Genomic DNA, 124342 nt, shown 5'->3' on the forward strand with positions numbered 1-124342 from the left:
AGTCTATAGTCATCCATTGAAGGATTGGGGATGGGGTGTGGCGGGGAAAGGCGGGGATTGGGGCGGGGCGGGGGGAAGCGTAAGTCCATCCCCGCACGGGGATAGATTTTAACCTTCATCCCCGTTTCATGCCCTTCATCCCCGGTCCAAACGGGGCGAGGCGGGGTGGGGCCCCATTGTCCACCGGTCCACTGCCATCCCTAGGTTCACATAGCCCGTTTCCCTGGTTCCCTATTCAGGAACATAGGGTTCCTCCATACCAAATGTCAGGTACATTAACTGTGACAATTAGAAAGGCTTGAGGTGGTGAAGGTGCTTCTAAAGAAAACCTCTTTAAGTTTCCACAGGGGAGGCTTTAGTAGCAATTGTTGAGAAGTGTGATTTACTTTGTCATTGTGGGTTTGGTGGCTATTAAGATTTTTGAAATTTTAGTAATCTTTTGTCAGGTTTGTGGAGATCTTGGAGTAATGGGGAACACGTCATCAATGCTAACTCAGTATGATATTGAAGAAGTTCAGGAGTATTGCCACAATCTCTGTATGTGCATCAGATTTGGCATTCGTTCTTTCTCTGTGCTATTTGTTTATTTATTCGGTTGTTCAAGTTGCATTTCTTATTCTTTTTGTTTCTTAATGTTGATTCAGTTTCACAACAAGAGATTGTTTCCCTATACACAAGATTTTGCCAACTTGATAGAAATGCAAAGGGTTTCATATCGGCAGATGAGTTTCTCTCCGTGCCTGAGTTTGCTCTTAATCCGCTTTCACAGGTCAGCTTTTGTGCAGCCATTCAATTAAGATTTTCAATATCATTATCAGCACCCACAAAGATCTCAGTTTCATTTTTTTATAGGGAAATTAGTTTTGGTGACATCCTTTCAGGAAAATCCAGTTTTTAATGCATATTTGTCATACATCTTATGATTTCTCTTATGTCAAATTGCAGAGGCTGTTGCGAATGATCGATGGGTTGAACTTTAAAGATTTTGTCGCATTCTTGTCATCCTTTAGTTCTCATACAAGTCTTCAACAGAAGATTGAATGTAGGTGATTCTTCTTGAAGTAAAAATTATATGTTTAGGGTTATGGCTGTTTTCTCCCCCTGATTATTGCTGATTCATAATTGTGATCCATTCAATACCTTTTTCCATATGTTGCAGTCATCTTCAAAGTTTATGATTCTGACGGTAATGGGAAGGTAACATTTAACGATATATTGGAAGTACTGAGGGATTTAACTGGATCATTCATCTCCGAACAGCAACGAGAGGTAGAGTTCATATGCTACTGCAATCTATTTGAATTTCATGTAAAACATTCAGAATTGCATCATCTTAGGATGACAAGTTAATCTAGTTTGTGCTTTTAAGATTTTTTTAGCTAGTGGATAGTTACTCATGGGTTCACTTTTTGGCATTATTACGCCTTTCATGGAAAAAAATAAGAAATGTTGTTTAGAAAAGTATAGTTGGGGACTCTAGGCCTTATAGAAGCAAAAAGGTGAGGCCAAAATATTCCAGCTTAACTTTTCGCTGGGTGGAAAATTTTGTATTTCTTTTTCTTTTTGGCGCAGAATGGGAACACATGATTTTACAACATGAATCTGAAATTTAGCACATCCTGATTTGGATCAACCACAATTTGTTCAGTGCTTATTCCCTTGACAGCTTTAGGCTATCCATCACGATGAGAACCTCTAATGATTCCTACTTGTCCACTGTAACTTTTGAAAATAGTGGCTGGCTGGGTTTGGATCAACCTTAACTTGTGCAGTGCTCATCCTCTTGAGAGCTTTATACTGGCCATCATGATGAGAACCACTATGGTGCTCGCTTCTTTCATTCCTACTTATCCACTACTCCGCTGTGACTTTTGAGCTGAAAATGATTCTCGTAAATATTAGGGTATCAAGAAGTATGTTATTGTTTTGCAGTTAATTTTATATTTTTCAATATTTATTTGGTTTTTGAAAATAAGCACCTTCAACAGTTCATCCCTTTTAGTTTAAATGATCCAGTGGTCTATGGGATTGAACTGGGCATGCCATGATTCTAAGGGTTGAATCAACATAGATCTCAATCTCTATATTATGATTTTTTTGGGTCTGATTCAGATTGACCTTGATTAGATCACCAAACATGTTGATACCCAACCCTAGTCATCACAACTTCAACCAAACACCATTTTTTTTATCTCTCATTATCCTTATTTGCTCAATGCCATTATTGAAAACAGAGCTAAAACTGATTTGGATATTTGGAAATTTAAGGTAAGGCAATGCTGGGGATTTGTTCAAATAGTAGGTTCACAGCTCTAATCTAGTGTAATTTATATATAAGGAGTGCTAAAGTCCTTTGAAACACCTGTACCTATTCATTATATGTAATCTTATACATATGCTCTTCTTTACCTATTTTCTGGCTTAAAGATTCTCTTGGAACTACTAAAGTTTTTTTTCTTTTTATCATGCTTGTTTAGCATGTCTTGACTCATGTCTTGGAGGAAGCTGGCTACTCAAAAGGATGTGCCCTAGTGTTGGATGATTTTGTAAAGGTATTTCATGATTCATGCTGATTTTCTTGTTAGAGTTCTACCGCATTAATTTTTAATTGAAACAACCTTAGGTTATTCTACTCCTTCATAGCATTGTTTAATCAGGCTATAAAGGACATCCTTATAGTATCATTCATATATATATACATATATACATACTGTAATGCTACTGTGTTCTGGGAGCACCAACTCCCACCTAATAGAAACCATACGTGTAAGTTATTTCTTCTCAATCAGACTTCATAGATGCTTTCAACCTAGTTTATTTGATAGGAATCATGCTTTGGATAATTTTTGTTGATAAAAAAAGGATTTTTTAGGTTGTGCAATTTTTGGTACATTGTGGGCCATCAATTTTTAAAGATCTTGAAAAACCTACATATAGGTTACATTCACATTATTCAAATCTTGTTTTCTACTAAAAATGACATGTAGATCATATCTATACGGTCTGATCAACAAAAAGCCTCAAGAACTTTCAAAATTAAAGCTTTCTTTAGGTGGGAGTAGGTACTCCCAAAGCACTGTAGCATTATATATATATATATATATATATATATATATATATATAGAGAGAGAGAGAGAGAGAGAGAGAGAGAGAGAGAGAGAGAGAGAGAGAGAGAGAGAGAGAGAGAGAGAGAGAGAGAGAGAGAGAGAGAGAAATGTGGCCTGATTGATGTTTGTTTGAACTACCATTTCTCATGTTGATTCAGTGTGTGGACACACATAGCAAATTTGATTTCAATTGTTCAAATCTGGACATTTTCATGTTTAGGATTTAGTGATTCACCATTCACCGAATTTGACTTTTTAAATGTGTTAAACCAGAGTTACCGGAAGCGCCTAGGCAAAAGGGGAAGCGCAAAACGTCGCGCTTCCGAAGCGTGAGGGGAAGCATCCCCTTTTTTGGGAAGCGCGCTTCCCTTTTATGGGAAGCACGCTTCCCCCACTTTTCCTCCTCGCTTCCCCATTTTTTTTCATTTTTTTCGCTTCCCCCTCGCTTCCTAGGTCGCTTTCGAGACGGTTCAAAATTTTCTTCTAAGTGGTCCCACGCTTCCCTGCTTCCTAAATTTTTGAAAGTGCCTCGCTTCCCGCTCCCGCTTCCCGTATCGCTTCCCGCTCCCGCTTCCTCGTCTGGTAACTCTGTGTTAAACTAAAGGCATGTTTGCAATGTCATGTGATTCTTGAATTTTCTCAAGATGTGATTGTAAATCACAACACTTTCTCAAGGTTAGTGAAACATGAGAAAGGTACTAGTCATGATTGTGATTGCTGTTGGGTTTGGGTTGGGTCCATCCTCATTTGGGTAGCCCACCTCCACTTGAGTCCTCTTTTGTAGAGAGTCAAACTTAGTTTGACTTACAAAGGTATATTTTTGTCCATTTTTAATTTGTGGTTCTATTTGTCTCAAGTCATCTATTGTTGTAGAGAGACATGAGAGAGCGGCATGTGTGTGAGAGATAAGAGAGTGTGAGGTTCCTCTTCTTTGTGAGAAAGAAAAGACCTAGGGCTTCTTCTACCCCCAAGAGAGCATAAGGGAGGATTCTTGTAAGCAAGAAGGTTGTATCCTCAAGCTTGGGAGCTTGAGAAGAAAACTTTGTTACCTGATTTTACATAATGGATTTGTTGTGGTGGCACCGTGGATTTTCCCGTTTCTCTTGGAGATGTTTTTTCATGTAAGTTGGTGTGTTTTTCCTTTGCTTTGATTTTCTCTTGTGTTTTTATATTCCTATTGGATTGTATGTTTGCTTTGTTGGAGGTAATACATTGGATACCCAAAGTAATTATTTGGTGTAGTTGGGGTTTATGTTATTGTGTTTATCAAGTGTTTGTTGAATTTTCTAATTGATTCACGTAGAAGAAAAGTGTTTTTGCTTATTTTCGCTACTCTTGGTTTCTGCCCAACAAGTGGTATCAGAGCATTTATGGTCAAATTTGCTTTGTATTCGTGTGAATTGAGATGAAAAACACAACAAAAAGGATGGTTAGTTTCAATGGAAGGAATTGACAAATATAGAAGGCTAAGATGGAGGACCTTTTTTATGTGAAGGACTTGCATGATCCCATTAAAGAAGATAAACCCAAGATTACCTCGGATGATGATCGGAAGAAACTTGATCAGAAGGTCATTACCACTATTAGCCAATGGTTGGATGATGTAGTGTTTCACCATGTTTCAAAAGAGCCTACGACAAAGTCTCTATAAAAGAAGTTGCATGATTTGTATGAGAGGAAGACAACGACAAACAAATTGTTTCTCATTCGACAATTAGTGAATATGAAGTTCAAGGAGGGATCTTCGGTGTCGGATCATCTTAATGAGATGCACAATATTATGAACCAATTGGCATCCATGAAGATGGTATTAAATGATAAGTTGCAAGCAATCTTATTGCTTAGTTCCCCATCAAAAAGTTATGAAACATAGGTGGTTTCTTTGAGATGGTGTGATAAGCATGAATCATGTGACTAGTTGTTTGATGAATGAAGAAGTTGGAAGAAAATCGGTGAATGCACTAGCCCAAAGATCTTGGCAAATGAAAATCGCGGAAGATTGTCTCAAGAGAGCCACATGTTTGAGGAAAGCACAAGCCTAGATCAAAGTCTAGAAGCCAACTCACTTATCATTATTGTGGTGGTGTCAAGCACTTCAAGAAGCAACATAGAAAGTTCAACAGGGATAACAAAGAAGGAAAACTCAAAGAAAAAGAGGGTGATACCATGCCTAATATATCTAGTGATGGTTCTCTTATTGTAGTAGAAGAGAAGGATGGTTGTCTCAATGTCATGAACACCAACACCGATTGGGTGTTTGATTCAAGTGTTTCATATCATGCCACACCACATTTGGAGTTGTTCACTTCGTATAAGCCAGGAAACTTTGGGGTTGTTCATATGGGCAACCGAGGAACTTCAAACATTGTTGGCATTGGTGATGTATGCCTTGAAACCAGTGTGAAGACGAAGCTCATGCTAAAAGATGTTCAACATGTTCTAGATTTATTCATGAATCTCATCTTTACGTGCAAGTTAGATGATGAAGGGTACACAAGCACATTTGGCAAATCAGGTTGGAAGCTCACCAAGGGTGTTCTTATAGTTGCAACATGTGACAAGTATGGTACAATATACCACAAGAAGAGATTTGCTCTTAAGGGGGAGCTTAATGCTATGGATGGCTCTCTTGCCCCTGTATCGTGCCACTGCAGATCATTCATCACCTGTAATCCTTATGAAACAGGGTCAGACTTATGAAAGCCAGTAAGTTTATACCACTAACATTAAGATTGCACATGCTAGAACATTCATCACAAACATAATATCATAATTTAATAATTTAATGTATCATGATATAATTGTTCCACACCAAGAAAGTTCCTCAACTCCACTAAATCTTTCATCTTGAAAGTTTTCATTAAAAACTGCTTCACGTCTTGCACGTGATTATCTGAACTCCCAATGATCACAATGTCATCAACATATATAAGAAGAAGTATAACAATGTCTGCCTTTTGGTAAATAAAGAGTGAGTGATCCATTGAGCATCTTCTAAAACCATAACTCTGAATTTGCATAGAGAAACTTTCAAACCAGGGACAAGACGCTTGTTTCAACCCATACAGAGATTTTCTTAGTTTGCACACCCAGGCAGTAGGATCCTTCTCGGCATAACCAGGAGGTTGCTCCATATACACTTCTTCCTTTAAAGTTCCATGCAAAAATGCATTTTTAACATCCATCTGGCTAAGACTCCAACCTCGATCGACTGTTAGGGATATGATGACACGAATAGTATCCATTTTGACTACCGGACTAAAAGTTTCATCGTAGTCTTCACCATATTGTTGTGTGAATCCTCGAGCAACAAGTTGTGCCTTATATTTGTCAATGCTTCCTTCAGGCTTATACTTTGTTTTATAAACCCATTTTGAGCCAACTACATTCTTTCCTTCTGGCCGAGGGACTATTTCCCAAGTCTGGCATTCATGAAGAGCTTCCATTTCTTCATTCATAGCTTCAGTCCAATGACGGGATTGAAGAGCTTGATTAAAACAAGTTGGTTCATCCTGTTTTGTGAGCTGAGACATAAACAACTGAAAATCAAGGGAGGTCTCATAACTCACCCATCGTTGAATAAGATGCTTAATGCGTGACGGCCTTTCAGCCGGATCATTGGCGATGCTTTCCACATTCCTCGGCTCTGTATTTTTGTCTCGTCTAGTGTATATCTGCCCAGAGAAGCGTTCTACTGGGGGTGGCTCAACTGGAGACTCAACTGGAGATAATTCAACATGTATATGTGAGTCATTCAACTCCCTACTCAAGCCGAAGGAAGAACAATTTGTCTGACATGTTTCTCCTGTATTAGCAAAAAGATCTGCGCTCATCCATGGATCATATACTTCTAATTCTCGAGATGGCAACGCTGCATAGTCATTGACATGAAAATTTCGTTCGTCAAAAACAACATTTCTGGAGGTCCTAATACGTTGTGTAGTAGGATCATAGCATCGATAACCTTTGTATTCATCGATAACCTTTGTATTCATTTGCATACCCAACAAATCTGCACTTGACCGCCTTGTCCTGAAACTTATTTCGCAGAGATGAATCAACATGTACATAACATACACAACCAAAAACACACAGTTCATCGTAAGAGGGATTTTGCCCGAATAAAGTATAATAGGGAGATTTCCGATCCAATAGTGCCATAGGAAGACGATTTATGATATGAACAGATGTGTGAAAAACTTCTGTCCAGAGACTAACGGGCACATTGCTATCATGTAACATGCTCATCGCGCTCTCGACAATATGCCTGTGTTTCCTCTCCGCAACCCCATTTTGTTGAGGAGTATGAAGGCAAGAAACCTGTCGACTTATTCCTTTATCCCGAAGAAAGGCAATAAACTCGTTCGATGAATACTCTCCTCCACCATCACATTGTAAATGCACAATATCACAAGCAAACTTTGTTTTGACCATCGAATGGAATTCCCGAAATATTTGAAAAACTTCATGCTTGTGTTTTAAGAAATATATCCAAGTATAACGGGAATAAGAATCATTAAAGATAACATAGTAACGACTGCCAGAAAGAGAAGGAATAGGTGCGGGTCCCCAAACATCAGAACAAATAATCTCAAATGGCTTTGAAGCTCTTTTATTTATAATACGAAAAGGAAGAACATGACTTTTGCAGAGTTCGCATGAAGAACATTTATTATTATTACCAAAAAATGAACATAAACTAGACTCTGGAAGGAGACCATCAGATACAAGATCTTCAATGAAACCCCGGCTACAATGTCCCAAATGACTATGCCAAATATCTGACTTATTACAATGAGATGAATTAAAAACTTCCAATGAAGGGAAAAACAAAGACTCTAAAGGTGAAGACACTGAAGAATGCTTGGACGACTTCAACTGGAGAACTGGGACTGAAGACAAAGACATTGAAGGAATCTCCTTGAAGACGTACATGTTTCCTTGTCGCTCCCCCTTAGGGAATGTCTCCTTCGTTCGTAGATCCTTAACATAAACAGAAGAGGGAGTAAATTCGATGAAAGAATTCATATCGTCAACAAGTTTAGCTACAAAAACCATGTTCTTTTTAATATTGGGAGCAAGAAGTACATTGGACAAGTGAAATGAGGACTTTGACATAGGGATATGTGCATTGCCAGTATGACTAATGGAGTGATAAGTTCCATCTCCCGTAACTATACTACCTTTTTCAAAATAAGGCAATAAGTGAGATAACTTACCCGCATTACCCGTAACGTGTGTGGCGACACCTGAATCAACATACCATTCGCCTTGTTCATTTTGCTTGATTGTCATATGTGACAATGCTGATAACAAAAGTTGTTGCACATCTGTGGATGACACTTTTGTGTTCACAGTGGTAGCTGATTTATTCTCAATTTTGTTTATTTTCCTCTGTTTTGTAGATTAAACCAACAATCAGCTTTCACATGTCCTCTTTTGTTACATAAGAAACAAGTGGGCACTCTCCTCTGATTCCTTGTATTAAAAACCCCTGACATATTAGGTGTAGGCAAGATACCACGTCCTCCCTGCCCAAAACGTCTGCGGCCTCTGCCTCCTTGATGCGCTCCATTCCCTCGTCCAAAACCTACATAAGTGTCCATGGCCAAAACTGAATGAGGACAAGCTGATTCATTTCCTTCTGCCCTTTGTTTCATAATCATCTCATGATGGAGAAGTTTCGCTTGAAGATCGTCAAAAGTGGGCAACTGTGGAAGGCATGATAAAGTTGTGGTAAGCATGTCAAAATCAGGACCCAATCCATTGAGAAGTTGTTGAACTTTATCTTTATCTGCAATAGCACTTCCAATAACCGCCAATTGATCAGTAATACTCTTCAAGCGGCCTATGTATTCCATGATTGTCATGGAGCCTTTCTTCAAACTTTGAAAATCATTTTTTAAGTACATAACTCGGGCTTCTGATATCTGAGAATATGTCTGGGACAACTTACTCTACAGATCCGCCGCAGTGCAATCATCTGAAAGAGTAACCAACACTTCTTGAGAGAGTGTTGACGTAATATAAGCAACCAAAGACTGATCCCGCTTCCTCCAAGCTGTATACTCTGGATTCTTAATAGAAATGGTAATTGTGTCACCCTTCTCATCCTTGGTTTCCTGCAAAATAAGTCGTGGTGGTATAGGAACTAAACCATCCAGATGTTCATCGAGATCCTGACTCCGTATAAAAGGAAGGATTTGCCTCTTCCAAGTCAAAAAATTAGAATGAGTAAGTTTTTCTGTAATGAGCTGACTCAAGAAATTTGCAGAGGGACCGGATGACGATGAGTAATCCATATCAATGAGACAATGTATAAGCAAACAAAACGAATGGAAGAAACAAACATGCTTGAGATCACTTAATCAATCAGGAGAACTTCAACAAGACATGTACCTGTGCGACCAATATCTGGAAATAACCTTTTTTTTTTAAACAGAATCGAGATTGTAAACAATTACAATCTGCCTGTAGGCGTTGCACAGGGGACACTAAATAGCAATAAAGGAGAAAAAAAATTTCTGTAATCAAAGAATTTCTGGAAATAGGGGAAAGAATTTCTGGGAAAAAAAACTGACACGTTAAAAGTGGAAAACAAAAGAGAGTTGCAATAAGTGACAGATGGGGAGACGAGTTGCAGTTTTATTAAAACTTACAGACGTTAAGAGGTTTATGACTGCAGTCAGAGAGGAGAATAAAAAAAAAGGGTTTTGAGATTGGGAGTTGCAATAAGTGACAGATGGGGAGACGAGTTGCAATAAGGGGAGGAGACGAGTTTCAATAAAGGAAAAATTGAGAAAAGGGAAGACGAGCCAAAATCTGGTTCTACAGATCTCGCTGAACACGCCTCTAACAGGATTCCGCAACCCTGAGCTTTGATACCATATGAGACTTTGTAGTCTGTGGTTCAGACTGCACAGGAAAGTAGAGAGAGAGAGAGAGAGAGAGAGAGAGAGAGAGAGAGAGAGAGAGAGAGAGAATCGGCTGGGGCGGCATTCAGTTGCTCGACCTCCAAGCCCTAACCTTCATATGTATAAAACAAGTATACAACTATCCTTGTAATATCAGAGATATTACAAGGATGCCATTAATGAGAAATATACAACATGTGTTTCATTTAACATACCATGCGTATGGATCTGGATCCAGATCCATACACAAATTATATTTTAACAGTATCCTCAATCTTGGGAGCTTGAGAAGAAAGCTTTGTAATCTAATTTCACATATTGGATTTGTTGCGGTGGCCCCGTGGTTTCCATTTTTGAGGAGGGTTTTTTACGTAAATCGATCCAGAGTTACCGAAAACTTCTTAGATAGGTGGGAAGCGTGATTCCTGAAAACACGTTTCGGAAGTGCAATACTCCTTGCTTCTAAAACTTGATGAGAATCTCGATTCTCCCACGCTTCTCCTATGCTTTCCACACGCTTCATCCATTCTTCTTATATGTTCTCTCACTCTACTTTTCTTGTTTTTTATGTGTTTCCTCTCACGCTTCTCACTCACTTCCATGTGCTTTCTCTAAATTGGTGGTCATCATTTTTAGATTTTGTTAAAAACTTAATTCTTACACTAAAAAACCACGACATTTTTGCATTCCATTTTGATTTCCCTTCAATTCTTATACTGTTTTTTTATTCCTCGCTTCCCACTTCCTATACATTTTCAAATGCATCGCTTTGCGCTTTCGCTACCTGTATTGTTTCTCGCTTTTGCTTCCTAGTCTGGCAACCTTGGGGTTTCCCTTGCTTTGATTTTCTCGTGTTTTTATATTTCTATTAGATTGTATGTTTGCTTTGGTAAAGGTGGTTTTACACTATTTAGTGTAAGTGAGGTTTATGTGATTGTGTCTACCAAGTGTTTATTAAATTTCTTAAGTGATTCACATAGAGGGGAAGTGCTTCAGCTTATTTTTGTTACTCTTGGTTTCTCCCCAACAATTACCAGCTGTGATTATTTTTGCTTGAATCTTGTGAAAGTTGGTCACAAGATTGACCTTGTGACCAACAATCACAACTTCTTTTTCAGTTGTGATTATTCATGACCATTTGTGACCAAAGCAAACATGCCCTAAGTTGCTTAGACTTGTTTATTCACCAATTAAAAGCTTGGTCTTGGTTAGTAGTTGCTACTCTAGTGGTTACATACATAGTCACAAATATATGCGATATTTTCAAAATATCACGATATTAGCATTGTATTTTCAGCAAATGATATTATAGGTGAAATATTGTGATATTTTGAAAATATCTTCAATTTGATAATATTGCAATATTATCAATTATTGTTACTGTTTTTATTTATTTTCTACATCTTAAATTATTTTTATTCTTTATTTTGCATTTTTACTTATTTTTTTACTATATATGTATTTTATTATCTTAACATGATACTTTCTTACTTATTTTTGTTATTTTTATAGATTTTTATTTTTTTAAGCCCCCAGATTTTTCCAAGATTTTTCACCAAACCTATAATATCGCAAGAAATAGCCTCGCTGAGAGATGACCGATACCAATATTTGTGACTATGGTTACAGATTGCACTAAACCTCTGAATGATGATTTGGTGTCATGGTCATGTCCTTGTTACTCGATCAGTTTTGAACAAGCCTTAGTTTCAGCTGTTATCATGTGCCCTGGTATGTGATGGACCTCCATCCATTGAGGTTCGTCTCTAATAAAATATCCTGGCTGTTTATTACATCCTAGATTTATTTTTTCATTTTTGGACCCATACGTTTCCAAGCATTTTGTTTATCCATTAATAATATAAACATGGCTCTGTTTGCAAGTGATATATATTTTTGTGTTACATGGTTTTGCTATCTACTTCTGTTGCTCATGCATATTATAGCAACCATGCTTCAAATGCTTCTCACTAGTCTTCATATTCTGTTATTTGGAGGTAGTCAAGGCTTTTGCTTTTCTTTCCAGTGAAATTTGATTGGATTATTTGTTGGTGAAAGTCCTGTATCATTTGCAGTTTCACGTATATGTTTTACCATTAAGTGTGTGGTACCCAGCATATAGGAAACTGTCTCTACTAGTAGATGATTTTGTAACTTCCAATATTTTTAACCATGCCAGCAATAAGCTAACTGCAGATTTTGAAATTCTGCACGCCCACACACACATACACATGCCAAAGAAAAAAACAAAGAAAAACTACACAATAAGATCTCCAGGCTTTCCAGCTGTGTTCAAAATATGACGTCTTCATTCAAATCAATGGCTCAATCACTCAGTAGTGCTGATTCATTTCCTCACTGGGGTGTTAAAACTCACTTTCCCTGTCAACAGAAAAAAAAAGGTGTTGGTAATTGGTTATCATGTAGCAACATTTCTTGTAAATCAGCTGAGCTGACTCCTTGCAGCATGCAAGCTATTTTATTTCTAAAGCTCTTGTCAGGTCCCTTCTGGATTGTTCTACATGGTGGGATCCTTATAGTCAGAAGCAATATCATTAGATTTTCATGTATATATGTATACAATTTCCATTCTCTTTGTCAACTCGTGATTGTACATAGAGATTGTGGTGAGTGGATGGGACCTTTGATGGCTTAAACTTGATATGAATGTTATGTCTGTCCAAATGTTTGTTTCAGGTTCTTAGCAAGTCTGGTCTGAAGATGGATGTTGAAGTCCCTGTGGATTAGTGTGAAGAGTGTTTGGTTGGTGGCTTTATGCAATGCGTGTTTCCCGGGTAAAGGTATGTCTCTGTTGGTGCTCTATCATTTCCTCCAAGTTTCAGTGCTTTCAGATAGATAACCGTATTCTGCTTCATTAGTGTTTTTTGTGCATCTTACGGCATAGAAGGGAGCATCCTTGCATGTAATTTATGTGCGTCTGCCCTGATGGTTGTGCATGCTGTGCATGTAACCTTATTTAAGCTGTGTTAATAAGATCCTTTTTCCTGGGAAAACAATTCATTTGCTTTGTTGTTGCTTCTTTCCTTTTTTCGGTTTCTTTGATTTCACCAGTGAGCACGATGAGCCACCTGTTGCAGTTCAAAGGTGCAACTGATACTGGCGAACAAAATTTTCTCTGTTACTGAGTCAATTGTATAGAACGGTTTGAATGGAAATCGGATCTTGGGTCTGTTAGTAGTCTTGGGTTCAGGCTAGGTTGAGCAATAGGGTTAACACCCTATATATATACTCATCTAATAAGCTCCCGTGAGGTTAATCAGTGGGTAGCCATTTGGAAGATGACTTGGCCTCGAAGAAGCAAACCCATCTTCCTCTTCACTCATCAGATTGGAGGTTTAATATGGGCTGACTCAGCTCACCTCAGGTTGGCTTGCGTAAGCTCATAAAATTTGACCTGGATCCATTACTGGCACATTATCTTGGCTGAGGGATCTCGGGTTCAAATCCCAGTGGGAGCAATTCTTGTCCACTAGAAAGATTAAATGATACATACTTTTGATAGGTTATCATATTAACAATGGTGTAGATAAATTAATTGAATATATAGCTTATATACAAGTGGTTGGGTATTCCATTCTTTTTATCTCTCCTTGCAAAAAATGTATTATTCAACTTGAATTTGGGTGTTCAATTCTTTTTCTAATCCTCTTTTAGTGAAAGCATTATTTGCAAGCCAGCTTGCACAGATTCAGCTGAAGCTCGTGACCAGCCAGCTTGGGCTCGGTTCGATCTCATGAGAGTTCAAGCTTTAGAACTGATTGAGCTCCTATTGAGTCAAAATAAGCTAAACTTGAGCAAGAGGACCTCCACTTTGTTAACTTCTTTACGAGTCAATTTTATGATATTTAGGATAGCTAAGCATGGATCCAAATGAAAGTGGAACTAATAAAGTAGGTGCGACTCATTGCCCCAATGGTAGATCGATTTTGATATCATCAACACAAATGAACATCTAATCAAATCTGAATCTCATTAGTGGATTCAGTAAAGCAAGTAGTATCCGATTAACAACTGTAATTGTATATGGTATGTCATTTTACATCTGAATCTGATGGATTAATTGACACGGGTACATATAAACATATCAAATTAGCTAATCCGCATAATCTTTTTCATCTGAATCTGATTTTGTCAGGAATAGGGATGACAATGGACTGGGGCGGGGGACAAGGCCTTCACCCCCACCCCATTTCAAAATTTTGCCCTCCATCCTCACTCGAGTTTTGTTTTTAACCTCCATCCTAGGCTTATTCCCCGTTTCATGACATCCAGGTGGGAAGGGGCCGTGTTTTTTGGGTCTAAATGAGAGCTCGTACGACTCCTTAGAGGAAGGAGAAAGGAGAGATTTGAAAAAAGGTTTTATATTAGGGTTAGTAATATATATATATATATATATATATATATATATAGAGAGAGAGAGAGAGAGAGAGAGAGAGAGAGAGAGCAGTAGCTGCACAATCCTCTATGATGGGGGCTAATATCATTCTCTTTATAAAAAATAAACAAAACTCTATGGTGCAGGTATGCTGATCCAAAGTCAGCCTTTCAAGAGGCAAATATTGTCAGCCTTTTAAGTGAAAAAAAATCCACATTATGAGTTAACCGACTGCTGATGTGCATGAATAGCATTCATAACAAGAAATTATTGAATGGAGATATGGGCAGCATTAAATGTCAAAAGTGCCAAACAAAATGCAATTGTATGCTGTATATATTTCAATGCTGGTGACATGTTGAAATATCATTATATATTGATTTTCATTTCTGTTCTATATTTATGTTTTCCTTATAATCTATTATATGAATTTTAAACAAGCTCTCGACACCATAAAATTTGTCATTATATATATATATATATAATTTTGTTAGTAAAGCCTATACGTCTTGCATTATGAAGTCTACACCTCACTTAGTAACTCTTCACCTCAATTTTTCACTTTTCCTAACATCGGTAGAAGCCGTTAGCTGTTAGATAATTTAGAGATTATTTGCATTCCTACTTAATAATGCAACGCTCCAAAATTTTGAACTTGTAAACTTTTAGAATAGCTTGATAGAGTCTAGAAAATCTTTTGTTTTTCAGATTTTTTGTTTTTAGTGAATTAGCGAAAACAATTTTTGAGAAAAAACAAGTTGACAACCTTGGACGCGTTAGCTTAAAACCTTATTTTTACAAAAGATTTGTATCTTCGTAACAACATTTAGAAACCATATGCATTAAAAGATAATTTCAAGTTTATACAAAATAAGATTTCTTGAGAAAACCTTTATACAAAATTTAAAACAGTGAAATTTTGAAGCCATTTTGCAATTGTGTCATCGCTTGTTTTGTAAACCTAATCATCACCTGTACTCATAAGATGTGTCAATTTCATGAAAAATTAGTTTGTGCGCAAAAAAGATAATATAAAACAATTCTAGCATATGCAATTAATTCACACATGATACACAATTCAACAAGTGATGTGAGCAAAATAACTTTGTTTCAATATAACTATCCTATTGGTACGTACAATCGTGAAATGTAAAAACAAATGAGACAAATATGAGGTTTTATTATGTCATGTATTTTTGATACCCTAGATAGCTATTTGAGTTCGCTCTTAAGAGGATGGTCAGTGATCGAGAGAGAATTTTCTAAAGGCATACATAACAATGAATGCATTCAATTTTTGTAGAAATTCATGAGATCTGCCACTTATGATAATATCTGTAGTTTCGTCTCCCAACTCCGATGACTGGGGTCACCGAGTCATTTGTTCGATGAGTGGTGGTTAACAAACTGTCTATTGAAGTTTTTGTACCAATTAATCATCTTCCTTGACGAAAATAAGAGGCGAATGTGTGCGTCAGGTTTTATTTAATTGACAACCCCATTCTACATGCTTTGGTCTTTCAAACAAGGTCGAGCATCTTGCTTGTGAAGGCGATCAACACCATTATGTGATTTCAACAATGTGCCATTCACACGCTTCGAAGTTATCACAAACTTCTCATTCAATCATCGTAGTACTAACATGTCGTGTCTGTCTAAAAGTATGGTTACAATGGGAGGGGTATTGGTTTTTTAATAAAAACCCCAACTCAATGTTTCATGCAAGAAACAATGCAACTATTTAGTTTAGTTTGACATGATATAGTCTTTCCAATTATTTTTATAACATTATGCAATTTACACAATTTGATGAAGATGTAAATCATAGGATAAAGGTTGGGTGGATGAAATGAAAAAGTGCAACTGGAGTATTGTGCAATCGTAGAATGCCATTGCGGTTGAAGGAAAAGTTTTATAAGATGACTATTAGGCTCGCTTTACTATATGGTGCAGAATGTTGAGCTGCCAAGAGACATTATATTAAAAAAATGAGTGTAGCTGAGATGCGTATGCTTAGATGGATGTGTGAAAATACAATAAAAGATAAGATTCAGAACGAGGAGATACGTAAGAAGGTAGGTGTTGCACCCATTGAAAATAAGATGAGAGAGAATCGTTTACGGTGGTTTGGACATATTCGGCGAAGGCCTAATGATGCTCCAGTTAGAAGGATGGAGAAATGAAAAAATATATTAGTTAAAAGAGGTCGGGGTAGGCCTAGGAAGACATGGATGGAGATGATAGGAAACGATATGAATGCTTTAAACCTCACCGAGGACATGGCATTGGATATAAATGATTGAAGGAGAAGGATTCATGTGGAAGACCCAGAATGATTTTCTTTTTTGGTTTATATCGCCGACCCCAATTGTTTTGGGATGAATGCGTAATAGTAGTAATTGTTGTTGTTGTATAATTTACACAATACAAGATTTGTCATACACCTCTCATCCAAATGATACAAGATTTGTCATAAACCTCTCATCCAATTATCGTAGTATCAACATGCTGTGTATGTCTCGCGATAATGCTTACGATAAAAGATGTATGGGTTTTTCAACAAAAAACCTCGTTCAAACACTTTTTCATGCCTCAAAAAGGGATATTCGAATCATATCAGATATAAAATTGAGCTTGTGAAACATTTCATCGTAATGTGTTGGCTTGAGGAAACTTATTTGCAATTTGACAACCCTCAAGTGTGTAGAATTTGCTTTGCAAAAACTACGTATTTGGAAAGTTTGATTCTTGCAAGAAATCTCTTTTTCTTTAAAACTCTATCGCCTATGCGCATACCTATGTCTTTTAAAAAAGAGTGAGTAGGAAATAAGTAGGTTTGGATACGCTCTTGTGAGTTTCACAAAGTTGCATTTATATAAGAATAATACATATATAACAATGCAAGCTTATGCACAACGACAATGTATAAAGCAAGACTCGATGTACAAAACTGCACATCGAGCTAAATAAGTGCGTAAGCAGTGTACGAGGTATAAAACCACACCTCAGTTAAATAAATACATAAGCAGTAGCCTGTGCACTAAAACACGATAACAAAGTAAATGACATATAAAGGAGAGAATACAAAGATACAAAAATTTCGTTCTTACACAATAGCATGTGCACTAAAGCACAACGTTAAAGTAAGTGACATAAAAGAAAAAAGGTAAAGATCGCAAAACTGCATCCTTGAATTAAATGAGTAAGCAATAGTTTGTGCATACAATAACATGGCGGCAAAGTACATAAAAAAAAGAGGACAAAGATCGCAAAACTGCATACTTTGAATTAAATGCATAATATATATATATATATATTGTTTAATTCACAAATTTTAAGATTTATCCTTTATTGTCCATCGTGCAATTTTTCCCTACCTGAGAGTTGTTGATGTCTCCGGGCATAAGAGATCAGTGCACAGTAGAGTTCGTTGTGCGGATGGGATGCCCTACCAGGTTTGTGGTACTAAAAATATAAGAATTACACATTACATTTGGGTCACTAACGGTGACACTTGAAAAAGGAGGGCACTGCTGCGCCCCTGCCAAAGGAAAAAGGATGGCAGATAGCAGAAGAAAAAAGAGAGGGGGCAGGAGCTGCACCCATACTCGCCGGCCTGTCGGAAAGGGGGAGGGGGCAGGGGCGCCAGTCTGCCTGATAGAAGAAGAGGAAGGGGGCAGGGGCGCAGCCCCTACCCACCAGCCTGACAGAAATGAGGGAGGGCAAGGGGCAGAGGCCACGCTCCTGCCCGCCGGACAGAGAGGGAGGGCAGAGGCCACGCTCCTGCCCGCCAACTGGAAAGAGGAGGCGGCAGGGCCCCTGCCTGCCCGTCAAAAAACCCAGGTGACGGCAGGAGGGCGTGCCCTCCTACCAGCTGTCCTGAGAAAGAGAGCGAGAGAGAGCAGGGGAGGAGGCGACGCCCCTCCCCTGCGAAACCGAAATAGAGAGAGAGAACAGGGAAGGGGGCGGCGCCCCTCCCCTGCGAAACTGAGACAAAGAGAGCAGGGAGCAGGGAAGAGGGCGGCACCCCTCCCCTGCGGACATAACACAGAGAGAGAAAGGGAGAAGGGGGGAGGGCAGCCCCTCCCCTGTCAACCGAGAGAGAGAGAGAGAGAGAGAGAGAGAGAGAGAGAGAGAGAGAGAGAGAGGAGCGGGTAGGGCTGCACCCCTCCCGTCAAATAGAGAAGAGAGAGGGAACAGGGAGGGGGCGACGCCCCTCCCTGCGAACCGAGGAGACAAAGGGAAGAACAGAGAGTGGGGAGGAGAGCAAACAGAGAGAGGGTGCAGGGATGGAGGCGCGTACCTGCAGGTGACGGTCTCCGGCGTTGGATGGGATCCGGCAAGGGTCGGCCGTGCCGGTGGGTTTAGGTCGAGCGAGGGGAGAGAGAAAGTCGGGAGGGGGGGAGAGAACAACGAGGAGAGAGAGAGTGTGTCGGTGGTTCCCCTTTTTCTGCGTAAGAGGGGAACACCCCCCACCCCCGCATGCTTATTTATAAGTATGCAGTGGTGCTCAGGTTCGGATCCGGGTCCGAACTTAAATTTTTTTAACGGGTTTTACAAATAATCCAAGTAACAATAATTACTTTATCAAGTTGAATTTGTTAGTATCCGGGTGTTAGATGGACTTGAAGTTGGTTGTGGAGAAGTTACAAAACCCAAACTCATACCCAACCTCAGATGGGGTTAGGGTACCACACTATCTCACAGGAAACGTCGTTTTGGCTTCGTGTCCATAGTCACAGTACCAGACACGCTATGAAACAGATGACCATTATTTTATTATGTTAAATATTTTCAATAATTTTAATGTTAAAGTACAATGAATATCAACAATTAGTTTTTATTGATTAAAAATAAAAAAAATCAGTGTTCTCATGCCTTTTTTTCAGCCGGTGGGAGCGGGAAGTATTTGATATGTCTGGTGTTTCTCTCATCAATTACGAACCCAAGATTCAAACTCTTATCATGTGACGGTTCATCTTCGTACCTACGGGACAAAGATATCATAGTCACAAGTCGGGGGGAAATTGAGGAATGAGAAAATCTCACGAGATTTTTTATGCCAACAAAATCTAAATAAAGATCGGTATATAGTGTAATAAATAGTTAAATAGTAAAAAAAAATTGCAAAAACATTTTAATGTGTTAATATTATATTAAGATCACGTAAAAAAATCATTTTTCAAAACCTACAGTTATGGTTTGAAAATATCGCTGTCAGATGTTTTACCTTACAGGGAGGCGGGCCCGTTAGTGACCCTGTTCTCGATGAGGGTTCCTTAGTTGCAAAAAAAAAAAAAAGGATAAAAAATATGACATTGAAATTGTGATATTTTCACTGTTTGCAAGTTTCAAACTCAGAAGGGACCACGGAGTTGTACGCTGCCAGTCCAGTGATAGTAAGTACAGCAGGCAGTTAGGTATCTGATCCTGGGGTGGTTTCTCTGTATAAATATATAAAAATAATAAATTCAAAAGAAACTATTGTCTCCAACCAGTTGAATAGTGTACTTTAGACCGCCCATTAACAAGATGGACAACCAGCGGCTGTCCTAAAAGTTTTCAATAAAATGAACGGTCCTTCCAGGCCCTCTGCGGCAAGCAATGGCATTTTTGAAACACCTTTATAAGGCACCCCACCATCTCGACCAATTTGAATTTCAATCCATTTTATCGTCTGCAATAATTCTTTTTTTTTTTTATAGAGAGAAAGCTGGGGTTAGGCAGACCCCTACCGGTTATACAACCATACCACTTGGGGGTTCGAAACTTGCAACGTCCCATCACAAGGTGACATGCACTAACTGCTTCTGCCAGACAAGCGGAGCACCCTGTTAGTAATAATTCTCTCATCTTCCTTCATGGTTTGCCACGACTTTCTTCTTCATTCCATTCCTTTGCATTATGCCGAAGCAAGGTGACTCCCTGGGGGTGAGTGGTGTGCCACATGTTTACACTGCCTGGACAGCGATCCTATGCGCATCAGGCATAGCCAACATGACCTGGTCTCTGATTCTGGGGGTGCTTTCTCCCTTCCTCATGGAAAAAAAATACAAGGGTGCGTTTGCTTGAAATTTATGTGAATTGAGATCACACGTGATTCCAACTGATGTAATTCAAAATTGCAGAGTGGATAATATAATTTTGAATCTCATGAGATGCAAATGAAATGGCATCTAATGTGATACTCATTGCCCCATCTTCTGACGTTTACTTGCACATGAGAAATGGGGCTGAGAATTGTTTTCTCATGATTCTGAGAAAACGATTCTTATTTGGGGCCAAATTAAACGCGCTCCGATTCCAAACATGTTCTTTTTCTTTTTCAAAAAAATTACAAAGACACACATAAATTTTGACTTAGTTACAAAAACATGCCTAGCTTTTACGATATTACAAATACATGCCTAACTAACAAAACAATCTTCAAAAGTTTGGCATGTGTTTGTAAATAGTCCAAAAGTTAGACGTGTTTTTCTGTATTTTTTGGATAGCTGGGAAAAGTAGCTCATTCACTCCCCCAAACTTATCATTGTGAAAACTGAGTCCGGATCGGGTGCGATCACACGACACAAAATTTACAAAATGTGTACATTAAGCACCTGATTGCCCTCCATCAGGCCTTGGGCCCCACAACTGACAGGCCTGCCCCAAGATGGAGGGTGATCAGGTGCTTAATGCACAAATATTTGTGCAACCATATTGCACCTGATCTTTAAAAACCTCAAGTCTTCCTAAATGGCGTATCGCTGAGATTCGAACTCACGACATCCCTTCAACTTGGTGACGTTCATGAGTCGCCCTACGAAAATGAGGGTGCGCTCTCGTGGGATTTTATCATCTAAATCTTAATATAACTAAAATTGTTCTATAATTGATCAGATACAGATTCATAACACGTTTGCCTATGGGACTCCAAATCCCATTGATCCATACCCGATTGCGACGGGTTCAGTTGTGCCTAGGTCCGATCTGACTCGTTTACGTCCCCGCCAAGAAAGAAGGCACTTGAACCTGAGTTCGATGGTGGGCCCACAAAGTTGAACCAACAACACGCGTCGTGTACTTGTGCGGTTTAACGTGGCCGTCTTGTGACCGTTCAAAAGCCCTTCTCCAAACCGATCGTTCGCCAACGCCATTTCCCGCTCAACCTTCTCTCTCTCTCTCTCTCTCTCGATGGCGAGATCTTTGTTGCAGTCGAGAAATTGGACTGTTAATCGTCCTCAGTCGTTCCGCCCAGCAAGAATTTCTCAATTATCCCGTTTTTCCTCCTTCCTCTCTCCTCCTCCGTTCCGTTCCCGCTCGCTCAGGTGCGTAAGGGTGAGAGTTTCCCCCAAGAGAGGGCAGGGAGGGATCGCGGAAGAAGAGGCGAGCCCGGAGCCTTCGGTCCTCAGAAGAGGAGAAGGTGCTTCAGAACTCGGAGAGGAATCGGAGGCGGCATCAGTTGCCGGGGAGTCGAGGCCGGGGGATTGGAGATGGCCGCCTTGGAAGGGCCTGCCCCAACGCTACAAGCTCATCGGCACGACCTCGCTTGCGTTTGTTATATGTAACATGGATAAGGTGACTTTCTTCTCTTTCGGTGTCTTTCGGTGGGGTGGAATTTTCTGTTTTCGCTTTCGGTAGTTTTGCCTTTCGGTTCGTGTGGATTTTGAGTTGAACAGAGCATGGGTGCTTTCATAACGAAACAATGAAAAATATATACAAATGATGAAAATGATTATTTGTTGGATCGGAAGATAGGAGGATGAATTAGAGTGTGAGGAAGAAAGAATTTAATGCTGTTTCTGTTCAGTGGCGGTAGCAGCAAGATATCCTATAGTTTGATTACGTTTGCTAAAGGTTACTCGTCTAAGATGGTCCAGATGGTGTGAAATTCTTACCCTCAAAGTTGATTGCAGTATGCTACATACTCTTCTGTAAAGGATCAACCTTATATGATGACCAGTATATGGTATACCTCGATTCTTCTAATATGGGAATAAACTATGCAAGTGGATGATTGAACTCAACGAGTCACTGAGACCTGGGAGTGGTCGACATGAGGATAGAAACATTGAGTTAACGGGCATATTTATAGCCAACATATTTAAACAATCCTGGATGAAACTCTTGGTCAGCTATGCTCATCGTAGTGTAGGTTGTGAACGGGAAAAAGATTGTTCCCCTGCCTTCTAGTCCTTCTGCCTTCCATGCCTAATCGAAAATTGTTCCATCATGTCTCGGGTACTTTGCCCCCACCGCGCCCAACCCCCACCCTCCCCCTATAGGCATACAAATGCATGTTCTTTTGCATGTAGAATTACAATGTAATGGAAACACTCAGACAATCACAGAAAGCAAAGCCGTGTTGGAGGGAAAGTGTACTTAGTTAAGGGCTTTACTTTCTACCTTCGTTTTGAGCTAAAGTTCCGTGCTTAAATTGAGGGGTCGAAGAAACTCAATTCTGATTAAAAACAAACGGTGAAAATGAGGTATCAATATCATAAGTAAATGGTTAATACTTTGATAAAATAATGTCTTATGAACGTTCCTAAAGACTTTTTTGGAGTCTACCTAACATGACTGCTTTCCTCTTGTACGTTTAAAGAATATTCACATTTTCTCATCAGACTGACCCCAATCTTTCATACATAACTAAGCTACTTTTATAATAGGTTCTCCATAGGGCAACCCGGGAGGGAAATGTTGTGATTTCTCTAGGATGAAAACATGTTTTCCTTACTAATGACCTATGTTACCTTGCCAACATGTCAATGTCCATCCTTGGTCACCGACAGTGACACTCCTAGACACTTCATTTTCAACATAGAAGTGTGAGAAAAAATGGACACTCAGTGTCGCATGCCTCTCTTAAATGTCTTGGACACGAAGTGCTCAATGTCAACCACTTTGTGACAACTTTGTTTAGACCTTATTTTCTATCCATATATTTTAGTGGGTCCTAACTCCACAAAAATGAGTCAACATGCCCCTTTACCATAAAGAAAGGTCTCTCTCTCTCTCTCGCTATATATATATATATATATATATATATATATATATATATATATATATATATATATATTAGGTGGTGCCTGCCTACCGCCAGCCTGCCGGGCTTGTGATGGGGGTTTCCATGCTTTCCTTAATCTGACTGTACAGATGTGTTCTACACAGTGTTACCGGAAGCTTCATATTCATAAATAGGTGGGAAGCGTGCTTCCCAGAAACTCGCTTCGGAAGCGCGAAACTACTCTCTTCCGAAACTTGACGAGAATCTTGATTCTCCCATGCTTCTCCTATTCTTCTCACATGTTTTTCTCCTGCCTTCCCACATGCTTCCTATGCGCTTCTGTCACACTTTTTATGTTTTCCATGTGCTTCCTTTCACGCTTCCCACTCACTTCTCATGTACTTTCTCTAACTTGGCAATCATCATTTTTTGATTTTGAGAAGAATTTAATTCTTACACTACAAAATTATGAAATTTAAGAATCGTTATTTTTATTTTAGTTTTTATTCCCTTTCCCTTCAATTAGTATTTTGCTTCCCATTCAATCTCATCACTTCTTTTTTTATTCCTATTTTTTCTTTTAAATTGAGTTGCTTCCCATTTTTTTTATTCCGCTTCTTATAAATTTTAAAATACCTCGCTTCTCACTCCCGCTTCTTATTTCGTTTCCCGCTTCCGCTTCCTCTTCCTAGCCTGGTAACCTTTGTTCTATATAGGAATCAACTCTTGGATTGTCCGATTCCGACATGCAGGTAGGTTTTTATAAGGTTTAGAAATCAACAGACTAAAATTTTCACAAATACTCAAGGTTTAAAAAGCCATGGTTTTTATTAAAAAAAAACATGATCCAAGTGTCCTTTCCTAGCAAATAGACCATGCCGAACACTTCTACAGGGTCAGATTTGTGAAAAACACCCATTCTCTCTTAGTAGGCTTGCAATAGGCCAAAAAAGTGGTAGACCACTACCACTTTTCATCTCTCTCTCTCTCTCTCTATATATATATATATATATATATATACACACACACACATTCTGTTAACTGAAAAACTTGGATTCTAGTTTTTTGATTTCATTGGATTATCCAATTCGTTTTCATTTTAGGGCACATTGATGTTTTTCAAAAACAACATAGTCAATGGAACATGCTTTGTCAAGTTATTTTGGATATGCTTTCTCTATACCTCTAACAATGTGTGATTCTTCCTTTGATTAAGGATCCTCAAAACATTTATCTAATGCATATAGACTGCATGAATTGTGGATATTGCAATTTGAACTTAAGGATTTTAAAGTTTTGTTTAGCATAGTAACAAGAAGTTCCCCAGTGAAACTTGAACTATACTGTTGTTCTATGTCACAGGGATTTGGCCAACCAGGTGCCGCACCCGCGTCGACGCGACGCGATGCGGGTGTGCGTGCGGGTGCGGCACCTGGTGCGGTCAACCCGACCGTGGGTGCGGTCAATGCACCCAGGGTCATTTATGTCCAACTTTTGGACTTGAAAAAAAGAGGCCCGCTGAAATGGGCATGACAGCCAGAAAACTTAAGAACTGGTTTGTTAACATGGCGAGTTTCGAGACAAAACTCTTCAACTTTCTTTACGGCAACCACATGTCGTAGCCAACTACCAAGGAGTCTCTTCTCTAAATTGTTTCTTTGGGTCAAGCGCAGGCTCAACCTGCAAAGGTGCCTGGTTCAACAAGAATCGATTGACAACGGTGAAGAGATCGGTTTCTTCTAGCGGCGAGTGCCACTCGCCAAGCTTCTTCTATCTCTTGAGTTGCTTCATGGTCGAAGGGAAATGATCCTCATCGAAATCTGCAGAGGGGATTGCGGTGGGGAGATACCTCCATCTCTTGGACAGGATGTTGGTCCTCACCGCAACTTTGATGGGGAGTGAATCATGCAATGCATTGATACTACACCTGGTGGCTTTCTTCATCATTCTCACCTTTTACTGAAGATCTGACACCTCTCGTAGTTGATGAGAGCTTAACTTTTCATGAAAATCTGAATGGTCTCAAAGAACAACCATACTGTATCTTGAAAATTGAAGAGTAAAATAGAGGGTTCAGGAAGGCAAAAGGGTAATGATGCCCATGTTGGCCTGTACAGATTGCAGTCCACTGTACCTGCCTGCAAATATTAAATCAGATTTTGATTTCCTTCGAGATATGCGCTGGGCTGGAGGTTACGTACTACAAAAATTAATACAAAATATCTAAAGCCAATGAGCTGCCAGATTTTGGGGCAGGATGTAATGATCATGGACAATGCAACCTTTCTTCAGGGATGACCAGCTTGGTTATCATTCTAAAGTAGCTCAGTTACGGAACTAAGAGAGAATAACTAAAAGAGTCGGATGGAAAACCAAGCATATATGTCCTGGCCAGGGGGAAAATGGGGTCTCGCCCCGTTTGGACCGGTGTTCGTATCTTATTTGGTTCTTTTACATGTAATCAGATATCCATCAAATCCTGATATTTGTCTGATTCAATAGCAAAAAATTAAAACCATATATGCATCCAGCAGTGCTCGATTAAACTATTAAACTCGGCTCAGACCAGTAGAGCTTGATGAAGAAACTCAATTAAGCTTGGTTAATATATATATATATATATATTACATTTTTGCCCCTGCCACACCCCTGCACCCAGGTTTTTTGGAAGTGCCGAATCCCCGCACCCACACCCGCACCCGCACCCGCACCCATGTGACATAGCTGTTGTTCTGTTGCATGTTTGGACAATGTGGAAGTATCATCAAGGATTGTATTGGATGTACTTGTTTCCCTTGTCAAGTATCTGATAACAGTTGCACAAACAAAGAATGAGACCTCTGATCAGTATAGTAAAAAATACGTATAGCAAGGTTTAACAACATGCTTTTATATTTTTGGTTGGTGCAAAAAGACACCTGACTGCTCATGCTTTTATATTTTTATTGAAAAGGAAATGCAACTGATTTGGTTAGTGCAAAAGGACACCTGACTACTGAGTTCCTGTTGTGGTTTATGATTGATAGGTGAATTTAAGCATTTCCATCATTCCAATGTCTCATCAATTTGGTTGGAATTCCTCGACAGCAGGATTGGTGCAATCATCATTTTTCTGGGGATATGCCTTAAGCCAGTTACCTGGTGGGTGGCTGGCAAAGCTTTTTGGTGGCAGGTCAGTTTTAATGCCTATGCTATTCTAGAACATTTGAAGCTAGAAGAAGTGTTTCATTCATCAAGTGCTAACCTTTTTTGCACATAATCATTTTGAAGCTCTTCATTGTATAATATGCATTTGGTCGATTATTTTCTTATTTTTGTTTCTGTGGATTTCAGCTAATATTTGAATTTTGCACCAAAAGACCTCTATTTGAATTCTATCTATTGATTTGAATTATGATGAGTCTTTCTGCATTTTTCATATAGTTTATGTAATGAATCTCTCTTTTTCTTCATATATTTGTTCTTCATCATATCTTTCTGAATGTGTGAATTTTCTTACTTATTAGTAGAGTAACACAATCAACATATCAATGATTGAATCGTTTTGCTGCAATTTCTCCATTGGAGGTGGCTATTCTCCTTCATAATCTTTCTCCATTTCATTTCTCTGATGATTTTGTTGCTGGCTATGTTACTAATCTTCACTTGTGTGGTGTCCCTTGTTGACATAATAGGTATCGACATGGACACAAGACATGTGACAACATTTCATGGTCACAATCAAAATTCCAGAAGCATGATCACAACTGTATTTAATTTTGTCCTCTTTTTTGTTACAACCCTGATTCTCTGTTTTCCCTTCAACATTATTGAATTTGTCAGACATTACATTCACATTTCTTTATGATCTTGAGATGGTAACTTGCAAGAATTTGGAGTTTTAAACACTACAAATTTGGAGAACTCTGAACTGTTAAACATTACATGGTGTAGTTGTCACACCAGCATAATCTGAAAGATTTAGTTTCTAGACTCTATTGAGAGTTTATATTTGGCTTCCATTGAGCCAACTGGACATGGATATGGATGTAGGAATGGTGTCCAATGCGGATAGGCTTGGTAGGACACAGAAGTTCTAAAAAATTAGGACATGCGGAGATTGCTATACACACATAGATGTGCACACGCACACACACATATGGCGAGCTTGTTTTGATGAATCTAACTTTAGATTGGGTGGTTCTGTCATAAAAACATGATTTTTTCAATCATAAAATTTTGGCACATTGTGGGCTGTTGAATTTTGTAGTAGTTAAAAATTGTGCTTTACAACACAACTGGACATTCTGGAACGTGTTTTTGACTAAACTAAGCATATAGATCATATCCATAGGGATTATTCCAAAAACAAATTTGTGCCATTGTGAGGGTTCCTACTAGAGTCTACGGTAAAGTCTAGTATACACTCATACATATTTATTTATTTATGTATAAATTCTAACCTAAAAATATAAAACAAGAATTTCATCTCAAGTGCAAACTCTTGAACAAATTCTAAATCATTATAATTAAAAACATCAAATAATAAAACTAAGTTAAAATTGAAAGGTAACGTATTGATAACAAATTTTAAAAGAAAAAGAGTGCAAGTGAATTCAAAATAAGTGGTTAAGATCATAAAAGGTAGTAGATAAAGTTAATGACACTATGCTAACTGTGTATGACACTTGTTTGACCTAGTCTATGAAGTGTCCTGGTGTCTCTGAGTGTTGTCATGTCAACATGGGATATTTATGTTAAGTGAAGTGTCCATGTGGCCACATCAAGAATTACAGGAGCATAATCTTGTTGTGAGCTCAAACTTTTTATTTCATTTTGAGTGTATAAAAATCACTCATTTTTGTTTCTTATTATGCAGGAAAGTTCTTGAGGTTGGGGTCTTTGCTTGGTCCATGGCTACTGCACTTGTTCCTATTGTAGCTGGATGTCTGCCCGGGCTTGTCTTATCAAGAATTCTGGTATTGGTCTTTCTACAGACATCCTTTTACCTTTTCCACCTCCACTTGGTGCTGAATAGCGGGTTTGTGTTGATTCATGTCTAAAAAGTTTTAATGTCAGTTTAACCTTGAAGAAAACAAGTTCCAACGAGTTTCCCCTTGTTTTAGTGCTGGGACACAGTTTAAAATTATTTGACAATATAAATTATTTGTAAGAATAACTGTCAGTAGGATGCGCACTTTACTTAAAAACTTCTCAGATTGTCATCAATATGGCTTTGAATTTGAATTGGACAAATTAGTGCTGTATTTCAACTTTAATGAATTTCATATTTTAATTTGAATATCTGACTTATTTGACATGCTTCACTGTGTCCTACACACAAACGTTTGATGCTGATTTCCATTTATTACCATGAAGTAAAAGAAAAAAAGAAAAAAACTGCAGCTGATGAAAGTTATTGTTTTTCCGTGGTTGCTTCTTTTAGATGTATTATGTTATGCATAATAGGTCCACCAGGCTGGGGATATACTGATTGAAAACTTGTCCTGGCCTGACTGCATACTTTTCATTTCTTCAGTCTTCTTACTTTGGCCAAGTCCAACAGGAGAAACATTCTGAACTATTAGCTGTCTGATAGGCTGTATGTTATGTGGTCTTCTTCTTAAATGAGATTCAGAAGTTTATTTGCTTATATGCTAGCTGTTACTTTATCTTTAATATTCTTTTCCTTTAGTGCACCGAATACGCTGACCCCAATTGTTTTGGGATGAAGGCGTAGTTGTTGTTGTTGTTGTTGTTGTTGTTTAGTGCACCGAATATCAGTTTTATGAAGAGGCTGAGTGCCTGTCTTTTTAAGTTCAGGTTGGAATTGGAGAAGGTGTATCTCCTTCAGCTGCAACTGATATTATTGCCAGGTAAGCTATTTGGGTAACATTTCTTTTTCTTTTCCTTTTTTTAATCACTGTGTTATGAGGACCTTGTGTGTTGTATGTATAATATTGATTGGCTTGCACGCATGCAGAACTATACCTCCAGAGGAACGATCTAGAGCTGTTGGGTTTGTTTTTGGTGGTCTAAGCATTGGAAGTGTTGCAGGGTATGTGGAACCTGTGTGTGTTTATCTTTGGAAATGCTTCTCAGGCAGTTGTCAGTTTTATTTGTTGTAGGCATATTTCAAAATATTTTGCAAGAAAATTAATATTCATGCTTTAGTTTTGTCTCTTCTTGTCCACATTCTTGCAGTTTTGCTTGCTTCATATTTTCTTTTGTGTGCCTCCCTAAAGAACTTTCATAGTTAGCTGTGTTAAAAATGTAAATATATGTATTATATACATACATAAATGTACACACACACACACACACACATATATATATATATATATATATATATATATATATATATATATATATATATATATATAACTAGGTTAGTTTTAGGTTAGTCTTTTTGGTTAAAAGCCAAGTAGTCAAGATTCAAACCAAAGAAACATTGGGTAGAGCCGTTGGGGCCTCTCCCAATGTCTCTATGGGACTGCTGGCTGTGTATAAATAGAGGATGAATCCCCTCTCTTATGAATGCTTCTTGCATTATTCTACCTTCAATAAAATATTAATTTTATTTGCTTTGTTAACCACCTTGGGTGGATTTGGTGTGTGAGCTCATTTTGTGGTTTGTGTATGTTCTTTTGGTGCTTTGGTGGAACTCTTTGAGTGTCCACTTTGTTGATTTGGTGAACATCTTCGGGAAAACTTGTTTTCTTTCATGGTATTAGAGCTTAGAGATCAAATTGATTTTTTGGTGCATTGAGAAGCTTGCCACTCAAAATTTGGAAGAGTTAAAGTCTCTTTTGCAAATTCATTTAAGTACTTGTGAGATTGTGGTGCTCACTTGGTAGAGGAGTGTTCATGCTCTTCATTAGAGGTTCTCTCTTGGTGGTGAAGTGCTCGTGGTCTTCTTTGTTTTTCCCTCTCTTCTTTTTCTCCCTCCTCTCTATCTTCATTCTATTCTCTTTTTAGCCCTTGTAAACGTGGATGACAATGATAATGTCACCATAAAACCCATCAATCTCAATAACACAAACTATGTAACATGGGCTTCAATCATGAAGCACCTCATATGAGGGAAAGTGTTGTGGGGATTAGTGGATGAGTCCAATTCAGAACCCAAGCTAATTATTACTAAGATAGAAGAAGAAAAAATACTTCTTACGGAGGTAAAAAAAGACCAATGCTATAGTCACTTATGAGAAAAATGGAAAGAATGGAGAATGAGACACGTCAAGATTATGTCTTGGCTCATTAGTAGTGTTGACATCAAAAAATGCTCTAGCCTAGCTAAATTTGAACATGCAAATAAAGCATGAGATTATCTTAAGAGAATGTATTATCTTAAAGATATTGCACACATATGCAATTTGCAAGACAAAGTACGTACTATGACTTAAAGCGAAACAAATATTAGAGAATACTTTAGCGAGTTGTCTGACCTTTGGAACGAGTTGGCTCTTCTTGAGCCTAGATGGCATTGTCTCGAATACGTAGAACTTCATCAAAGATAAATTGTTGTGGAGTATTTTTATCAATTCATTAATGTTGTAAGACGGAGTTTGAGTCTATTAAATCTGCTCTTCTTCATAGAGAGAAAGTCTCCTCTATTGAAGATACTATTGAAGAGCTAAATATGAAGGAAAATAGACTAAAAAAGAAGACACCTAAAGATGATGATGGCTCAATACTATCCGTATCTAGGCCGGGAAGCCATATCCATGCTTACAACTACCACATTATGAGAGACTAAACAATGACCTTTATGGAAAACGAGACAATGCGTTTGAGAAAAAAAAATTATTTGCTATTATTGCCGTGAACCGGGTCACGTCAAGACATATTGTCTTAAATTAAAGAGACCCTATGAGAAGAAGGTAGCTTTGGTTACACAAGAGTCAAGTGAGCTCAAAACTACACAAGAATCATCCATTGGGAGCATATCCTTGGCTCAACTTATAGAAGCTCTTCAACCTCTACTCAAAGGAGCTTCATCAATCGGAGCCGCGATCTCTTCTGTTGACATCTCTGACCTCGGTAAAACTCTTTGGCTTTTTGACTCAGGTGCCTCATTTCATATGATACAAAATGGTGATATTTTATCTGAATGTTATAACTCAAGCAAGTCAAATGTTTTTACTGTTGATGAGATATCTTTTGAGATAAAGGGAATAGAAAATTTTGAAAATATTTTAAAAGGTTTTCTATTCTAAAAATTAGATATATTCTTAAGTTAAACCTAAATCTTTTATATGCCTTTTAATTATCTGAGCATGCGTATAATGTTTCCTTCTCTTCTATTGGTTGTCGAGTGCATGATCGCTAGTCAGGAAAGCTGATTGGGGAAGGCCATAGAGAAGGTGGTTTATACTACATGAATTTTTTGGAAATACCCAAGAATATTTTTTGTTATAATGTTCATAAACTGGATTTGGATTTATGGCATAAAAGATTTGGCCATCCTAGTGTATCCAAAATCCAACACTCTAAATATGAAAAAATTTTATGTGTGAGAATTATATTCTTGGCAAAATAAAAAGATTGCTATTACAAGAAAGAACTTTTGTCTTTACACGACCGCTTGAGTTAGTACGTTCGGATGTTTGGGGCTCAACTCTTGTTATATCTAAGGGTGAGTTTACATATTATGTAACTTTTGTTGATGATTTTACTAGACACATGGATTTATTTCCTTAAACATAAATATGAAGTTTTTTTCATACTTCCAAATATTTCACAATTTGGTCAAGAATAAATTTCAAAAGGATATTTTTATCTTTCTCATTGATTCAGGGGGATAATTTTTATCAAAAGAATTTAAAGATTACCTAGAATCAAATGGTAGATTATACATAAAAAATCTTGTCTCTATGCTCCACAACAAAATGATTTGGCCGAAAGAAAACATAGGCATATCATAGAAACCGCAAAAACTTTGTTTGTTTCATACCAAGTACCTAAAGTGTTTTGTTCCAAAGCCATATTGACTACATTTTACCTTATTAACAAAATGCCATCTGTCTCCTTGAAAAATATATCACCAATCAAAAAACATTTTAAACTTACCTCTGATTATTCTAGATTAAGAGTTTTTGGGTGCAAGTGTTTTGTTTTCACTGATAAAAATGTTAAATTTTCTCCTCGTTCTATTTCTTGTATCTTTTTGGGTTATGCAAATAACCAAAAAGGCTATGGATGCTTCGATTTTAAAAACAAAAAATTGTATGTTTCAAGAAATGTCTTTCTTAGAAAAAAAATTTGAATTCGAAAATCCTAAGGAAACAACTGAGTATTTTTTCCTGTTGGATCTAATTCCAAAGTTTGGTGATTGTGATGCTGATCTTGATGAAGATCAGGAAATCAGAAATGATATAGTAAGTGAAGAAGAATCTCGTGACAATAAGATAAATAAAGAATAACCTCGAGATCAAAATTGTATCCAATATTCCAAGCGTAGTAATTCTGAGCATCCATGTGCTCTTGAGAAATATACTAACAATGAAAACCATGCAAAAATACAAACTAGAAGGTCATCTATAGTATCACCCCCCTGGAAAATTTGTGTCTTATGAGTCCTTTTTGTTAAAATGTGTCACTCTTATATATATATATATATATATATATATATATATATATATATATATATATATATTGTAAGCCCTAGGGGCATTTCGGTCATTTCAGCATTCTCCCTTTGTACACATCTTCATAATTGTGAACATGCATTAATTTTTATTATTTTTCTTTTTCTATTATTTTCTTTTTCATTTCTTATTTTTTTATTGCTTTGACTAAGTCAAAATGGGAGGGGGTAGACCTTGGACCCCCTCCAACGGCTAGAATTCTAGCCGTTGGAGGGGCTCCAACGTCTAGTAGGAGCCCCTCCCACTTGATCTCCTTTTGTATTATAAATAGGGGGCTTCCCCTCCTTTAAGATGTATTCTTGTGAGAGCCTTTAGTGCTCACCCTCTCTTTTTGGATTTAACTTACGCATTTGTGGGTGTCCCCTTTGTACCTTTTTGGTACTTTTGTTCAAGTGTTCTTTGTGTGTGTTTGAACACGTACTCTTTTCCGGTGTTGGTGCTTATAGTGCACATCTTCGAAGGTATTTTTACATGGTATCAGAGCAAGGTTCAAAAGAAAAGAAGATTGTGCACTTTTTCTCTTTGTTGGAGCACCTCGAAAAGCGTGCCATCAAGGTGTGGTGGTTGGAGTGAAGACTCGGTCCTTCATTCAATATTTTAGAAGCATCCTACATCAAGTAGGAATTCATTTCGTATTGTGGTACGCATTTACCTCTCTTTCTATTCTCTCTAATGGGTGAAAAGGATTCACACTTCTCCCTTGGCTTCAAATTAAATGGAGTGAATGATCAAGTTTGGGCCGGGAATATGGAGGCCCATATCAAAGGGAAGGGTCTTTGGGGATATGTTCAAGGAACTATTCCCGAACCCGAACCTAAAGTTACTATTGTTGGAAGGGGAGATTAAAGTCCTTGAAGGGGAAGAAATAGAGAGGGCTTTTGAAGAATATAATAAGAAGCATGAAGAATGAGAAATGAAAAACTAAAAAATTCTTTCGTGGTTCTTTTCTTCTGTTGAAACTAAAATCAATGCCAATATTTTGAAGTTTAAGAAGGCATATCAAGTATGAGAATATCTTGAACGGATGTATAAGTCAAGAGATTTATCCCATAAATATTATCTTCAAAAGAAGGCTTAGACTCTCCAACAAGGAGAATTCACCATAAGAGAATATTTTGCCGAGTTATCGGCTATATGGGATGAGCTTGCCTTCCTTGAACCAAAGTAGAGTGGAGAGGCGATTGAGCTAAGGCAAAAACAACTTCAAGAGGATCATTTCTTTAATTTTTTAAATGGGCTTAGACCTGAGTTTGAGCAATCTAGATCCTCTCTTTTATCTTCCTTCTCTTCCCCTCCTTTGGAAGATGTTTTAACTAAATTGAGTGGAGAGGAAACTAGATTGGGAATGGATAGAACCAATCAAAATGTGTTAGCTGTCCCTTCTAAGAATGAAGATGAAAGAGCTTATGCGGTGTCAAGACCGGGGAACAATGTAAAAACCTACAAACCTCCTCATTTCAAGAATCAATATCAAGGAGGAAATGGGCAATATGGTAAGAGAGACTATAGCAAACTTCATTATCATTTTTGTAAAGAACCGGGGCATATAAAGCCTATTTGCCCTAAATGGAAAAAATTGCTTGCAATGGCTACCACCTCTCAACCAGAAGAACGGCCATCCTCATCAAATGAATCTCTTTCTCTCCAACAAATTGTTGAAACCCTTCAACCATTGATTAAAGGATCTATCTCCGGAGCCGCTATGTCCTCTTCTCCTCGAGGTAAAATTCTTTGGCTCTTAGATTCAGGAGCATCCTTTCACATGACTCTGAATGCACTTGCTTTGTCTCTAAAAATATTTTACCATCCTTTGTATCTACTGCGGATGGGGCTTCTCTTGAAATCAAAGGAACCAGTGATTTTTAAAGACAAAATTTTTCTATTCTTAAAGTTAGATTTATCCCAAAATTGAATTTAAATTTACTTTTCGTCTCTCGACTTTCGGATTATGGGTGTGATATCAAATTGTCATCACATAAATGTTGGATACAGGATCGCCAGTCCGGGAAGTTGATTGGGTAAGGCTCTAGAAAGGTTTATCTCTACTTTATGGAATTTTTTCAAATTCCGAAAACATCTTTTTATAACATTGCTCAACATAAAGATATAAATGTTTGGCATAAACGTCTTGGGCATCCAAATATTGACAAACTTTCTCATATTCAGTTTATTAAAACTCTATGTAAGGAGAACTTCAATTGTAATGATTGCATTTTGGGAAAAATGAGAAGCTTGCCTTTTGGATCAAGATCAACTTTTTCAACTAAGCCTTTTGAAATTGTGCATTCGGATGTACGAGGACCCGCACCCGTTGTCTCTAAGGGAGGTTTTTCGTATTATGTTATTTATATTGATGATTATTCAAGATATAGTTGGATATATTTTCTTCGACATAAACATGAAGTTTTCTCCACCTTTAAGAATTTTCATGCTATGATTCAAACTCAATTCAATGGAAAATTACAAGTCTTTAGAACCAATTCTAGAGGAGAGTATCTCTCAAATGATTTTATAAGATATATTGAGGAAAATGGGATTATACATCAAAGGTCTTGTCCCCAAACCCTTCAACAGAACGGTTTAGCCGAAAGAAAACACAGGCATGTCATTGAAACTACAAAACCTTACTAATCTCTCAAAGAATTCCAAAAAGATTTTGGGCCGAAGCTGCTTTGGCCTCTGTCTATTTAATTAATCGTCTTCCATCCAAAACCTTAAGCCAAAAATCTCCTTTTGAAGTTTTATTCCAAAAAGAACATGATTATAACAGATTACGATTTTTTGGTTGTAAATGTTTCGTTCTTACCGATAAAAATGACAAGTTATCCCCCAAAGCCATTCCCTGCGCTTTCTTTGGCTATTCAGAAACCCAAAAAGGATTTAGATGTTATGATTTTCAAAATGATAAGCTTCATGTGTCAAGAAATGTAACCTTTTTGGAAAATGAAAGTGGTTTTGAGAAAGACAAAACTCCCCCTGATGATGCTGATTATTCATTTTATTTGAATTATTAGATAAGAACGATGATTTCAATGACGATGAGACAAACTTTGAGAATGAAATGCATGTGTCTATTGAACAAACAAATGATAGAATTCCTGTGTCTGTTCAACCCATAGAAGAAATAGTAAGTGAACCAATTACTTATTCACACAGGGATAAGGATTCCTTTAGAAGTGCCATGGAAAGATATAGTGATCTTAGTGAGTCTACCCAATCTAGCAACTTACGAAGAACAGAGAGACCCAGAAGGAACCCATCTAGATTTATATCTTACGAATCTTTTTCTTCAAAACATAGAGCTTGTCTTAGTGCCATACATTCATATGAAGAACCTAGGAGCTTCGAAGAAGCTCAAGAGAAATTAGAATGGAGAGATGCTATGGAAACTGAGCTTAGTGCACTTAACCGAGGCAAAACTTGAGAATTTCAATGTCTTCCTGAAGGAAAGAAGGTAATTGGATGTAGATGGGTCTTCAAAGTTAAAACCAAGAGCGATGGGACTCTTGAAAGATACAAAGCTAGACTTGTTGCAAAAGGGTACAGTCAGGAGTATGATATTGATTACGATGAAACATTTGCTCCTGTGGCTAGAATGGTCACTGTGAGATGTTTAATTACTATTGCATCTATTAGAAAATAGAACATATATCAAATAGATGTTAAGAATGCGTTTTTGAATGGAGACCTAAACGAAGAAGTCTACATGGAAGCTCCTCCTGGCATGAATGTTACTAAGGGAAAAGTCCTCCGCCTTAGAAAAGCCTTATATGGCTTAAAGCAAGCTCCAAAAGCTTGGTATGATCGATTCAACAAAATAATGATTGAAACAAAATTCATTTCTTGTTATACTGACATAGCTCTTTTTATTAAAAGATCTAATGATGGAATTGTGATTTTGTTGTTATATGTTGATGACATGCTTATTACAGGTAGTGATGTTAAAGGCATCAGAAATATCAAATCCACTCTGAAGGAAAAGTTTGAGATGTCAGATCTGGGACATCTGACATATTTTTTGGGTATTGAAGTTGCTTTTTCTCATAGAGGTTATTTTTTGTCTCGATCTAAGTTGGCCTGTGAGATTCTTGATAGATCCGACATTTCAGATGAGAAAATTTGCGAGACTCCTGAAGTTGTGGGCTCTAAAATGATGATTGATGATGGGGTTCCTCTGGATAACCCTACTCCTTATCGGCAACTTGTGGGGTCTCTTATGTATCTTAGTATTACAAGGCCCAACATATCTCATGCCGTTCATACTATAAGTCAATTCTAGCATGCCCCCACCTCGGTTCATATGAGTGTTGTCCTTCGTATTATCAGATACATAAAAGGCACAATAAACAAGGGAGTATTTCTTTCCCCGTCTTCTAATTTAGAATTGATTGCATATACTGACACTGATTGGGGAGGTGACACAAATAACCGTCACTCCACCTTTGGGTTTTGTATCTTTTTAGGTGAATCTCTAATCTCGTGGAGGTGCAAAAAACAACAGGAAGTGCCTCTTTCCTCAACAGAAGCAGAATATCAGGCCATGGCTTCTACAACTATGAAGATCGTGTGGATTCATCAACTATTAAAGGACATGGGGGTGCAAATTCAGGGACCTACAAGATTGTGTTGTGACAATTAAAGTGTAATTTATATTGCTAAAAATCACACATTTCATGAACGTACCAAGCATATTGAGATGGATTGTCATTATGTCAGAGAAGCCTACTTGCAAAAAGTCATAGAGCTTCCTTACGTGACTTCAGAATACCAGTTAGCATATTTCTTCACAAAGGCATTATGTTCCCCCAGATTTCATTTTCTTTTTGGCAAACTTTCGGTCATCGCACCCTAAGTTTGAGGGGGGTATTAAAATATGTCACTCTTTATATATATATATATATATATATATATATATATATATTGTAAGCCTTAGGGTCATTTTGGTCATTTCAGCATTCTCCCTTTTTACGCATCTTCACAATTGTGAACATGCATGTAATTTTTATTATTTTTCTTTTTCTATTTTTTTTTCATTTCTTATTTTTTTATTGCTTTGACTAAGTCAAAATGGGAGGGGGTAGACCTTGGACCCCCTCCAACGGCTAGAATTCTAGCCGTTGAGCTCCAACTTTTAGTAGGAGCCCCTCCCACTTGGTCTCCTTTCGTATTATAAATAGGGGGCTTCCCCCCCTTTAAGATGTATTCTTATGAGAGCCTTTAGTGCTCACCCTCTCTTATTGGATTCAACTTATGCATTTGTGGGTGTCCCCTTTGTACCTTTTTGGTACTTTTGTTCAAGTGTTCTTGGTGTGTGTTTGAACATGTATTCTTTTATGGTGTTGGTGCTTATAGTGCACATCTTCAAAGGTATTTTACACTTTTCACCTAAGTATCAAACTTATATTACGTTGATATATTCCTATATAGAACTTTCAAAATATGTTGAAGCAAAGGGACATCCTGAATGGGTAGAAGCCATGAGGATAAAATTAGATATTTTAAAAAAGGCGAATATTTGGACTATCCAAAATATTCTCATAGAAAAAAAACTCATAGGTTGTTGATGGATATATAAGATAAAAATCAAGAGTGATGAAACTCTTGAAAGGTACAAAGCTAGGTTAGTTGCCAAGGGATATTCCGAAGAGTATAATATAGATTATGAGAAAACCTTTGTCCCGGTTGCTAGGATGACCACATTTAGAACCTTGGTAGCCCTTGCCTCTGTGAATAAATGGCTTATATATCAAATCAATGTTAAAAATGTGTTTCTTAATGGCAACTTGGTTGAAGAAATCTATATGAAAGCATCACATGGTATAATTATTCTTAAGAGAAAAATCTTTGTTTAGATAAGGCACTGTATGACCTCAAACAAGCAACAAAGGCTTGATATGACAGGTTTAGTCAAGTTATGCTTGATGTTGAATTTTAATCTTATTTGACTGACATAACTTTGTTTGCTAAGATTTCTCATGTAGGTATTATTATCCTTTTCCTCTACGTGGACGACATGTTAATTATAGGAACTGACAAATAGGGAGTTGAACACATTAAAAAGCTTCTCAAAACACATTTTGAAATGACTAATTTGGGGTTATTATAATATTTTCTTGGTATAGAAGTTGCTTATTCATCTAGAGGTTATCTGCTGACTCAATCTAAATTTGCTTTAGATATTGTTGTCAGGTCTGGTATCTCAAATAATAAGAAGGTTTATCTCAAATAATAAGAAGGTTGACACTTCCAAAGTTGTCAATATCAAAATGAAGATTGATGATGGGGAAGCACTTGAAAATCTAATACCATCCAGACAACTTATCGGGGCACTATCATATCTCTCAGTTATGAGACCTGATATTGCGTATGCAGTACAACATGGCAGTTTCAACATGCTCGCACCATTGTTCATATGGGAGAAATTTTACGTACTATGTCACATGGGTACGGGTGCGGGTGGGGGGTGCGACACTTTCAAAAAACCCGGGTGCAGGGGTGTGGTAAAAATATAAAAAAATCATATATATATATATATATATAAAGTCCAAAAGTTGGACATAAATGACCCTGGGTGCGTTGACTGCACCCAGGGTCAAGTTGACCGCATTGGGTGCGGGTGAGACATGGGTGCGGCACCTAGTTGGAGAATCCCTGTGACATATAGGGCAAAAAAAAAATTCTTGACATTTTTTTTAAGTCCAAAAATTGGACCAAGATGACCCTGGGTGCGTTGACCACACTCAGGGTCAGGTTGACTGCACCCGGTGCCACACCCGCACCGGGGGGAACCCCCGGACCCCCTTTCTCTATATATATATATTTACATTTTTGCCCCTGCCGCACCCCCGCACCCAAGGTTTTTGAAAGTGCCACACCCCTGCACCCGCACGCACCCGCACCCATGTGACATAGATTCTGAACATACATCTGAAAACATTTTGAAGGATAGAAAGGATGATGAATTTTCAGCATCACCTGTAGAAATTTTCAAGAATTTCTCTCTGTTCTCTTGATTTCTATTAGCCATTAAGTGTTTTAGGTGTTGTTCTCTAAGAAATATTTTCTTGTATTTAATACCATTTTGCTTATGTATCTTTTCTGAAATGCTCTCAGGCTTCTATTGGCTCCTCCCTTCATTCAATCTTTAGGCTGGGAATCAGTCTTTTATGCGTTTGGCCTTCTTGGGATAATCTGGTAAGAGCACTTTTATCTTAGTTGTTTTGTGACTGTTGTACCTTTTCCTTGGTAGCTGTTTAATCTTAACTGTAAGACCATGTGCATCTAGTACTAAGATGGCAATACGTGAAATCCTATCTTTCTCCGAAAAAATGGTAATTTTCCAACAACAGTGTGCTCAAATGGGTGATAGATTCCTCTACTTATGAATGATAAATGACATGCAACTAATTATGCCTTTTGGAAGAAGCATAACCTTTTTTCTGCGGGTTATGAATCTTGGAAAAGGTCATTGTTTCAAGAATGTCCATCTATCGTAGAGCAACACACTTTCAAAATGATTTTCATATTTCAATAGTCATAACAAAGATGGATGACTCTTGAAAATGTTGTACATTTGATTGGTTGAGACCTCCCATTGCATCTCTTTCTCTTTCTCTCTCTCTCTGCTATGCAATGATCAGGATTTTCAATGTACTAGTATAACGTCTAATATTGTTAATGCAATTGGATAGGTGCTTCGGGTTCCAACTTCTAGATGAAGGACAATCACTGCCACATGAACGCATATTAACAGGTGAGAATGTAACTCCATGTAAATTGATTGCATTTCCGGTCTTTCATATTTGAAAGTAGGCTGTGCTCATGATAATAAGTATTTGGTTAAAGCTCATGCTGTGTGTATTCCTGGTGCCAAATTTATTTTGTCAGTGTAATGCCTTTGTTCTTTCAGCTATTTTATTTTGGCTATCCAACATGATTTATGTTTGTAAAAATGCATCTAACTACTTAATTTTCTGTATGGATGCAGTTCTATTAATAAATTTATGTTAAAAGTTCCACTCTAAGATGCAACATGAATGACCATTTGTTTGGCAGGGAAAACCAATACGGCAGCCAGTGACATATCCCAGGCATCTTCTCTAGAGAGAAAATCTTGGCATGCATCTTTATCTGAATTACGCCTATCATTTAAGGTAAGATAATTTAGTTTCCCCTTTTGGAATTAGACTACATTTGAAGATGCATATTTTTCTTTCATTTTTTGGTGGGAGGGGATTAATCTTCATAAATGATTCAGTTTGAAAGACATTATTGGGAATGGGGCATTAATTTTCATAAATGCTTCAGTTTGGAAGACATATTGGTGGTCATTTTCTTTCCATGATATTTACTGACTACACATGCACACGCACACAGAGAGATAGAGGCTTTCTTCTTGCTCAATCCGTAACCATTTTATCTAATTTTAAGGGAAAGAAATGATAACTTACATTAAAGTTATGACATGCATGCTTTTATTATTGATTTTGGAAGGCACTTAGAGAAAATGGATCTTTAATGCTGTTAATCTGAAAAGACAGACTTAGTTGTATCTATATTACTGATGGATGAGAGTCTAATGAAACAAGCGGAAATACAAGAAACAATGTGCACAAGCACAAATACAAGTCCACCAAGGGACAATACAAAAGCCAAAACAAATACAGTAGCACAAGAGTGCATACAAAGGCCACAAGAGGTCAACAAGAGAGCACAACAATGTAAAATAAAATTATTTATTCACTAAAAATGCTTAGCAAAAGCATTTCACAAAAGAGGGGGCAAACAACCCCTATATATACAAGTAATGGGCCTTGGGGAGCTCCCAAAAGTCGTTGGGATTGCTCCCAACCACTCTATGGTCTTCATACCATAAAATGTTCTCATTAACAAAATGCTTATAAAAACACATATTAGTCATAAAATATCAATAAGATATAAACAATTTTGCAATAATGTCTCAAAGGCTTAGGAAAACATTTTAAATAAGATTCCACTCATTAATTACACTAAGCACAACATGACATGTATATCAAATGTAAGAACTCAAAGGAGTTTACAATAAATGAAAACTTAATTAAATTCATACAAAACACACAAGACAACCAACATGGAACAAATCTAAATATTCTCAACATATATATCCAAGCATATTCAATGCACATAATAATGCATGAAAATTTTTCAATGAATAACCATTTTTCATGTAAGGGCAAATGGCCAGCGGAAAAGATTAGAAAAACATAGAGATTTTTTAAAAATCATAACAAAAGAAATGATATTTGCAAATCTCAACACTAGTTTGCTCACCATAAGCAATGACCTCTTTGTCCTCCAACTCAGCATCCTCAACATTCAAGTGTATCAGCACATAGGATAAGAGATCAAACACAAATGTCAGCAATACCGGCTATCTAAACTGACAATAAATACCAAATACAACCACAAAAGGTGCACATCTCTCACCTCACAAATGATTGTAAAACTGCAAACAATAATATCGGCTACAACGAGTGCAGATAACTCACCGCAACCATGGTTGTAAAACTGATAAACAAAAAAATCACTTCAAATAAGAGAAAAGAGTGGAGAAAGCAAGATAGGCGAAAATACTATAATGAAGACAAACTGATGTCAAAAAGCAAGAAGATTTGAAAACAATATTAAAATCAAAGCAATAAATTTTGCAACAATATGAGATCTAATTCATAAAGACCAATATGATTACAAGCAAATAACAATTGAGCCATCACTAACAAAGATCGATACGAGCATCCAATAAACAACAAAGGCCAAATAAAAAATTGAGTGATACAACTCACTTATAGAACCGGAGGTTAATAAGCTGTTAGTTGGAGCAAAAAACAAGCCTCAATACAACACTTATCAACTTGGCAATTTATACTGACAAGAAGATGGAGGTGCACCCATAACTCACCTCAACAACTATGGCTCGACAAGGTCACTTAAGAGAACACTCATCAAAGTATTCTAATGAGTGATAGTCTCCAAATATCCCCAACAATGTCCACCAAAAGGTACACAATGGACAATCACAAAAAGGAACTCACAAGGGAGTTCACTCACGGGACCCACAAAGGAGCATGCTCACAAAACCCATACAAGGGCACACAAAGAATACAATCATAAAAATATGATGTTTTATTAATGAGAAAGTATGCAAGCATAATACATAAATCCCTATGTAAGGCAACACGTAAGTTAATGTTCAATAAAGGGTCATAAGACAAGAAATACCATAACCACAAGGCACAAATACCTCAATCCCAAAGGCCACTAGAAAGCCAACAAGAGAGCACTGAATAAAATATTTTTAATAATCTTTTAAAAAACACATTAAATTGCATTCATAAATCTTATAGAAGAGATTATAAATCCCACAAGGATGAATGCGAAAATCCCATAAGGGACAAATCATGCATGAAGAAAACATGCTAAAAAACGTATGCACAAATAAACAAATTTTATTCATTAATGTGCATGTAAAATATAAGAGAATCTCAAGTACAAATATCATATATCAATAGGACAAAATTATGAGTACAAATTCAAATTTACAAAAAAATAAGATACTTATAATCATTAAGAACCAACCACACATAATCTTAATACTTCTCAAATACATAAAGTGTTTAAGTTTCTCATAAGAGCATGTCAAAGAATTTTTTAACACAAGTTAAGCAAGATCTCATAAGATGACATGTGTGAATATTACACAAAAAAAAAAAAAATTGAAATTATTTCAAACTTATTTAATCAAGATTGAAAAACAACACCAATATGAGCTCAACTAAGTAGATGAGGATAAAACACAATAAATTTTGAAAAGGCAAGAAAACATAAGACATTAAAAAAAGCTCAATCATATGCTTAGGATCAACCAAGAAACAAAGAGTGTCTCAAAAAGATTTCGAAGGAGCAATAACCAACATTTAATAATTTTTCCTTTTTCAAAACAAATGTTTTCTCATACCAAATGCATGAGATAGGCAACAAAAGTAAGAATAAACAAAAACAATTTAAAATACTTACCAGATTAAGATTCTCTTATCTCCATGATCAAAGAATCCCAAAATGACCATTAAGAGCCAAGATGGTTGTATCCCTGCTCTAATACCATGTAATGAAAGCAAGAGAAATACAAAAAAAACACAGCATAGGCAATACAAACAGCCACTATGGGTAATACAATGCACTCCGGCACAAAAGCTAGAATAACTATAAAAATAATAATATTGTATTCATAATAAAACTCACAAAGGAGTTAAAATGCTTACAAGAGAATTAACAAATACAAGAGGGCGAGTGCCTTTAAATAGGCACTTAAGGACTCAAATGGGCTGGTCCAACTAATTGTTGGGCTAGCCCCAATGGCTAGTTGGACTGACCCAACAACTATAACCACTAAATAATAAAAAGGAAAAACAAAAAAATAATAAAAAACATTTAATAAGTCCCTAAAGTGCTGACACTTATTACAATGTGAAAAAACTTAAATACCCTTGATGGGTATTTCAGTTTACATAAGGAATATATATATATATATATAAAATCTTAACAGGTCATTTCAAGACGAGTTTCTTCTTGGCATATTTCAGCAAGAGCCTCATTTAGAGACATAGGGAAAAATTTATGAAAAAGGGAAGATCTAACTTGTTCAAACTTTAGTTGTCGACTATGAAAAAATTGAAAAAAGTGTTCTTTCTCCATTTGTTCCCGCCTAAGTTCTATGCCCACAATGACTTCTCACTTAGATTCAAGGAGTGTTAACTCATCCCACAAAGGGGATAAGGCACTAAATAGTCCCAGACACTCAGGTATCCTTGTTTTGTAACCTTCTCTTGCAAGAAATACTGTCTTGCAAGATCTTTTTGGGTATACATACCCTTAAAAAAGGACCATGCTTCATTAGCTTTGGTTTGGTCTTCTCTTAGTCTCCTTCAATCTTGGTGAGCTTTAGTTGAGGCTCTGGAGTAGTGCCACTCACATATCCCCAAAACTTCTTTCCCTTGAGGTGATTTTCCATTGCGCCGGACCACATCATATAGTTATTTTCATTAAGTTTGAAATAGAGCTCAATCTTGGCTTTTTGGTCCATGACGAAGGTGAATTGAAAAAGAGTAAGAAGGATAGAAAGGAAGGAAGAGGGTCACGAGCACACCGATCACAATCACACGTTTCCTTGATCACCATGAGCAACACGTTCTAAGGTCCAAGAACCCGAATGGCTTTGATACCATGTAATGAAACAAGTAAAAATACAATAAACAATGTGCACAAGCACAAATACAAGTCCACCAAGGGACAATACAAAAGCCAAAACAAATACATTAGCACAAGAGTGCATACAAAGGCCACAAGAGGTTAACAAGAGAGCATAACAATGTAAAATAAAATTATTTATTCACTAAAAATGCTTAGCAAAAGCATTTCACAAAAGCAGGGGCAAACAACCCCTATATATATAAGTAATGGGCCTTGGGGAGCTCCCAAAATAGTCGTTGGGAGTTCCCAACGACTATATTTTTTAGACCATAGATCCCTTACACATTATGGAAATGACAAAAAAAAAAGAAAAAAAAAAGACAGATCTGTCCCTATTGGACAGAACCTATTACATATGTAAAATAACCAAAATGCCCCTGATGGGCATTGCCTATTACATCAATGTATATATATATATATATATATATATATATATATATATATATATATATATATATATATAAAGCATATTTTAACAGAGTTGTTTTAGAGTCAGAATAAAAGACAATGATCTACTGGAGAGGGAGGGCATGGTTTTGTCTGACTCAACCATTTATGTTATGGATTCTCGCAATTTCTGTGTATGTCTTTGCAATTAATAGATTCTCCTAATTTCTATTTATTTTTTTGTGTATACTATATTACTCTGTTTTGCTATTCTAAGTGCTTATTCTATTATGGGTAATGAAGAACTTATCGCTCTTAATTATTGGGTTTAGGAATTCCTCTATAACTTAAGCGACACAATAAAATCTTTTTCTATTCTCTTATTAACCGATTTATGTATTTATTTCCATTTGCCCCACACTTGGGAAATACTTATTGGTTTGTTCTACAAAGATTTTGGATTTGTTCAGAATGATCAAATTATATCCTGTCTAGTTTCTAGTTTTTCGGTCATTCTAGATACAATTTTGAAATATTGAATCTTTCATTATTTAAATCACACCTAGATAAAACTGGACTTATATATGCTGTATTAACATTCATGACACTGAAAGGGATAGGAAAAAGACCATTATACTTCACAGAAGTCAAACTTTTGTTGGACATAGGCAGCACAATATCCTGTAATGGGCCACCCCCCTCGTTGAGAACTATTAGGGGATAAAGATTACTTCACATTTCTTCTACCTCCTTCACTCCTCTAAACCTGAAATTTTCATGGTATTAGAGCTAAGGATGTAAAATCCCATAAAAAACAAAAAAATCTGTTTGGACCCGGGCCGGGTCGGGTCCGGACCCGACCCGGGCCCCTTTTTATGTTAGGGTTTTAAGAAAAACCCGAGCATTCGGGCGCCGCTACCCACCCCCCTTCTCCCCCTTCTCTTGCGGGAAGATTTGGGAAACCCACCAGGGGTTTCCCCTTCCGGTGCCCCCCTTCGCCTTTAAGAGAGAGGTTGGAGGGCGAGGGGAGTCTCGCCCTCCTCTCGCAGCCCTCTCGAGCTTTCCCCCCTCCGCGCCGGTCACCTCCCTCGCTGCGCCCTGTCGCCGACGCCGGCCACCGCTCCCAGGTATGCTCCTCCCTCTTCTCTTCTCCTCCCTTTTCCCTCCTTTCCCCCCCCCCCCCCCTCTGTCTCCTCGCCGGGAGGCCGACAGGCGGCGCATGGCCCCTGCCGTGCCCTCCCACGTCCCCTGTGCCCTTCGGAGGGTCGACAGGGTGCCCTCAGGCCCCTGTCACCTTTCTTCACCTTTTTTTTTCTTGTAGGGCTGTCGAAGGGCCGGCGGGGGTCCAGTCACCCCCTGCGGCACCTCTTTGCCTGCCGTCTCGTGTCAGTCGGCAGGGGCTCAGCCCCTGCCGATTCGATGATTCCGGCAGGGGCTCAGCCCCTGCCACTTGACGTTTCTGGCAGGGGCTCAACCCCTGCCACTTTCATTTGCGCAGGCAGGGGCTCAGCCCCTGCCACCTAATCGGTTCTGGCAGGGGCTCAGCCCCTGCCACTTTCATTGTTGCTGGCAGGGGCTGAGCCCCTGCCACTTTCATTGTTGCTGGCAGGGGCTGAGCCCCTGCCGCTTTCATTTTCGCAGGCAGGGGCTCAGCCCCTGCCACTTTCATTGTTGATGGCAGGGGCTGAGCCCCTGCCACTTTCATTGTTGCTGAGCCCCTGCCACTTTCATTTTCGCAGGCAGGGGCTCAGCCCCTGCCACTTTCATTTTCGCAGGCAGGGGCTCAGCCCCTGCCACTTTCATTATTTCAGGCAGGGGCTCAGCCCCTGCCACATTTATTTTGCCGGCAGGGGCTCAGCTCCTGCCGCTTCTTTGCGATTGGCAGGGGCTGACCCCCCTGCCGCCTCTGTAGTTGTCGACAGGGGCTCATTCCCTGTCGCCCCGTTGCTGTCTGCAGGCAAGGGCCCGCCCCTTGTCGTTTTTCGGTTTTCGGCCAGTAGGGGCACACCCCGGCTGCCTCTCTTTTTCCTATAGGCAGGTTTGTCTTTCTTTTGCTCCGCATTATTATTAACATAGCACTGTTGCAGACCTCGCATCGGACCCTCGTTCTAGCTCCGCGGCCCGAGCCTCGTATCATCTACACGCGTAGGCACACGCAGCTGCAAGACATCCCGAGGTAGGGGAAAGTCGCACGAAGGGTTTGTGTGAATGAAATAAATTATAAGGATTCTGTGATAGAATAGTTTATTTGACATGCATTCTTACTCGTAGAATTTCTTAACTGGTGATTGTCTGTATGGTGTTCCCGCTCCCGTATTTGTTTTGAAATTACATGCTTATTGTGAGCTCTACGAGTAGACTCCTTGCTAGAAAGATCTTATTATTGTATTTCCGCCTTGCTCACTGTTATAAGTTACTATAGATGCATTATTGGTTATTGCCTGATGAATCTTGTATGAGACTTCTTGTTTCTTAGTATTCGAGCATGCCAAGTATAATACAGATTTTTACAAAACTTTGTGATGGGTTATCTATCGAGAAACCCACAAATTACTATCATTAGAACTGAAGACAGGTATGATACAAATAGTACTGGGGGTCATTGAGTACCTCGAAGTGATCAAGCAACTCTTTATTGATATCAATGAGATAATACCGGCCTCCACAGGCCCATTTGCTCATAAGGCAATACATGCATGAACCAAAAGTATCATAGAACATTTTATGTTGCCCTCTCATCGTAGTCGTATCTCTAGGGAGGTACAACCGTACTTTTGGACAAGTACGTCCCATGTGGGTTACGATGGTTGGGGGATGAGGTTGTAGCAACCTCGATGCGTGCAATTGGCACAATGCTGAGATCACATAAATGGTGACCTTTCGCCTTCACAGGCAAGATGCTCGAGTGGGTCTAATAGACCAGAGCATGTAGGATGGGGCGGCGGTTAAGAAAACCCCGTCGTACCCATTCGATCTTCACGGTTCATCAAGGGAGAGGATGAATGGTACAAAGACTCCGATGGACAGGTTGTTAACAACCACCCCACGGGCAAAAGACTCGGTTTCCCCAGTCATCGGAGTTAGGGGAATTGGGATTACCATAAATTATCCTAGGTGGTAACTCCCAGGCACTTCTGCAGAAGTTGGATGCATCCATGGGCCACGAATGCCTTTGGGGATTTACTCTCTTGGTCACTGACCGTCCCCTTAGGAGCGGACTCAGTCAGCCATCCGGGTTAATGAAAACACCTGACATAATAAACCCCCGGATCGGTCTCGGCTGTTTCTACGTTTCGCGTCTGTGCGTACCCACAGGCCAGTTAATATCAGAACTTAAAGAATATATTCAGGAATAGATATAGAGGACTGAGACTTACACTGTTTCTCTTTGCACTTATTACATTTGCTAGAATAGACTACAACTGCTTTAATTGCTTAAATATCATAACTGCTGATCTCATGAATGTCCTGTTTTATTTTCATTCTACTTATCTGTTCGTACACCTACTAGTTTGTTATGAAACTGACCCATTTCATGGGCAGGTGAGGAGTAGGATTTCACTGGCGGCCGATGGCGTGGTGCAAACGTGATCAAGATTCATTTTCTTTCTGCTGGCGGCTTGGCTCTGGGACTTTTTGGAGTTTTTCTTAGATTTATTAAACTTTGGAATAAAAGGCTCATTTTGTAATAAACTGCAGATTTTAATCGATTGCCTTATTTCTTAAATTTCTTTAAGATGTTGTACATGTGAATGATGGTTTTTCAGCTAACGTACCCAGGATTGTTGACTTGTGTTCCTTTCTAAATGCCTTCCGCTGTTGTTTTTAAATATTAAACTTTAAATCTTTGAAAGGGTTTTTCGATAAGGTTTTCGAAATCACAAGTCGAAATTTTGGGGCGTTACAACTTGGTATCAGAGCCAGATCAGAAAGAAGTGAATCTTGACTATTGAGCATCCCATCGCGCTGTAAGTAAACCTTTGATATTTCATAGCATGTTTAGACTAAATGATATTCTTGTCTTATTCGTAGTACCGTTGGATATATGGATCCAGTTACTGGTTTTAATGGTATTCGCGGTAGGAGCACGCGTAGTGTACGTGGTCGTTCCGTAAGGGGGAGGGGCGGACGTGAGATGTTCGGGGCTGGTTACTGGGCTAACCGCCCTCCTCTACCCATTTTTACGGATGAGCAAGGCTTCTCACTACCGATCGCCTACCAGATACCCTTGGCAGCAGCATGGGCTGAAGTGCATGCTCGAGAAGGTGGTTTCGTGCCTTCACACATTCGGGTGCACCATCAGACACCACAGGAGTCATCGGGAGATTTTGTTCCCCCTGAGTTAGCAGAGGAGTGTGGTTTCTGCGGAGAAACAGGCCACACTATGGATGCTTGCTTCCACAAGGCTGAGCATGACGACAAGATCGCAATTTCGACTGCCGGCGAGCAACCGCCACCTCCGGCAGACCCAGTGGGCGGTGTATCACCCACATATACACCTGCGACGGATTCTTCAGATTATAGCCTTGGCTCACCGGAATATACTCCGGCGACGCCCCTTTACGGGCAGGAGCCCTCCTACGATGAGCCACTTCCCTTCACCCCTAAGCGCAGATTCAGGCGCACAGGCAATAGAAGGGAATATCTTAGGAAGTACTCTAGTCGTTCCTAAGGGGAGGTAGCACGCACCCAGTTTTGTTGGAGTCTGTGAACTCATTTATAACTGCGGAATATAACTTTTGCTTATGTACCAGCACAGCTGGATTCTAAATATTTGACTCTCGGAATAAAGATTTATGTTATTGCCTTTGTTTCTATATTTATGCCTACTGGTACGTCTTCAGTATTTTTGATTTTTATCTTGGTTGCTTTTAAGGATGGCGGGAAACTCAAGCCACAGCATGGCCGATGAGTTGCGTGAACAGAGGGGATTCATGATGGATACCCTCAACTCCTTAACTGAGGCGATTCGTAACCAGGGTCGTCCCCATCAGGATCCGGGTTCCCTTGCTGGGAATGCACCAACCGCCACATATGAGAAATTTCTGAAGCTAGACCCTCCTACTTTCTCGGGCAAGGTTGATCCTGACTTGGCGGAGAGTTGGGTTAAAGAGGTGGAACGGGTGTTCCAAGTGTTGTCCGTTCCTGATGATAAGAAGACGATGTTCGGGTCCTTTCGTTTGAAGGACGACTACGCTGGAGGTGCAGTTTCCGGGTGCTGAGGTGATTCCGTGGGAGGCCTTCCGAAGGGTTTTCCTCGGAAACTATTTCCCTCCTCATGCGAGGGAAAAGAAGAAGGTGGAATTTCTGGAGCTGTGCCAGGGCAGCTTAAGTTTGAACGATTATAGCGCCAAATTTCAACGGTTGGAGCGCTATTGTCCTCACCTATTCGAGGATGATCATGAGCGGGCCGGGAAGTTTATTCGCGGACTGAAGGAAGGACTCAGGCATAGGGTTCTCACCAGCATGCCCGCGACTTTTTCTGCGGCAGTAGCAGCAGCCACCCTACTGAACGAGGATTGGGAGCGTTCAAAAAGTGTGCAAGCCAAGAAGTCAACCGCGTCAGGTGGTGAGCAGAAGAAGACATTTTCCGGCGGCCCAGGGCAACGACCACCTTTTCCAGAGAAGACTGAAGCAGGGAAGAAACAGTTTCCTCCAGCAAAACGCCAGCGACAACAGGGCCCTCCACCACCCAGGCAACCGTCGAGTGATAACTGCCCCAGGTGCAAGAGGCCTCATGTGGGACAATCTTGTCCGCGGGACACTGGCGGATGCCTGTACTGTGGCAAGATGGGCCATTTCATACGCGACTGCCGGAAGAAAGCAGCAGATGACCTCAAGCGAACCGGCAACGTATCTCAGCCTCCTCGACCACCTCATCAGCAACAACAGCGAGCACAACCAAGCAGTGGCAGAGAGCCGGGTCGAGTTTATGCAGCCACGGTTGATCAATTGACCAAAGGGGATCTCGTTCAAGGTACCATTCTTGTTGCTGGTAAAGCAGCTTTTGCACTCTTTGATTGTGGTGCCACACATTCGTTTGTTTCAGAAAAATTCGTAAAACAATTGCATATAACGGTAAAAACGCTTGATAATGCATTAGACGTGTATAACCCCGTTGGGAAGAACACGGTTTGCACCACTTTCATACCTGAATTGGACGTAGTTGTGGCAGAGCGGCACTTGCCTGCTTGTGCTATCCTGCTGGAGATGACTGAATTTGACGTCATCCTAGGCATGGATTGGTTGCACAAGTATCATGCCAAGATCTTTTGTCGTGATGGCAAGATCGTTTTATCACCTCCAGGCTCTTCGAGAGTAGAATTCAGAATTCCCAGACCTGTTCGAGCAAGCCGGATGATCTCGGCACTTAAGGCACAAAACTTCTTGCGGAAGGGATGCACTGCCTTTTTGGTTAGTGTTATCCAGTCAGATCCAATGCTCATTCCCATCAGTGAGCTTGTTATTGTTCGCGATTACCCCGACGTTTTTCCTAAAGAGCTGTCGGGACTTCCACCGTCTCGTGAGGTAGAATTCAATATTGAATTGCTACCAAGTACGACACCAATCTCCAAAGCACCCTACAGAATGGCGCCAGCTGAGCTTGAGGAGCTAAAGAAGCAGTTGCAGGAGTTGTTGGATCAAGGATTCATTCGCCCCAGCGTTTCTCCTTGGGGAGCTCCTGTGCTCTTCGTGAAGAAGAAGGACGGGACTTTGCGATTGTGCATCGACTATCGAATGCTCAACCAGGCCACAATAAAAAACAAGTACCCATTGCCGCGTATCGAAGACTTGTTCGATCAGTTGCAGAAGGCCAAGGTTTTCTCGAAAATCGATCTTAGGTCCGGATACCATCAACTCAGAATTAGGAATGAGGATATTCCTAAGACGGCCTTTCGGACGAGATACGGACATTACGAGTTCACAGGCATGCCGTTCGGACTGACCAATGCCCCCGCAGCTTTCATGGACTTGATGAATAGGGTGTTCAAGCCATTTTTGGACACCTTCGTGATAGTGTTCATCGACGACATCTTGGTGTACTCAGAAAGTCGAGAGCAACATCGAGAGCACCTAACAGTTGTGTTGGAGACCTTGCGAAAGGAACGTTTGTATGCCAAGTTCTCTAAATGTGAATTCTGGCTCGAGGAAGTCATGTTTTTGGGACACGTTATTTCTAAGGAAGGAGTGTCCGTGGACCCTGCAAAGGTGGAGGCTGTACTTGGTTGGCAGCAACCAAAGAACGCGCGTGATATCAGGAGTTTCCTTGGACTAGCGGGTTACTACAGAAGATTCATTCAGGATTTTTCTAAAATTGCGTTACCCCTGACAAAGTTACTGAAGAAAGAGACTAAATTCTTATGGGACGAGAAGTGCGAGGCGAGTTTCCAGTTGTTGAAGGAGCGACTTACCAGTGCTCCTATTTTGACCTTACCTTTTGGTAAGGGCGGATTCGTGATTTATACCGATGCCTCTGGGTCAGGCCTAGGGGCCGTGCTGATGCAGAATGGGAAGGTGATCGCTTACGCTTCTCGACAACTTAAAATTCACGAGAAGAACTACCCAACTCACGATTTAGAGTTAGCTGCGGTGGTGTTCGCACTAAAGATATGGAGGCATTACCTGTATGAAGAGCAATTTGAGGCGTTCACCGATCATAAGAGCCTTAAATACCTATTTTCGCAGAAGGAATTGAATATGAGACAACGGCGTTGGCTTGAATTCCTCAAGGATTACGACTTCACCCTCTCCTACCACCCAGGAAAGGCGAACGTCGTGGCTGACGCTCTCAGCCGCAAAGCACCGGAAATCTCGATAAATGCTTTATTTGCTGGATGGAGGTTGGTCGAAGACCTAGCCTCATGGGAACCTTTCGCGGTCACTCAAGGTTTAATCGGCTTATCTCACCTTGTTGCTCAACCTGAGCTACTTGCGAGGATCATCAATGGGCAGAAAACTGATGCACGCTACGAAAAGTTGAAGGCTCAAGCGATATTGGCAGATACACCTTTTCGTCTGAAGGAGGATGGAAGTATATGGTTGAGGGAGCGCCTTTGGGTTCCTGATGACCCGGTTCTTCGAGATGAAGTTCTTGCGGAAGCCCACAAGTCTAGGTACACAATTCACCCGGGTAGCACGAAGATGTTCAAGGACCTGCAACGCAGTTATTGGTGGAACGGTATGAAGCGAGACGTGGCTGAGTATGTCTCGAAGTGTTTAACGTGTCAGCAAATCAAGATCGAGCACCAGAGACCCGGTGGGGTCATGCAACAGATAGAGATCCCTCTATGGAAGTGGGAAGATGTTACCATGGACTTTATAGTCGGTCTTCCGAGGACACGGAGAAAACATGACGCGATTTGGGTGATCGTCGATAGACTCACCAAGTCGGCTCACTTTCTACCTATCCGTCTCAACCAATCGTTAGATAGTCTCGCTGATCTCTATGTTAGAGAGATTGTGAGATTGCACGGTGTTCCAGTCTCGATTATCTCCGATCGTGATCCTAGATTCACTTCAAGGTTTTGGGAACAACTTCAGTTGGCGTTGGGCACCAAGTTAAAGTTTAGTACTGCGTTTCACCCTCAGACGGACGGGCAGTCGGAGCGTACGATTCAAACCTTGGAAGACATGCTTCGAGCCTGTTTGATGGACTGGAAGGGAGAGTGGGATTCCCACATCAGTTTGGCGGAGTTCGCGTATAACAACAGCTATCATGCGAGCATCGGGATGGCCCCATACGAAGCTTTGTATGGGAGGCCATGTCGATCACCTGTTTACTGGGACGAGGTTGGCGAGCGAAAATTGGAGGCACCTATAGTCTTGCAACACTATACTCAACAAGTGCAGATGATTCGGGAACGACTCCGTACCGCTCAGAGTCGGCAGAAGAGCTATGCAGATAGACGCCGACGAGAGCTTACCTTCGATATTGGCGAGAGGGTTTTTGTTAAGGTATCTCCGACGAAGAGCGTATTTCGGTTCGGGAAAAAGGGAAAGCTGAGTTCTAGATACGTCGGACCGTTCGAAATCCTGGAGCGGATTGGAGAAGCAGCTTATCGCGTGGCGTTACCTCCGCAGTATGCTCAGATCCATAATGTTTTTCACGTATCCATGTTGAGGAAATATGTTCACGATCCATCGCATATCATTCATTATGATGATGTGGACATTAGAGGGGACTTGACTTTCGAAGAAAGACCAGTGGAGATCATCGACCGTCGTGACCAAGTGCTTAGATCAAAGACCATTTCATTTGTAAAGGTTCGGTGGCAACATCATGGGATTGACGAATGTACTTGGGAACCTGAGAACGATATCAGGGAAAAATATCCTGACCTGTATTTTGATTCTTCAAGGTAATAGATATTTCGCGGACGAAATTCTTTTAAGAGGGGTAGGATGTAAAATCCCATAAAAAAAAAATCTGTTTGGACCCGGGCCGGGTCGGGTCCGGACCCGACCCGGGCCCCTTTTTATGTTAGGGTTTGAAGAAAAACCCGAGCATTCGGGCGCCGCTACCCACCCCCCTTCTCCCCCTTCTCTTGCGGGAAGATTTGGGAAACCCACCAGGGGTTTCCCCTTCCGGTGCCCCCCTTCGCCTTTAAGAGAGAGGTTGGAGGGCGAGGGGAGTCTCGCCCCCCTCTCGCAGCCCTCTCGAGCTTTCCCCCCTCCGCGCCGGTCACCTCCCTCGCTGCGCCCTGTCGCCGACGCCGGCCACCGCTCCCAAGTACGCTCCTCCCTCTTCTCTTCTCCTCCCTTTTCCCTCCTTCCCCCCCCCCCTCTGTCTCCTCGCCGGGAGGCCGACAGGCGGCGCATGGCCCCTGCCGTGCCCTCCCACGTCCCCTGTGCCCTTCGGAAGGTCGACAGGGTGCCCTCAGGCCCCTGTCACCTTTCTTCACCTTTTTTTTTCTTGTAGGGCTGTCGAAGGGCCGGCGGGGGTCCAGTCACCCCCTGCGGCACCTCTTTGCCTGCCGTCTCGTGTCAGTCGGCAGGGGCTCAGCCCCTGCCGATTCGATGATTCCGGCAGGGGCTCAGCCCCTGCCACTTGACGTTTCTGGCAGGGGCTCAACCCCTGCCACTTTCATTTGCGCAGGCAGGGGCTCAGCCCCTGCCACCTAATCGGTTTTGGCAGGGGCTGAGCCCCTGCCACTTTCATTTGCGCAGGCAGGGGCTCAGCCCCTGCCACTTTCATTGTTGCTGGCAGGGGCTGAGCCCCTGCCACTTTCATTGTTGCTGGCAGGGGCTGAGCCCCTGCCGCTTTCATTTTCGCAGGCAGGGGCTCAGCCCCTGCCACCTAATCGATTCTGGCAGGGGCTCAGCCCCTGCCACTTTCATTGTTGATGGCAGGGGCTGATCCCCTGCCACTTTCATTGTTGCTGGCAGGGGCTGAGCCCCTGCCACTTTCATTTTCGCAGGCAGGGGCTCAACCCTTGCCACTTTCATTATTTCAGGCAGGGGCTCAGCCCCTGCCACTTGGCTGTTGCTGGCAGGGGCTCAGCCCCTGTCACTTGTTTGTTTCTGGCAGGGGCTCAGCCCCTGCCACATTTATTTTGCCGGCAGGGGCTCAGCTCCTGCCGCTTCTTTGCGATTGGCAGGGGCTGACCCCCCTGCCGCCTCTGTAGTTGTCGACAGGGGCTCATTCCCTGTCGCCCCGTTGCTGTCTGCAGGCAAGGGCCCGCCCCTTGTCGTTTTTCGGCCAGTAGGGGCACACCCCGGCTGCCTCTCTTTTTCCTATAGGCAGGTTTGTCTTTCTTTTGCTCCGCATTATTATTAACATAGTACTGTTGCAGACCTCGCATCGGACCCTCGTTCTGGCTCCGCGGCCCGAGCCTCGTATCATCTACACGCGTAGGCACACGCAGCTGCAAGGCATCCCGAGGTAGGGGAAAGTCGCACGAAGGGTTTGTGTGAATGAAATAAATTATAAGGATTCTGTGATAGAATAGTTTATTTGACATGCATTCTTACTCGTAGAATTTCTTAACTGGTGATTGTCTGTATGGTGTTCCCGCTCCCGTATTTGTTTTGAAATTACATGCTTATTGTGAGCTCTACGAGTAGACTCCTTGCTAGAAAGATCTTATTATTGTATTTCCGCCTTGCTCACTGTTATAAGTTACTATAGATGCATTATTGGTTATTGCCTGATGAATCTTGTATGAGACTTCTTGTTTCTTAGTATTCGAGCATGCCAAGTATAATACAGATTTTTACAAAACTTTGTGATGGGTTATCTATCGAGAAACCCACAAATTACTATCATTAGAACTGAAGACAGGTATGATACAAATAGTACTGGGGGTCATTGAGTACCTCGAAGTGATCAAGCAACTCTTTATTGATATCAATGAGATAATACCGGCCTCCACAGGCCCATTTGCTCATAAGGCAATACATGCATGAACCAAAAGTATCATAGAACATTTTATGTTGCCCTCTCATCGTAGTCGTATCTCTAGGGAGGTACAACCGTACTTTTGGACAAGTACGTCCCATGTGGGTTACGATGGTTGGGGGATGAGGTTGTAGCAACCTCGATGCGTGCAATTGGCACAATGCTGAGATCACATAAATGGTGACCTTTCGCCTTCACAGGCAAGATGCTCGAGTGGGTCTAATAGACCAGAGCATGTAGGATGGGGCGGCGGTTAAGAAAACCCCGTCGTACCCATTCGATCTTCACGGTTCATCAAGGGAGAGGATGAATGGTACAAAGACTCCGATGGACAGGTTGTTAACAACCACCCCACGGGCAAAAGACTCGGTTTCCCCAGTCATCGGAGTTAGGGGAATTGGGATTACCATAAATTATCCTAGGTGGTAACTCCCAGGCACTTCTGCAGAAGTTGGATGCATCCATGGGCCACGAATGCCTTTGGGGATTTACTCTCTTGGTCACTGACCGTCCCCTTAGGAGCGGACTCAGTCAGCCATCCGGGTTAATGAAAACACCTGACATAATAAACCCCCGGATCGGTCTCGGCTGTTTCTACGTTTCGCGTCTGTGCGTACCCACAGGCCAGTTAATATCAGAACTTAAAGAATATATTCAGGAATAGATATAGAGGACTGAGACTTACACTGTTTCTCTTTGCACTTATTACATTTGCTAGAATAGACTACAACTGCTTTAATTGCTTAAATATCATAACTGCTGATCTCATGAATGTCCTGTTTTATTTTCATTCTACTTATCTGTTCGTACACCTACTAGTTTGTTATGAAACTGACCCATTTCATGGGCAGGTGAGGAGTAGGATTTCACTGGCGGCCGATGGCGTGGTGCAAACGTGATCAAGATTCATTTTCTTTCTGCTGGCGGCTTGGCTCTGGGACTTTTTGGAGTTTTTCTTAGATTTATTAAACTTTGGAATAAAAGGCTCATTTTGTAATAAACTGCAGATTTTAATCGATTGCCTTATTTCTTAAATTTCTTTAAGATGTTGTACATGTGAATGATGGTTTTTCAGCTAACGTACCCAGGATTGTTGACTTGTGTTCCTTTCTAAATGCCTTCCGCTGTTGGTTTTAAATATTAAACTTTAAATCTTTGAAAGGGTTTTTCGATAAGGTTTTCGAAATCACAAGTCGAAATTTTGGGGCGTTACAAAGGATTTCCCACACTGTGAATGGTGATCTATAAGTGTCTCTGCTACTATCAATCCATTTCATATTTCTCATATTTCCATGCGGAGCCCCTGTTGGTTAGAAAGATAATTATTAAATCGTTAGCATCACATAAAAACATTCCTCCTAGAGTCCTTGTTAATCTGTCACATAGACTTGACTAAGCACCCCTTGTACCCGCATCGATGTGATGCGATGCGGGTGCGGGTGCGGCACCCGGTGCGGTGTGACACGGGACTCGCCGCACTAGGTATGGTCAAACTTTTTTGGGTGCGCGGTCAACCGTACCCTAACTCAAAACTGTTCAAAACTAGACTCGGTCAGTGTTGACCGAGTCCAATTTCAGACTTTCAAGTTAAAAAGAAAGAAAAGATAGAGAAATGAGGGGCAAGGGGTCAGCCTTGTGAATTTGCCTTACACACAATCAAGTTTCTAATAATTTGATACTTTAAACACTCAAAATATATGACAGCACAAAATAGCCTTCAAATGCTTTACACTACAAGAGAAGTGCTTCAAATGCAATGTATTGATAAGCATAAGGGGAAAAAACCCCTTCAACTAGTACATATCTCAATGGGTTTAAAACACCCTTATTTATAGAGTAAAGCAACTAATGAAGAGACATTGGGCTGTTCCCAACATCTCTTATTAGAGCCGTTGGGCTTCAGCCCAACTGACTCTTTGTGTACAGAGTGAGACTAAGTACAACAGTCAGTACTGCTGACTGTTGTACACTGTACACAGTCAGCTACTGACTGTGTACAAAAAAAGTACAAAAAGAAAAAAAGAGAATTACAAAAAAAAGAAAATTACAGAAGATAAAAACAAAAATACAAGAATATACATATATACTTTAAATATGTATTTATATACATATACTTATGCATATACATACTCTGTATTACTAAGAGTATGTATATGTATACATATATATATTCAAGTATATACATATATGTATTATTTTCTAACAGTCTCCCTCAAACTTATGGTGAAATCACCAAAAGTTTGTCTAGTAAAAAATTGAATCTTGGTGAGCACAGTGCCTTGGTGAAGAAATCTGCAAGTTATATTCTGATGTCACGTAGGAAAGATCAATAGTCTTCTTTAAATATTCTTCACGTACAAAATGACAGTCCATCTTTATATGCTGAGTTCTTTCATGAAACGTATGATTTCGAGCAATGTATATGGAGCTTTTGTTGTCACAGCATAATCTTGTAGGATTCTGAAGATGAATTCTCATATCTGAAATAAGTTGTTTGAGCCTCACGATCTTCATGGTAGTAGTCGCCATTGTTCTATATTCAGCTTGTGTGGATGATAGTAACACATTTTGTTGTTTCTTGCACTTTCATGAAATCAAAGATTCACCTAGAAATACACAAAAATCAGTTGTTGAACGCCTATTATTTGGATCTCATCCCCAATTAGCATCAGAGTATGCGATAAGATCTAAGGAGGAAGAAGATGATAAAAAAGCTTCCTTATTTATTGTGCCTCTAATGTATTTAATAATTCTCATGACTGCACTCATATGGGCTGATGTTGGAGCATGTTGAAATTGACTGAGTATATGTACAACATGAGCTATGTCTCGTCTTGTAATACTTAAATACATAAGAGATCCTACGAGCTGTCTAAAGGGAGTTGGATTGTCCAAATGAGCTCCATCATCAGCTCGTATCTTCATTCCAATAGTCTCTGGGGTGTCAACAATTTTATCATCTGATAATCCTGACCTATCAATAATATCTGAAGCAAACTTGGTTTGTGACAATATGTACCCTCTGTTAGAGTAAGATACTTCTATACCAAGAAAGTATGTTAGGGACCCAAGACCTGTCATTTAAAAAGAATTTTTCAAAAACTGTTTGACTTTCTTGATTCCTTCTTTATCACTACCTGTAATTAACATATCATCAACGTATAAAAGTAAAATTATAATACCTGCAGAAGAATTCTTGATAAATAACGTTGTATCAGTATAGCATGGTTTAAAACCATATCTTGTAATAACATTATTAAAAGTATCAAACCAAGCTTTAGGTGTTTGTTTGAGGCTATAAAGTGTTTTTTTAATTTCAATACTTTACCTGAAGGAATTATCAGTCCAGGTGGAACATTCATGTATACTTCCTCATTAAGATTCTCATTCAAAAAAACATTTTTAACATCCATTTGAAATATATTCTAATTTTTAATAGCTGAAATAGCTACAAGCATTTGAACAATGGTCATCCTGGCAACCGGAGCAAAAGTTTCTTCGTAATCCACTCCGTATTCTTGAGAATATCCTTTGGCAACTAGTCTAGTTTTATGCCATTCCAATGATCCATTACTTTTGGTTTTTACTTTAAAAACTCATCTACATCCTATGGTCTTCTTTCCAATGGGTAAATTTAGAATTTCCTAAGTGTTAGCTTCTTTAAGAGCATCTAATTCTATATGCATAGCTTTTACCCATTCGGGTAAATTTGTTGCTTCATTGTAACATGAGGGTTCAAAATATGAATGGATAGCTATAAGGCATGCTCTATGTTTAGGAGAAAATGAGTCATAAGACACAAATTTGTTTGGGATTCTTAAAGTTTGTTCAGATCTACGAATGATAATTTGTTCTGAAGGAGTTTCTAATTCTTCATGATTACTTTGATTTATACTTTCATTGGTTGCATTTTGATTTCTTCTAGTGTATACTATTGGTTCAACTGTTGTTCTATCGTTAATAGGAGATTCTACATAACTATTTTCATCATTAGACACCAGTTTAAACAAGAAAGAATAATCAGAATTTATGTCTTGTGACATGTTTCTTTCCAATCCACTTTCATTTTCAACAAAATTAACATTTCTTGAGACAAGAAGTTTATCATTTTTGATATCGTAGCATTTAAATCCTTTTTGTGTTTCAGAGTAACCAATGAACACACAGGGTATAGCTTTAGAAGATAGTTTATCTCATTTATCATTTAAAACATAACATTTACAACCTATGTCACATGGGTGCGGGTGCGGGTGCGACACGGGTGCGGCGCAATTCCAAAAAATTTGGACACGGGGACTCGGCTATATATATATATTAAAAAATATATATTATAAATATATATATTTTAAATATTATAATTATATATATATAACAATAAATTAACACATAAAGATTGTAAATTTTAAAGCAAAAAAAAAGCAATTCTTAACAACACAAACTTACCAAAATATAACACATAAAGAAGCTTGTGAGTGTGATAAACAACAAAACTTATCATAAATCTGCCTCATCGTCTGAATTAAAAGGAAGAACAGGATCGATGTAGTCCATGTTGAGAGTATGTAAATTATGTTCTCCCTCCAAGTCAAAATCTTCTGGATTTACATCCCAATTCTTGGATGGTCCACAACTGCATCAAAAAATCACTATATTAGTATCTAACTTAAAACTTTGAATACAAATATGAAATATTTAAATACAAACTTTGAATACAAAGAAAAAAAAGTACCTATACTCTTCTTTGGTGCGGCGAGAAATTAATCGTAGATTTGAGTGAACATATACCAAATCCTCTGCTCTTTTACTAGTGAGTTTGTTTCTTTTAATGTTGTGAATTTGAGCATATGTACTCCAATTTCTTTCACAACAAGATGATGTAGCAGGTTGAGATAACAACTTCATTGCAAGACGTTGCAGATTTGGTGTCTCTGATCCATATGTTGCCCACCAATTAAGGGGATCTTCTTCGTCCCTTGCCACAAGTGCTGCTAAAGAATCAAATCTTCCAGTAGAAAACTTGCCAAACTCACTATTTACAACCTTAAACATGTGAGGATCATTAAAAACTCTTCCCAAATATATCATTCTGTTTCTTGATATCTCAGGATCTTCATTTGGAGAAACACGACCAACACCTGCTGTCAACCATTTTTTTGCATAGTATTTTGGATTGAGAGAGTGTGCCATGCAATGCAAAGGTGTATTGCTTTTATCCCATCTTCTCACTAAAACTGAATGTACATGATTGTAAAATTCTGAATCATCAAGTGCAATATCTTTCTTCTCATGTTTAAAAATGATACTTTGAACTTTTTCAATCATATTGTCCCACATTTCATAAATTCTATGAAGCATGGGTACATCTCTGTCAACTTCTCTCAGCATTTCCCAAATAGGCTCTGTAAATTCAACAAAATATGTAATTTTATCCCACCAAAAATCATCGCAGATGCATTTTTTGATAGCTTGAGCCTTGACATCATCTTCAGTAGGGTAAAAATCCCAATCTTGATCAGCCACCATCATCATCAATGCATTCTTGAGTTGCTTAATTCTTTTTATCATAACAATTAGAGAAGCAAAACGAGTTTCAGCAACTTTCAGTAACTTGAGATCAGAATGCCTATTAAATATAGAAAGGGCATGATGATGGTTTACAATAAAATTTCTAATATTTCGAACATCATGCTCTATTTCCTCAATCCATAAGCACATTTCATGTGCATGTGCATCATCTTTTGATGGATTGCATATACTCTTAAGTGCCAAATTTAAACTGTGTGCTGCACAAGGAGTCCAAAAAATATGTGAATATGTATCTTCACTTGCCAAATTCATTCCTGCACGACTGCAAACTGGAGCATTGTCAGTAATGATTTGCACCACACTTTCTTCACCCACTTCTTTTATCACTTCAACAAATAATCTCTTTAAATATTCAGCATCTTTATACTCTCCAGATGCATCAACAGTCTTCAAAAAGATTGGCCCATTTAGTGAGTAAGCAATGAAGTTTATCAGTGGTCGCCTTTGTATATCAGTCCACCCATCAGAAACAATCGACACTCCATGTCGTTTCCATGCAAATTTTTGGGTCTCTAGCAAGTCTTCAATTCTATTTTTTTCCTCTGCAAGAATGACTGTTCTTAGTTTTTCTGAACTAGGAGGCACATAACCACTCAAATTGCAATTAGCCAAAGATGTAATCATATCTTTCCAGTATGGACTTCTAGCTACATTAAAAGGAATTGAGCTTGAGTAAAAGAATCGACCAATCTTTTTATCAATTTCTGCTCTTGCCATGTTTTTGAATGACGCTTGTATTGTTTTATTGCTTTCCATCTTTTTTTTCTTTAAAAGCTCTTCTTGTGTATCACTAGCAGTAGGAAAAGACAAATTAATCGAATCGCTTTTCATCTCTGCAATTTTCTTCTTTTCAGCTTCCTCTTGTTCTTTTTTTAATTGCTTTAACATGTCTTTGTCAACCCCAGAACATGCCCTAATTCCTTGACCACGAATATGCAAAAGATGTGCTTTCACACGCGTATAAGAACCTGTGAAAACAGTCTTACATAGATTACAATGAAACTGCACATTCCCACCACCACCACTACTAGCTTTTATCCCTTTTGTCACAAGCCTCCAATGTGGTTGAGAAACATCTAATTCAGGGTTAGAACTTGAACCAAATGTATTGACACTACCGCTAGAACTCGCCATTATATCTGAAAAGTGAAAACTGAAAAGAAAATAATTAAATAAGTAAATAAAATAAAGTTAATAAAACAGGGAATATTGGAGGGGCCGAGCCCCTCTTCTGCGAGCAGAGGGTGCAGGGAGGGGGGCCGAGCCCCTCCTCTGTGAGCAGAGGGTGCAGGGAGGGGCCGAGCCCCTCCCCTGCGAGCAGAGGGTGCAGGGAGGGGGGCCGAGCCCCTCTTCTGCGTGCAAAGGGTGCAGGGAGGTCCTCTGCGAGCAGAGGGTGCAGGGAGGGGCCGAGCCCCTCCCCTGCGAGCAGAGGGTGCAGGGAGGGGCCGAGCCCCTCCCCTGCGAGCAGAGGGTGCAGGGAGGGGGGCCGAGCCCCTCCTCTGTGAGCAGAGGGTGCAGGGAGGGGGGCCGAGCCCCTCCCCTGCGAACCGAGGGTGCAGGGAGGGGGGCCGAGCCCCTCCCCTGCGAACCGAGGGTGCAGGGAGGGGGGCCGAGCCCCTCCTCTGCGAGCAGAGGGTGCAGGGAGGGGCCGAGCCCCTCCTCTGCGAGCAGAGGGTGCAGGGAGGGGCCGAGCCCCTCCCCTGCGAGCAGAGGGTGCAGGAAGGGGGGCCGAGCTCCTCTTCTGCGTGCAAAGGGTGCAGGGAGGGGGGCCGAGCCCCTCTTCTGCGTGCAAAGGGTGCAGGGAGGGGGGCCGAGCCCCTCCTCTGCCAGCAGAGGGTGCAGGGAGGGGCCGAGCCCCTCCCCTGCGAGCAGAGGGTGCAGGAAGGGGGCTGAGCCCCTCTTCTGCGTGCAAAGGGTGCAGGGAGGGGGGCCGAGCCCCTCCTCTGCCAGCAGAGGGTGCAGGGAGGGGCCGAGCCCCTCCCCTGCGAGCAGAGGGTGCAGGAAGGGGGGCCGAGCCCCTCTTCTGCGTGCAAAGGGTGCAGGGAGGGGGGCCGAGCCCCTCTTCTGCGTGCAAAGGGTGCAGGGAGGGGGGCCGAGCCCCTCCTCTGCCAGCAGAGGGTGCAGGGAGGGGCCGAGCCCCTCCCCTGCGAGCAGAGGGTGCAGGAAGGGGGGCCGAGCCCCTCTTTTGCGTGCAAAGGGTGCAGGGAGGGGCCGAGCCCCTCCCCTGCGAGCAGAGGGTGCAGGGAGGGGACGAGCCCCTCCCCTGCGAGCAGAGGGTGCAGGGAGGGGGGCCGAGCCCCTCCTCTGCGAGCAGAGGGTGCAGGGAGGGAGGCTACGAGCAGGGTCGACATACCTGACGGAGGGGGAGACGGTGGCTGCCTGTCGCCGAAGTTTGGATCGCCGGCGTGGTTGCAGGAGAAAGCTGCAGGGGCTGAGGGGGAGAGGCAAAATCGAGAGGGTAAGCCCCTCTCCCTGTCGATAAACCCCTTTTAGGGTTCGGCTGCCAAAAAAATTTTGGATCTGGGTCGGGTTTGGACCCGACCCGGATCCAAAACAAAATTTAAAACTCGAACTGGACAATTTTGGACTTGGTCAAAGTTGACCCGAGTCCAAAATGTGGTCGGACTCGGCCCGGACTCGTTGACCGAGTCCGACTCGGAGTTGACCGAGTCCGGGCCGAGTCCAAAGCCGCACCCGAGTCCGTGCGTGTCGACGCGGGTGCGGCAACCCTTTAGCCGAGTCCGTGTGACATAGTTTACAACCAAAGATCCTCGGTAGTCTTTAATAGTCAGGTTGATATTTGAATAATTTTTTAAAGGGAATTTCATTGGACAATGTTTTTGAGGGCATCCTATTTATAAGATATACTGAAGTTAATGCAACTTCAGCCCTAATATTTTTTGGAACATTTTTAGCAATAAGAAGAGTCCTTGTAGTTTCCATAATGTGTCTGTGTTTTCTTTCTGAAATTTCGTTTTGTTGTGGAGTTTTAGGACACGATCTTTGATGTAAGATTCCTTCATTTTCTAAAAATTGTTTAAATTCATTTGACAAATATTCTCCTCCAGAGTCAGTTCTGAGGATTTTGAGTTTACTTTCAAATTGATTTTTAATCAAGTTATGAAATGTTTTGAAAATTGCGAATGTATCAGATTTAAACTTCAGAAAGTAAATCCAGCAATATCTAGTGAAATCATCGATAAACACAACGTAGTAGGAGAATCCTCTTTTAGAGGCAACAAGAGCAGGACCCCAGGCGTCCGAATGAACTAATTCAAAAGGCATTAAAGAATAAAAAGTTCTTTGACCATAAGACAAAGTTGTCATTTTACCAAGTAAACATTCTTTACATTCAAAATTATCTTTACAAAGATTCTTGGTAACATGTACAAAATTTAATTTTCCTATATTTGGATGCCCAAGTCTATGATGCCAAGTCCGTATATATTTTGTTTGGGCAGTGTTACAAAAAGATTCCTTTGGAATACAAAGGGAAATCCATATAATAGAGATCTCCTTGCCTAGAACCTTCCCCAATCAATTTCCCGAACTGACGATCCTGCACCCAACATTTACTTGATGAGAAAATGTCATCATATCCATGTAAAAGTATCTTCAACAAGATACTATAATCAAGACCAAATATTCTTGACGAAAGATTAGTGCACATATGCATAATAGGAACACTAAGAACACTTGTGCATAAAAGCACAAATCAATCAATCTCACAAATGCACATAAAAAATGAATATAGCCTTTATTGAACACTTGACTTTGACCCAACGCCCTACAAATTACAAGGGGAGAACCCCTATTTATATACACCTTAGAGAGCCTTGGAGGGGCTCCACTTATAGACGTTGGAGCCCCTCCAACGGTCACAATTGTGACCGTTGGAAGGGCCCAACGTCTATAAGAGTGGGCCTACGATAGAGTACCTATTATTGATTAGGAGAAAGCATACGATAGAGTACCTAGGGACGTTCTCTGGTGGACAATGATGAAGAAAGGTGTTTCTCTTAAGTACATTAGTATAATTAAAGATATGTATGAAGGAGTAATAACCAATGTCTGCACTTGTGGAGGGGTAACAACCAATTTTCCTATAACGGTTGGGTTACATCAAGGATCTGCTTTAAGCCCTTTCCTATTTGCTATAGTGATGGATGAGCTTACGAAATCAATTCAAGAAAATGTGCCGTGGTGTATGTTGTTTGCTGATGATATTGTTTTGATTGGTGAGTCTAGAGCTGGGGTTAATGCTAAGTTAGAATTATGGAGACAGACATTAGAAGCAAGAGGTTTTAAGTTGAGTAAGAGTAAGACAGAATACATGGAATGTCGGTTTAGTAAGCAACAAAGTAGTGATGAGAGTGTAGTGAAGCTTGGTGAGCAAGAAATACCGGTGGATGATTGTTTCAAATATTTGGGATCTATCATTCAAAAGTATGGAGAAATTGATGGAGATGTAAATCATAGGATAAAAGTTGGGTGGATGAAATGGAAAAGTGCAACTGGAGTGTTGTGCGATCGTAGAATGCCATTGCGGTTGAAGGAAAAGTTTTATAGGACGACTATTAGGCCCGCTTTGCTATATGGTACGGAATGTTGGGCTGCCAAGAGACATCATATTCAAAAAATGAGTGTAGCTGAGATGTGTATGCTGAGATGGATGTGTGGAAATACAATAAAAGATAAGATTCAGAACGAGGAGATACGTAAGAAGGTAGGCGTTGCACCCATTGAAAATAAGATGAGAGAGAATCGTTTACGGTGGTTTGGACATATTCGGCGAAGGCCTAATGATGCTCCAGTTAGAAGGATGGAGAAATGGGAAAATACATTAGTTAAAAGAGGTAGGGGTAGGCCTAGGAAGACATGGATGGAGGTGATAGGAAAGTATATGAATGCTTTGAACTTCACCGAGGACATGGCATTGGATAGAAATGATTGGAGGAGAAGGATTCATGTGGAAGACCCAAAATGATTTTCTTTTTTGGTTCATATCGCCGACCCCAATTGTTTTGGGATGAAGGCGTAGTTGTTGTTTTTTTGTTTATGTATATGTATTACCTTATATATATAAAATATATATGAGATTACAAGATTTGATACATAATTTAACACCCTCCCTCAAACTTAGGGTAAGATGACCGAAAGTTTGCCAAGGAGAAAGTTGAATCGCGGAGCGTACAAAGCTTTGGTGAAGAAATCTGCCAATTTATATTTTGAAATAACATATGGAAGATCTATGACTCCTTTTAGATAGGTTTCTCAAACATAGTGACAGTCCATCTCAATGTGCCGCTCATGGAATGTATGATTTTTGGCAATATAAATTGCACTCTTGTTATCACAGTATAGCTTAGTGGGCCCTTTCTATTGCGATCCCCATGTCTTCTAGCAGCTGATGAATCCATACGATTTTCATGGTAGTAGTTTCTATGGCCCGATATTCAACTTTAATTGACGATAGAGATACTTTTTACTGCTTCTTACATCTCCATGAGATCAACAAATCTCCTAAAACATACAAAAACTAGTGGTGGAGTGACGGTTATTTCAGTCACCTCCCTAGTCAGAGTCAGTATAAGCAATTAACTTTAATTAAGAAGAAGAGGATAAGAATACTCCCTTATTTAATATACTCTTTATGTATCTTACGACCCGCAGAATTGCACTCATGTGAACCGATGTTGGTGCATGTTGAAACTGACTTGCAGTATGAACTACATGAGAAATATCTGGTCTAGTAATACTGAGATACATCAATGATCCCACAAGCTGTCTGTAGGGGGTGGGATCAGAGAGAGGAATACCATCATCAATCTTCATCTTGGCTCCCACTATATTAGGAGTTTCACAAACCTTATCATCCGTAATACCCGACCCGTCAATAATCTCAGAGGCAAGCTTAGTTTGAGATAAAAAATACCCTCTATGAGAGTATGCTACTTCAATACCCAAAAAATAAGTTAGGAATCCCAATTCAGACATTTCAAATCTATCTTTCAAAATTGATTTTATGCTTTTAACTCCTTTAGAATCACTTCCGGTTATAAGCATATCATCCAGATATAAAAGCAGAATGACAATCCCTGTATTGATTTTTCTAAGAAATAAGGCAGTGTCAGTGAAACAGGATAAGAAACCATTTTCTAACATTACGGAGTTAAACCTATCATACCAAGCCTTGAGGGCTTGTTTTAAACCATAAAGTGCTTTGCGAAGGCGAAACACTTTCCCTTTGGGAGTCTCCATTCCAGGTGAAGCATCCATATATACTTCTTCATTCAGATCACCATTTAGGAAGACATTTTTAACATCTATTTGATAGATGTTTCATTTGTTGATTAAGGCAACGATGATGAGATATCGGATAGTGACCATTCGGGCCACATGGGCAAAAGTTTCTTCATAGTCAATCCTATATTCTTGACTATAACCCTTTGCTACTAATCGAGCCTTATATCTTCTCAAGAGATCCATCGCTCTTAGTTTTTACCTTAAATACCCATCTACATCCTATTGCTTTCTTACCTTTAGGGAGATCTTGGAACTCCCAAGTTTTGGCTCTTCTTAGAGCACCAAGTTCATTCTCCATAGCTTCTACCCATTCAGGTGAAAAAATTTCGTGCTTCCTCAAAATTTCGTGCTTCCTCAAAATTTTTAGGTTCTACGTAAGAATGAATGACACTAAGACAAGCCCTATATTTAGGTGAAAAAGAGTCATATGAGATAAACCTAGAGGGAGCTTTCCTAAGTCTTTCGGTTCTTCACAGGTTCTCCTCTATCAGAGAGACGGTCCTACTGGTGTCATCATATCTTTCAAGAGCACTTCTGAAGGTGTTTTTATCTTTGTGAACATAGGTGATGGGCTCTCTAGAAGATCCCTCATCGATATGTTGACGAGTAGAGAGCAGAGAGGTGATAGTTTTCTCGGTTTCATTATCGTTTGAGTTGTTCGGAGTTGACTCATCATCACTTATATCATCATCTTTAGTTAACATTTCAAATAGAAAGGAATAATCCACATTCTCATTATGAGATACAAGGCTTTCGAAACCACTAAGATTTTTCAAAAAATTACATTTCTGGAGACATACAATTTGTCATTTTTGACATCATAACACCGAAAACCTTTTTGGGTTTCTGAATAACCAAGAAAGGCGCAAGGAATGGCCTTTGGGGAAAGCTTATCATTTTTATCCGTAAGGACAAAACATTTACATCCAAACACCCTTAACCTGCTGTAGTCAGGTTCCTTCTCGTATAATTTTTCAAAGGGAGAAATTTTGTTTAAATTTTTTGATGGAAGTCTATTTATGAGATAGACCGATGTAAGGGCTTCCTCAGCCCAGAGTTTTTTTGGAATGTTTTGTGAAATAAACAAAGTTTGAGTTGTTTCAATAATATGCCTATGCTTTCGTTCGGCTAATCCGTTTTGTTGAGGAGTTTTTGAGCAAGATTTTTGATGGAGAATACCACAACTTTCAAGATAACTCTTGAATTCATTTGAAAGGTATTCTCCTCCGGAGTCGGATCTAAGAATTTTTAAGTTTCCATTGAATTGATTTAAAATCATCATATGAAAAATTTTAAAAGTCGAAAAAACTTCATGCTTATGCTTAAGAAAATATAACCAACAATACCTAGTGTAATCATCAACAAAAATCACATAATATGAGAATCCTCCTTTAGATATCACATGAGCCGGACCCCATACATCAGAATGAACGATTTCAAAAGGTTTTGTTGTGAACATGAATCTTTGATAAAAGGGTAAACTTTTCATTTTCCCAAGAATACATTCATTACATACAAAATCTCCTTTCTAAAGGTATTTAACAGAAGGTAAATATGAAATTTTAACAATGTTGGGATGCCCAAGTCTCTTATGCCATAGATGAATATCTTTATTTTGGACAACGTTACAAAATTGATTCTTGGGAACTTGGAGAGAGTCAACATAGCAGAGATCTCCTCTCCTAGAGCCTTCCCCAATCAACCTCCCGGACCGGCGATCCTTTATCCAACATTTATCAAAAGAGAATTTTATATCGCAACCATGGTCCGAGAGTTGAGAAACCGAAAGTAAATTCAAATTTAGTTTTGGTATGAATCTAATTTTTGGAATAAAAAAATCTTGTTTTTCGAAATTGCCTATTCCTTTAATTTCAAGAGATGTTCCATCCGCCGTTGAGACAAAAGATGAAAAAGAGTTTTTAGAATATTCGAAAAAAGAACATACACTTGGGGTTATATGAAATAATGCACCGGAATCTAAAAGCCAAGATATCTTACCGGGGGGGTGAAGAGGTTGTTATAGCGGCTCCGGAAGTTCCTCCCTTAAGAAGAGGATGAAGAGCTTCCATAATTTGTTGCAGAGAAAGAGATCCATTGGAAGAGGATGGGCGGTCTTCCGGTTGAGATGTGGTAGCCATTGCAAGCAATTTCTTCCATTTTGGGCAAATAGGTTTGATATGCATGCTCCGGTTCTTTACAAAAATGGCAAGTTAGTTTGCTATAGTCTCTTTTTCCATTTTGCCAATTTCCTCATTGATTTTGATTTTTGAAGTGAGGAGGTTTGTAAGTTCTCACATTGTTACCCGGTCTTGAAACAACATTCACCCCTTCACTTTCTTTTTGAATAGAAGAGGTAGCAAGGATGCTAGGATTGCCCTTACTAATACCCATACGGGTTTCTTCCCCACTCAATTTAGTGTTAACATCTTCAATGGAGGGAGACGTGAAAGAAGAAAATAGAGAGGATTGAATTTGTTCAAATTCGAGTATAAGGCCATTTAGGAAGTTAAAAAAGCGATCTTCCTCAAGTTGTTTGTATCTAAGCTCGATAGCTTCACCACTCCATTTGGGTTCAAGCATAGCAAGCTCGTCCCAAATGGAAGATAATTCGGCAAAGTATTCTCGAATAGATATCTCATTTTGTTGAAGGGTTAATGCCCTCTTTTGAAGGTAGTACTTGTGCGATAAATCTCTTGATGTATACATGTTTTCAAGATATAGCCAAGTTTCGGAAGCTTTCTTGAATTTGATGATATTGGCATTGATCTTGGCTTCAACGGATGGGAAAATCCAAGATAAGATCTTGAAGTTTTTCATTTCCCATTCGTCATGTTTCTTTGAATAATCTTCAAGAGCTCTTTGCCTTTCTTCTCCTTCAAGAATCTTTATATCTCATTTTTTCATAATAGTAATTTTTGGTTCGGGTTCCGATATCGAACCTTGAACATACCCTCAAAGCCCCTTCTCTTTAATATGGGCTTCCATATTACCAACCCAAACATGATAGTTTGAACCATTGAGTTTAAACCCGAGGGAGAGGTGGGAGTCTTTTTCGCCCATTAGAGGATAAAAACAAAAAAAGAACACGTACCTCAATAGATTTTTAAGTCTTTCTTGACAAGAAAGATTTTTAAAATATTGGCCGATCCTCTTTCCTCAAAACCAAGGCTCTGATACCATGTAAAAGTATCTTCAACAAAATACTATAATCAAGACCAAATATTCTTGATGAAAGATAAGTGCACATATGCACAATAGAAACACTAAGAACACTTGTGCATTAAAGCACAAATCAATCAATCTCACAAATGCACATAAAAAATGAATATAGCCTTTATTGAACACTTGGCTTTGACCCAAAGCCCTACAAATTATAAGGGGAGAACCCCTATTTATATACACCTTAGAGAGCCTTGGAGGGGCTCCACTTATAGACGTTGGAGCCCCTCCAATGGTCACAATTGTGACCGTTGGAAGGGCCCAACGTCTATAAGAGTGGGCCTTCCAAGGTAGTTGACTTGGTCAAAAAGAAAAGAAATAAAAGAAAAAACAAAAAAGGAAAAACAAAAATTACAAACATATTCGTAAGGTGAATATGCGCAAGGTGAAATAACTAAACTACCCCTACGGCTAACATTAAAGAAATATATTATATATATATATAATTAGGTAGATACATATACATATATAATATATGTATATGTATCACCTTATATATATATAAAATATATATGAGATTACAAGATTTGATACATAATTTAACAATCCATGATCCGATATTTGAGAAACTGAAAGTAGGTTAAGATGAAGCTTTGGTATAAGTCTTAATTTTGGAATATAAAATTTGTTATGTTTTGTCAAATCATTTTTAAAAATTTCAACACCCTCTATTTTCAAGGCAGTGCCATCGGCAGTGGAAACAAAGGATGCATTTGAATTAGGTTGACATTCGGATAATATAGACTTATGTGGAGTCATATGAAAAGAAGCTCCTGAATCAAGAAGCTAAGAGCACATACCAGGAGTAGAAGATGTAATGACTGCTCCTAAGGTAGATCCTTTAAGTAATGGTTGCAATGCATCCGTTAGTTGAGATAATGATTTGGTGAGGTCTTTGAGATTCAGAGTATTCTCATCTTGTTTTAATGGTGCAGCGTCAACACATTTTTCTTGAGGCATATATTTGTATCTAGGACATTCAGGCCTAATATGACCAGGTTCATTTCAGTTATGGCAAATGATTTTTGATTTTTCTCTATTCTTACTAAAATGAGAAGGTTTGTATGGCTTGATGTAATGTCCTGGTTTAGATGCGGCAAGTGCGCAATCCTCTTTTGGGCCATTGCTAGAAGTAGCAAGAACATTAATATTTTTAGTCATATTTAGCCTAGTTTCTTCTCCACTAAGCTTAGTGAGAATCTCATGAATAGGAGGAGGTGATGAAGGTGATAGTAAGGAGGCCCTTGTTTGTTCAAACTCTGGTCTCAAACCCTAGAGAAAAGCAAAGACTCTATCTTCCTCAACTTGAATTCTTCGCATTTCTATACACTTACCTTCTCATTTGGGTTCAAATTGGGCAAGTTGGGTTCATATGAAAAATAACTCCATAAAGTAATCTCTTACATTTTTATCTCCTTGTTTGATATTTCAACCTTTTCTTGGAGATAATACTTGTGAGCCATATCTTTTTTGGTAAGCATACCTCTAAGATGTTTCCATGCTTCATTAGCCTTTTTGTAACATAATAGGTTTGAGACAATTTTTGTTTTCACTCCACTTAGCATCCATGAAAGAATTTTTGCGTTTTTCATTTCCCATTCATCCAATTTCTTGTTGTATTCTTCCATGGCTTTGTCTCTTTCGTCAAGACTAGTCTCAATTCCATTTTCACCTAATGTAATTTTGGGAGTAGGTTCAAGAATAGTATCTCTTACGAATCTCCACAAACCTTGACCCTTGATGAATGTCTCCAAGTATCCCACCCAAATGTTGTAGTTGATTCCTTCAAGTTTGAATGGTGGAATAAAGTTGGAGTTGCTTGTATTGTGTGGGAAAAATTCACCCATGGTGAATTAGAAGAGAAGGAAAAATCACCACCACGATGGAGAATAAGCACACTTTTTGAGGCAGCCCACCAATACACGTTTGATCATGCACTAAGCTCTGATACCATGTGAATTTGCATTACACACAATCAAGTTTATAATAACTTGATACTTTAAACACTCAAAATATATGACAGCACAAAATAGCATTCAAATGCTTTACACCACAAGAAGAGAAGTGCTTCAAATGCACTGTATTGATAAGCATAAGGGGACAAAACCCCTTAAACTATTACATATCTCAATGGGTTTAAAACACCCTTATTTATAGAGTAAAGCAACTCTCTTATTAGAGCCGTTGGGCTTCAACCCAACGACTCTTTGCGTAGAGAGTCAGACTGTGTACAACAATCAATAGCTGACTGTTGTACACTGTACACAATCAGCTACGGACTGTGTACAGATAAAGTACAAAAAGAAGAAAAAAAGAGAATTACAAAAAAAAAGAAAATTACAGAAGATAAAAACAAAAATACAAGAATATATGTATATACTTTAAATATGTATTTATATACATATACTTATACATATACATACTCTTGTATTACAAAGTGTATGTACATGTATATCTGCCTCTACCTCTTCCTCCTCTCTTGCTCCCTTTTGCTTCTCTTTTTTTGCCCCCTCCTCCATTTCCTCTTCTTCCTCTATTGCGTACACATTGAGTCTCTCTCTCTCTCTCTCCCCTTTTCCCCTTTTTCTCTCCCTTTTTTCCCCTTAATTTTTTTATAATTTTACAACACTTGGCGCAAGCAAGCAGCCAAGTGTTAATTGGGTCAAATCCAGGTCTGCTGTTTAGACCCAAGTTTGATTCAGACTTGGGTCAAAGCAACCCAGATCTGAATTTGACCTGGACCTATTTGATAATGTATATAGGGGTATTTTAGTCATTTTTTAAATATAAGGGTATTGTGGTCATTATACACATTATACATTTTTCTTATTTTTATTTTTCCTTTTATTTGTATTTTTGTAAATCCTAGATTAGGGTTTGGCTTAATGGTCTTTTGACTATAGAGCCATTGGGATCTCCCCAATGGCTACATTTCTAGCCGTTGAGGAGACCCGAATGACTCCCTCTTGGTTCCCTTGTGTATATAAAGGGGTTCAAACCCCACATCATGTAATGCTTTTGCTTAGAACATTTTAATGAATACAAATCCTATTTTTTATGTTTGTTGTGTGCCCTTAAGTGGGTAATTTGTGCCAAGCACGGCCCGAGTTGGCCCCGTAACCCAAGCTGACTCGTATGCATTGAGTCTGACTCGGTTCCTCCAAGCCCGACTCGATCCGGTCTATTCGAACTGGATTCAAGTTTGATCGCTGTGACACAATTTTTGTCACTTTCATCAAAAACTAAGAACTTAACACAGTGCAAACAATTGCAACATACCACTTCGGCATAATAGACGAGACACATTTACCAAGGCACGAGTCTTTAAGAACCTATGCTCGGAATCGTCAGTCAGTCAAACCATCTCCAAGGTAGGAGAAAGTTGCATACGAGAACAAATGACGAAATACTTCTAACTTATATATATATATATATATATATATATATATATATATATATATATATATATATATATATATATATATATATATGCTTTTAACTCAATGACGCAGTTTTGCGTATTCTTGTCTATTTAAATTATGCCATTTACTTTGCCGCCACACTGTAATGTGTACAAGCTACTGCTTACGCAATTTATTTAGCTCGATGTGTGGTTTTGCACATCGGGCCTTGCTTTGTGTCATTTACTTTGCCGTCGCGCTGTAATGTACACAGGCTTATGTTTTAATATATATATATATATATATATATATATATATATATATATATATATATATAACTTTATAAAGTACGCAGTTTTGCGTATTCCTGCCTACTTTATATTATGCATGCATGTATTTAAAGACGTAGATTTGCGCATCCTCGCCAAGTCTCTATTTTTAAAAGGATTTTATATGCGAGATTTCAAGCTCGTATTATTGGTTATCTCGAAAAGCAAAAAAAGTATTTGGCATTTGCGTTTTCACAACTGAGTTTTTTCCTCAAACCTGCGTAACAGAAAGGCTCCGACTACGTAGCCGTAGGTGGTACGTATGACTAATCTTTTTCTTTGGTATCCGAAATGACTCAGATATTCTCTGGTCTAAAGCACGAAACATTGAAATTTTTAAAAAAACATTGGGGTTTCTTTCTGAGAAACCGATATCTTTCTCATCGTAATGGTACTATTAGACATGCATGACATATTAGAACTATGATGATTGGACAGGAGGTTTATGATAACCTCGTAGTGTGAAAATGCACGATGAATAAAAGAAAATCACATAAATGGTGATTATCGCCTTCACAAGCAAGATGCTCAATTTGGTTTAAAAGACTAGAGCATGTAGAACGGGTTGTCAGTTAAAATAGAACCTGACATACTCATTTATCTCTTTGGTTTCGTCAAGAGAGAGGATGTGATGGTACAAAAACTCCGATGGACAAGTTGTTAACAACTACGCTCCTCGAGTAGCAATGACTCGGTATCTTCGGTGATCGGAGTTAGGGGACGGGGCTACCAAAAATTATCCTAGGTGGTAGACCTCATTGGCTTTTGCAGAAGTTCGGATGCATCCCTTGCCATATATTTCTCTGGAGAATTCTCTCTCGTTCATTGGCCATCCTCTTAGGAGCAGACTCCGCTAGTTGTTCGAGGTATCAAAATACATAGGATAATAAACCCTCGGGTAGTCTCAGTTGTTTCTACGTTTTTCTTGTGCGTACCCTCAGGATAGGTAATTATCGAAACAAGATTATCATGCTCGTTTATCTTATTTTGAACTGCACATCACAAAAGAATCAACACATATGTTAGTGTTCTAAATTTTGATATCTATGCACCTACCAGATTGTTATAAGTCTGACCTATTTTATGGGGTACAAGTGATGATTAGGTCGATACTACGGGCGATGGCGCGATGATGTGATGACATCGAAATCTCATTTTTTTCCTGTTGTTTCGCTCTTGAGCATGTTTTGTAATTTTGCATAAGGGTTTCTTTTGAAATTACTCTTTTGTATAAACTCTAATTATCAAAAATCTTGTTTTGAATCTGTGTGCTTTCAATGCTTATGGAGATACAAATTGGATGTGTAACCTATAATGCGCCCAAGGTCCGTTGACTTGTTATTTCAAACACTATTTTTCGTTGAACTGCCATTTTAAACTTTAAAAAAGAATTTATTGCAAATCATTTAAAATTTTTCTTAAAAGTTTACAAGTTTGGGATTTTTGGGGCGTTACATTGGTGCTCTATTGATATTATTATGGCATTCAAGAGACTCATGGGAGATCGAGGAGATCGGATAGAGCCTCATGAAGCATTCCCATAGCCTCACTTGAAGATTGATGCTCATGTGACTGATTTTGAAGGAGTGAAAGAGTCTGTCATAACAAAATTGTGGAGCATTGCCAAACTAAGTACCTTTTACTCCTCTTGGTTCTATACATATATTTTTTCTCTCTTCTCTCTTGAATAGCCGATAAGGAAGTGGTGACGGTGGTCTCTATTAAGTTTGATAGAAATAACTATAACTTATGAGCCACCACCATTAAAAGAATCCTAATCAGAAAAGGCTCGTGAAAATATGTTGATGGTTCCTCGATGGAACTACAACCTATTCTCACAAAGACTTTTAGCGAAAAGGATGAAACTACTAAAGAAAAGACTCTCTTGAACTATAAGAAAGCTATGAAAGAATGAGAAATTGGACATGCAAAGGTCATTTTCTTATTTATGGGAGGAATGAGTGAGGACACATGACCATATTAGAATTTGAAAGAGCCGATGAAGCTTGGCTCTTTATTAAACAAACTTATACTCAAAGTGATGCCGTGTATAAATGGGAGTTGTAAGACAAAATTCATACTTGGAGAAAAGAGTGTAAGAGAGTTCTATGAGACTCTTAAAAGGTTGTGAGGTCAAATGACAAAAATGGAACATATTTGGGAAAACCCAAAAGATGCTCAACAAAGAAAAAAACAAATTATGAATGAACAATTTTTTCAATTTGTTAGGGGTCTACGACCTGAATTTGAACAAATGAGTAACATCCTCCATATAATGTAAAAACTTCCACCTATTCATGAAGTTTTGGCTCAAGTTTGCATGGAAGAAACGGGGTTAAAATCCCAACCGAATCAAAGGATTCCGAGGATAATGTTCTAGTTGTTTCAAGACTGGGTGCTAATTCTCGTATATATAAGCCTTCACACTTCTACAAAAACAACAATTTTGGAAAACCGCGGTCTTATAAAGGGAAAAGAGATGGAAAGAAGAAACTTATTTGTTACAATTGTGGGGAACCGGGTCATATCAAACCATATTGTCCGGAATTTAAAGCTAAAGAGAAATGGAAAATCTCTTTGATTGGTACTTCCCAAGTAGACAAAGAAAGTTCAAGTAAATTCATAGGGAACAAATCGCTATCTCAAAGGTTCCTCCACAACTGGTGTTGTCGTCTCCACTTCATTACCCCCTGGTATGACTCTTTGGCTTTTAGATTCTGGTGCTTCATTTCATATGACCTATAACAGTTCCATGCTTGTCGACCATAGTATCAATTCAAGTAGGAATAATGTTTTTACTGTGGATGAAACCTCTCTTGATGTCAAATGAATTAGAAATTTTGAAAAATCTCTAAATTTTTGTATTTCAAAAATAAGAATTATTCTAAAACTTAATTTAAACTTTTAGTTTCTCAAATCACTGATCAGGGTTGTAGTGTCTCCTTCACATTTGACCAATGATTAATACAAGATCTCCAGTCAGGGAAGCAAATTGGGGAAGGCCATAGAGAAGGAGATCTTTACTAAATGAATCAGTTAATTATTCAAAAGAAACCATTTTGTCTCAATGTACAAAAATTGGATTTGATTTTGTGGCATGAAAGACTAGATCATTCTAGTATTGCTAAACTGTCAAATGTATCTCATTTGAGAATTTTTGTAATGAAAAAATTCAATGTACTAACTGTATACTTGCAAAGATGAAATTCATTCCTTATCAAGAGAGGACCTTTTTTGCTTCGAAACCACTTGAATTAATACATTATGATGTTTGTGACCCAGCCCCAGTAAAATCTAAAGGTGAATATGTATATTATGTTATTTTTGTGAATGACTATTCTCATTGTACATGGATTTACTTTCTTAGGCACAAAAATGAAGTATTTAAAAACTTCAAAAATTTTCACAAATTAGTTACAAATCTGTTTAAGACGGTCATATCCATCTTTCGTTTTAATTCAAGGGGAGAATACTTGTCAAATAATTTCAAAAGTTATTTAGAATCTAGTGAAATCTTACACCAAAGGTCTTGTGCAAACACACCCCAACAAAATGGATTAGCCGAACGAAAACATAGGTATATAATAGAAACTACAAGGACTTCACTCATCTCCAAAGGTTTTCCAAAACATTTTTGGACCGAGGCAACTCTTACTGCTGTGTACCTTATAAATCGGCTTCCATCATCAAAACTTCATATGAAAAACTTTTTGAAATTTCTCCTGATTATTTTAGACTAAGAACCTTTGGATGTAAGTGTTTTGTGTTAACTAACAAAAATGACAAGTTATCTCCAAGAGCCATCCCCTGTGTATTTCTTGGGTATGGTTAGAGTCAAAAGGGATTTCGATGCTATGATCTTGAACATGATAAATTATATGTTTAAAGAAATGTTACCTTTTTAGAAAAAAAAAGTTTTTTGATAAAAATGTGCCTAAGAGAGAAGATGAATATATATTCTTAGAGTTGGATTCTAAGAATGATAGTGATTTGATATGTAAGACAAGAAAGCTACCATCCTAATGCATTAGAAAAATATTTCAACCTAGAAACCTAAAAAACTAGAATATTAGGTACTCTAAAAGACACCATAAAGAACCTGATAGATTCGTGACATATGAGTCCTTTGGCCCCTCAATACAGAGCCTGTCTAGTAAAAATTTTCTCCTACTTTGAACCAGTCTCATATAATCAAGCTAAAAACTATCTAGAATGGCAAAATGCCATGGGTGAAGAAATAAGAGCATTAGAAAAATCTAAGACTTGATAATTGACTAACTTACCACCTGAGAAGAAATCAATAGGATGTAGATGGGTCTTCAAGGTTAAAACTAAGAGTGATGGAACATTGAAAAGGCATAAAGCCATATTAGTAACCAAAGGGTACTCATAGGAATATGGGATAGATTATGATGAGACCTTTGACTTCCGTTGCGATAATGACTAATGTTAGAACACTTATATATGTGGCTGCTATTCAGAAATAACTCATCTATCAAATGGATGTCAAAAATGTCTTTCTTAATGGAGAATTAAAAGAAGTATATATGGATCCACCACCTAGGTATGATATTTTGAAAGGAAAGATTCTTTATCTTAAAAAGGCCTTGTATGGTCTTAAACAAGTACCGAAGGCCTGATATGATCGCTTTAGTTCTGTTATGACTAGTCTTGGATATTTTTCATGTTATATTGATACTGCTTTATTTGTTAAGAAATCTGTTGTATGTATTGTAATTTTACTCCTTTATGCTGATGATATGATCATAATAAGAGGGGATAAACAAGGAGTAAATCATATTAAGCATGTACTTAAACATAATTTTGAAATGACTAATTTAGGCTTTTTCAGATTTTTTCTTGGGATTGAAGTTTCCTATTCTCCTCGAGGATACTTGTTAACTCAATCTAAATTTGCTACTGAGATTATTGACAGGTCTGATTGATGAGAAGAGGGTAGATACACCCAAAGTTATCAACTCAAAGATGAAGATTGATGATGAAACTCCATTGGATGATCCCACACCATATCAATAGATGATTGATGCCACTTGACCATTACCACACCAGACATCTCTCTTGCAGTGTTAGAAAGTGACTTTGAATACTTTAGGTTCGATAATAAACCCATACAATGCACATTAAGTGCGAATATACCCACTCAAGGAAACAACACAAGCACATCATGTGCTAATGCATAAACCCATAAAAGGGGTAAATATGACTTAAAGTCATAAGTTGAATATTATTGAAGAAATAAGTAGAAGAGGGTAAAAACCCTATACAATGGAGCATAAGCTCCTCCAAGGAGTGAAGAATACAAAGGGGGCAAGCCTCTATTTATAAGCACAAAAGGGACCACCTTGGGGGCTCCCAAAGGAGACGTTGGAGAGCCCCCAACGGTCACATTTGTGACCGTTGGGGGCTCCCAACGTCTCTATTGGGAGGCCCCCAATGTGGAATGAAAACGAATTAAAGGAAATATTACAATGCATATTCCAATTGGAATATGCGTAAAATGACAAATTACAAGAATACCCTTGAGGGTATTTTAGGAAGATAAAATATATATATTTATATATATATATAAATAGAGATACGTATACATATATATATGTATACGTATCTTTATATATATATATATAAATATATACATGTACATTTAAGGATTATATTTCAACATATATGTGTACGAGTACACATATTTTAACACCCCCCCTCAATCTTTGCGGGGAAACGAAAAGATTGAAAAAAGGGCAAGACTCCAAGAGGCTTCGGCAAGGATGCAATTGAATCTTGAAAATGCCTTCCTCCAATTGTCTTCAAATGATGAACACATTTCCCGAACCATCCAGGGTACTTCTCTTTGTCCTATCTCCAAGATCCTATGGAATAACAACAAAGAACAAGTAAAAAATATCTTTGCACTTTTCTCAAAAGGAACATTCCTAACAAGGTGCAAAATTTATGCATAATAGGATAATTACTTTAGCATGAAAAGAAAATTTAGAAAACCAAAGTTTCAAAAATCAAATATCATGTTAAAGAGTGAGCGGAAACGAATTGCAAGAATGCATAATGCATTCATATGGTCCAACATTGGACAAACACAACCCCATAATGGGGAATAACAAAAAAATCCACTAAAGGACACCACAATAAGCCTACGAAGAGGCATAAGCTACACATGTTTTATTGAATCAACAAAGATCCACTGAATGAGGGCCTTAAAAGGCCATAATGAGCATATGCATATACTATCATGAAATAAATTAACAACAACTACGCCTTCATCCCAAAACAATTGGGGTCGGCGATATGAACCAACAAAGAAAATCATTCTGGGTCTTCCACATGAATCCTTCTCCTCCATTCATTTCTATCCAATGCCATGTCCTCGGTGAGGTTCAAAGCATTCATATCCTTTCCTATCACCTCCATCCATGTCTTCCTAGGCCTACCCCGACCTCTTTTAACTAATATATTTTCCCATTTCTCCATCCTTCTAACTGGAGCATCATTAGGCCTTCGTCGAATATGTCCAAACCACCGTAAACGGTTCTCTCTCATCTTATTTTCAATGGGTGCAACGCCTACCTTCTTACGTATCTCCTCGTTCCGAATCTTATCTTTTATTGTATTTCCACACATCCATCTCAACATACGCATCTCAGCTACACTCATTTTTTGAATATGATGTCTCTTGGCAGCCCAACATTCTGTACCATATAGTAAAGCGGGCCTAATAGTCGTCCTATAAAACTTTCCCTTCAACCGCAATGGCATTCTACGATCGCACAACACTCCAGTTGCACTCTTCCATTTCATCCACCCAACCTTTATCCTATGATTTACATCTCCATCAATTTCTCCATACTTTTGAATGATAGATCCCAAATATTTGAAAGAATCATCCACCGGTATTTCTTTCTCACCAAGCTTCACTACTTGCTTACTAAATCGATATTCCATGTATTCTGTCTTACTCTTACTCAACTTAAAACCTCTTGCTTCCAATGTCTGTCTTCATAATTCTAACTTAGCATTAACCCCAACTCTAGACTCATCAATCAAAACAATATTATCAGCAAACAACATACACCACGGCACATTTTCTTGAATTGATCTCGTAAGCTCATCCATCACTATAGCAAATAGGAAAGGGCTTAAAGCCGATCCTTGATGTAACCCAACCGTTATAGGAAAATTGGTTGTCACCCCTCCACAAGTGCGGACATTGGTTACTACTCCTTCATACATATCTTTAATTATACTAATGTACTTGAGAGAAACACCTTTCTTCATCATTGTCCACCAGAGAACGTCCCTAGGTACTCTATCGTAAGCCTTCTCCAAATCAATAAAAACCATATGCAAATCTTTGTTCCTCTCTCTATTTCTCTCAATAAGTTGTCTAAGAAGATGTATAGCTTCCATAATAGATCTTCCAGGCATAAAACCAAATTGATTCTCCGATATCATGACAACCTTCTTCAACCTAGACTCAATCACCCTCTCCCAAAGTTTCATAGTATGACTCATGAGTTTTATACCACGATAGTTTGTGTAATCTTGTATATCACCCTTATTCTTATATAGAGGCACCGAAGTACTCTTCCTCCACTCATTAGGCATCTTATTTGTCCACCAAATCTTGTTAAAAAGATTTGTCAACCATTCTAAACCTTTCTCTCCCAAGCATTTCCAAGCCTCGATAGGTATACCATCTGGGCCAACTGCCCTTCTTGATTTCATTTTCTTCAAAGCCTCTGCAATTTCTTTCTTTTGAATTTTTCGCATGAAGTCACGATTCATCTCATGAAAAGGAATGGAAAAGTCTCCAAGATCCTGAGCATGACTTTCATTAAATAGCTTATCAAAATAATCTTTCCATCTCTCCTTAATCTCCTCATCTTTGATTAAAACCCTTTGCGTTTCATCTTTGATACATCTAACCATACTCAGATCCCTCGATTTCCTATCTCTCATTTTTGCAATCCTATAAATATCCTTCTCGCCCTCTTTGGTATCCAACTTGTCATAAACCTCCTTATATACCTTATCCCTCGCGTTCCGAACTACTTTTTTAGCTTCCTTCTTTGCTATCATATACTTCTCCAAATTCTCATTATCACGACTTTTACTTAGATTTCTATAACACTCTCTTTTAACCTTAATAGCTAATTTGACATCCTCGTTCCACCACGATGGATCCTTACCTAGCGGTGCACCGCCTTTAGACTCACCCAATACCTCCTTAGCCACCTTTCTCATGCCACCCGCTATCTTATTCCACATAGATTCTGAATCCTCCTCGAGACACCAATCAACTTCCTTAACTACCGCTCTACAAACATTCCTTGTTTAGCTCCTTTCAGTGCCCACCACTTAATTCTAGGATCTATCCTATGTTTATCCCTTTTGCGGCATTGTCTAATTCTAAGATCTAAAATTAAGACTCTATGTTGTGTAGCTATACTTTCTCCCGGTATAACCTTACAATCGATGCAACAACCCCTATCTCTCTTTCTAAGTAGGAAAAAAATCTATCTGACTCGTATTAACCCCACTTTTAAATGTTACTAGGTGAGACTCCCTCTTCCTAAACCAAGTGTTTGCTAAGATCATATCATAGGACAAACCAAAATCTAAAATTCTTTCTCCACTATCGTTTCTTTCTCCTATACCATAGCCTCCATGGATACTCTCAAATCCATCTCTACTAATGCCTACATGCCCATTAAGGTCACCGCCGATGAAAAGCCTTTCTCCATAAGATATCCCTTGTACTACTCCATCTAAATCTTCCCAAAATTGACGCTTAGTGGAATCATCTAAACCTACTTGAGGTGCATACACACTAATAATATTAATAATATCCGTACCTAATACTAATTTAATAAGTAAAATCCTATCACCCTTCCTACGGATCTCAACTACATTATCTATAAACTCACGACTCATAACAATCCCTACTCCATTCCTATTCCTATTTATTCCTGTATACCAAATCTTATATCCCCAAGGTTCTATCACTTTTGCTTTCTCACCTACCCATTTGGTCTCTTGTAGACATAAAATATCAATCTTTCTCCTACACATAACATCTACTAACTCTACCAACTTATCAGTTAAAGACCCTATGTTCCAAGTGGCTAACCTAATTTTATGGTCTTGGACTAACTTCTTTACCCCCACCCGTCCAACAAAGTGAGGGAACCCTTGCCTATTTGACACCACACCCGGGCGCCGGTGTGACGCGTCGCTTCCGGGCGACGACCTAGCAACCCTTGCCGATTTATCACTGCCTCCGGGCCTATAGAGTACAGCGCATCGCTCAGTAGGGAACGCCCCAACAAATTCTCATATTGGTTCATATTCATAGGGTATGACTAAGTTTTTATGCTGGCTGTCACAGGCCTACCGCAACCCTCCTCCTTTATCCGGGCTTGGGACCGGCAGTGTATAACTAAACAGTTATACACAGGCAGAGTTAACACTTAAAGAAAATTATTAATGAACATCATCCAAACATACTTTAGTCAAAATGAACACGGATGCAAATGTTTTAAAAGCATGATGAATATGAACTTCAAGGGGCTTTATAATTTTAACACGTATAGATCAACAATAGAGTTTTTCACATCTTTAGGGCGAAGATCTATGTCAAACATAATGTCATATATAAGAAGCATGATTTGACTAAATATATTAAAGCATGCACCCAAGATTCAAGAATGAATATCATTTGAGACAAAAGTCTCATTTTGCATATCAAATACAAAAGATGTCGAAAAACTATAAGCACTTTATATATAGATTAAATGCTAAAATATCAATTTGATTTAAAAACATATCATGGATATGATTCACTTGTATCTAAAAACACAAGTTATGAATGAAATTTAGCAATTTTCAATAGTAGTTCATCCACTACAAGCAACTACCTCATTAGTCCTTCAAAAACTCATAAATCAAGTGTATAAGCTACTAGATCAAGAATATAAATAAAATGCCATTAAAGGCCAAATGACACACACAAAGGTGTGTAAAAATACCTCTTGTCTACATATAATAATACTTGAAATGAGTGCATCAACGACAAGAACAAGAGAATACACGCCAACATGGACAAAAAGCATCTCTTGCCTACGTAAAAATACACTCAAGATCAAGTATGTTCAACTACTAGAACAAGAGTATTAAGCCATCCATGGGCTAAAAAACACAATACATCTCTTGTCTACATAAAATGGCACTTGAAATGAGTAAAATAAGCCAACCATGGGCATACATCTCAGCGACTAGAACAAGGACACAAATGTCATCATATGCTGAAATCACACACCATGGTGTGAATCAACATGCCTTGTCTACATATAATAACACTCAAGACAAGTGTGTTCAGCTACTAGACCAAGAGAGCAAAAGCCAACAAAGGGCTACCAACACACGAAGGTGTAATAAAATTCTTGTCTACATATGATGACACTTAGATAAGAGTTATAAAAGGAGAAGACTTTTGAGGCAATAAAACTTGTAATGACAAACATATAAATAAAACCTTGAATTAATAGAACAATAAAAAGAATACCCATAACAACAATGTTTTGGAATAAATGTGTGAATATACACACACCAAGAATACTTGTGCACAAAAGCACAAAACACAAAACACAAATGTGCAAATGCACTCATAAGATTCATAAACAATAAAAGGTTGGGTAATAATCCCAAAAACCTTGATTTTAATATACCTTAAAACATTTAAGGTTTCAAATATCATATATCCATCATATTTATATATAAATAAGAGCATCCATAAAATCAATGGCAAAAAACAAACGAGTGACACACTCATAATTAGAGATCATATACCAAATCATTCTAGAGTCCCAAGGTGCCCATAACTCACCTCAATCACCATCTATAATATGGCAAGTGGACAATCTAAAATGACATAACACAAGGTGCCCATAACTCACCTCAACAACCATCTCTAATATAATAATAAGGCCATAAGAAAAAGATTGATGCATCATATAACATGTGATGGATAAAATGCCATAAAAAGGCAATGAACTCTTAGGGAAAACATTTTCCAAATATGTGATTTTTACAAAGAGGGCCAATTCAAAGGTCTAAATTAATCACAACAATATGCCATATAACAATAATGTTGCATATATACAAAATTATGTTCAATCATGATCATTATACAAAAAAGGACTTTAATAAACACAACATAAAATATTTAAGCTATGTCATGTATGAGAAAGGAATTGGAATAATCCAAGAAACAAATCAACCCTTTATAATTTGCAATTATACGTATACCAAGATGTAAAATGGTAATAATCTTAAAAGTGCAAATTTATGACAACATGTACCAAGATATTGCGGAATGATAAAAGAAACAATCTTACAAGTCCATTAAAAAGACAAACACAAGCCCTAAAGAAGGCAATAAAAACATCTCTTTATTGAAAAGATAGTACCATGAGAAAATGTCTATGAATAGACAATACACATACAAGCATGAATGCTTTATAAAAGAAGTGTACGAAGACACTCTCACAACACTTGAACAAAATACGAAAAAAAGTGTAATAATATCAAACATGCAATAATGCATGTATTTCATAAAAGATGCAAATGCTTGAGTCTCTCAAGCTTTAATGTAATTTAAGGCAAAGAAGACCATATTATGGTCAATGTAGGCATCCTTAGAGATACAATCAAGAGGTTTTTGAAACCTTATGTGAAAAATACAAAATCCGTTTATAAAGTTCCATTATTAGAAGAAAAATAAAAAAATAAATGAAATCTTTTATACCAAAGGATGCAATAGATACACTATGCATTCTATATAGTGTGGGAAATTCCTTTTAAAAAATCTTTTACAATGGTTCGAACAACCTATTTATCAAAAATCCTTTAAATAAACCAAAAACATTGAAATATCTTTTAGGAGTTCTCATAAATAGTTATCATTAACAAGAACTACTTAGGATTCATAACAAAGATTTAGATGTGAGAGATTCTTATACAAGAATTATATCAAGATTTTCAAAAAAACATGCACTAAAATCCATAAACAAGAGAGGAACTTAAAACAAATTAGGCTTTATATGAGAGAAAAGAGTTTTAAACAAAGATCATTAATCAAGACATCATATATAATTTAAAAATTAATTTATAGGTTAATCATGAAATACTTATGTAAACATCATAAATCCCACATAATTGAAAACAATTTTAACAACATAAATTACTATTATATGTGATGAGGAATCGATAAATATATAGCCAAGAATTATATATTTGAACAATAAACAAGTTTACCAAATTTAAAAGTAGTTATTTTAAAATATACGAACACGCGAAATGAGAAAGAAAATGATTCAACTTATCAAAAACACTAAATGTGCGAGAAAAATAGTTTCATAATGCAAAATATGTTAAGAAAAGAGATATATACCGAAAACTTCTAAAAAAAGAGAGGAACAATGAATACTTCACCATTTCTTGAGCACCACGCTTTCCGTTGCGCCAAGAGACAACCCCATCGTAACCGGGCTCTGATACCATGTTAGAGAGTGGCTTTGAATACTTTAGGTTCGATAATGAACCCATACACATTAAGTGCGAATATACCCACTCAAGGGAACAACACAAGCACATCATGTGCTAATACATAAACCCATAAAAGGGGTAAATATGACTTAAAGTTATAAGTTGAATATTATTGAAGAAATAAGTAGAAGAGGGTAAAAACCCTATACAATGGAGCATAAGCTCCTCCAAGGAGTGAAGAAATACAAAGGGGGCAAGCCCCTATTTATAAGCACAAAAGGGACCACCTTGGGGGCTCCCAAAGGAGACGTTGGAGAGCCCCCAACGGTCACATTTGTGACCGTTGGGGGCTCCCAACGTCTCTATTGGGAGGCCCCCAATGTGGAATGAAAACGAAAATTTAAAAAATAAAAAAACATAAAATTAAAGGAAATATTACAATGCATATTCCAATTGGAATATGCGTAAAATGACAAATTACAAGAATACCCTTGAGGGTATTTTAGGAAGATAAAATATATATATTTATATATATATATATATAGATACATATACATATATATATGTATACGTATCTTTATATATATATATAAATATATACATGTACATTTAAGGATTATATTTTAACATATATGTGTACGAGTACACATATTTTAACATACAGTTCACACTGTTAGTCAATTTTAGTACTCTCCTACCTCAGTTCATATGAGTGTTGTTATACATATTGTTAGATATTTAAAAAATTGTGATAACAAAGGATTATTGTTGTCTTCTTCCTCCATTCTTGAATTAGTTGCATCTTCTGATTCTGACTGGGGAGGAGATCCCAATGACAGACGCTCAACCACTAGCTTCTGTGTTTTTGTAGGAGACTCACTGGTGTCTTGTAAATGCAAAAAACAACAAAAGGTGTCTCTATCATCTACAGAAGCTGAGTATCGGGCAATGGTTACGACAACATCATAAATTGTTTGGTTGAGGAACTTGTTGGCTGACATGGGAGTATCATCAACCGCACCATCTAGGTTATGCTATGATAACAAAAGTACTATATACATTGCTGAGAATCATACCTTTCATGAGCGTACTAAGCATATCGAGATATACTGTCATTATGTTAGAAAAGATTTTTTGAAGAAGACGATTTCGTTGCCACATGACATATCTGAATATCAGCTTGCAGACTTCTTCACTAAATCCCTTCTTTCGCCTAGGTTTCATTTCTTGTTAGGCAAACTTTCGGTGATCACACCGTAAGTTTGAGGGGAGTGTTAATGTATATAGGAGTATTTTAGTCATTTTGTAAATATAAGGGTATTATGGTTATTGTACACTGTATATTTTTCTTAATTTTTATTTTTTCTTTTATTTGTATTTTTGTAAATCCTAGATTAGGGTTGGGCTTAATGGTCTTTTGACCATAGAGTCGTTGGCATCTCCCCAACGGCTACATTTCTAGCCATTGGGGAGACCCCGACAACTTCCTCTTGGTTCCCTTGTGTATATAAAGGGGTTCAAACCCCACGTCATGTAATGCTTTTGCTTAGAGCATTTTAGTGAATACAAATCCTATTTTTTATGTTTATTGTGTGCTCTTCTAAGTAACAGGGACTCGACAAAGCAGGTGTCGCACCCGCGTCGACGCGATGCGGGTGCGGGTGCGGGTGCGGCACCGGGTGTGGTCAACACGACCCTGGGTGCGGTCAACACACCCATGGTCATTTTCGTCCACATTTCAGACGTTAAAAAAAAACCCGATGAAAAGGAGTGATTAGGGTAAAAAATTTTTTTGCCCAAATCACTCCTCTCCTCTCCTTTCCCGTGTAGCTCAGCTCAGCTCAGCTCAGCTCGAGCCCCCTCCTCCCGATGCCACCTCCTAAGCTCCTCCTCTCCCTCGTCGCAGGTACGTCCCTCTCGCTCTCTGCTTGTGTCGGCAGGGGAGGGGCCGAGCACCCCCCCCCCCCTGCGTCCTCTCTTTCTCTTGTTGGGTCGGCAGGGGAGGGGTTGAGCCCCCCCTGCGCCCTCTTGCTCTAAAGGTGGTTCGGCAGGGGAGGGGCCGAGCCCCCCCCTGCTCCCTCTGATTTAGGTAGGGGAGGTGTCGAGCCCCCCCTTCTCCCTCTGATTTCGACAGGGGAGGGGCCAAGCCCCCCCTTTTGCTCTCTTGTTGGGTCGGCAGGGTAGGGGCCGAGCCCCCCCTACTACCTTTGTTTTCGGCAGGGGAGGGGCCGAGCCCCTCCTCTCGCTCTCTTGTTGGGTTTGCAGGGGAGGGGCTGAGCCCCCCCTGCTCCCTCTGTTTTCGGCAGGGGAGGGGGTCGAGCCCCTCCCTATTTTCGGCAGGGAAGGGGCCGAGCCCCCCACCCTGCTCCTTTTGATTTCAGGGGAGGGGCTGAGCCCCCCCTGCTCCCTCTGTTTTCGGCAGGGGAGGGGGTCGAGCCCCCGTCCCTGCTCCCTGTTTTTGGCAGGGGAGGGGCAGATCCCCCCTCCTTGGTGATTTTATATCAAGATTACTTCATCAGGATATACTTTGGTATGTAATTTAGTTCTTTTATGCTTTACTTATTTGATTGATATTTAGGTTGATTTATGTAATTGCTTTACTTATTTGATTGATAATTTGATATTTAGGTTGATATATTGCATGCATGATGAATGATATTATGACATTGTTAACTGTTAAATGTTAAACTGTTAAAACTTCAAAATGATATATATATATATATATATATATATATATATATATATATATATATATATATATATATATATATATATATATATATATTTTACATTTTTGCCCCTGCCGCACCACCGCACCCGGGTTTTTTGGAAGTGCTGCATCCCCGCACCCGCACCCATGTGACATAGGTGCTCTTAATTAGGTAATTTGTGTGGATTTGTGTTTATGTAATTGACCTATAAGTGGTCATTGTGATTGTGTATGTCCATAAGTGACATTTTTGTATTTCATTACACTATTCTGACCCAAGTCAGACTCAGTCTTGCGTCAAAGAAGACCTTGGTCTGAATTGGACCTGGGTCTGTTGGGTTTGCTTTGACTCAGTCGGATTCAAACCTGGGTCAAAGTGAACCTTGGTTTGAATCTGGGTATACAGAGCCAGGTTTGTCCAAGATTATATATATATACCCTCCCACACCCAAGTTTTTTTTTAAAGTGCCGCATCGTCACACCCGCACTCATACCTGCACCTGCACCCGCACCCGCACCTATGTGACATAATTGTTAATACAAATAACAGAAACTTTGTTCTAGCCATCTTTGTAGATTCAATATACTTTACGGGTAGCAGAATACATAGATATATTCAATTCCTTGTTTGCATGAATTGTTCAAGAGTTGCCAACCTTTTTGTCATTTAGACTCTAGGAGACTTATTTCTTTTTAGAACTAGAGTTGTGATTGGATTTGTTTGGGTCCGATTTTTTTGAGACTTGTTTTTTAACGGGCCTAAAATTTGGACCCAGACCCAACTCAATTTAGTTAGTATCACATCCAGGTATGATTGAAATTGAAGACCTGTATGGGCTAATGGTTTGGGGTCTAAAGCAGGTCGGGGCATAAATAGGCCAGGTTCTAAACAGGCCCATTTTTAATGGGGGCAAACATTATCCTTTAACATGACTATATATTAAGAAACTCTACTATAAACACTTGTAAATTGAAATTCTTATAAAAATCCTATTTTAAAGTAATTTACAGATGTTAAGAACACTTGAAATGGGCTTGGGTACAAAACCGAGTCCTGGTTTGGGTTGGTTCATGTTACTGTCGAGTATGAAACGAGTTTGGGTATATGCCAGACTCAGATTCGAGTCAGTTCCAGTACAAATTGCATAGAACTGTTTGGGTTGTCCCGAAAGATGGGTTTAATATGGACGGGCTTGTGTCTATATTTTTCTTACCCAAGAACTGAACCATTGTCAGAGCCCGAACTCAGTGGAGGTCTATCCTACAGAATCCAACAGTGCTGGCCGTCAGGCGCACCACGAGAGAGAAGCGAGCAATGCAAAAGGAGAGAGAGAGAGAGATGTTGTTGAGGGGTCGACGGCAAGGGGAGGGAGAAAGGGTGTTCCCTCCTGGTCGGTGATGGGCGAAGAGGTGGCAGAGCTGAGGGAGAAATACGTTTCCTCGGGAGTTAGAAACCACGAACAATAACGAAGTTTAGAGAAAGATATCAATAAGCTTCATTGAAAAATATATGTAGGCTATGCACACCTATTTATAGCTTTATAGAAGGGCAAAAGTGTAAAATACAAAGGGGCGTCCCAACCTGGATGGGACTCTAGGCTGGTCGACCTCTACAGTCCCTCCCTGGAGGGTCTCTCTCACAATCCCAGCCTAAATAGGACTCTAGGCTGGGCGGTTCTTCTGGATCGGATTCTGGGGCGGTCCGTAACAACCATTTCTGAGACGGACCTAGACTCAGACCCATTCTGACCCACAGGTTTATCAAGATTGGGTCAGATTGAGTGACATCGGTTCAGGTTGAGTATAACCGACCCAGTTACACCCATAACAAATGATAATGAATTTTGAAGGTCATTATTCAGCTTTTCCTGTTCTTCTATTCTTCTCTTTTGTCCATCATTCTCTTGCTTTAATCATCACATACAATTTTCTTCTCTTTTAACCCTCTAAAAATTATAGATCCTTGCAATTTTTCAATATTTTCCTGATTGAGTAGGATATAAATAATACAACTGCTAGATCAATTTGTAGCATCTGGATCAAGTATTTTGCAGTCTCTTGCTTCTGATTATCTTATCAAATGAGTTTTCCTAATGAAAGGATGCCAAAATGGATCTTGTTTGAGTTTCTATTACCCACAAATTAAACCTCAGTCTTTAGTTTAAGGCATTGCATGTTAGACATAAATTTAGAAATAAATAAATAAACAGACCTTTATATTTCAAATGGAACAAAAATTCTTAGTTTTGTTTTTTTAATATCATTTACATTATCTTCTAGATGTATACATTACAAAGTAAACACACACATGTGTGTGTGCACACGTGTGTGTGTGTGTGTGTGTGGAGTATCGAGGTCACAAATTCTTCGAATATTAATGTACTTGTTTATGAGAACTAGTTATAGTTCTTCTTCACTAACCTTTTATGCTCAAGGTAGTGAAGTTACATTAAACCATGTTACTTGAATTATTATCATTATTTTTAGTTCTGAGCTAACCGACCTACCTGTTTATAATTTTTAGGATGTACCTTGGAAAGCTTTTTTCAAAAGCCATGCAGTGTGGGCAATGATATATGCTCATTTTTGTGGGAGCTGGGGTCACTATACTTGTCTCTCTTGGCTGCCTACTTATTTTAGGTATCTTTTGGATTATAAAATATCTTGCTTTTGGCATTTTTGCAAGTACACCAATGACCAACCATTGAAATGTAAGGAACACATAGTTGAGATGGTTTCCCTATCTTAGGCCAGATATTGTCTCTGCAGTAAATTAAGCTTTTTATGTTATGCATGCACTTAAACCTCTCGCCTAAAAGCTATGAAAAGAATGTTGAGAAATGTTATGGTGACAATAGCAGATGCTGTACTATATAGCTTCTCTGCAAAAATCGGTTGTGTCAATCTCTTTCAGAGTGGTATATTTGAGTATTGATTGGGCTGGGCGGCCCTGTTAAAAAAAAGCTAGCTCAGCTTATTGCATACATTTGGCGATCATTAGTTTCATGGAGTAGCAAAAAACCGGCAGCATTTGCATGCTCTAGTGCAGGATCAGATAACATGGCAATGGCAGTAGTTACCTTAGAAATTGTTGAATAAGAAATTTAGTCACCACTCTGTAGTCTGTCCATTTCAATATATATTCAGATAATGAGATAACAGTGGCCATCTTTTTTACCAGTTCAACGAAATAAGATTCGATATTTTGAGTTAGATAATCATTTTGTTTGTATGAAAATTAAAGCTGAAACATAAGAAACTTAGTTTATGTTACAGAATTGTTCAAGTTGCAAGGCTTATTTGCCTGGATGTTGGCAAAAGCTAGACATTTGGAGTTAAAAAGCAAGCTATTCATGACCATTACCATGCATGGATTAGGGGCTATTCAACCAATTATTATGAAACCTTGGTGGCATCATTGTAATATGTGCTATTCTTGGAAATATTTTTTGTACTTCTGCTAAACAAGGGCAGTCATACCTATAATCTCTTTAAATGCATTTTAGTGAAGAGGTCGTACATCCATAATTCTCATCAGTTTGTAATCTGTTCTTCAAACTGTCTACGTGATTATATATGCAGTAATTTTATGTGTGATCCACATGCAAGAAAACATTACAAGATATCACATAATGTGTAAAATGTTTGGTTTTTAATTTCTAATGTTAAATGGCTATCAATAAAGCTGACAACTTTGTGTTTCTTGGATGCTGAATTCTATATCTGACATTAACTTGGTTTACTTGTTTCTTTTTCTTATAGAACTAAAATCTTTGATTATAAATGCAGTGAGGAGCTGAACCTTAATCTAACAGAGGCAGCATGGGTAAGTTACTGCTCTTGGATTTATTTGACGAGGAATTTGATGCACGTTTTTAAAACATTATTGCACTTTCAAATTTCTCTGCGAAATATTATCTGACTGAGGGATATCTTCAAATGATTACATAGTCTTGTGCCACTGCTTGTTAGCATGATCACCCTCCTCAAATTTTTTACTTCTTTTCTATAGAACTACATATGCCTGGGAGTGCTAGCAGTCAGAAAATTTAATACTTCCATTCTATAGAACTTGGTGGTTGTTTCATCTTTCATTGGTCGCTGTACTGGCCTTCCCATGGTGTACGTTTATAGGAATGGACCAATTATGCTGCTGGTTATTAGATGAGGTGTATCTCATGGCACGGCTCTGTCCCTAGGACTTGATATCCAGTCTTCCCATTTACATCCAAAGTTAAGTTCATTAAAACTGTCCTTGGGTAGTTTGCAAACTGTTGCTTCCAATTTTAAGATGATAATCGGATGTAATCAACCTCACCCCTTTGATGCCAGATAAGTAATCTAAAAAACATATGATGTTTCACTAATGAAGTGTGATTTTTTAAAAATATCAAGACATAAGTGTCTGTACGTTATACATATATATATCGACATTCAACCAATTAAACTGTCCAGGGTGGTAAGAAAAAAGGGATAAATGATAAATCACACCATTTTGTCATTGCTTTTAAGGGTATATTAGGTCTTCTTTTGGAGGGAAAAGAATAAAGTTGAACAAAATTTGAAAAAAATAACAAAGGGTGCTATATAATCTAATTTGAAAAGAAGTGTCTTTCCTCTCACTAAAACTAATTATATACTCATAAAAATGCCACCGCTTTTGAAGGTGTTTTAGTCAGTTCAATCAATTCAATGTGGCTAAAGTTAATATAAAGGGTTTAAAGTTAGATTAATTGCACACACGCACACATATATATGCATGCATATACTTATGGCTAAGATATAGTTTAACATTGTTAGCACTTGTTGGATACATTGTTCTAAAGAAAAATAATGAAGGATTTAGGCCTGAAAAGTAAATAGTTAGGACGAGAAAATTTAAATGGTGAATATAAATATATTTTGGTCTAGAGTCTAGACAATGGCTGAGAAAATGTGAGATATGAAAAAAAAAGAGGCATGATACAAATAATTGGGTGAGCGATTACTTGAGCGAATATGCTTGCTTGATGCTATATGTTTTTCTCTTTTCTGACAAATGAATGAGAAAGAGGAAAAACAGACAGAAAAGAGTATAAGGGAAAGAAAGTGCCTTAGTATTGAAAATGAATCCTGAAGCATTCATTTAGTGTCTTCATTTTTATATACTTATTTATGTAGAGCATGGGCTACATACATTTATAAGATTGGACATGAAAGCAATAATTGATAACAAATATGAAGGGATAACACAATGGTGGTCATCATAGGTAACATGAATTTGAGCAAATGCTTGACAGTTTAGTCTGATTTCTGTACTTTGCCTTTCAACATTTTTCTTTTCATAGAAGCATGTTTATGCACTTCCAAAAGTTAGGGCTTCCTCTTTGCCTAACAATTTAAAGACTTGCTTAATATTTTTTGTTATTATGCATTTAAAATTTTGGTTGTGTTTGCCTTCACTCAGCACTTTGTTTCTTTATGAGTCAGGTCTCTGTCCTCCCTCCATTTGCTTCTATTGCTGTTACTAGCATTGCATCAACATTTGCTGACACCTTGATATCGAATGGAGTTGAGACTACTATGGTAAGGCTGGCGATATTAATATTATTATCCAATTGTGTGTCAATTCTTCTATATTGTCTTGCTAAAATTTATTCAAGTTAAGCAAAAAGAGTTTGTCAAACAATTGATAAAGCTCTGCATGTAAGATGCAGAAATTTTGAATTTTCTTTTTCCAAATTGGCTATATATTTCATGTCATGTGTCTTCAGTAATTTTAAGCATTATTGCTTCCATTATTTATTTTATACATATAGGAACCTGTATAGTCCAATCGTTCATTTTCTCTAATCATATTTAGAGCAATTCAATTATGTCCAGTTTTATGTCTAACATGTGCTTGTTGAAGAAGTATAGTTATACGAAATTTATGATTTTCAAACAATCAAATCACGTCATCTGTTTTGAATTATGAAAGTTGAAGTTTTTTTATTTTAATAGTGCTTTCATTATCATGGTTCTTAGGAGTAAACTGAAGAACATTAAATCACATATATGAAAGCTAGAACATCAAATAATCCAAAGGACCAAACTACCTATGCTCCCAGCTTTTACCTTTCTTCCTTTGCAAAAGATGGACCTCAGTGCCGTTTTTGAATTTTTTTTCATAATTGGACATCCTTTTGAGGGTTGCTATTTACGGATTCTACATCAAATTTCTTTATTGCTTTCTTATATAACCTCACTGCCACTGAGAGTCACTTATCTCATATTCTTTTAGTTGGTTTGTTAAGTCTCTCACATATGGATTTTCATGTTTGGTCCACTTAATCTTGTTAGTCATTTCCATTATCCACTGCTACACTTCCCTAGAATCGTTGTTTATCATCAATCTTCTATATGACTTTCATTGATTTATCTATGTGTATTGCACATTTGATTTGTTTTTTTTTTAATTTATAGCAAAACTCCTTAATGCTTATTATCCCTTCTCATTTTATGCAGGTTCGAAAAATTTGTCAAACCATTGGTTTTATATGTCCGGCCCTTTCTATGATCATTTCCTCTATGGATCTAGGAATGTCACCTTGGGAAATGGTAGCTTTCCTTACTGCTGGTTTGTCCCTCTCAAGCTTTGCCTTGTCAGGTACTGCTTCAGTCATCCACACATTGGAAAGTTTATATTGCAGATATTTTATTCCTGTGATTTAGAAGACTAACCATCGAATAAGTTTTTAACACAGGACTATACTGTACTCATCAAGACATCTCTCCTGAATACGCAAGCATACTTTTAGTAAGTCCTCTATATCCACGCCTTTGTTGTTTGAACAATGAATGAGTAAATGACTATTTTTTTCTGACAGGGAATCACAAATACGGTTGGGGCAGTTCCAGGTATTGTTGGTGTTGCCCTTACTGGATACCTTCTTGATCAGACTCATTCGTGGAGTGTATGTCAACCATCAACTGTTATGATTTGGCTTCATCATCAATTTCGGTATTTTCCACCGTGGCTCTAACACCTTGTTCCTTTTTTTCATATTGTCAGGTGGCTCTATTTGCACCATCTATCTTCTTTTACTTGACAGGCACAGTTGTGTGGTTAGTTTTTGCCAGCAGCAAGCCTCAAAGATTTATCAAGGGTGAGTGAGTGCTGCCATTTTTTAAAATGCCTCACTCATCGGGGATGTATTTTCTGTTTGTATCATATCATTCTTACATCCAACAACTGGTGACCAACAGAGCATTATTCTTGTATAGATATTTCCAATAGTCCATCCAAGGAAAAGATGTTCTTAGCTTAAAAACGTGGCTGTAAATTCTTGGATGATAAAAAAAAGTAATGTATAAGTCCTTTCTTGCATGATTTTTTGCTCTGTGGTCTTCAATCAGTGGTATGAGGAAAACTATCAAGTGCAACTGTGGAAGTGTTGAGAATGCAGAATTTGTTAAGGCAAAGTGGCAGATTTTGAATATGGCTGAAACATCTATAATATACCATCATGCTAGCATCATTTTAAAATCTTACAGTGACAATTCTTGCTTTTTTTTGTCCATTCATTCTAAAACAATATGGTTTGAGTCCAAGGCACTAGTTTATGCGGTCAACCTTGTATGATTCTCTCCAATAGGGTAAACTTGTCGGTCAACAAATCATACCCTCCTATGACTAGTGGACAAAGAGAAACTGCTTCAGTATGGCAAGAGGATTCAAACTAATTGAAATATGATGAGGATAAGAAAATAACACAGTTGGAAATTTGGACAAGTTGGAGATATGTAATGCAACATATTTGTCTGGACTTGAAAGAGAGGGCTATAAGGGAAAATTTGTTGGTATTTATTATAACTCATTATTTAGTCATTTTATTAGTTGTTTTGCATGTATGCGTAAGGTATAATCATTCTTTTAGTGATAGGTTAGCTGGCAACTTGTTTTGTATGTCATATGTGAAGGAAAGTAAATTCAACTTTTGTCTATTTCTTTGTATGGCTCTCATTCTTTTTCCTTCTCTTACTCGTCTTCTTCTTCCTCTTTTACATCTCTTATGTTTCTTCTTTTAATGCTCTTATTCAATTAGAAATTAGAAAAGTCTTTAACATGTGTTTGGATCTCGATTTGAAACTACTCATTGTCGATACGCAACTGAAAGATGTGCATATAGGGGTAGAACTCTAGCTGAAAGTGCTTTATTATGCTAGTCTTGAAAAACTTCTGCAACATGTCAACAAGGACGACAGATTTGTAACTACATCTGATGGAGTTTGAATGTTTGATTGTTGTTAATCATGTGTTTACAAAACTAGAATGACTTTGTAGTTTGTACGTGCAAGAACTATGAAATGAATGGTTGGGTGTCTTATGCTTATGGGACAGTCAACAAGTTGAGCTCATCTCCTTTACTGCTTCTATCTTTTAGATAAATATTAATTTTCTTAAGCTTTACGGAATTTTCTTCATAATGATGCTCAGTGAAGAAGGGCATCTTATGCAGACCTAATTCAATCTCTTTTAGTTGCACTTAACATGAGCATCCTCATTGGAGATTTTAATGCCATGAGAGCACCACAGGAAAAAGAGTGGATGCAATCCTCCTCTTCGTTTTTCGTGATTTTATGGACTTCATCAGAGATGCAAATTTAATGGAGATTAGTGGATCAAATGGGCGTTTCACTTGGACAAACAACCAAGCAGGGGAATTAAATGTGCAATGTAAATTGGATTGGTGTTTTGTTACTCTTTCTTGTAGTCTTTGAGCTCTTCCATCCTTGAAAATTTTGCCAAGATCATCTTCTAGTGACAACCCTCTTATTTTTGTCTCTAATGCTCCTTATCGTTCGAGATACAAATCATTCAAGTTTTTGAAAATATGGTTGTTACAAGATTCATGCAGACGAATAGTTGAGTCGAGTTGGAATGCTCGATCTCGAGGATGCCCTATGGAAAGAGATTTGTCTAAGTTGACTGTGGTAAGAACTAACCTCAAATCATGAAATCAGGAATCTTTTGGAATAGTAGCAGACATGATTGGTCAATATCAAGCACAACCGGAGAGCTTACAACCTTTGTTTGATGTTGGAGACTATGATGCAATTGCAAATGAAAACTTAATGTCTCTTAAATTTGCTTTTTATGAAGAAGTCTTATGGCAACAAAAGTTGCGTCAAACTTGGTTGTATGAGGGCAATACTTCATATTTTCATGCTTCAATTTGCCAAAGATGGTGTAGGAATAACATCTCTTCTATCGATTTTGAGGGAGCTATCCTTCTGAAATTTTTGCTATTCAGTTTGTTGGAAAAACTTTCTTTTCCAATTTGCTCTCCAAGGTCAGCAGTACTGACATGTTCTATGTTATGGCCCCGGGTTTATCTATCTCATATGAAGGGAATGAAAACCTTCTTAGACCTGTTACAGATGAGGAGATTTGTCATGCAATGTTTGCCTCAAATGGTGATAAAGCACAAAGCCCGTATTGCTTTCCTAGGTGTTTTTATCAAAGCTTATGGGATATTATTGGAGTTTATGTTTCTCGAGCTATTAAGGACATTTTCCAGAAAGGTAAGCTTGTTCATCAATTTAATGTTACACACATCATCCTTATCCCTAAATCCAACAATCCCTCGTCTTTTGCTGACTACCGACCTACTTCATTATGCAATTTTCTTTACAAAATTGCATCAAAGATTATGGTCGTTCAGATGCAGGTTATTCTCTCATGCATCATATCTCATAATCAAAGAGCTTTTTTGACAGGTCGTACTGTCCATGAGAGAATTCTCCTAGCTCATGAAGTAATTAACCCCCTTTTTACTACAAGATTCCCTCGGTCTGTCTCAAAATTGATCTGTTTAAAGCCTATAACCGAGTGGACATAGATTTCCTTAAAAAGGGTCTTCTCTTTCTGGGATTTCATGAAGCATGGGTCAATCTTATCATATTAATGGTCTCTTCGGCTTCTTTTGTTGTCATGATTAATGGCTTACCTGGGGACTGGTTTCATAGTTCTCGCGGATTACATTAAGGTGACCCGCTTTCCCCTTATTTATTCATCATTGTGATGGAGCTACTACATCAACAAATTCTTGCAACAATTGATAAGGGAGATCTACTTGTTCCCAAGTTTCCTCATTGTTTGACTCAAATTTCTTCTCTATTTTTTTTGGATGATGCCTTGTTTGTGTGGAAAGCTCATGAGAGATCGATATTGACTTTCCGTGATATCTTTCAAGAATTCGAAAATGTGGCAAGGATACAAGTGAACCTTTTCAAATCTCAATTCATCTCGATCAATATTTCAGGTAATGAACCTGTTCATTTGAATGCTGCACTTGATTGGACTCTCGAAACCTCACTGATTTGCTATCTTGGTCTCCCGCTATTCTATGATAATCTTTCTGGTGAACTTTGTCAAGATATTATTGCTAAGGTGGATGCTAAATTGGCAGGTTGAAAATCTTATTATCTTATCTTGGGCGAGTATGTTTGATAAGGCATGTTCTCTCTAGCCTACCATTACACTGGATTCCAACTCAAGTCTTGAAGGAACTAGAGACGATATTTTGCAATTTTTTGTGGGATGGTAACGATACCTATTACGTAGACCATGATTGGATTGGATTAAGACACCTTGGCAACATAAAGAAAGCTAATCTTGATGGAGTTGTTTTATGAAAAGCAAGTATCTTCAAGTTCGAATTATTTAGTCCTACAACCCGACAATCAGTGGATCGTGGTCTTGGAGGGGTATTAAATGGGGATGGAATCTCATCTCTCATCAGTTAAACTTGGAAGGAGGCAATGGAGAATATGTGAAGTTTGGGAAAGATCCTTGGTGTGAGCATATTCTAGAAGATGATCTCTCCCCAACAGAGTTTGGAATGATTTACCTGCATGTAAGTACCTCCTTGGTTGATGCTTATAAGCTCACTCAAAATAATAATATTTTTTGGCAATTAGATCCTTCTAAATGCCAACTTCAAGAATTACATCTATCCCAAATCTCAGGACAAACTTATATAGAAGGATCATCCTTCCTTGGTTGATATCACGTCATGCCCTTCTACAACAGATCAGACACATAAAGCACTCTGACACAAGGACCATGTGCCACTCGCAGTTTGGACAACCAATTTGGCACGTGAAAATCGTCTGCCTACCCAAGATAGACTTATGTCTATGGGCATTCCCTAGGTTAACCGTTATTACTTATGCAACTCTAGAGAAGAGAATTGATTGTCGCTTTATCTCGTCTTATAGTTTTCATGCTATGGAGTTATGTCTTCCAAATTTGCAGTAACAAGAATCCTCTCCAGACAATTGGTGCTCGAAATTCAGTGGTGGTTTTCTAAGTCTTTTGAGTCTTATTGGTTAAGATGATGTTGGCTCCAAGTCTTTCATCTAGTTGTGTGGAAACTGTGGCAGCTCAGGAATCACTTTAGACACAATGACAACATCCTTATCAGGGCACAAATGAAATTCAGCTTATGGTCCTTATGTTGTGAGAATTTTTATAAGTTGAAGTGGTTTATAGAAGAGGAGTCTCAACTAGCCGCCATCTGGTTAAAATTTGGCATAGTACCACATGCTTGGCCAACATTGAATATACAAGGTATTCATATTCAGATTGCCTCCTCCAGTTCCTCATCAGCAGTTGCTCTTGCCTTTGCGATTCAGAAGACCAATCAAGAGTTTATTGTGGCAGAAGCTCAGCGTATATCCTCAAATCGCCTTTTACCTGAAATTTAGTTGTTGGATGATGATCCAAGTCTTGCCTTTCTTGGGGATGCTAATATTATTATCTCTAACAATAGTAAGTTTTTAGAACTTTGCTTCGTCAACTTAGCGAGGGGATATGTTGGTAACTTTTCAACTCTAAATCAGCTTTCTCACAGGTGTCATGTCACTTCTTGTAATCCATGTTTGGAGGTTTGTAAACTTTTGAAATATGTTCTTTAGATCGAGGACCCTGTGGTTTGGCACCAACGGCCTTCGAATTTGTCTGACTGACCCTCTTGTGAAGGAGGGGGCCTTAATTCCCCGAATTCTATTGTGAAAAAAAAAAAACGAATGGCTTGGTTGTCTGGATCAGCCAGATGAACTTGGATGAGGCTGATCACAGTCATTCTAGCATTGATTCATGTATCAATAATGAAGACAATAGTTCTTCAAAACCTACTATAGAGATAGAGAATTACTCGCATTCCACTCTAGTCCATCCAAAGCATCTCACCAAAGCTTGAGTTGAAAGGGATCTCGAAATAATTGTTGATGAATCAGAATAGATTGTAAATTTTTGTAAATATTGATAGGTTACCTTTCTAGTATGGATTACAATTGACGATGAAGTTGAGGCTGATGTGAGAGTGAGATTCAAGCAAATGCATTTGCTAATGCATCTCAAACTTCCTTAGGTATGCTGACCATCTATGTCAACACCAATTCAAACAAAAATGCATTCATCTAACCAATAACTAATTAATTGGCTTTCTCTATATGTAGTCAGAATCTGCTGTAGTTTTTACACCATTTGAATGGTTGAAGATGGCATTGTTGAAGGTCCATGGACATGCTCATATAAATCGTGAATTTGTGGGTTAGAACAAGTTTCTAAAGCAAGTAATTTGCATTATTGAAATTTATGACGCTGAGGTTTATCATACTGATGTTTGGTGGAGATTGGAAGTGACTAAGGGCACGTTTGAAAGTGAGAAACATTCTCATTGAAAAAGAAAATTTTACATTTCTCATATGAAAACTTTTTGATATGAAAAGATTCTCTCGTTTGTATCACACGAAAAAATCAAGTTGTAAAAATATGATAAATGCTATAATATTTTGTACCCACTTGTTAAAAACTTAAAATGTTTCTTGAGACATATCCACAAACAATTGGTGGACAGCAACCCCTTCCTTCTTCATCATCCTAATTGGTAGGCAGCAACATGCTCAGAAGTTCCCTCCATCCATCATGAATTGCAGCGAAGATTCAATGATGGTCTCCATAAGATCAACCTATAATTCATTATTGATCAAGTTGGAGCAGTTCAAGGAGAAGAGGGACCTATCGAAGAAGATACAACGGCAGTTTTTATACATGAAACAGGTAACTGGAGAACCTAAGATGAGCAGCAGCAAAATGGTGGACTATTACTGCAACACAGCTGATGAAAATGGAGGAGATGAAGATGGAGAAAGGTAACGGAATGGTTGCTGACGGAGTGAGATACTTTGAGGGTGAGGGGTTGCCATAATATAAAATGAAAAATTCCTTCACCCCCTAGGTGGAGGAAATTTTTTTATAAAAAAATCCCAGTTTTAAGAAAAACTTTCTTTTCAAAAATTTTCTCTTCAATTTTTTCATAGCATTGGTACCCTAAATGAAATATGATGTGCGACAGGGTCATGAAAAACTGATCGTAACATCCTCTTATTATATTCTCACACAATTTTTTCATCAGCACTTCTACTGCCTTGCCCTGAGACCTCATGCATGAGATTTCTCTATCCCTCCATTAGGCTAACGGATAGTCAATATATATATATATATATATACACCGAGAAACTGTCCCAAGAACCAGAGACCTAGCCGCGCTGGTTTTGCCTGCCATACTTACGGTTGTTGTCTTAGCAGCAAGGCTCGGACTAACTAGTAAACAGGCCCATGTTTGGCAGGGCAAAATAAAATCCCAATAGAGCTTGGCCTGACCCCATGCCATCCCAAACCAGACAAGAACCTGGGCGAGGCTTATGCTGGCCTAATTCTGGGTTGGGCCTGTCGGGCTCTCCGTCCGGCCAGCCCGGCCCAACCCTATTTCCACCACTACTTAAAACCTTGGAAACTCACTTCTCAAGAAGGTTGATGCTTTTCAATATTTAGGAGAATCTTGCTCTCAAAGAACGGGAAGCTTGCTTCCCTTGGATTATCCAAAAAAAGAGAAAGGAATGGAAAGTTTGCTTTCCTCATCGAACTTACTCCACTTTAGATTTTCTTCGCAGGAAAGTCTGTACCTCCGTTATAAAAGTCATATTTTCTTTATAAACCTGAATATGCAATGGGTATTTTTTGGAAGTGAATTGTTGAGAAAAATGTATTTAACCAACATTATTTATTTATTTTTACTCAGAGAAACAGTCCCAGGCGCAGAGACCTAGGCTCAGCCTGACTTTCTTACGGTCTCTGTCTATGTTGGCTTAAAACTCCGAGGGTTTAGCTCAAAACCTGAGAAAGTGCTTATGCAGGGGGGTGATGACCATGGGATTTAAACCTAGACTGCCCGTCAAACGGTCTAAGCCCCATCCCACTACACCAAACCCCTTGGGTCATTGAACCAACATTATTATAATTTCTGTTTCATATCCCTTCCTACTCACATCCATCATCATCTTTTTTTTTCTGTGAAGAATGGGGAAACCAATTCAGGGATCAAAGACTCAGTCACACTGGTTGTATCTGCAGTACTTACTGTCGCTTTCTCGACAGTGTAAACCGCTGGTGATCACCTTGCCCTCATGGAGTCACCTTACTTCGGCACGAGGAGAGGACATAATGCCCTTGCCCTTTCTTTTATATATATATATATATATATATATATATATATATATATATATATCAGATCGATTCCCGAAATACCCTTCTGGATATTCCTCAATGTCCCGGCTATTCACGGAACGTGAAAAGCAGATGAATAATCATCTGTTTCCGGAAAAAATCGAAGAATTTATTAGGAATCCTACAAGATCAATTCGTTCTTTTTTCTCCAACAGATGGTCAGAACTTCATCTGGTTTCGAATGCTACTTAGAGGTTCGCTAGAGATCAGAAATTGTTGAAGAAACAAGATGTTTTTTCTTTTGTCCCTTCCAGGCGATCGGAAAATAAAGAAATGGTTGATATATTCAAGAATATATATATATATATATATATATATATATATATATATATATATATATATATATATATATATATATATATATATATATATATATATATATATATATATATCAAGGAAACCCTGATAACCCCCACCCCAAATGGTATTATTGTATAACTGGTAGGGGTCTGCCTAACCCGAGCTTTCTATGCAAAAAAAAAAAACATTTTACACAGAAAATCGCCTACCCACCTTAACGATTTTCAGTGTTTTGTGGCTAGAGTACTTTGTAAAGTGCTGGGGCCTGATCCCCTAACCACACATCGTGGGCCTCGTGGCAGTTCCCATTGGCAGCTTATAGTTTTCGGTTCTTCAAGGTGTCATCACAACTAGGGGTGTCAATGGGTCGGGTATGTCCCGGAGTCGACCCATACCAAACCCTATAGGGTCAGGGTTTGGTAATAAATAAGAAGGCCTGATTAGAATCCTGGTCAGACCCGAAGGGTCCAATTAATATATGGAGTTGGGTATGGTTTGTGAAATTTCATACCAAACCCGTGCCCACCCCGAGTTACTATTAATTAGATCCACAATTTTTCAATGTAATAATAAAAAATATTATTTACCAGGTATGGTTCAGGTCTGGTTCATCTAATTCTTTTAGAGTCCGGGATGGTTTGTCTTATATTAGGTCCAATTAAACTCAGGTCTGGACCCACAGTACCTTAATCTCAACTCAGGTTTGGGTCTGGTTCCACCTGAGTCTGAATCAAACCCAACCCGTTGACAACCCTAATCACAAGAGGAACTCAAATGTGCACGGTGTACATCCTAGTCCAACTTACTTCATGTGGAGTTCGATCTTCATGAGCAGTTCTATCATCTCGACTTGCACTGCATTCCCAACAAAACTCCCATTAGTACTACTATAAGCATAGCCACAAATCCTTTAAAAATGCTTTTTTATGGGAAAGATATTGAGAAAAAAAATCTGGGTAGATTAAAAAACTAAAAAGAAATATAATATATGCATTAAAAATGCAAAGGAATTAAAAATATAAATTCAAAATTTACTAAAGCAGGTGATAAATTGAATTGATCAGAACATTGATGTTTTGTGATTTTATGCGGAAATACATTCGAATTATGTACAATATTTCTTAATTTAGTTCATGCCAAAAAAAATTCTTCTTTATAACGTTTCTCAGATGACATCTTCATCTTATGTTTTCATAATGGAATCTTAAATTTCTTTGGATATATGCAATTTTTTCCAAGAAACGGTTGTATTGATAACATGGCACACATCTAATTTCCAAACACAACGAGCTGTCGAAAATTCAATTAGGCACCGTTTCGTAATGTTGATCTCTCTCTCTCTCTCTCTCTCTTGCATTTATTAATTTTTTAGCATTTTATTAATGGATTTACAATAATAACCAAAAAATATACCTTCATGCCAGGCGTAGCACTCCAAATATTCGAGTGTGACTATAAACCACAACAAAGCTTTTAGTCATTGTTATCAGGAATCATAAGTTGCTTCCAATTAGGCTGAAAACTACCAGGCACTAGACTTACCAAACGAGAGTAACTCGAAAGTCGAAACTACCAAGGACGCTTCCCAATGACCATTTCCTAAATAGGAAAATGCTCTCTTAGTGCGAGCAATATCCGGGCATATGTGCTCATGCTGCATGTGATTTTTTTTAGAGAGAGAAATGCTGCATGTGATTGATAGTTGGATGGATTTCCAGCTGCATATTGTGAATGTGGTTGACATTTTGGTACAACTCACAACCGCTCCATCCAAAAAAAAGCCATACCCAACAATAAACAGACGTGTAAACCTATTAGGTGAAATGGTTCGGAGTTGGACTGGAAGTGAAACCAACCACACTCACTTCAAGTACAAACCAAGCAGATGAGTTCCTTCCAGTGAAAATGACAGGCTCAAATCAAGGATTTGCAGTCCTGACACACGTTTCTTGATACTGAAGTATGAGTTGTTTGGAAGGTAAGAAGTCCAACTGTCTATGCAGCAGCACATCACCATCGTGGAAAATAAGCTGCTGCTTTGCATGAAGTGCACAATAAGTTTCGATTGTGGTTTGGATGGTGGGGCAACTTTCTTTTTCTACACCCAACACCCCCTTGTAATCCTGCTATGGTTTGTAGGCTTTACTTGACCCAATCATGGTGTAACTAATGAAATAATTTTGACCAAGGGTTAACTTTGATCAAATGAATATCAAATCACCCAATGCTTATCTCACTAACAATAGCAGGCCCCAAACTTTGTAAACCATGACCTGTTGGGAAATTGGAACAAAGTTATTAGAAAATGTATATGGTGAACATTAGCCAGCATTAACAGCGATGTTATATGGATGTGCACAAGATTTCATAATCACGCGGAGATTATGGCGCAATTTTGGAACATAAGACTGCAAATTTTGGAAAACAAACCATGCTAAAGCAGTTTCTTGCTTAGGTATGGTTTTTAATGTTTCAACATAGCATCCTGGAGGTGGTGTTTAATGCACTTGATTACTTCTTGCCATGTTTATAGATGGAATTATGCATCTGAATCGTTACTTCATGTAAGGTTATATACAGAAAAAGGCATCACATTTTGAAATATGGTACATGCCTCTGTTATAACATTTAACTAGCAGTTCAGACAAAATGGCCTACATGAAATACATGTCTTCAAACCCGAGTTTACAGCTGCTAACATGTTTCAGACTAATCATAGATAGTTTCACACGGCTCAAATCAAAGGGAAGAAAAAACAAAAGAGAGAAGTTGCATTAATCTTGCATGTTATGGTGCCAAATGTCGGTAGTTTTAACTAATGGACTTGAACATGAAAAGAATTTATATTAAATTTGCCACAATTAAAAAGGATGAGAAGAGGAAGAAGAAGAATACTTCCCTAAATCAGTGTTGTGAGAGGCGTACGCCTCAATACCTGAAGCGTACGCCTCAGAGTAGTGAAGCGTTGCAGTGAAGCGTTTCAGGCTTGAAACGCACGCTTCACTCATGTGAAGCACACGCCTCAAGTCGAAACGCGCTTCGCTTCTAAGGCGTGCGCATCAATGCAATTTGTGAAGGGGAAAAGAGTATAACCTTCAGCTTGTAGGGGTTGGGTGGCCTCGGCTTAGCCTCCTCGCCGTCGTCTTCGTCAGAGTGACTATCGTCGTCGATTCTTTGTGAGGGAAGGCGTGGTCGCCTCCGCCGTCATGGAATTGATGGATGACCTCCACTCTTCATTGCCGTCCTCCTCGCCACTGCTGTTGTCGTCCCTCATGGCGCCTCTCTCTCTCTGCTTTTTTGGCTTTTTTTGTTGGTTTTTTTTTTGTTTTTTCTTCAATGTCAATGCTTGATGGGTGATGCCTTGCTTGTTTCCATTGTTTTTTCTTGGGTGAATGCATGAGTTGGTCGTGTTTTTTTGTTTAGAAAATGATGGTGTATGTGGTATTTGCGTGCTTGTGGACAAGGTTGCATGACATTGGCAATGCTGGATGTTTTTTTTTCTCTTTTGATCGTTATGGGTTTCCTTTATTCTTTGCTTTTTCTTTTCTGTTCTTTTTTGGTTGTGGTCTTCTTTTGTTATGTTGGTTCCACGATATGGGTGTTTATGTTGGATTATAATGTGTTTTGTTGACCATTATCTGTTGTTTTTGAAGAGAAAAATCTCTGTTTTTAAAGGGTTATATAGTTTTAGCTCCTGCATGAATGCTCCATCGCATGAATGGTGCAGTTAATCAGACACTTCCTCATGCATGATGTTACTGTTTATTGGTTGCTGTCTGGAGGTCAACCTTTAAACTTTCTCCTTTTTCGCGTACAAGTGTTCATTTTTTGTTCTTATTAGATCATATACAGATCATATTAGAGTTGGTACCTGATTTCTTATGTTTTGGGTATTTATTGTACCTTCCTTTTTATGTTAAAATGGTTCATGAATGTCCTTTTTTTGTCATGCTTTCTGTGGGAATCGATTTTATGTTGAGATATATCAGAGTGATTCAGCTGCATCCACAATTTGGAGGATTATCTTGACAAAATTTGCTTCTCCATTGACATGGTGTCTTATAATACATTGTGGTTGCTGCACCACTACAATTAATAGCATTGTATTTGGAAAAAAATAAGCCTTTTTAGTATAATATCTTTCAGTACAATAAAGGCTTCAAGCAACTTATTGCAAGATGCCTTGAAATGAATAGTGTGATTCAAACAAGCAACCAACTTGTCCAATTCGACTCAAGAAAATGAACAAGAAATCCGGATTTGTTCTTTTGTTTAGTTATGCCATCTGAAACGCAAAACACTCAACAGAATGAACATGTTGCAAATTCCTACCTGTCCTACCGAATTAATTCATCCGTTTGGTTTGCCCGAGTGATCTAGTGTCTGTTTAAGACTTTCAACTTCAAGTGAAGTCAATGTGATAGTTTCATTCGTGTTTAGTTTTAATATTTGGATATTTCCCCCTTTTAAGCATTCTCTGAATCAGATATGCAGAACTAGTGGTCATGAGGCCCAATAGAGCTTGTCTAAGTGAAAGGGAAATCAATGGCTTCACATAGTTAAATTCAGGAGTTTGTGGATCCTTGAAGTACCTTTTCTATTACGCAGACTTATCTTTTATCTGGTTTATTGAACAAATTATTTTATACTGCACAATTTCATTAATTTTTGAATGTCTCATTAGCTACCAAATCTTTATTTCATGTCTTCCAGTTTTTAATTGATGTTGTTCTGGAAGATGGTACTAAAAATTCTACAGAATGTCAGGGAAAAAAATATTTTTTGTTTTAGTCTATATCTTGAGTTCTTGATTATCGTTGGATTGCAAATGTGAGGATTCTTTAAACTAATGTTGGGCTTATGCCTGTAGGTTTTGTTCTTGATCCTTCAAAATGTAGCAAGCTGACCATGGAAGAAAAACAAGAGCTAGTGTATGAACTCACAAAATGGCCAGAAGGTGCTCTAGAGCTTCTACAGTCATGGAGCCGACGGGAGCTCCTGGAGGTGATTTGTGCTGCCATGGGGAAAGAAAGAAAATATACGGGCCTACCAAAATCTAGAATGATAGAACGCCTGCTTAGGGTAGTATCTGAAAAAAGAACTGGACATAATGATGAGAGTGCACAATCTCGAGCACCTCCAATACTGCCAAGTACTCAAAGTACTCCGAGAAGGCAGAGGAAGACTGACAATCCTTCCCGATTAGCAATTGACACTAGAAGGAGTTGCATCCTCGTCTTGGTGATGTCATTTATTAGTAGTTTTTATTTAAATTTTTTATTATTTTATTAATATTATATATTTTATTATTTTGATCATGAAGCTTACGCTTCAACGCCTCGAGGCTTACGCCTCGCTTCATAACAGGCTCAACGCCTCACTTAGCCTCATCACATTTAACAACCTTGCCCTAAATACTACAAGATGTATCTTGTAACTAATTCTGAATAAATGCACATGACCCTGCATCTCATCTTAATTGTTTTGACTTTTCATTGGTGTTCATAGCATCTTAAACTCTTAATTGGAGTGTGCACGTACACCATAAGAAAATCCAGGTTGCATTATTGTATACAAGAGAAACTTCACCATGCAAGTCTTGTTTGCTGTTTTTATTCAATCAAGCTTTTCAAATAGAATTACAGAATCCCATTTATCCCACAATGTTTATTCACATTTCAATTGCAGCGATAGTATGACTATTGCAAGGCATCCTAGACTTTTTGACAGAATATACCTAGCTACAAGGAAGGGGATCAATATAAGGTATGCGAGCAAATACAATTGAGAAAGGAGCCACATTTATGGGTTCCCTTTCACTGGCAATTATTGGTTGGAATGAGGGTATTCTTCCATCAGGGCTTACTGCGAGTATCTTGCCATTTAACAACATAGTCTGGCTGTGCAGGTCTCCATCCTTTGCAGTTAAATGGTATTCCTCTCTGGTTGGTGCACTTGTCCTCCCAGGTCTATGCATTCTGCGGACCTTTGTTACCTGAGCCCTATTGTTATAAGATTCCGATGTAACAAGGACCTGAACAGTGGTATTGCCGCTAAGATTGATCAAAAGAAGTGTAATACCCCTCTGCAGAGTATGGCAACAAAATAAGCATAAAGAGATGAAAACAAATCCAAGAAAGAAGAATTTTTCAAAGAAAAATAAGGAAAGATGAATGTTGTAGTGCGTCACAGGACAAGAAGTTCCACAGTTCAACCCACAAATCACCGAGTTTCTGGCCTTGCCAGTGCTGCAAACCAATAAATTCAGCAAAGGTTGGGCGAGGAAATGCTAGAGAGAATCCCTCCCTTAGTGACATAGGGCACAAAGGGGGTTCCTCTGTTTCTGGAATGATTCATCAAGAAACTAACAGTGGTGGTGATACCTTTGCCTGGCAGCATCACCCTTGCCCCTTTACTAGTGCTGTATTGCACGTTACATCCCAAAACTAATTGAAATTTCTCCTGTGTGGTACCTTTTGACCAAGAGATAGAGATTTCTTACAAAGTTTTTAGCGCAATGTGCATATGCTCGGATACTTTTCGTCCCAGAGAATTTGGCTGATAGGACAACCCTTCCCATCAATCGGTGCCAAAGAAGGGCACTGCAATGATAAAAACAAACATGAAGACACAGATGCTACTTTGCTAGGTATTATTCATGCATACATTCTCATTCTTCGCGTAGACAAGCTATGGTAATTAAATGGTAAGAAAAGCCACAAAAAGAAGAAGGAAATTTAATCAAATCGAGTAATAAATAAGCTCCAATTGAATTCCATTCTGACACATTTACAAAAAAAATAGAAATGCCAAAGCAGTAAATTCTAACCTGTAATAATCAGGGTTTGGATGAAAAGTAGTTGTGTTGAGTAATCCATAGTTTCCTCCAATTAAAGTCTGCCTGCAGTAAGTCTTGGTATCGAATTTTGATGACATGCCTAGCTGATCCAAGTACCTGCAAACAAGGAATACATATAGGCACCAACAAGATTATTTTCACCAAAACCAAGTTATTATCTCTGAAGGTATTACTCTGATCATTGTAAAATGTTTATCATAGTTACTAGATGAAACCCTTTCTACAGAATCTCTCTAGGGTTGCAGAGTAGCTTACCAAAAACTAAATACAAATGCATTTGTGACAAGATTGTGGCCGCTGTTGTACGCTCCACCCGCCTCACCAACCCAGGCCGTAGTAGAAGTTGAAGCACCTTTCAGTATATCCTGGAGATTACTGAACACCCCTGCCCCTCCATCCAGGTAAGACGGATCTAGGATCTTCTCGACTAGATGGTCATCGACTCCTGGACGGAAAGCTCATACTCAAACCAGCGCACAAATTTTGAAAGCTCATAGTCAGACTATTGCCACATTTGTGATAAAGAAAATCAACCTGTTATGCTCTTGTGCTGATTTACCTGGACCAAGATTATAGATATGGTGTGTAATCACATCCATCAAGTTAGGTTTAGTTTTGATAACGAGTTCCCGGTACCAGCTTGGATCAAAGAAACCTCCAGGTGCTATCACTAGTGGCTTCACTCTGGAAGCCTTGTAAAGACGTCGTATTATATTATAAAGTGAAATAACATCGGATGCGTATTGATCAGCTGCAACGCTTGCACCGATCCCCCTTCCGCTTAGTTCATTTCCTATCATTCACAAGAAAATACCATAACCTATCGATTCATTAACTGCTAAAAGCTTAATTTTGAAAAGATCCAATCCGCAATTCCTAACGTCTCACCAAGCTCCCACGCATAGATTCTATAGCCGTGATTTACGGTATATCGAATGAGTGCCTCAGCATTAGTTGAATTCCAAGGTCCACCCGTTGATCCATTTTTCAATATCACTCTTCCATTCAGTGCATTCAATCCAAAAATAACCATTGCCCTGAAGTAACGCAATTAAGATTATTTCTTTTGAAGAACAGAGAAAAAGAAGTAGCACTCAAATGGTAAGGTAGAATGGGCAAGAGAAACCACCAAAACCACAAGGATAGTTCAATTTGAAGAAATCAAATGGTAAGAAAGGCGTCTTAAGGCCTGCAGTAACTCACCCAGTCCTCTGGAAGAACTTGTTAAGTTGGTCCCATCTAGCCATTGGCAAACAACCTTGAGTAAAACCAAACATCTCAGAAGGATTCCTAACGAAAGAATTGCAGGGTTGTCCCGGCGCCCCAGTATCATATATGACCTTATCTTGCAACGTGCCTCCCAATCGAATCTTCAGCGGCTTGAATGCTGAAATTGCAATCAACACAGAGCCAAAAACAAATAGAAACGCACTCTTAATCTTCATATCCTTGTCTATAAAACAGGAAAACAGAAACAAACCCATATTCAACTTTGTCGCTAAGAGACACATACCTCTGACAGCATTCACGAGAATGGTATTATTAAGATCCTAATATAAATAATAAAGGGAATCAATGAAACGAATGTTAATACCAAAAAACTCATTCAGAATAATCAATCCAAGAATCAAGTTTTTCTTAAAAAGAAAGAGTATTAGTGTATTACCACATTGAGAAGTGAAGCATGACCCCAGCTGCAGGTCCCATAATCACATTTCTCAGGAGGCCACCAATCCAAGGATGCACAGATGAAATTTACATCTGTTTTAGCAATGCCCATGCTGCCATTGATGAACACAGTGCCTGTAACAACAAATGGCGACCCACCACCATTGACACAGTGGCTAATGAACCCGACCACAATGATCGAACACAAAAGAGAACTCGAACCCATCATCTTCCCACCAATGAGACTTCCACCCAACTCAGGCCTCAAATCTCAGTTTTTAAAGGGGAGATACAGCATAAGAGAGAGAGGCCCAGCAGCAATGGGGTCGAAACAGAGCAGCCTCCAGCCTTACTGAAACAGGGGAAATAGGCAGCAACAGCATTCAATGTCAAAAGATGGCAACAAAGGTGGGTAAGTTGGGGACATTTTAGCATACGCTGGATAAGATGGGCAGCTCAAGAGCTAAAAGGACAATTTACCTTGAGCAAGTGGGCACCATGAAAGAAGGAAAAACGAAGGGTTGGGCTTCATGGTGTCAGCCTGTCAGGTGTTTGTCAGCATTAGATTGTTTAAAATGGTAATATAAAATTACAGAATTACAGATGGCACAGATCGCATTAAATTAGTACCATGCAAACTTTGCTGGCGTAATTAAACTATGGGTGGTTTCATTGACTGATATTCTGGAGAACAACAATAAATAATAGAAATAATTTCCCCTAAAAAAAAACAATAAATAATAGAAATAATAACAATGAGAGAGGTATCCTGTGAACCAATGAGGGGTTCTGAATTTGAACATGGTATAGGCAAAACCACTTATGGTTTTTTTTCTTTTTCCTTCGTGAAGGGGATGAGATAATTTTGGACGAAAGTCCTTTGGAAACAGCAAAGACTTTTGTTTATGGGGTGTTTCTTTGGAAAAGAGTATTGAGGTTTAAATAATTGTGCTATTATAAAATTTCATATTGACATAGGAATATAGGATTGATGTTGCACCCATCTTGAGGATGGCTTTACCTGTTTTTACGTGCTGGGCCATCCATCTTATAGTCGGCGAAAGAGTGAACCACTCCCAGTCGACCGTTGCCTTCCTTTTGAATGGCAAGATCAAACATTAAACCTATTGCACTATAAGCTGCCAAGTCCGAGGACCCACCTACTGTTGCGTATGCATTCAATAAACAAGTGGTTTTACCAACCAGATTAGTCCCACTTCTGACACACCACATTAAAAAAACCCTGTGCTAATCTATATACTTATGTAATCTATGTGATTTCATTTAGTAGAAACTGGTTTTAGATTGCCAGATTTGTGGCATGCGAAAATCGACGGCTACGAATACACCAATTTTTCTCGACTAAGAAGCCATGTTCTTCGTTGAAAAGACATGACCTAGCGGTGATTCTAGTGGCGGATTTATCCCGTAAAGATTTATACCGGCAGTTCTTCGTTGGTCAGCAAGTTTATTCAGAATGCAGAGCTGGAATACTGCCATACCAGTCCCATTTCCTGCATCATTAAGATCTTGCCGCGTCCTATTTTCATATTCTTAGTATATTAGTACCATACTCTCTTTTTTTATATTTATATGTAAACTAGCAAAATATGTAAACTGATAAACACCGAAATTTTTATAGGTTTTTTATTTTTCTAAAATTTTACAGTCCGATGATCCATGTGCTTGGTTTTTATAAAAACATACTTTTAGATCATTCAATTAAGAAGTATAGGAAGGATCTTTTAAGGCTTGAAAATCAACGGCTCAAATTTTTTAGAAATATTTAAACATACAAAATCATATTTCTTGATCTGATTAGGATGATCCAATAATAAATTCCAAGCAAATAGACCATGCACAATGCATTTGCACGGTAAAATTTGTAAAAAGCCCTATGAATATCTTGGTTTATACTAGTTTACATATTTCAATTTTCTTATATATATATATTGATAAAAACTTACAAAATAAAATGTAAAAAATGGGTTCAAATAAAGCATTTAAAAAAAACAAAAAAAAACTAGAAACAGCCTATATTGCATATTTCTTTATGTAGTCTTATATATACTAAAATTTTCCAATATTTTTTGAAGAAATATAAAAACTTAAAAATTTGAAAATTATGACTAGTGCTTTCAAACAAGGGAATCCACAACTCCCTTGAGAACCGCTCCACTGAAATCCAGTATTAGTACATCCCTAAACTCCTTGCAAATCCCTCAAACACCGGCTCCCAAACAGTGCCTAATACTTTTGGTTCGGCGACTGAAAAGGAAACTAACATGATTTCTTTCAAGATTTCTGATGCCAAACAAGGTTGGTTGTCCTACTTTCACAATCAATAGGACCTGCCTCTCTAAAATATACATTGTTCCCCTGTTCTTAATTTCTTTTTTCTTCTGGGCAAGTAGGATTGGATATTACCCATTGAATATTTTAACATAATAAACATATCATTGTCAAAGTAGAGCGCAAGCTTAAGATGTGGAACACAACAATAACCAAGCTTAAAAATATTACCCATTGAATATTTTAACATAATAAGTATGAAATAATAATCGTTAATTTGAGAAAAATGACCTATTTGAAGCACCCACTCAAGTTTGCATGAAATGTAGAGCTGTCAGTGCACGTCTCCTTGTGGTGGGAGGTTGCAAGTTCAAAACCCAGTGGTACGTTGAATAATAACTGGTGGGGTATGCCTAATCCCAGCCTGCCTTTAAAAAAAAGGATTATATTAAGGTGCCCACGAGGGCTCCACTCGTCTGGCTAGGGAGAGGCCCTAACATTACCAAGTTGAAATGATGTCACCAATTCGAATCTATAGTACTCTTTCCTCGCCACATAGCTGAAGCTGGGTGTGTTCTTTAATAATGGGCGAGGATGGCTTGGAGTTTTAACTCGACACACATCGCAAACAAGGCAAGGGTTAATCGATTGTACTTTCGATGGATGGTAAATAAGTGTTTTTTCTCCAGCTATCTGAAAAAAAAAATTATATTAAGATAAATGAAATGCAACCATAATTGCAAGCCAGATATGAATATCTTGTCCAGGATCCCTTTGGATCTATTTGATTTCTTTTGTTTTCTAAATTAGATTTATATCAATATTTAGTGTTCGGTTTGGATTTCATATTACAGTTAGGTTTTGGATCTATATCTGTATTAGAATTAGGGGTTTTTGTATTTTTCTCTATAAATGCTTATTGTGGAGAGTTATTTTGGAGTGTTGGATAAATGAATTGTGTAGTTTTTTTCATTTATTTATTTTAGTTTCCTATAAATCATAGATTAGAATAGAATATATTGTAGTTTGGTAGATCGTAGCGCAATTTCTGCAAATCCAGCAACTGATTTGCATCAAATTGCCACCAGGTAGCATGCTCTTTTTCTTTTTATTTCCTGCTACTTTTCTCTAGGTATACAATAAGTCTTGTTTTTTTTCATATTTGAGGTTATATACTCTAAAGTTTCCTCATTTGATTTTATGAAGTTCCAATCAGGTGATGTGTTTCATTTGTTCTAGAGGGACTTTTAAATCATGTACTCGAAAGTAGGATAATCATATTATTTCGTGTTTAATAATAACAAGGAGATAGTGAACATGCAATATCCTCTGCAGAATGTAACAATAAAATATATTTTCGTTCAATTCGCCTGAAAAAAACAACTGGGGACTGTTGATTAGAGCTATGCATATCATTGCAGGTGTCAGTTTTCTGCAACATATGCTCCAAAACTTCAACATGGCACTGTCAGACAATTGATGTCCTTCAACTTGAAGGCCTTAAGCAGACCCACCTAGTCCGGTGTGTGGAGCCCTTTTGGGATGCTTGAATTTAACTTTATAATAAGGTTCATATGCATGAGCCACTGATGCCAGATATTGACCCTTCTTTTTTCTTTTTTTTAACAATCTTGGTTTGCATGAAATTGAATGTATGGGGCTAAAACAATATGAGAATCAATTCTGATCCAGGTAACTCTGCTTAACTCTCTGATACAAATCCAATCTGAATTTGTCTTTCTTTCTTGTATATGATGCTTTCCCAACACTTGGACTATCGATTAGAGGATGAAGACAATACTGTAGATTACATGGTATCGACTTCCAACTCCTTGGCAAGCAGTCCCGTTTATAAAGCCATGCAGAAAATAAAGGACCAGTCCAGTTAATTGAATCACGTCAATAGTTGCACCATGTACACTTCAATAATTGCACCATGTACACTTCAATAATTGCACCATGTACAACCTTTAGTTGTTTAGTCATTTAATCCATTTTTTTTTCACCATGACATTTGTTATGTGTGGAGTTGGATTCAGATCCAAACTTGCTCTCAAGTGTTAGATCTATCTGGGTTTGGTCCAACCTGTTGACACCTTATATTTACCCAACCCCAGGATAAGGCAGTAAGTGAATGTTGTAGAACCCTGAATTTTTTTGTGGGTATCTTGGCCAATGAATTTTCTCTCAAAAAGAACATATCATAGTCAATCAGCATGCATCATTCTCTGCGCTTAGGCATGGCCGCATGGCTTAGCTTGGCTAACTCTTTTAAGAATTTCTTTTTTCTTTTCTGTTTTCACTTTGAACAAGAAATTTATTTGCATAATTGTGAAGTGTTCTTTTCTGCTAGGCTTCTTATGCTTCACAAGGTAATTATATCAGTTCATCACTTCTGATCATAATTTCACAGATGACCCTGTTTCTATAAAACAGATTGTCCACCCTTTACTAAAAACATGTTTCTTTCTCTTGTTTTTTCAAGATTCATAATTTCAGTAACATGACTTTTCAAAAATATTTCAAATTTGAAAATAATAAATACATAATTTAATATCAACATATGAAAACGGGTCACTGTGATCAGTTTAACTCATGGAAATTATGGGGAGCGCTGTGTTTAATGCAGGTGTTTGTTTATATTAGGGATGGCAGTGGTCCGGGGGGAAACGGAGACCTGCCCCGCCTCGATCTATTTGGACCGGGGATGGAGGACATGAACCGGGGATAGAAGTTAAGATCAAAACTGTGCGGGATGGACTTACTTTTGCCCCCGCCCTGCCTTGCTCTGTCCCCGATCTCCATTAAGGAAACTACTATTATACCCTTATATATATAACATAGAACCCTTTCTCAAATCTCTCCTCCCTTCTTCCTCTCTTTCTTCAAGCAGCATGAGCTGCCATTTCTCTCATCTCCTTCCTCTAACTTTGGAAGGCGGCAGCAATGAAAGGACATGAGAAACGGGGCTCCACCCTGCCTCGTCCCGTTTGGACAGGGAATAGAGGACATGAAACGGAAAATGAACCGGAGATGAAGGTTTAAATCAAAACAGGTGCAGGGATGGAGGGCAAAATTTTGAAACGGGACAGGGATGGAGACCTTGTCCCCTGCCCGGGTCCACTGCCATCCCTAGTTTATATGTTGTAAAAAATTGTCTCAGTCTTGAGATATCAGTCTTCGCATAGACTGATTAGATTGGTTTTTTGGTTATGATAGAGATCTAGGAAAGAACTAGTAATTAAATCAGAAGCAACTTTCATTATTCTTTGAACCGTAGTTGGTCTAGTCTTTTATGAGTCTGTAGCCATGGAAAGGCCAAGTTGGGTTGATGATTAGATGCATTACCACAGACTCGTAACCATAACAGTTGCACTACTGGTCACAGACACAACCTTGGCATTTGACAAGAAGTTGAAAAATAATTTGAAGGAAAAATAAAAAAAGATGAACTGTAATGGAAAAAAAACTTGGCTGAAATATTTGTGAAAAACTTTATACCTAACCAAGCCCGCAATTTTCAATCAAGAAGTGAAGGAAACCACTTTCTTACGCCTTATTTTCTGCAGCAAGATCAAGTTGTTCAAGAATGCGCATTGCTCTAAACAACCAGATATGTTAAATTGTGAGAACACACAATGGGCAATTTTGCCGTATATAAAAAGAGGAGCTTTGAGGCGCTTTTAGAAAAGGATGTCCCTTCAAATTTAGAGATGGCAGGCAGTAAAGTGACATAATATCCAAAGATGCGATACTCATGTTTCCATTTAGAGACACCTTTCTCTTCATATACCAAAAAGAGTCATGTTTTCTGAAAAGAGATTTCAGGGCCCTACCTTTCAGTGAAACTATCACAGATTAGGACGATCGACCTCAGTTGGGGTAAGGTTAACAGTGAGTTATGTATAACGAAATTGCTAAAATGCTCCTATTGCATAATAAAAAAACTAAAAACAAACTTTTCAATCCAACCTTAAGGATCAATTCCTGAATGCACTAAACGATTATAATTAAAATTGATAGTGGATCCGTTTAGGACTCACTGGATTCAGATCCACAGGTCCATCAACCCATCTTGGATGGCGTGCTCAATGAGGAAGGAGCTCACGATTGGAGAGCCCAAGAGTGTTGAAGAGTTCAAAAACAAGACATCCAGTAGGAAGGAAATTCATGTTGTGATATGTTACCAAAGGTAACAAGAGACCTATCAGTTGAATTGGTGAATAGGTCTCTACTTTTCATATGTAAAATATAAATAAGCATCAAGGGAAACACCTACACACACGATTCTCAGTGTAATTGACCGTGTCTCATTCTTTTAAAAATCAATATATACAAACAAGATCTTGGCAACAAATTGGAAAGAAACAGAAAGAAAAGCTTGAGCTTATCAGAAAGAGAACTTGGCTAAATGGCAGGAAACACGCCGCAGCATTTGAAAGAAATGCAACAAAATTAAACCCAATGAATGCCCTTGATCTTCGCAGAATTACGTCTTAATCTTTGGCTACTAAAACTCACTAGGAGCTATATCCTCACTCATAGTATAGAGCAGAAGATGTCACCATATCAGGAACTATGATGAAATCTTACAGAGAAATTAAGTTGGCGAGATAAAAGAAAGTGAAAATCATCAAGAAACCAAGGCGCTACAGTTGAACGAGCAAAACAGAGGAGCCATTGCAGTCTTGGGATCGGTTCTGCGGCCGCAGCACCAACCCGAGCGATCACCGGCGGGAATTCTCGGTGGCCGGAACCGATGCATTACTTGCACCACCAGGAGCAGGAGCAGCCAAGTGCATCTTCTCCTTGGCCACATAATCATTCACCATGTCCAGCGAGTTGCTCACCATCATGTAAATAGGCTCGATGCGTTTCTTGACGGCCTTGAGGTGCCTCTTCACCTTCAACTCCGAGAAGCTCTCCATGCACGTATTGTGATCGGTCATGGCTGCACCAAGATACATCCGGATCTCTCTCGCACGCCAAGATTCCGACGACGAGGAGTTTGCGGGCGAGGAGGGATCGGAGGAGGAGCCGAGGTGGCTGAGGACGGAGCCGAGGTTGAAGACGGTGAGCTCCATCATGTCCACGCAGTCGCGGAGGGCGCCCCGTTGCCGCCTGCTCATGCGCGGTCTCCGCCGGGGGAGGCTGCTGTTGAACTCAACGAACGCCTCCTTGGCCAGGCGCAGCGCCCTGGTGACGGAGGCCTCCACGATCTCCTTCTGGGTGGTCGCCAGCCGGACCCTCGGGAGGTGGGAGAGGGAGGAGATGCAGAACTCAGGGTAGAGCGTGACGCTGCAAGACTCGTTCAGGAGGGTGCCGGCCGCGGAGATTTCGGTCTTCTTCGTCGTCGCAATGGCTGGGGAAAGTTGGTGGCGCTGTTGCTCTTCCCGGGTGGTGGTGGTGGAGTGGGTTGCCGTGAGGAAGAAAACGGCGAGGGCGAGCAACGAGAGGAGAGGGAGGGAGGAAAAGGAGATGACCATGGATGGGGAGAACTTGAGATTTCTCTTCGGGGTTATTGGTTTCTCGGGTTCGCTGTGATTGTAGGTGGGTTGCGGAGAAGGAGGGGGAGCAGCAGGACAAGTCTTGGTGATACTCGGTGAACCCATCTCACCTTCTTCTTCTTCTTCTTGATTTGCACAGTAGAAAGGACGAGGGAGAGCAGTTTGGTTGTATAGAAAAGAAAGATATGAGAGAGAGAGAGAGAGAGAGAGAGAGTATCCAATTTTTTGTGATTCAGTGAGCAGCGAAAGATGAGCTTCTGTTAATGGGCTTTGCTTGATTAAAAGATTTGCTTCGCCGTACCGTTTTCTGGTTCCGCTTCCGTTTCATGGTCATAACTGATCGACGGAAGATTCAATCTCCGCCGCGGATCTCATTTGAGACAGTGAGAGTGGGGCCTACTCTCATCTCCATCAAGTAGGGGTGGGCATCGGGCGGGCTGGCCTTGACCAGGCCCATTTAGAGCTTGGCACATCAGGTTTTGAGTGTGACTTGGCCGGATATGGCCGAGTTTTGATCTAATTCTTAACGAGCTCGGGTTTAAAAAGAAGCCCATAACCCGGCTCATTGCCCAAACTCATTGGCCTAATTGGCAAATGTTCAGTGGGTCAAAGTTAATTATCGTTGTGTTTCTCATATAATCAGTACAACTAATTAGGTAAATAGTAATAGACTATGCAACCAGCTAATAAAAAATTAATTAGGTCAGGTCGGCCCGACAGCTCGTGAGGCGACCCAGACCCAGTCCATGTATATAAAGAACCGGGTTTCGGCCTGGTAACTAACAGGTAGCAACTTAAAACCTTGATCCAAACCCAGCCTATGATGGGCCAGTCAGCTTGGCTGCCCGGCTCATTGTCCACCCCTACAATCAAGTGAGGTGCAGTGGGATCGAAGACCAGGAAGTTAGCTCAAATGAAGCTCAGACCAATCTTGCATAGAGGTCATAGACTTGGTTCACTCAGCCAACTCTAATCGATGGTCTCAACTAAGGCTAATTAACTTTGACTGCAATAAAAAAGTTAAAAGTTTCAAGTTTGGGCGAGTGAACCTCGTTGGGCATTGATAGGATTGAGGTTTGCACATATTTGGTGTTAGATGGTTAGCAGTTCGGTTTCAATCATCTCCTATGCCATCCCCAATCTTCGTACCCCTCTTAAATCTTACTATGCAAATTATTTTGATCAAATCTAACCCTATAGATGCATTCAAAATAGTCGACTTATTAACATTCACGCTTGAATCATATTTTAATATATATATATATATATATATATATATATATATATATATATATATATATATATATATATATATATATATATATATATATATATATATATCACAAAATTTTATATTTTGTCAACAAAATCTGACACACAAGGCAATTTAAATGTCAACGTTCACTAAATGAATGGTGTAGATCACATCTGTAGAGTCCGATTTGATCAAAACAACTTGCACCAATAAAATCTAGAGGGACATGAAGATAGAGACGACATAGGGGATGAGTTGAACCGATTTTGTTAGATGGTTAGGTTGCGCCATCATAACCAAGCAGTCACAGGTTCAAACCCCATGGGGGTTATCCCCAAGCTAGTGAAAAAAAATGCAAACTGAAAATAGCCAAAGTGAAACTTATTGTGTCAGTGAAAAACAACGTGGCTACGATTTTCCCCTTCTTGGCTAGGCCAGGGAAAAAACCCACATCACCAACTACACAGTGACAAGTCTTTGATTGGTAAAACCCTTAACGTCCACCAGAACATGCGAATTATATCACACTCCAATTAAAACAAACCACATAGTCAAGAAAACCAGGCTCAGGCTGCTGTTGATTCTTAGGCTTCAAGTTTTTTTTAGATAATCCAAGAAAAAATGTCCCAA

At 38.7% G+C, this 124342-nt stretch overlaps 3 protein-coding genes across 9 annotated transcripts in view; 2 read left to right on the forward strand and 1 right to left on the reverse strand.

Moving 5' to 3' along the window:
* Positions 1-14808, forward strand: part of LOC149842042 (Calcium-binding EF-hand family protein) — a 16760-nt gene extending 1952 nt beyond the window's left edge. Inside the window, exons 2-8 of one of the 5 annotated variants that reach the window (XR_016431030.1) lie at positions 447-537; positions 645-769; positions 946-1042; positions 1160-1269; positions 2478-2552; positions 12719-12822; positions 14564-14808. Coding sequence is in view for 2 of the 5 variants with exons in the window: in XM_090001258.1 (XP_089857384.1) it covers positions 468-537; positions 645-769; positions 946-1042; positions 1160-1269; positions 2478-2552; positions 12719-12769 (528 nt within the window). In the remaining 3 variants the exon portion in view is untranslated. Of the gene's footprint in view, positions 1-446; positions 538-644; positions 770-945; positions 1043-1159; positions 1270-2477; positions 2553-12718; positions 13028-13093; positions 13884-14563 lie in introns of those variants that run through there. The other 4 variants (XR_016431031.1, XR_016431032.1, XM_090001258.1 and 1 more) reach the window with 4 other exon arrangements.
* A 6766-nt stretch (positions 14809-21574) lies between these two features.
* Positions 21575-98678, forward strand: LOC149842043 (putative anion transporter 6, chloroplastic). Of its 3 annotated transcripts, none has more exons than XM_090001261.1 (15): positions 21575-21977; positions 26436-26581; positions 28268-28367; positions 29212-29264; positions 29372-29446; positions 40152-40232; positions 40730-40791; positions 41094-41191; positions 93760-93875; positions 95025-95061; positions 96705-96800; positions 97722-97863; positions 97961-98013; positions 98084-98217; positions 98309-98678. In XM_090001261.1, exons 1-15 carry the CDS (start codon positions 21594-21596, stop codon positions 98364-98366), a joined length of 1635 nt encoding a protein of 544 aa, XP_089857387.1. In that variant the 5' UTR covers positions 21575-21593; the 3' UTR covers positions 98367-98678. The 3 variants fall into 3 exon arrangements, with proteins under 3 accessions (XP_089857387.1, XP_089857388.1, XP_089857390.1); XM_090001262.1 differs by having other exon boundaries at positions 98084-98170; positions 98269-98678; XM_090001264.1 differs by having other exon boundaries at positions 98084-98114; positions 98269-98678.
* A 13037-nt stretch (positions 98679-111715) lies between these two features.
* On the reverse strand, positions 111716-114887 carry LOC149842044 (heparanase-like protein 3). Its single transcript, XM_090000576.1, has 9 exons — positions 114657-114887; positions 114504-114540; positions 114194-114377; positions 113879-114027; positions 113550-113783; positions 113246-113435; positions 112961-113086; positions 112634-112733; positions 111716-112216 (listed from the first exon to the last, which is right to left on the reverse strand). The coding sequence occupies exons 1-9, from the start codon at positions 114885-114887 to the stop codon at positions 111869-111871; spliced, it is 1599 nt and encodes a 532-aa protein (XP_089856702.1). The 3' UTR covers positions 111716-111868.
* Positions 114888-124342: the final 9455 nt, after the last annotated feature.

Source organism: Nuphar pumila, chromosome 3 (assembly GCF_984573655.1).
Source record: "Nuphar pumila chromosome 3, dmNupPumi1.hap1.1, whole genome shotgun sequence".
NCBI classification, from domain to species: domain Eukaryota; kingdom Viridiplantae; phylum Streptophyta; class Magnoliopsida; order Nymphaeales; family Nymphaeaceae; genus Nuphar; species Nuphar pumila.

Excerpts from the sequence above, each read along its gene's own strand:
- LOC149842043 (XM_090001261.1), top strand. The coding sequence starts at position 21,594 with ATGGCGAGATCTTTGTTGCAGTCGAGAAATTGGACTGTTAATCGTCCT. Across the intron at positions 21,978-26,435 it reads TTATATGTAACATGGATAAG|GTGAATTTAAGCATTTCCAT; the intron begins GTGACTTTCTTC and ends TATGATTGATAG. Across the intron at positions 40,792-41,093 it reads ACATGAACGCATATTAACAG|GGAAAACCAATACGGCAGCC; the intron begins GTGAGAATGTAA and ends TTTGTTTGGCAG.
- LOC149842044 (XM_090000576.1), bottom strand. The coding sequence starts at position 114,887 with ATGATGGGTTCGAGTTCTCTTTTGTGTTCGATCATTGTGGTCGGGTTC. Across the intron at positions 114,378-114,503 it reads TCTCGTGAATGCTGTCAGAG|CATTCAAGCCGCTGAAGATT; the intron begins GTATGTGTCTCT and ends TTGCAATTTCAG. Across the intron at positions 113,436-113,549 it reads TATCTATAATCTTGGTCCAG|GAGTCGATGACCATCTAGTC; the intron begins GTAAATCAGCAC and ends CTTTCCGTCCAG.